This window comes from Brassica rapa, chromosome A09 (assembly GCF_000309985.2).
Source record: "Brassica rapa cultivar Chiifu-401-42 chromosome A09, CAAS_Brap_v3.01, whole genome shotgun sequence".
NCBI classification, from domain to species: domain Eukaryota; kingdom Viridiplantae; phylum Streptophyta; class Magnoliopsida; order Brassicales; family Brassicaceae; genus Brassica; species Brassica rapa.
In genome coordinates, this window is record NC_024803.2 from 8,802,524 (window position 1) to 8,943,904 (window position 141,381).

The following is a 141,381-nucleotide window of genomic DNA, read 5'->3' on the forward strand; positions in this document are numbered from 1 at the left end:
TGTTCCACTTGTCGAGACTGCAAAAAAGGCTTTCAAATGATTAAACAAATAAACTTTCATATTTTACGTTGACTATTATATATTTTGAGGTTATTAAGACTCAATCCAAATTCTACTTGTGACCGCTTATAATTATATAGTCTTCTACTCTTCGTACATTAGTCTCAGCTAATCCCATGTGCATAGTACAGCCGCGATAGTGTGCTCGTCCCATTTCAATTCACACCAGCAACAAACTCAACAGACGACCTGTTAAAGACATTACAAACTAATTTAAACAACTCCCACATTTTGAAAACATGTGAATGAGAGAACTCACGGCAAACCTAGTTGCATCATTCCCTGTTTTCACTGTGAACCACATTGGATAAGAACTGTAATGAGATTTGAAATAATCAATCTAAACCCATTTCTCCTCTTTCCTTTGTATCTCACCAAACATCTCATTGGCCTCACTCTCACACCCATCAGTTTTGACAACAAACCCGGAAGCAAAGTGTTATACTTCAATCATTTTTTCCTTTTGATCGCTTCAGTAAAATGTATCACAGTCACAACATCAGGATGATAGAATCCAATCCTGTATTACAAAACAGCAGGATGGTAGACAAATAAAAGCCACAAGCATCTTCGTTCAAGCCTCTAACTTCAAGCTTCGTGTTCTCCATGGGTCGAGGCGCTGCGTCTTCCGGCAGCCTCGCCGGAGCTCGTCTCGTCTCCCCCACCCGGTACCTGATCATCAAGACGGAGGAGTAAGCTGTCCGTCGTCGTCAAAGTGGTACATTTCTCTCGCGGTTCGGTTGGATCTCTGGTGCGGTAGATCCCCAGGTGAGCACCATCGGTCTGGTGGTCCATCGGTGAAGGTGTCAGCTTCCTGTTAGAGGACTACGGGAACGGCGCCGGAAGCCGCTTGGGGGAGAGGAAGAGAATCGATGAAGGGATGAGACGGCGATTAGGGTTAGGTGGAGAAGGAGCTATGTGTTTAGAACACGGGATTGTGCAACATCACTATCAAGAGAGGCTCGAGATTGGGCTGCGAGATGGGTCAAATGGGCTGCAAAGTTCACTAAATTTTTTTAATTTTAAGTCCAGTCCAGAATGACATGGCAGATTGATTGGTTCTCAATATTTTTGCCCATGTGGCAGTGTTTAGGAAGCTCCAATTTAGTCCCTTTTATATAGTAGGATTACTGTGTTAATTTGTGATCAGGAAATGTATTCTAATATAGTTCATTAGTTTGTTTTAGTTTGTGTCACAATCAAAATTTATATTATTGACTAAATAAATAAAATTTTACACTAGGGGGACAAAGGCACCAAAAGTCAATTGTCATCATTGATAAATTTTCATTTATTGTACGTATTATAGATGAATTACTTACTAATAGGAAGTAATCAGAAACCTTTTAAGTTTTTGGCGAATAATACAATAGAGTGGAAGTGTCTTTCCAAAACATTCAGACTTAGTGGCAGAGGGAATCTATTGAGGCCAAAATGATTCCAAACCGCTTTAACCGTACCCTCTTTCGTTTAACAATTTATTGTATCTACTCGGTCACGAATCTCTATACAATATCTGCAGAAGGATCCATTAGCACAACTCGCCATAGAATATCTAAAACTTAAATGTAAATTAATATTAGATTATGATCTGTATTTTTAAAATACGTAATTATTTTCTATAAAATTTTAATGCAATAAAATAAATATTTAATTTTAGTTTTTGTTTATATAGTAGACCGATTTAGTTTGTTTAGTAATAATTTAAAAATGTTCTTGCAGTTTTCTTTTTGTATATAGTTTACTAAATTTTAGTTCATTTTAGTAGATTAGTTCCATATATTTCTTTTTATTAGAATAGATTATAGTTCTAGGCAAAAAAAAAACTTGAATTTTATTTGGAAAAAAAAACATAGCGAGCAAGAAAACTTCCCACATCTTGAAAACACCAGATCCGTTGAACCAATCCACTCTGACATCACATCTCAGAGATATTCGGAATCATAGGCCCAGTGCTGCCATGGTGATGCTGAAGTTTCCGCTTGTTGTTCGTTGAAGGCCATTCAATAGACGTCTATAAATTTTCTGATGGTTGTTTGATTTTTCAGGTTGCTCCAGTGACCTTTTCATCAGTGGCTAACCTTTACATTCCAGAGAGTTATTAAGGCTGTAGCTTCGTCTCTAAATTTAGCTTCAAAGTGGGATTGAAGTTAGAATAAATTTAGCTTCAAAGTGGGATTGAAGTTAGAATTAATCCTCTTTCTGACCTAGAACTTTGTTTTTGGAAGTCTTTTTATCTTGTTTGGGGGGGGGGGGGGGGGAGGAATTTTAACAATTTAGTTCAAGAACATTGTTCTTCAAGGATCTTTGTATTAAACTTTTCATTATTATTAGAGATATTCACATTCTTATTAAAAATGGTGATGCTGAAGTCGAAAGCAAATAATAAAACAATGGTAACTGATTTAGTTATATGAATAATTAGTTTGATAATTAAACAGACAACGTCATAGTTTAAATGGTTAGATAGCTTGTTTTGATTGTGAGAGAGGCGGAGGGATCTAATAATTTTGATTACATATTTTGTCTTAAATTTAGTGACAAAACGACTTAATTTTAATTTCTGTTAAATATTTAACATTTGACATCTATATCCTTACTAATAAAAGGGACCTTTTGAGGCTCCATAGAGCGTCCACATCAGCGAAAAAAAATTCTCCCGAAAGATGACACGTGGCATAAAATATAGTTTTACATTTTAATATTACTAATTTTTAAAAATTATAAATAATATGAAACATAGAGCATAAAAAATGGAAAAACTACATTGAACATATGTAAAATTACTATTTTTCATTTTAAAAAAAAGACGGCTTAATTCCATAATGTAATATTACCATTTTACATTTTTATTTTTAAAAAAAATAATATGTAAACATACAACATAAAAATGGAAAAACTACATTAAACATATGTAAGATTACCATTTTTCACTAAAAAAAGATGGTTTATCTCCATAATGTAACATTACTATTTTGTAAAAAAAAACATTATATATAATTTCGAAAATAATAAATAATATGTAAACATACAACATAAAAAATGGAAATACTACATTAAACATATGTAAGATTATCATTTTACATTTAAAAATAGCAATAAAATGTAAACATACAACATAAAAAAATGGAAAAACTACATTAAACATATGTAAGATTACCATTTTTCACTAAAAAAAAACGGCTTATCTCCATAATGTAAAATTTCTATTTTATATTAAAAAAAAACATAAATATAACTATTTGACTATTTGTCCAAGTTCTTCTATTAAACATTGCCGTTTTACATTAAAAATGGAAAAATAAATTGAGATTTAAACATCTATCTTAAAATATAAAATATAGATATTAACTAAATATAAAGTATAAGAAAGAGAAATACTCAATATATTGAAAAATAAATAATAATTAAATATTATAAATATACGAATTATATATACAATAATAAGTAAATGCACAATTTTTAAAAAATGGAAAGAGTACATTAAATATTAAACATTTATCTTAAAATGTAAAATATAGATATTAAGTAAATAGAAAGTATAAGAAAAAGAAATACACAACTTAAAAACAATGGAAAAAGTATATTACGATTTAAACATCTATCATAAAATGTAAAATATAGATATTATGCAAATAGAAAGTATAAGAAAAGGAAATACACAATTTAAAAAAATAGAAAAAGTACATTAGTATTTAAACATCTATCTTAAAATGTAAATATATCTTAAAATATAAAATTATTAGTAAATAGAAAGTATAAGAAATAGAAATACACAATATAAAAAAAAGTAAATATATAATATAAGTAAATACCCAATTTAAAAAATGGAAAATTACATTAAGATTTAAAAATATATCTTAAAATTTAAAATATAGATATTAAGTAAATAGAAAGTATAACAAATGGAAATATACAATTTAAAAAAAAAATGAAAAACGTACATTAAGATTTAAACATCTATCTTAAAATGTAAAATAGAAATATTAAGTAAATAAAAAGTACAAGAAATGGAAATACATATACAGGAAAATAAATAATAAGTAAATAATGTAAATATATAATATATGAATTATATATATAATAATAAGTAAATACACAATTTTTTTAAAAAAATGGAAAAACTTCATTAAGCATTAAACATCTATCTAAAAATGTAAAATATATAATATAAGTAAATAAAAAATTTTAAAAAATGGAAAAAGTACATTAAGATTTAAATATCTATTTTAAAATATAAAATATAGATATTACGTAAATTAAAATATAAGAAATGGAAATAAACATTTAAAAAAATGGAAAAAGTACATTAAGATTTAAACATCTATCTTAAACTGTACATCTATCTTAAAATGGTAGTAAATTATATAAAAATGGAAATACCATATTTGACAAAAATAATGTATAGTTTTACATCAAGAAAGTCCCTATAAAACTCATTATTCCATCAATATCAACCTCACTCTATCAAGGAAAACTTCAAAGCACTCGAGCAAAAAAATGGTTCCACCATCAACTTTTGCCGTCCCAAAAACCTTTCATGACCTTGAATGAGATTTTTTATGACAACAAATTTTTTGTTAGGTGGATTCATTGTTGGGAAACCCGCAACTTCCAAAAGCCAAACTTATTCATGGGAATTGAATTGCTTTTCATAGACTCAAAGGTATTCTTACAATTGTTAATATTCATACTAACTCTTTCATGATCAAACCATTACAGTTAATAATCATTCAAGCGTTTATCCTGAAACACTTCTTTCCTCGCCGAATCAGGTATTGGTTCATGTTGGTTTAATATTGTTTTTGGTTTATTAACCGGTTTAGGATAGTCCTATTGTAAATATAATTTAAGTTGGTTTTGCATATATTATGCTTAAAATTAAATAATAGTAATATTATGCTTAAAATATAATTTTAGAGAGTTTTCAAATATAGTTTAGAGAACATTATAGGTGATGAATTTAATTTATTAAATTCGTTTATTACTTAAAACTAAGTTTTTTTAAAAACATACTGAGTTATAAATATCAATGATGGATTGGTGAGTATAACATGAAGACAAAAATATAAATATTTTATTTTCAAGATAAGAAATTCAGTTACTCAATATATAATATCTTAAATTATTTTTTAAAAAATATACATAATTTATATATATAGATTAATCTTCCAAACTTAAACTATTATATTATATATGAATAATTTTTTTAAATAAAAACAATTTCTGATTAAAATAAATAAATAAAAAAACAAATGGTTAAACATCAATATCATCTAGGTTAAGTATACGAACAACACAAATTCAAACATCACAAAAAATATTTACATAAACATTATAATACAATAATTTAATCAAAAAATACAATAAAAAAATAATATTCAAAAGAATAGTTATATACTTAAATTTGAAAATCAAAGATATTTTTGCTAAAATTGTAATTACCTCGCCAAGAAGATCGACCATCTTTTTTACGGATTGATCGATTGTTAAGCATGTAGTCGATCCGAAAATACTCTGCAGTTTAATTAAATATCTAAAACATTTATTCCAACACTCAACAGATAGTTTTCCTAAATATGATAACTAGATAGCCAATAAAATTACAAAAAATATTTAAATAGTAAAAAATATGTTAATTTAACGTGTTAAAATTTAAAAATAAATTTTAATTATGACATACATCTTAACATTTATATAAATATATATCATAACCTAAATATAAATAATTTAACAACTTAAATTAGAAAAATATAAAAATCCCGGGCGTAGCCCGGGTTAATCCCTAGTTATTTTCGAAAATGAGCTTTTGAGGCTCCATAGGGCGTCCACATGAGCGGAAAAAATTTCTTCCGAAAGATGACACGTGGCATAAAATATAGTTTTACATTTTAATATTAATTATTTTCGAAAATTGTAAAAAATATGTAAACATACAGCATTAAAAAATGGAAAACTACATTAAACATATGTAAGATTACTATTTTTCACTCTACTAATAAAATGGAGCTTTTGAGGCTCCATAGGGCGTCCACATCAGCGGAAAAAATTTCTCCCGAAAGATGACACGTGGCATAAAATATAGTTTTATATTTTAATATTAATTATTTTCGAAAATTGTAAAAAATATGTAAACATACAGCATTAAAAAATGGAAAACTACATTAAACATATGTAAGATTACTATTTTTCACTTTAAAAAAAAAGACGGCTTATCTCCATAATATAACATTACCGTTTTATAAAAAAAAAAATTATATATAATTTCGAAAATAATAAATATATGTAAAACATACAACATAAAAATGGAAATACTACATTAAACATAAATATGTTTGACTATTTGTCCAAGTTCTTCTATTAAACATTGCCGTTTTACATTAAAAATAGAAAAATACGTAAAGATTTAAACATCTATCTTAAAATATAAAATATAGACATTAACTAAATATAAAGTATAAAAAAGAGAAATACTCAATATTTAAAAAAATAAATAATAAGTAAATATTATAAATATATAAATATACGAATTATATATACAATAATAAGTAAATGCACAATTTTTTAAAAATGGAAAGAGTATATTAAATATTAAACATCTATCTTAAAATGTAAAATATAGATATTAAGTAAATAGAAAATATAAGAAAAAGAAATACACAACTTAAAAACAATGGAAAAAGTATATTAAGCTTTAAACATCTATCTTAAAATATAAACTATAGATATTACGCAAATAGAAAGTATAAGAAAATGAAATACACAATTTTAAAAAATGGAAAAGTACATTAGTATTTAAACATCTATCTTAAAATGTAAATCAATCTTAAAATATAAAATTATTAGTAAATAGAAAGTATAAGAAATAAAAATACACAATATAAAGAAAAATAAATAATAAATAAATATATAATATAATCTCGAAAGATGACACATGACATTAAAATATAGTTTTACATTTTAATATTTCTTATTTTCGAAAATTATAAAAAATATGTAAACATACAGCATAAAAAAAATGTAAAAACTACATTAAACATATGTAAGATTACTATGTTTCACTTAAAAAAAAGACGGCTTATCTCCATAATGTAACATTACCGTTTTATAAAAAAAACAAAAAACATTATATATAATTTTGAAAATAATAAATATATGTAAAACTTACAACATAAAAATGGAAATACTACATTAAACATATGTAAGATTACCATTTTACATTTTTATTTTAAGAAAATAATATATAAACATACAACATAAAAAATGAAAAAACTACATTAAACATATGTAAGATTACCATTTTCACTTTAAAAAAAGACGGCTTGTCTCCATAATGTAACATTACTATTTTGTAAAAAAACAATTATATATAATTTCGAAAATAATAAATAATATGTAAACATACAACATAAAAAATGGAAATACAACATTAAACATATGTAAAATTACCATTTTACATTTAAAAATAACAATAATATGTAAACATACAACATAAAAAAATGGAAAAACTACATTAAACATATGTAAGATTACCATTGTTCACTAAAAAAAAAGGGTTATCTTCATAATGTAACATTACCATTTTATTAAAAAAAGAAAAAAAAAACATAAATATAACTATTTGACTATTTGTCCAAGTTCTTCTATTAAACATTGCCGTTTTACATTAAAAATAGAAAAATACGTAAAGATTTAAACATCTATCTTAAAATATAAAATATAGACATTAACTAAATATAAAGTATAAGAAATAGAAATACTCAATATATAGAAAATTAAATAATAAGTAAATATTATAAATATATAAATATACAAATTATATATACAATAATAAGTAAATGCACAATTTTTTAAAAATGGAAAGAGTACATTAAATATTAAACATCTATCTTAAAATGTAAAATATAGATATTAAGAAAATAGAAAGTATAAGAAAAGGAAATACACAATTTAAAAAAATGGAAAAAATACATTAGTATTTAAACATCTATCTTAAAATGTAAATCAATCTTAAAATATAAAATTATTAGTAAATAGAAAGTATAAGAAATAGAAATACACAATATAAAGAAAAATAAATAATAAGTAAATATATAATATAAGTGAATACCAAATTTAAAAAATGGGAAATTACATTAATATTTAAAAATATATATTAAAATTTAAAATATAGATATTACGTAAATAGAAAGTAAAACAAATGGAAATATACAATTTAAAAAAATGGAAAAAATACATTAAGATTTAAACATCTATCTTAAAATGTAAAATAGAGATATTAAGTAAATTAAAAGTACAAGAAATGGAAATACATATACATGAAAATAAATAATAATTAAATAATGTAAATATATAATATATGAATTATATATGTAATAATAAGTAAATACACAATTTTTTAAAAATGGAAAAAGTTCATCAAGCATTAAACATCTATCTTAAAATGTAAAATATATAATATAAGTAAATACACAATTTAAAAAATGGAAAAAGTACATTAATATTTAAATATCTATTTAAAAATATAAAATATAGATATTACGTAAATAAAAATATAAGAAATGGAAATAAACATTAAAAAAAAATGGAAAAAAGTACATTAAGATTTAAGCATCTATCTTTAAATGTACTTCTATCTTAAAATGGTAGTAAATTATATAAAAATGGAAATACCACATTAAACAAAAAAAAAATGTATAGTTTTACATCAAGAAAGTCTCTATAAAACTCATTATTCCATCCACATCAACATCACACTATTAAGGAAAATTTCAAAGCACTCGAGCAAAAAAATGGTTTCACTATCAACTCTTGCCGTCTCAGAAACCTTTAATGACCTTAAATGAGATTTTTTTATAACAGCAAACTTTTTGTTAGGTGGATTCATTGTTGGGAAACCCGCAACTTCCAAAAGTCAAACTTATTCATGGGAATTGAATTGCTTTTCATAGACTCAAAGGTATTCTTACAAATTTAAATTAATCTAATCTATAATTTTATTGTTAATATTCATACTAACTCTTTCATGATCAAACCATTTCAGTTAATAACCATTCAAGCGTTTATCCCGAAACACTTCCTTCCTCGCCGAATCAGGTATTGGTTCATGTTGGTTTAGTATTGTTTTTGGTTTACTAACCGGTTTAGGATGGTCCTATTGTAAATATAATTTAAGTTGGTTTAGCATATATTATGTTTAAAATAACTTAAATTAAATAATAATAATATTATGCTTAAAATATAATTTTAGAGAGTTTTCAAATATAGTTTACAGAACATTATAGGTGATGAATTTAATTTATTAAATTCGTTTATTACTTAAAACTAAGTTTTTTAAAAAAACATACTGAGTTATACATATCAATGATGGATTGGTGAGTATAACATGAAGACAAAAATATAAATATCTGATTTTCAAGATAAGAATTCAGCTTTTATTTAGATACTCAATATATAATATCTTAAATTATGTTTTAAAATATATACATAATTTATATATATAGATTAATCTTCAAAACTTAAACTATTATATTATATATGAATAATGTTTTTAAATAAAAATAATTTCTGATTTAAAATAAAAATAAAAACAACAAATGTTTATTTTCAAATAATGGATGTAATTTACATTATACTATAATTTAACAAGTTTTAGATACGTTTTGATATATCATTATTTTTTATTTCCAGAAAACAATAAATTGTTAAACATCAATATCATCTAGGTTAAGTATACGAACAACAAAAATTCAAACATCACAAAAAATATTTACATAACCATTATAATACAATAATTTAATCAAAAATACAATTAAAAAAATATTAAAAAGAATAGTTATATACTTAATATTTGAAAATAAAAGATATTTTTGCTAAAATTATACTTACCTGGCCAAGGAGATCGACCATCTTTTTACGGATCATTCGAATGTTGAGCATGTGGTCGATCCAAAAATACTCTGCAGTTTAATAAAATCTCTAAAACATTTATTCCAACACTCAAAAGATAGTTTTGCTAAATATGATAACTAGATAGCCAATAAAATTACAAAAAAATATTTAAATAGTAAAAAATATGTTAATTTAACGTGTTAAAATTTAAAAATAAATTTTAATTATGACATGAATTTTAACATTTATATAAATATAAATCATAGCCTAAATATAAATAATTTAACAACTTAAATTAGAAAAAAATAAAAATCCCGGGCGTAGCCCGGGTTAATCCCTAGTATATTTATATAAAAGAGAGTTTCTTCCCTCCTGGTGAAGCCACCTAGGACTCCAGGTCAGAAACTCAGCTTTTGTGAGCGCGACACCTGTCACATAAACCAATCCACACCGTTTCACTTACGTAACTTTGCAGAAGATATGGGCTTTGTTTACTTTTTGGGCCTAATGTTATGCTGAAGGGACCCAAACCATAAGAGAGCCATCGTGATCATTGTAGCCTGCGCTTCTCCTTCTCCGCCATTACCAGATATTGCCATGGTGAAGAACCTCCTCCTAGGGTTTTCACGACATCGTTTGCTCTTCTCTTAATCAACTGAAACGCCCACAGTTACAGATCCATCGCGTTAAACGCCTCTTTAATCCATCAACCACGATAGGTCTTTAATGCGAGTCTCTCTTCTCCAGGGTGGTCTATTTGTTAGTATAAATAGGCATGCATTCTTCCTCCAGATTTTCTTCTTCCCTTTTTGATTTCTCATGATTTCATCAACGTATATTCAATTTCTGTTTTTCTCTCTAATTGTATGTGCAAAAAAATATTCCCAATTGTAAAAGAGATCTCCCAATTTGAAAAAGGTTTTCAGGCGATGAGTGATCTCCGACCATAACAAAGGTTTGTAAGTTGTCATGTGTTTCTGAAGAATATTATTTTATATGACATGTGTGGTCGATTTTTGTTACAATGTGTTCCTGGATAGCATTGAATAAAGTTTGTATGTACTGATGTTTCCCACTAACTAAATTCATTTTTTTTTCTTATTTCTTTTGGAATTGAAAACTAATGACAGTTGTTGATATGCTTTTTTGCATTGAAGATAGTTTCTCCATAAAATCTTAGACTACGAAGTCGAGTTCTTTGCTGCTCTGATGCTTATCCTCGAAGGACATAGCTTAAGAACCACAGGTTAGATTTTGGGATAAATGTGTTTGGACTGGAGTAGTGTCAATGTGTGTTAAAGTTTAGTTGTTTGCAGATGCTTTGTTTGCTGAATCATTGTATGGTTTGAGGAGAAAGTCAGTTAGGTTGAGATTAAGCAAAGGTTCCAGTAAAGAAGTTCAACGTTCTACTTTAGAGAAACGCCAGAGAGTCCTCTCTGTTGTGTTTCTGGTACTTACATTTTGTAGTCTTTTCATCTGTTAAAAGCATAAAGCTTGTACCTTTAAGCTTGGTACAACTTTCTGATGAGTGCCTTTTTTTTTGTAGGTTGTGTTACCGTATTTTAAATCAAAGTCGCATGGTATATCTAACAAGGAAAGGGAAGCGAGGCTCTGGGAGAGTTTATGGGGATCAAAGAATCAAGGGTTTGATGAAGCTAATTTCTTTACAGGAGAGGAAACAGTTGTTTTAAGAGGGGATAGTGGGAATCATTAGCTTTCTGTGAGTACAGTTAGCTACGAGAATTAAGAAGTATGTAGCTGTGTACTATCCTTGGATAGATGTATCAAGTGAAGGTAATTTCTGATTTATGTAGAGCACGGATGTTTTGTGTAATAGCTGATATGATTCTTTCTAATAGTTAGGTTGAGCTTCATGCCTAGAGTTGGTAATCTTGATGCTCTAAATTGAAACCACATTCCATGCTTTTAGTCCATTTCTGGATGGTTCTGAGTAATATACTCTAAGTAATATACTCTAAGCATGTGTTTGAGTTATATGGCTTATTTTATGTTCGATTATTTTTAAGACTATATAGCAAAAATTTTGCTTATAAACACAGTAAAAGTTAATAAATAATCAACACATAAATTTCTGTAAAGTATAAAATATAAAATGATAATATATATATTTTTTAAAAAATAGTGTAATAGAAATATAACCAGAAATACATCAACAAAATACTTAATTTCAAAAATATTAATTTTCTATAAAACACAAATGAGGAGGATATATTCATCAAATCAAAGTAAAAAGTGAAAAAGAATGAATCTAACTGTTGTTTTCATGTTTTGATCATCAAATTCAAATTACGAGAAACTAAAAATTTTAAAGAAACACAACAAAAATTAATACATAATTAAAACATAAAAGTAACTGGGAAACAAAATATAACAAAATAAAAATGAAACATAAGACAAATGAAAATTGTTTTCGTGATATAATAAGATATTAGAGATATTGTATGCAAATAGATGTAATTATGTCATGACTTCCCAAAAAATATAATTAGATACTGATATGAAAATAGAATGTGTATAATTGCATAATTTAAATGAAAAACGCAACAAAATGATAAAATAAGAGTATAAATGAAGTAAATGATATAAAAATAATAATTTAAATAAACTAAAATTTCTATACTGCCAAAATAAAATTAGGATGCATCTCCATTAAATTTAACTTACAAAATCTAATTAGTTGTAACAAAACCGAAGTTGAATATTCTAACATCTAATAGTTTAGAATAATATAAATAGTTATTAAATAAAAGAAATCAAGAAAATAATAATTCACAACACATATATAACCAAACTTTTTCAAATAGAAATAATTGTTAATTCGAATACATACACTTCCCGCGCGAAGAAATGGCTAGACAATCCCCATAGATAGAAGCTGGTCAAGGAGGAGTTTTGGGAAGCGATTTCTGAACTGACCGGAAGTATCAAGATCTTGAATAATATGCCTATGGAATGATCAAGTTGCAAGGAATCTCTAGACAGATAACGTGTTCAAATCAATGGTAAACTCCATATAGAAATCTATAAAAAGTTGATGAAAAGTTTTAAGTTTCTCTGATCCAAAACCTGGATTTTACATTTCAAATCAGTGTGTATGTTGGCTACTTCGGAGGTGGTTTATGCCCAGATATAATGAAACTAGATCACAATAAAGTTATATATGGAAAGATCCCATTGCACAGAGTTCATTGGATCAATCAAATTATGAATATAAGTTATAAACAATTCGTATTTCACCTTCAAAATTGGGCCAGAATCATCTGAATTTGTAGAAACAGAGAAAACTATTATGTAACAGTATGTTTAGGAGATTTTTTGACAAGGTAAATATATCCTGATCAAGTTGAACTTTTGTATACATACTCATGGCATGTCAAGTTTCACAATCAACGCTGGGATTTAGGAGTGAACGGTTCGTTTGTTAATTATTCATGTCTTTTTGAGCATGTTTGATGCAGTATAAAATAGTGTGACATGTATGACATGATGTTTAGTTAGGCAAAAAACCGGTTTGGCCTAAAAATCAGCAAGAGTATTGGGCGACTCATGGATATATCTTCAGGTAGAAATAGAGATGGTCTATAGACATAATTTACATGCATCACTGTGATGTTGCCAAATTTGTTGGTGTCTTCAACATACAGTTTTTCAATTATATTCATAATATATATTGCTGTTTCGCAACCAAACTAACATCTATTACATTAATAGAAAGTATAGATGTATGTAACATATTTTAAAGGAATATTTTTAAAAATTAGAAGTATCAGTGGATTGATCTATGCTCATAGATATCTATATTAAATATTCTAAAAGTATACATATACATAAACATCTTTTTAATAACATGATAAATATAAGATATCTAATGGACAAGACTCATCGATATTTGTATCACACTAGCTCGACTTTAAAATGCAACAACAACACACATTAATGTTTCTTGCCTCTGCATGTTGTATCGAACATATTTGCCATAAGTATTAACAAAAATAATATATGGATTGATTTTTATACTTGATGTTTCAAAACCAAATTAGTCGACCAAATCAGTATTCTATAAACTACTAAAATGCAAATGTACGAATAACACAATAGACTGCTGTAGACGAGACGCATCTGCCAACCAAATAAACATACAAAAATTGTTACAAAAGTTTTTTATTTTCACAAAAAATACATCACATCCCGCGCGTAGCGCGGGCCGACCCTAGTATGTCATATACGAGTGTTTTATGGCTTAACTTGTGAGATTTTGATATTGTGGTTAAAAAAAAAACCATTTATGTTTTTTTTTGTAGACAACTTCTTTTCATAATTTGTATACACATATGCATACATCTACTCTGCAAGGAGTGTAAATTATGTATTTATATTTTGCATACGCATTACATACATGTATACGTTTGTTAAGTAAAAACTGTCTTACGTCAAAAATGCCAAAATATAACTTTACGTGAATTAAGACTAGAGAATTTTTTTTTTTTGAACTTAATTAAGACTAGAGAATTTGGTAGGGGTGGGCGTTCGGGTACCCGTTCGGGTTCGGGTCGGATATTTCGGATTTTCGGGTATTTCGGTATAGAGGTGTAGAACCCGTTCGAGTATTTTTGTACTTCGGGTCGGGTTCGAGTATTTTAAGTTCAGTTTTGGTTATTTCGGATCGGGTTCGGATATTTAGATTTTGAAGAAAAAAAAATGAAAATTTTCATTTCTCAAATTTCTTGTATTTAAATATATAACTTTTCACTTAACTATTTTTTATTTTTAATAGATTGCATGGTTAATAGATTTGGACATAACATTTTCAAACTAAAAAGACATTAATTTGGTTATTGTTTTTAAATTTTGGATGTAACTTTTTGTTAATTGCTGAAATAAATAGTTTGACATGCATTTTAAGCGAATAGCAAATCATCTTCTACGTAATTGTATGTATATCATATGAATTTAAAGTATGTGTAGTATCAATATAAATATTTTATATAAAATGAAAGATGTAAACTATAAATATAAGGTTAATTATCATATGTTCGGTTATTTTCGGATATCCATTCGGGTTCGGATATTATCCGTTCGGGTTCGGATATCCAATCTCTCCTAATTCAATACCCGTTCGGATATTTTGCTACTTCGGTTCGGATTTCGGTTCGGGTTTTTCGGATCGGGTTCGGGTGCCACTTCGGATTTCGGGTAAAATGCCCACCCCTAGAATTTGGTCGTTCTTTACCGCAAATTGATTGTTTATGCTCTTTTATACTTTTCTCTTGTTTGTTCTCCTTTTTCATAAAAAAAGTATAGTTTTAAACGCTTGCCAGACTAATAAAAGATAAGCTACATTACTTTGTGCTAATTAATATTTTACGGGAATCTTTATTGATTAATGATTTCATTTTACATCTGTTAGTTGAACTATATTTTGTTTACATTTACATTTAAACAAAAAACAATAGATTGGTATTTTTTTATCCAGGATGTTCGAAGTGAGATGTTCCAAAACATAACATTTATACCAGTCTTGATTAAGTTCGAAGTGAGATGTTCCAAAACCTAACATTTATCAAGAATGAATTTTCAACCAATAGCATTCAAATTGGTTTTAGATATTAAGTTAAACTTTAATTTCTCAAACAAAAATCCTAAAATGTTGAGATGAAACGGATAAATTACTATTAAAAATGTTTTTTTCTAGATGAATCTTCTAATTACCTTTTTCAATATTTTATTAAAATAGTGATTAATTTCCAAACCAATAGGGAGTTGGCATTTCGAAGGGATTCTATATAATAAAGCTTGTCGAACAAATAGATAAAGAATGAAGTATGATTTGATCCCCTTATTATTAAAAAGGAAGCAAAAAAAAGAGTAACCTCAAAATGGTAATATATTTACAGGCTTGCCATTATGGCCACGTGTCAGACAGATAGAGCTTCTCAGACCCCTTTGGAAACAGCCACACTCACCCTAGCAATTTACTATAATTGCCATTGGACAGACGTTTGATATTTGCATCTCTCGACATGGAAGGTCATTAAGTCAATGCTGTGTATAATTCATATAACAGTATATGATATATTTCTTCTATAGTTATATGATATAATCGCTGACCAATAATCTCCTACCTCCTATCCCCTTTTTACATTAGTTGAACTCTATTACACACATCATCTACTATCACCATTGTGCTTAATCAAACTATGTCCGTTTGATATCCTCTGTTTCATGCTCATCAGTTTCTATCATCATTTTCAAGAATTTAAAACACAGAAAGTAAAATACGCTTATTAAAATAGAATCAAAAACAAATATATGAACAGTTTAATTTGCTGGAAATGTTATACATTTCAAATGTTATTTAGATCATTTGTATTTACAGGTATAAACAAAATGATTTAATTTTAAAATGTTTTCCGTGGCCAGTCTTTATTTTTTGAATAAAAAAAACTCCAAGAATTTAAAATCAATATTTCCATAAATGTAAATGTATAATATTTACTTCATCTCATCAATTCAAAATCGTAAATTGGAATATTTCCAGCTTTCATATAGTACCAAACGAATAAGATTTAGTATACAAATGAGTGCTGTTTTTGTAATATGGTGATCTCAAACGTGAATTGAGGTATTTATTTCGGTCAATATCCTATTGTATATGGAAATATTGGATTTCAATCATGCATAATTTTGAATTTATGTAATAAGTGCTGATTGCCGTGAATAATATTATTTTCAAAGTCACGGAAATCACATACGGAATCCTTGATTTGCAAGTTTAATAATAACCTAAAATAGTCTTTTGTGGTATCTATTAACTTCCAAAAACAAAACATTTCAATATATTTATTTTTGAAAATTGCCAATTAGTATGATCAAGAATATATTTTGTGTAGTATCGCATTTATGCGGAAATTTTTTTAACTTATATAAATATGGAAGATGGGAGTGCTTCAACGATATCGTGTTCTCTCTATATCTTTCGCTCTATTTTTCTGTGACTATCGATTCTAATGGCAGGTTTGGACTTTGTTAGCGATTTGAAGCCGTTCAAGTCGATGTGGAAAATTCGTGTTAAGGTGATTCGTCTTTGGAAGCAGTACACTTGTGTGCTGGGAGAAACAATGGACATGGTGTTAGCTGATTCAAAAGTAAGCACTCTGTTGATTTGTTAATATTTGATCATTTCGAAACTCTTCTTATGTTGCTAATTTATCTTGCAGGGCGATATGATCCATGGTACTGTGAAGAAAGAATTGGTCAGCCAGTTCGTGACCTTAATAAGTCAAGGAGAAACGAAGTTGATTGAAGATTTACTCTAAATGACAGGTATGAACACATTAACTGTGTAGCATATGGAGAAGTTGCTCTGTTTTTAGATAACTACTGGAACTCAACCAATGCCCCTGTCGTCCTATGTGTGTTACAGTTTTGGGAAATTGTTTGGGGTGTTGGTAACTTTCAGTTCTAATTCGCTTAAACCTGTATTTGTTGATTTTGGTATTATATATTTTGGCTGAGGTTTACTTTTTGGATCATGATCAGGTGGATTACAGCACATGAAAACGATTGATGGATTTTCGAGAATTTTATTTGAGCCTGATGATGTTCCAGAGATCCAGTCTTTCAGAATGAGGTAATATAATTTGATTGTTCAATAGACATTATATTTATGCTCACTTTTTTCTATATTTTTTTACAGGATTCCATACTATGCCTACTGAAGAAAAGAATCATTGATGAGCTGAGCTGGTTACGAACTACGTTTTAATGCTGTCGTTTAATTATGATTTGTTGCTTTGAATTATGGTTTTTTGCTTTCATATTTGGTGTTTCTCCTTATGTTATCTTTGAATTTTAAACGTGAAGTTATAATATCTTTTTCCCTGATTTAATATATTAATCACAAAAAATGATCCAAACTGCTAACAGCTGAAATATTAAACGATTCAATGACTCTATACTATCCTTATGTAAACTGCCATGGACTGGATGTAAAATCATTGCAAGTGGACACATATCAAAACTGGGTAAATCATTGGAGATATGATATTACTTTCTAAATAGAGAGATAGATAAAGCAATTTTAAAAAAATTAAACATTATCCATGCTAGAACCTGAATAATTCCAACAGTTGGGATTGTAACCTTCAAACAATCCAGCTTCACGGATCAGAGTTTTGCAAGATGGTGATACTTTCTTGAGACCTCCGCCATCGGTTTAGATAGAAGCCAAAAAAAAAAAAAATTAGATGTTTCAATGAACAGAACGACGATGTCATTGAAGAATCTGAAAAACTAATTATACAAGGGGATATTAACGATATGGAATTATCTGGTCGATCTACTGCCAATTGCAATTCATGAGGTACCAAACCCTAACCCCCTTCCACCCGCCCTCCCCTTTCGCCATCGTCACCGCCTATTTCTCTGTTCATTTTTTTTGTGTTGGTAATTAAGCAAAAAAATATTAACAAATTACAATTATTTATTCAGTAACAATTGGGCTTATAATTTTGTCACAAAAGCCCAATATAAATCTTTTTTAAAGCCCCGAAATATTAATGTGTTTATCCGGTGGTTTTCTATTTAATCGTAATAAATATTGTGGAAAATTAAAAATCAGGCAGCGTGTTATTTTCGTGGACACTCTTTATTACGCAACTTGAATTTTTTTGAAAGAAAACTAATTTTTCTTTTTGATTTTAGACAACTATGCAATAAGGCCCAACAACACTAAATTATTCTATACATCAAAATCCACCAAATATAAACAAACAATTTTAAGAATTAATGTCTATTACATAAAGTCTACTGTATTTCATTTCTATAAAATATATGCTTTTCAGTTTTATATAGTTCACTTTAAATTATACAAACCATTCAAAATACAGTTTTATAATTTTAATACATCATTTTTGTAGATCATTTTTAGACCAACCTCACCCCGCGCAGGGCGCGGATCCAACCCTAGTTATTTACTATGACTTAATGTAAACTTTAGTTAATTAATTAATAAGAACTAGAGCACTCTTGAAAAAGTGGTCAAAAGCTACCTGGCAAAGTCTTTGTAGGTGCAATTTAAGCCAATTAAGAAATAAATTGTACAAAAATGTAACACAAATTATTCTTTCCATCAACGTAAGACGCAGGCAAGTAATTTTCATTTCTCTAATTAATATATCCATTTAATTGTCTGCTTGAGTGTAATTTTCCTACTTCGTCCAAAAAGGCAAACTAGCTCCAAAGACACTGTAATCAATTTTTTCCAAATTTGTTAACTTGTGTGTGTGTGTGTGTGTGTTTATAGGTTCGGTTGTCTTGTGTTGATACTTTGTAAGTTCGTACTTCATAGCAGAGTCAGTCCTCATAGTTGTAGGCTTAAAAGCAAATTTTTATTCTTGACCCAAAATCTACTTTTTTTTTAATATGTAGATAATTAACGTTTTGTTAAAAAAGAAGATAAATAACGTTTTAAGTTTACCAAAAATTGAACCATACACCTTTTTGTTAACAGTAGAGCTATTGGGCCTTAAATTTGTTAAGAACATAATGTTTTACCGTCATAGTTGGTCTATTTAATCAGTGATTAGGCTTTGAGGTTGGGCTTTACAGGTTTGCAGAAATCCATAAATGCTACAGTGATTAGTATAGCAAAAGGCCCTTATAGCTCAGTGGTAGAGCGTCAGTCTTGTAAACTGAAGGTCCGTAGTTCAATCCTGCGTGAGGGCACATGTTTACAATTTTGTTTTTGTTGTTTTACTTTAAAGGCCCATATACTAATTGGCCCAAAAAGGTTACGATCCGTTTCACCTTGTTATAGACAACAAACGCATTGCATCACTTGAAACCTTTTCCTAAAACCCTAAATCGCCACACCACAACGAAACGAGTTCCTTCGTAGCCTCTCTCTCTCGCTCGAGGAATCAAGATGTTGCGCAGGAACGTTAGGTTAAGAAAAGAGTATCTCTACAGGAAAAACTTGGAAGGTAATGAGCGTGAGATCTACGAGAAGAAGCGCAAGATAAGAGAAGCCCTCCAAGGTTCGAACTGATTCGTTTGCAATCTCTATTAAGGTTTCTCTCTCTCTGTTTATTGATTTCGATTGCTTTTGTTTATGTATAAACAGAAGGGAAGCCGATTCCTACTGAGCTCCGTAACGAGGAGGCGAAGCTTCGTCAGGAGATTGATCTCGAAGATCAAAACACTGCCGGTAATAATTCTACTTGTGTTCTGGTCTTCTTGTATTGATAACTGAATCATTAGTCAGAAGCTTAATGGTCGAAGAGGTTACTGTTGTTCCAACACATATGTTTTGTTTGTATTTATGTTCTTTTTATATGTTTTTGCATTATTCCAATAAATATTTTTTTTTGGTTATATATTACTAATTATTATGACGTGGCAAATAGTTCCGAGGAGTCATATTGATGATGAATACGCAAATGCAACTGAGAAAGAACCCAAGATTTTGTTGACTACCTCTAGGGATCCAAGTGCTCCTCTTACGCGATTCGTTAAGGTATAGCTGCAAGTTTAGTTTTGTTCAGTGAATAACATGTTAATATTACTGTGATTGATTCTTTAATTGCGTGTGGAATCTTTTTTGCAGGAATTGAACATTGTGTTTCCTAACGCCAGTAAACTGAATCGTGGTAGTCAGGTATGTGTCTTCTTCTGACTTTTGTAATTCATACAAAAAAATGCAAGTATCTAATCCTTTTGGACCATTTTGTTTCCTGGTCATATTTGACTTGAGTTGTAGTGAAATTATAGAAAACAATACTTATATTTAATGTAGGCATTAGGATAAGAATACTGGAACTTGTTTCTTTGTGCAGGTCATTTCTGAGATTATTGAAACGGCGCGTTCTCATGATTTTACTGATGTGATATTTGTTTCTGAGAACCGTGGTAAGCCTGATGGTCTTATTATCTCTCATCTCCCGTTCGGACCAACTGCCTACTTTCAGTTACTTAATGTGGTAAGTACCTCTTTGAGTTTATTATGTTTAGAGAAGTACTTTGCTTTGCTTAATCCAGAGTACCCCTTTTTGTTTTTAGGTAACAAGACATGAAATTCAAACCAAGAAAGAAATGGGAAAAATGTCTGAGCAATATCCTCACCTCATTTTTGAACGCTTTACAACCCAGGTATGTATATTTTTGTTGAATATTTCACTTCCTTTATTGCAATTTGAACGATTTTTGTAGAGTTGATTTACTCCTTTTTTTTTTGTTTGTTTCTAATGTAAAACATTGTTGATCTTTTGGCAGATGGGTAAAAGAGTTATGAACATCTTAAAACACATCTTCCCAGTTCCGAAGCTGGATGCAAAGCGTATTGTTACGTTTTCTAATGAATCTGACTACATTTCATTCAGGTATACAAGTTTTCTTTCTCCATAATAACTAAGTTCTAGAAAACTATGTTTGCATGTTTTGTGTCGTTGCTTGTTTGAAAATTCTTATGGGCGTATATATATATAGGAATCATGTGTATGATAAAGGAGAAGGAGGCCCGAAATCGATAGAGCTAAAAGAAATTGGTCCTCGGTTTGAGTTGCGGCTCTACCAGGTACTATACACTCGGTTTATTCTGTTTTTAGTTTTCTTCAAAACTGACCTGAAACTCTCTTTTTTTAATTCGATTTGGTTTGTCAAATGTAAATTTGTTTTGTTAAATATATTTTGAAAATATGTTATATCGTTGACAGAAAAAAAAGAAGGAAAATATGTTATATATATTCTGTGTATATGGCAGTTTCAATCTAGTTCATTAATATCAATGCTGTTTCTTTGCAGGTGAAATTAGGAACATTGGAACAAGATGAAGCAGAGGTCGAATGGGTTCTGAGACCCTACATGAACACTGCTAAAAAACGCAAGTTTCTCGGTGAATGATATGATAATTCTAAAATGCACCAACCGTTACCGTTACTTCTAAACTCTGTTTTACATTTTGATTTTGTTGAAGGAGCTATTCAACCTTTATGTGATGGAGAATATTGCGGACAATTTTTATGAGCTGAAATTAGCGTCCATTTGCTGTAACCTTTTGCTTCTAAAAAGAAAATGTGCTCGTCTTAAATTGCTAAAACATTTGTCCAGACCTAAAAGGGAAAAGTCTATCTTTGTTTTGCTCAAAGTCATACATTGGCTTTCCTTCCGCAGTGATTCAGATATTATGGTTTCGAATATTACCAACTGTTTCGCACCGCAGTTATCGGTAACAAAAATCTTTACATATACCATATATTTATACGTTTTTATAACTATTAAAACCGCACCGCAGTAAAACTGCTTGTCCCGCACTGCTCAAACCGCAGTTACCATTCGGAGTCATATGTATCATTCGAGCAAGGCTGATTATAGTTTGCTTCCAAATTACAGCTTATCTCAGCGAAATAGCCTCGGCTTCAAGAGATGTAGATGGTGGGTTGATAGCAGTGGAACCTTTCAAGTTGATACGGTTATCCCTGTTTCCCAGTATCCAGGCAACCTTTGAAAAGTGAAGGAAATTCGGTTACAGCAAGATCACATACTCGAGTCTTAAAGCTACAAAAAAAGGAGCACTTGTGATCAGACTCAAGGAAAACAATGATGCGAAATAATCACATTCTCAAGAAAGAAAAAAAAAAAAAACTTGGAACCAAAATCCAAAGGTAACGAAAGTGGGAGCAAATCAAATCATCATCGGTCTCTCTACTCATGCAAATCGTCAATGATCTCTACTCTCATCAGAGAGACTTTCATAGTCGTCTTCTAACAGTTCTTTTGTACTCATGCTCACGGATCCTATAAAAATCATCAATCATCTTTTCTAAAACTACATTTAACTCAGAGTCAGGGCTATCACGCAAATCCTCCCTCATCGTTACTATTGCTGCAACAAGGCTCTTCTCAGAGGGTCAAGGAGTTTCCTACAGCCCGGTGATTGAACTCTGCAGGTATATCTCTTCCAGGTAAGCATCCAATCCATGATTTCTGGATAACCTATCTCCTTGCTTCTGGACCCAATCTGAAGCAGTTGGTGAAATTGTAAAATTTAATCTGAGAGTCGTAAGGGAAAGGCACTAGTGTCTCCAGTGATTCACAGTTCCATACTACTAGTACTTTGAGTGACGTAGGAAGCTCTGGCAGTGATGCAAGTTTTGGACATCCAATTATGAAAAGCACTTCCAAGCTATGAAGAAGATCTTTGATGCAATCTGGAATTCTCTCAATATCTGCGCCACTTTTCTCTAGCATCAACGTTACCCGATATGGCTGTGTCAAAAATTGATATGGAATGACACTGCCAGATATACTGAGAGTCCGAAGACGAGACCAAGGCCTAACTGATTCACTAAATTCTTCTAACATCGTGTCTACGATTGAGAGACTTGTGATGGTCTCGGAAATATCTGGGGGAAGTTTCTTCAATTGGTTGCATCCCATTATCGAGACTGTTTGAAGCGATGCCAAGTTGCAAAGAGTCGGAACAACTTGTAGGTTTCTACAAAAATCCATCTCCAACTTCTCTAGTTTGTGAAGATTTCCAACAGAGGAATGAATCTCTACCAAACTCTGGCATTCAGTCACATTCAAAATCTCGAGATTTGTAGCATTTGCTAGATCCGGGATTTCCTCCAATTTAGAAGACGCTATCAAATTCAGCTTCTTGAGATTTACAAGGGGCTGAATATGAAACAACACAAAACAAAATTATATCAACACATGATGAGGAAATACGAAAATGTCTTTTTACTGTTTTGAAGAAACATGTAGTCTTACGATTTTTGCGGCTGTTTTGGTGGGAAAAATATGTTTTTACTATTTTAGCTGAAAATATATATTTTGTAGTTTTAGAGAGAAAAAAATACATTTTGCACTTTTGACGGAAAATGCAAGTTTGTTGTTTTGACGGGAAATGTAGTTTTGTGATTTTAATGAGAGAATATGTTTTTACAATTCTAGCGTAATATATGATTGAGAAAAAGACTAAGATAGTATCAAACCAAGTTTTTGTTCCCAAAGTAGCACTCAAAGGCTCAAAGTCACAAAAATAGGTTTCATTAAAGAGGTAAATATACATTTATACCCCTTGGGTTAATTAATCCAAACCTTAGGGTTTAGAGTTAGGGGTAGAGTTTTGGAATTAAGGTTTAAAATTTTATAAAAAATAAATACTAAAATAAAAAATAAAAATTTTAAAAACAGTTTCAAAAAGTATTTTTAAATTATAAAAAGAAAATTCGAAAAATAAAAAAAAATTTCGAAAAAAAATTAAAAAAAATATTATAAAAATTTTGAATCTGAAAACATATAATCAGAAACTATAAAAAATTTTCTTTTTTTTTTTCATTTTTTTTTCATTTTTATTTTATTTTTTTTTATTTTATTTTTGTTTGTTTGTTTAATTTTAAACCAAGGGTATTATGGATATTTTATCCTTTAATGAATGCCATTTTTGTGACTTTCTCCTTTCAGTGCTATTTTTGAGACATAAACTTCAAAATGTGTTATTATTGACAATTGCCCTATATGATTTTTCAGTTTTGTGGAAAATGTATTTGCAGTTTGGGCAGTAAAATATAGTTTTGTAGTTTTGGTAGAAAATGTGGTATTATATCATGACCATGACAAATTCAGCTTCTTAAGATTTCCAAGAGGCTGAATATGAAACGACACATAAAAAAATGTCATGAAATACGAAAAATATATGTTTGCCATTTTGAAGAAATATGTAGTTTTAAGTTTTTTTTGTGGTAAATGGATTTTTGCGGTTTTGACGGAAATAAATATGTTTTTAAGATTTTAGCAGGAAAATATGTTTTGTGGTTTTGGAGAAAAAAAAATATATTTTGCAGTTTTGACGGGAAATGTAGTTTTGTTTCTTTGGCGGGAGAATACATTTTTACGATTCTAGCATCTTTATTCTTATCCAATAAAAATCAACAAAATAATAACCCCAAACTACTTTACTTTAACCCCAATTTTTATGTATAAGACATGTGTTTTAATTTAAAACTGAAATCAGTAATCCATTAACATATGATTTTGTTTAGATTTGTATGTAAATTTATATGCACTAATTAAATTAATAAACTAAAGGTGTGTATTTCTCTCATCATTTCCATGAACATTCTTTTCTTATGGTGCTGTTTTACATTCAACCAATAACACACGATCCGACTTTCTTTTCTTGAAATTACTAAAGTAAATTTTTTTCAAAGAAATTAATAAAATAAATAACATGACTAAGTGAATGTTATTTTTTCCATCCAGATAGTCCATCTAAATGGGCATGGGAATTGATGTTAGTTTTGTGTTATGTAAGATACACACGTAACACATAATCCAAATGATTGTCCAAATGAATTTTAAAATTTAGCCAAAAATGAGATCATCCAAATGGCTCAGTCAAATTGGTACATTTGAAGATGAATCTTTCAGGAATAGCAAAATACAACTATAGCTTTATGCAAGTAAAATATTTGGACCGAATTTTAGTAAAAAATATATAGAACAAATATGTCAAAACTACAAAACTGCATTTTACTGTCAAAATTGCAATTACGTTTTCCACAAAAACTGGAAAACCTTTCAAATATTTTTAATAAACAAATATAAAGGTTGCAGGCTTAACTAAGATCCAGAAATAAACTATAATATTTTAAATTTTTCTTAGATTTTGATCCGTACTTCAAAACGCAGTTTTTTTTGTTATGAAACAAAATTTTATATGAAATAGTAATTTGAATTTTTATACATTATTATATTTATATAGATAGATGAAAGGAGATGTTTTTTAAAAAAATTGATCATTTATCAGTTAGCTTTTTTGATATTTTGTATGTACAGTTTCATGTTATAACGTCAAAATTGTATTCTTTTTTAATAAATTTTGTTAAAATTGTCGATTTAGTGATACAAATGATTGACTTGGCAACTTTTTTACTATTAATTTTTAATGATTTTGAAAAATTGTTTATAATACACTAAGTTGGCTACCAAATTTCAAAAATACAATTAATCAAAAATAATATAACATTTGAATTTAGGGTTTAGTGATTATTGTTTAGGGTTTAGTATTTAGGGGGCGGGATTGAATTTATAAATTTCTATAAATATTTTTAAAATTATTTTAACATTTATAAATGATTTAGTAGAGTTACTATAATTTTTGTCACAAATTTAAAATTTAAAGTATTTATGAAATGGTGTAAGGGTTAAGTTGAAAAGGTATCTAACTTGTGGTAAAATTAAAATTTCTCCTTGATATTTTTTTTAAAATTTGTTTTCTTGAAATATTTATATGTAACTATATAAAGATAGTTATAATGATATTTTAAATTCCTCATGGTTAATTTCACAATCAATGATGATTTCATTGATTGAAATATTTCACCTAAATTTCTATTGTCATTTAGAGTTTTATTAAACCAATAAAGCCGCTGAACAATTTACTCAAAGTACATTACATCTATATCTAACCTATATTAAAAAGGTTATATGAGCATCAGAGAGTGTGTCCACGTAGGACAATTAAATCATCCAATCAGAAAGGTTGCTTTGTCCATGTCACACACGGGAAAAAAATCTCCAATTTCTTATTTTTAATTCTTATCATTTTGGATGTCTTCAATGTCACTGGTAAGTCTCTCTCTCTCTCTCTCTCTCTCTCTCTCTCTCTTAAGCGACAGTTTCACCGGAGAAAATTGAAAAGGCCGATTAATTGATTAATTTTGTGTTCTTTTTCATCTTGAGAGGACGAAGTCTTCGTCGAATGCCGCTTCGATTTGCGAAACTTCATATATTTGACTCGATCCAAGAAAATCCCGAGCAGAGTCATTGGAAGCATCACTTCCTCTCGATTCATAAGCAGGTGTACATGCAAATCATCAGCAAATCCCTGATACAGGTCCTCCTTGGCTTCTTTTTTTCCATCACCTCCACCCCTACTACATACATATAAATCTTAGTATCGGGCTTTCAGTTATTTGTGTCCTATCTGCCAAGTTTGGAACTCATGTTTCAAAAATACCCACTTTTTATATTGTTCTTGAACAGAGATTTTAGGAGAGGCTGGTGTTACCGTCTACGCTCGATGATGTTGGTATTGCTCTGCTTTCTACTATTTTTGGTTCTGTACATAAGAAAGTTGTGTGCTTTATGGATCAAAGACTGATTTTTAATTTTTTTTTTTTTGTTAATTTGTGATTGTTAAGACGACAAGAAGACTCATTTGTTGTTAAAAAAAAAATTAGTTGTAACTCAGATAAAATGGATAGTGGTTAGTGGAGATGACACGTTAGAGCTACACGAGCGTCGAAAATCTGAAGAAAATTTCCACAGCCCAAGCTTCTGCCAATTATGAAGGTAACGTTGGTAGGTATATATGCCAGATGACGTCATTCTCTGAAACATTATCTACGATACTTCAGTTTGTACTGTATAACATATAATTTCATTTCTCATGTGCAGTATCCTATTCAGATTTCAAACCACAGAAACACACTATTTGAAAAGGTATATACTGATGACTGGGTATCTGTTACTGGATGTATAACTCATACATATTAGATTCCTCGAAATTCTTACTATATCTCGATTAGGAATATTCCAATAACATTTGTGAGATCATGAATGTTTTTATCCGATTGAGTCTTTCCTTGTAATTTAACTAAGTTTTTGAAATTTATGTTAATACATATGTTTGTTTTTTGCCTAAAAATCTATTTCCCAAACAAATTTTAATTCCATCTGATCTATCAATTTACTAATATGGTTTCAGGTTTTAGTTAGACATGTTACTAGAGTCTGTGAATACATAAATTAAGCGTGTGGAAGCTTTTTTGGAGACGATCAGCAACAACACCATCTCATAAATACACCAATTAGTATAAGAAAAAACACTTTTCAGGGAAAAAGTTACTTGATCATATCCTTTGGTGCTATTTATGTGATGATTTAATAGTGTTGAACGTTATTTGTGATAATTTATATGTGCTGAACGTTACTTGATCAAAAGTTACTTAATGCATTTATATGTGATGATTTAATAGTGCTGAACGTAAGGTGCGTTGAACCGGTTGTGCGGGTATCGTGGGCTTGACGTTATGGAGTTTCAGAGAAGAATTGTCATATCGCCTCATCGGTGATACTAACTCACTTGAAGAACACATGACAAAGTGTGGCTCTGATTTGAGAAAAGAATGGTCTGTATATGCTAAGAATCATCACAAATCACTGAGATCACCTAAGTTTCTATTTCAAGCAGCAGGACTCCAAAATTCTAAGCACAAACGGTAGTTTTTTTACAAATTTTCACTCCAAATAACGTTATCTAAGTCCTAATTACCTACCTAAATTTGGTTTGTTGAAAGCCGTCGTTTCTTTGCTGCACTTTAAGCTATATAGAATATTCCTTCATATAAAGGCCTGTTGATTGCAAGTCTTTAAGAAAATGTGACAAAACAATAACGGCCTATTGATTGTAAGTCTTTACGAAAATATGAAAAAACAAAGAGAATGTCTTGTATTATTTTAAGGGGAAGTTTGCATATGATCAATCTGACAACTAAACAAATACACTTACAACTTGTGATAAAGAAAACGAATATAGTAAAATGAAATCTAACGAAAAACTTAAGAAGCTAGCAAAGGTTGGTTATAAAAAATACTGCACTAATACAAGAAGTAACGAGTTCCTATTCTGATGGCAAGTATTACATTTCCATCATTGCATATGTCAATCTGGAAAATCAAGAAGACCATGAATAACCAAAAAGAATTGTCACACTTTGATATACTACAACCTCTAAACATCAATTACAAAGAGAACCCCGCTTATCACATAATGTGAGCATTGATCATGATTGTGGATATGAGTTTGGTTATAAATATAAGTTATTAAATATATTATTTAAATTTGTATATTACACGTGCATGCAAGCATCTTCATAGCACTAGATACTATAATACTCCGTCCGTTTCGATTTAATTGTCGTTGTAGAGGAAAATTTTTGTTTCAAAAAAAGTATCGTTTTAGAGTTTTAATGCAAAATTTATTAATAAGATTCTCTACTTTATGTTTTTATTGGTTGAAAAATGGTTAGGTGTATAGGTAATTATGTTTTTGTTTTGGAAATATACAAAATCATATGTTTTTTTAATCCGTATGCATAAACCTAGAACGGCAATTAAAATGAAACGGAGGGAGTAGTTAATATCTCTATAATGTGTTAGAGATATTTAATAAAATAGCAAAGAAGAGAAGTGAACCCTAGATAAATATATTATTTATATAAATATAATTATATATTTTTATTTACATAATAGTTTGTAAAAAAATATTTAGTGTAAGTAATATCATAATTTTATAAAATACTGAAATAAACTAGGCTGGTTTTCAACTTTCAAAAATAAAAAATATTATTAGTAAACTTAGAAAAGAATATATCAAGAATATTCCTTTTTAGGAGAGAAAATAAAAAATACATCGGAGACAAATCTATCTATATTACGAAATTCCTCTATTTTAGAGAATAAATAGAGGAATACATTAGAGATGGTCTAAGGCATGGCCGACGTAAATGATTGACGTTGAGATTTCAGCTTTTCTAATTCTTACTATTCTAATGTTTCAATATAATTTGAATATTCCCTTTGTTTTATAATATAATGGTTTAAAAGTATTTTTTGTTTCACTATATAATTTATTTTTATATTTCAATGTAACTTTATATTTGTTGGATATTGTGTGGCCAACTAAATTATGTAAATTACTGTGTAATTGATTAAATTTATATATTAAACGACATTTTTCTAAAGTAATAATTTTTAAATATTATAGATTTTAATTAAAACTGATTACATTTTGAAACATATATATAGTAATCTATAGATACGAGGACAAAATTGTAAAGTGGTCTCAACTTGAATTTCTCTTATTCTGTGCATTCCTAAATGGAAGGAGATAATCAACATCAAATATTATGTTGGTCTCAGTATATTAGAAATCGTCGAACAGTAAACCAATTAAGATGATGTAAGAAAGACATAAAAATGTATTTCATGTTATCACAAATATAGAATCAATTGACAACAACTTAGTTATGTCCAGCGTAGTACAACAAAGAAGAGTTTCCATATCTTTTAATATTATAATATCTCACTATATTAGTGGCTAAATCAGTTTTCTCTGGCACAAATTCTTACTTCATTCTTGGAGTTTAAGTTCTTCTATCTGATGATATTAGTAGTTTGATCCCAAAAAAAAGGTGTTATTAAATATACAAACTACAAATTAAATATGCTCAACGCAAACACACATAAAAATGAGACATCATATTTGGATATATTTAAATAAATAATTTTAAACATATTATATTCTTGATAATTTTACAATTACTTAAAAAGAAACTAAATTATTAAAAAATTAATATACAAATAAAACTAAAGCAATATTTTGTAACGCCAAAATAATAAATGAATAAATATATATTATGTTAATAAAATAGATTATACATTTTAAAGACTTTTAATTCATGTAATATTACAAAATTAAAAATTTGTTTATTACAATTAATATTTTACCATTAGATATATTAAAATAATATTCTAGATCGATATTCAATTGTTAGTTTTCAACTATTACACGTAAAAAAAATATTGTTAAGTATGTTTTTTTAAAGGGGGTTTTGTATTTTAAGTAGGTCATTGGAGTACTTTTTCTTTTCGTGAATTTATTCGAGCTGAGATTCCCGATCTTTTAAACAAAGATAATTTATGTTCTATACATAATTATATTTTTTTTACATAACTCTAAAATTTCTGACTTGATTCTTCATATTTTATTAGTTAATTGTGTTACATATAATTGAAATACTTATTTCAAACAAAAAATATATAAAAAAAATCAAATTTAAAAATTAGTTATATATAATTTAATATACAAAATTTTACATACAAATAAAAATGATAAATGTAACAAATTTAAATATATTATCCGCGCGTAGCGCGGAGAAAGGATCTAGTACTATATTAAAAGGGTTATATGAGCTCCATACAGCATGTCCACGTCGGATTAAAAATTCATCCAATCAAAAGTTTATGTTTTGACACGTCATTTTTCATTCACTTGAAATTATACGCTTCATCTTCCTCCAACTCGCGGAGCAAACCTCCGTTCCAACACTTCTGATTCTCTTTTGCCGTTTCATAAATTTCATGTGTTATCATAACCCAAACGACATATATCTCCCTTTTTCTTCTCCCCTTCACTCTCTATCCATCCATCAAAATCTACGGCCGAAGACGAATCAGAATCGCTCTGGCCCCCACGAGCCACCTTCGTCGCAACATGCATCGTCGGCGACCTTAACGCCAACGACATCAGAGGCTGAACAGCACGAACGTAATTTTCTCTTATGTTAAATATCAAAAAGTCAAAGACTTTTTCATGCTCATATAATAAAAAAAAGGAAATCTTTTTGTTCAAAGAATCATAACTTCGACAAAAGTATTGAACTTTGTGACGATTGAGCGAAGATGGAGAGACTGAGAGATTGTATAAAGGAAATGGTGAAGTTCACACTTACTCACCGTTCAGGTTTCGATTTAGAGCTTACCGGAGATTTCTGCTCCGGTCTTCTCTCCGGCGACTCGCTTCTTCACGCCGGTGATGGTATCGAACCTCTTTTCCAAAACCCATTTGTTTTCTGTTCGAGTTTCATTGAATCGGTCTGTGTTTTTGTGGACGCAGAGACTGTAGAAGCATTTGCAGGTGTTCCTGAGTATCCTCTGTACAAGCGTCTAGCTTTAAGCCTATTGAAATCGATTGCTTCTGGTTGTTTCTGTGGGGGTTTTGAGAAGGTTTCGTTGGGGAAAGAGGTTACCTGGTTGAAGGAGAAAGAGGAGGAGTGGAGCAACATGATAACCCAAAAGGGTTCTGAGTTAGTCAACGTGAGTTTGATCAAGAGTCATCAATGCTTATTAGAGTTTTTGTTTGATTTTGACTGTTCCCTTTGCAATAATCTTAACAGGCCTTGAAGTATATAGCTTGTGAGCTTCAAGTTCAAGAGCCCTTATTCTCCCTCGAAAGGTACAATCTTGTCTGAAAATGTTATGTGTGTTTGTCAATGTCAACAACATCAAGTTCTTGATTAGAGTTTGTGTTGCTTAATTTGAATTGGATACATTAGATGGTGTCAAAACAGTTGAGGCGAGGTGTTTTGAAGCGGAGTATGATAGGTAATGAGAAGTGAAAAGTTACTGAGCATGATTCCAAACCTTTGTGAATGTTGTGTGTTCACAAGTGTTGTTTGCATTCTTCAGAGTTCAACAGAGAGGCTCTCTGGTTATGATAAATAAATGTCTCCTGTTTGAAGTTATGGTAAGATTATATTTCTTTTGCTTTCATGTTTTTGCAATAGATATCTTGTGATAGATCCTCCTCTTCTAAATATATAGGAAATGCACAAATATTCATCTTTCTACGAGCTGTTAAAAGCTGAGAGTCCAGAGAAAGTCTTCCCTGGAACCAATACACTTGAAGAAGGTAAGCTTCTTTCTTTATCTCAATCCCTAGCCATTACCTTCTGTATAAGTTAATTTCTCTAATGGTTTTCACATTCTTAGGTATGCAAATGTTCAAGAAGTTGTGTGATGTTGTTGATCAAGAGAAGAAGAACAACGGTGTTGTTGCAATCCATCTTAGTAAATCAGTTTCTCAGCCTTGTGTAGCTTTGTCTCACATACTCTCTGTACGTTCTAGCTTTTTCCATGTCTCTACTTCTGTTGTTCATATGATTCATTCTCTTATGCTTCTTCCAAAAACTACAGGGGTTAGGAAAGCTAGAAAACTAACCTTTACAGATATTGAGTGTGAACTTCTTCATGTTATTATCGTGTCACACTATACTGTATTTGCAGCACTGTTTGTATAAAGTTACAAGAATATAGTACTGCTAAAAGAGCTAGAAAAAGGCGTTGCAGTTGCACCTAATGAATCAAAGTTTAAGATGATGGTAGATGAATGCAATTGAAGGTAACTATTAAATTTATAAAAAAAAATAATGTTTATGTACACCATGTACATATACAAACAACCTCACAAAAAAAATTGATTTCAATTTTATATTTTATAAAATGATCATTAAACTATGTTGACTTACTTTTAATTTTCATAGTTTTAATTTTCATAGAACTAAAACTGTAAAAAATTAAAAGCAATAATAATGACAGGTATATGAATAGCTATTAATTCATCAGTCTCTGCGACCCGAAGACGTTCAAAATACCATAATCATAAATTACTAAATGAATTATACAGTAATTCAAAAAATAATTGACAATTATTACACCATTGATTCCAATCATGGGTAAGGAACTAAGGATTCATCGAGTAGAGTTTGAAAGTATGCTTCACATTCTTTGTCTCAATTCAAGGAGTGTCCTATTTGTTGATATTCGAATATATGATCACTTATGCATGTTTTGTGGAAACTAAGTTTCCCAAATTGAATCAGTAAAATATGCTACATATTTTTATCGGTTTAACTTCTAAGGCATCCGTTTTGATGATATTGAAATATATTAGATCCCTTACGTATCTTATTTATTTTGATTAATAATATCCACTTGGTTTTCCTTTATTAAAGATTCAGTGTACGAAAACAAGTTCACTTTTTGATTAAGATCATTGTGAGTTGATGAGATGTGGCTATCCATTATCAATGTACAACTCCTTTCAAATGTAAGAACATAATATCTCTTTTGTGGTCAAATGAACATAATATATTTTTTTTAAACACAAATGAACATAATATCTATTATGATAATTTTTCATAAAGTAACATATATTCAGACAAAAGGTTATAAAATATTATTCTATAAATGGTTAATTAATGCATAAGTTAATATTCACTTTCTTTAAAATGATTTCAGGACCAATTATTTTATAAATGGTTAATTAATTTATGCATAAGTTAAAATTCACTTTCTTTACAATGATTTCAGGATCATTGGTGTAGAAAGTGAAATAAATTATATCTACATACTTTTGATAAATATTTTAAGCCAGGGAATTATTCAAAACTAGAAAAGTATATTTAGTTTTTATTCAAATCTACAATATTTTTTATTTTATTTGAAATTATTTATTTTCTTCAAAGAATTTTTTTCAATAATATAAATATATTTCCTTATTCTAATTATTGAGCAGAGATATAAATAATTTTAATAAGGAAATATATTTATTACATTGGTTAAGTCTTTACTAAACAATATGAACATATTATTTTAAATATTTTTTAAACAAAAGACTAAGATTTTTGAGAAGAGGCTAAAATTCTTAGTTTAGAGTCATTGTTGGTTTGTATGATTTAAATATCAAGTTCGGGTAGATTTAAATATCATAGTTGTATGTTTGTTAGTTTTTACTCTTCCTATATATGATTTCCAGTAATAAAAAACAAAAATTGTGAATTCAAATTATTTTAAATTTGTTAGACACAAATCGATGAATAAATACAAACAAATTTTAAAATTTTTACCAATTTAATAGTTTAAAATAGATTGTATTATATATTCACGAAATATGGTCATATATAAGTGTCAATTTTTTAAGTTAACTAAAAACTATACGAATACCCCGGGCTCGCCCGGGAAAATCTCTAGTAAATATAAAAACAAACCTGGGTTCCATCCCACAAATGCCTGAGCTTGCTATTTTCTAAATTGAGTTCGACAATATGTTCCGGCCTAAGTGTATGAGGAAGACACTTTCCTGGATATTCCTCCCAATGTAGTAACTTCAGACGAGGTGGAAAATCTATGTTCTCGGGTACGTGAACTCTAACATTGGTGTCCCTTCTTGTGTTGTAGATCCTGAGAAATTGAAGATTGCGCTTTCTTTTCAAAGTTCTTGGGCTTATATCCATGCTGTCTTTGATTGTAGATATATCAAAAGATATCCCCATCAAACTTCTATTACCCTAAATAAAATCCAAAATATAATAAATCATGTTAGAACACGAAGTAAGAGACCTCTAGGACTTTGCCAAATGACCGGTTTAATGGATACATCATAAATAGGAAGAAGAAAACTTACATAATCCTTTTTGAGAACATGGAGAATATCATCAGTATCAACTAGGATTTGGCGTTTCCAAGGTTCCTGTCTTTGAATCGCTTGTCTACACACTTGTTGTAGTAACTTGTGCATCGCTATAGTTCCTTCCGAGGATTTGTGTATAAGAGATTTATAAACAAGGGTTTTCAACCCAAGTCTGACATCCAAGCCGCTGTCAGCGAGCATTGTTTTCACATAACCATCGTCTTTGTAGTTGAAGAAAAATGCAATGAGGAGAAACAGAGTTTGATCGTTCTCATGTAAACTGTCAAATCCAACTCTTAGTACTGCATCGATCTTTGGTATACTGCTATTTTCTAGCCTATGCAATATACTTTCCCAGTCCTCTTCTTTCTTTCCGCGTAAATTTGAACCAATGATACAGAGACCCAATGGAAGGTTACTACAAAGCTCCGTTGCTCTTTCGGCAAGATTTTCGAAACCATATGGTGCCCAGCTTTGTTTAAAAGCATATCTGCAAAGGATCTTACGAGCAATTTCTGTAGGTGGATAGTTCACATAGTATGTATTGTTGATACCATGTTGCTCCAAAAGCTCTTGATCTTCTGTGGTTACGATAATCCTGCTTCCATGACCAAACCAGTTAGTGTCATTAGCCAAAGCCTCAAGCTGCTGTAGATCGTCCACGTCATCAAGAATGATAAGAACTTTTTGGTCACATAGCCTATCCCGTATCGCGCCTAAATCGCATATCATCATATTATTTTCGTTTAGAGTCTTTGAAAGAAGTTGCTTTTGTAAACGCAGCTTCAATCCATACACGTCAAGACCATTGTTACAGCTTCCTCTAAGATTCTCCATAAAACAAGAATGCTGGAAAGTGCTAGAGAGTCGGCTATGTAAAGCTCTGGCAATGGTAGTCTTACCAATGCCTACAGGGCCACAGATTCCAACAAGCATCACTCCATCCTCATCATCTAAATGTAACAAAGACTGCATCTTCTCCAGATGTCCTTCAATACCCACCATGTCTTCAAAATCGTTAGAGATAGTAGTATTTAGTTTGTTTGAAACATCTCTAGCAATCTTCTCAATCATCTCCGATTCCTTGTCCCTAATAAGTGAGAAAAGTCACCGTGCTTATGAGAAGAGTCAGATGTGAAAACGATTTGCATATTCTATTGACCAAGGAAAAACAATATTAGTGGTTAGTGGCGAGGGTCTACGTTTGGTTTTGTGGTCTTGATTGTACGATTAGCAACATCTCTCTCTGCAAGACATTCATGCGTTTATTTCTAATAATATTTATTAGTCTAATACTCTATCTATTTCATTATAAGTGTTGTTTAAAGTTTTTGCACACGAATTAAAAAATAATTAAATATTCTCTTTTACCCTTATTTAATATATAATTTTGTTTAAATTTATTAATTAATAAGCTAAGAATAAGAATAAAACGATAAAACAAAATTTAAAAACTAAAACGACTAATATGAAACGGAAACAGTATGTATTTAAGGTTTTTGCTCATATATTAAAAATCAATAAATTTTCTTTCATATTCTTATTTAATATTAAAACAAAATAATTTTAATATTCGCATTTATACTATATATAAATTTTAAGAGAACGTATAGAAACATGGACGTAGTCCGGTCGTGACAGTAGGTGTAATTAAAAATTAAAAAATAAAAAAAAAACCCTGGATAATGATGTTCTAACTTCTAAGTGTCGTTTTTTCATTATTTTCATTAATAAAGGGCAAAAATGTAAATTATGTTTCAATCCCTTCCTCAAGAATCAAGATCTTAACCTAATTCACAGCCGTTCTGTTTTGTTTTGCTAACGAAAATCTGTCAGTTTTTTGACGTTTTCTTTAGTTCTCAACTGTTGGTAATGAAATATGGTAAATCTATGATGAAATTATCGATTTCGAGCCTGAAGACGCCATAATATATATGTTTATTTTTGCAACCGAGTTTTTGGCCGGATTTAGCAAAATAACGACGGAACATCTCCGACGAACGGTTAGCCGTTTTATTCATTGGTGTATATAACGGACATACGAGTCTTATATAGTAATAAAGTCAGAACTCAATCAGATCTTATAGATTCAGAAAGAAAATTAGTTGAGGGAAAGTAAACATACCATTTCAGGAAGTGTTCACCGGCTATGTTGCCAACATCAGTCAAAGCTTGACTCCATTTACGCCTCTCCTCTTATCCGCGCACAAGTTTTCTTGAAAGCTTTCCCAAAATCTCCGGTTTGTTTCCGCACATCAGATGGATCTACTCCACTGTAAAAGACCGTCATCACTATTTGGTTCTTATCTTCCTTGCACTTGAAAATCTCCACCAGTTCATCTAAACACCAGCTTGAAGATGCATAGTTCTTAGAGAGCACCACGATCGAGATCCTCGATTCCCTAATGGCTCGTATGAGTTCAGGGGCAATAGTTTGGCCTCTCTCGATCCCTTGATCGTCGAACATCGAAATCCCATTGTTGTTGAACTGTTTACGTAAATGACTGAGAAAGGTTTTACGGACGTCCGGGCCATGGAAGCTCGTGAAGACGCGGTATCTCCATGTGCGTCGCCGAGAAGAAGAAGAAGAAGAAGAAGAGGAAGAAGCCATGAGAGAGGATGATCGTGAGTCGTTCAAATTCACAGACAGCTGCTGAGTTAGATAGAGAGGTAGAAGCGTCAAAGTTTCTTTGCTTCTTCTCTATCTTTGGGAAGTATACCAAGTTTCAGAGGGATTTAGTATCTCAAACAATAACACAAGCAAAAAAAAGTCAGATCTACACATTAAGTATTTGGCTTTTGTAAAACTGTACATACGAAGAACAGATTATAGTAGGTGGGAATAAGGTTTAGAAACACTAAAACCGAATTTAATATTACGGAATATTAGGTGGGAGCAGACGAGTAGGTCGAGATATAATATTTACGGAATATGAGAATGTGATTACTGTCGAGTGTACACTCAGCCTGTGTACACTTTTAGGAGGGATGAAGTTTCTTTTAGCCTTTGCATTGTGTCCGGCTTAGGACAAAGAGTCAAAGCGGCGTGGGCCCCGGGGCCGACCTTTTTTCATAAATAATATTAAAAGTAGATTAATGTTATAAAAGAGATGCTGTGAAAGCTTATTATTACTCATGACCAGATGTCTATATTTAAACAAGTATTAGACCGTCTTATTTAGACCGTTATAATAGAGAAGGAAATCATATTCCTAATAGGAATAGGAAATAATACTTATCCTAAATACATATGGAAAAGGATAAACATCAAGTATAGATAAATGTAAACTCTCATTCGCCTAAGTCATTAGTAAATGGGCGGGATGGATAGCTAATGGGTCGGACGGTTTGGGCCTGATATGGGTCGATCACAACTTGGTTTATAACACTCCCCCTTGATCGACACATCCGGTTCAGGGCTTGTAACATGCTTAATGTTGCCTCATTAAAACATTTTCAGGAAAACCCAGTAACACAAAACCATGGATAAGGAAAAAGAGTACAATACATGAACTCCTCCTGACTTGTACCCCCGTGTATGTTCTTCAAGTTGGCGCATGGAAAATTTGATAGTTTAGCTTCATGGGCGCCAATCTTGAACTGGTCCTTTAATTGGCACGTCCCAAACTGATAGATAAATTTCATGAACGTGTGGTTTGTGTAGACATGGTGAAGAAGTCGGCTGACATATCATTTGACTGAACTTTTAGTCCTTTGAGCTTCTTGAATGTTGATGTAGAAATAGCTCTTGCCGAATTGTAACTTGAGTTATCTTGTAACTCTCATATCTTCTGGAACTTCATTAAGACATGGCTGCGTGATATGGTGGGAAGGAAAATCAATCATGATACATTCACATAACTCAATGATCCATGCATTATGTAAGCAATTTGTCAAGATGATGTAAAGTGCTTGTTTGCTCTTTTTTTCCCACCGATTCCGAGAATGTGAATGCTCTGGTACCATTGTTATGGTATAACAGTGATCAACACAACACAAATGAATGAACACATGCTTATGAAACACAAATCCAACTTCAGTGGGTCAAGAGTTTAGAAGAAGAAACCACTCTAGAACAACACTGAAAGTAACACCATTAAAGAATGATGAAGATGAAGAAAACAGTAAGAGAGAATAATAAGCTAAACGTCTACAGAGTTTCTTGAATGAATTAAATGAAATAGTGTACTCTGTTTATATACCACTTTCGGTTGCTCTCTCTTTGATGACGGAGCTGTAGCCTGTAGTGATATATATGCATAAAAAAAGGCATTACCACAGTGGACACGTTGTCATCTTGCATTCAGATGTATTCATGATAAACAACTCCTTTGAAAAGTGAACTTAATTTAAAAAGAGTACATAGTTTAGGTCCATACAACAACTAGTGAACATTGTCTAATGGGTTACAAAGTTGGAATACAACAATATCACATACTTAAGTCTTAAAGAAAACTATACAAAAGACCACAACTCAGAAGGAAAATAATGATGTGAAATAATCACATCCCAAGTCTTAAAGTTTCTTTAGAAAGCTATAGAGAAAAACACTTGGAATCAAACTCAGAAGGAAAATAAAAACTGAGAAAAAGAGACTTAGCAAATTCCTTATTGTTCTCTACTCTTGGTGCATCATACTCAAGGTCCTCATTAGAGAGACTTCCATTGTTGTTATGTGAGAGATTCACAGCTCCTATAGCCGCTTCTGTCTGTCTGGATCTGGACACCACATTCAATAATTTTGATGTCCGGGGATGAGGCGCTGAATTCGAACAATATCTCGCTGTATTGGTCAAGCTGTCGGTCTCCCCTCCGAAGTGTGGAGTGAAATATAAACAGATGTTCTGATTGGATTTTAAAGAAAAAGCGAAATATAAAATTCTCCGTGGGGCAACCATTTATGCGTATGCGACACATTAACAATCCATCAACATCTTCATCTCCTATCTTTTGTTTAGGGGAAACCACGACACAAATCTTAAACCAGGCGGCATTTGAACAGATGGCCAAGATATTCCCTTCAGCCCGGTGATTGAACTCTCTAGGTATATATCTCCCTGGCAGGCATATCTGCCATGATCGCAGCTGGGTAATTACTGTCCTTGCTTCTGGACTCAATTTGAGACAGTCGGGGAAACCGAGATTCTGAATCTGAGAGTCGTAAGGGAAAGGTACTAGTGTCTCCAGTGATTCACAATTCCACACCCCTAGTGTTATGAGCGACCTAGGGAGCTCTGGCAGTGTTGCAAGTTTTGGACATCCAATTATAAAAAGCCTTTCCAACCTATGAAGATCTTTGATGCAATCTGGAATTCTCTCAATATCTGCACCACTTTGTTCTAGAATCAACGTTTCCCGTTGTGGCGGTGTAAAAAATTGATATGGAATGACACTGCCACCTATAACGAGAGTCTGAAGATGAGAACAGAGCCTAATTGATTCACTAAATTCTTCTAACATTGTGTCTCCTATAACGAGTCTTGTGATGGTGGCCGAAATATCTGGAAATTTCTTCAATTGGTAGCATCCTGCTATCGTGAATGTTTCAAGAGATGCCAAGTTGAAGAGAGTCGGAACAACCTGTAGCTTTCCGCAGTAATCCATCTCCAACTTCTATAGTTTCTGAAGATTTCCAACAGAGGAATGAATCTCTACCAAACTCTGGCATTCATTCAAAATTAAAATCTCGAGATTTGTAGCATTTGCGAGATCCGGGAGTTCCTCTAAATTGTAAGACGCCGTCAAATTCAGCTTCTTGAGATTCCCAAGGGTCTAAATATAAAACGACACAACAAGAGAAAAAAAACATCAGGAAGTAAGAAAATGTTCAAAAAAAAAAAAAAACATAATGAGGAAGGGGAAATTGCCGCAAATATTACATTTATAGTACCACTTTTCACTTTTCATGTAAAAGACAATTATAGCCTTAGGGTTTACTAATCTAGATAGGGTTTGTAGTTGAGAGGTAGGGTAGGGTTTTTGGAATATAAAATTTAGGATTCTAATAAATATATAAATAAATACTTAAAAAATATATAAAAAATTTTAAAAAATAGTTTCAAACATAATTCGAAAAAAAATTTCAAAAGAAAAATTTATAAAAAGTTCAAATTTGAAAAAATATAATTCGAAAACAATTTTTTTTTTTTTATTTTTTTTTTTTTGTATTTTTTGTATTTTGTATTTTTTATTTTTTATTTAAATAATGATTTATTATATATATAATAACAAGGGCATAAGAGTCTTTTGCCACTTAATGAAGAAGGTATTTTTGAAAATGTCTCTTTAATGATGGTAAAAATGAAAAGTGGTACTATGAAAGTGTTAAACATGTAATTTCCCCATAAGGAAGTACAAAATCGTCATAATCGTGTATGTTATTCCTCCAAATTATAAGAGTCACACAAATTCAGCTTCGTGAAATTGTCAAGGGGGCTGAATATTAAGCAACACAGCATGAAAAAAAGAATCCCCTAGAAATTAGTATTTGTGAAGTTATTTTATACGTGTTATCTCTCCGATCATTTTCACAAAAATAAAATAATATCTTCTCTATTAAAATTTAAAATAGAAATACCATTTTTATCTAATATAAAATAGTCATACTAGAAGTCTAGGTCCAAATATTCAAATAATTTTTTTATTGTTTACATTAGTTTATTTAATGTATAACATTTCTAAATAATTATAAGGATATTAATAACAAATCCATTTTAACTATAAATTTAAATTTTAGCTTTAGGAATAACAAAATCTGTTGAGAAAAAATCTAACAAAATCTTTTAAAAAATTTAAATATTCTTTTAATTAATGCACTGATTAATTATTCAGTTAGTAGTATAATATTATTATAGATTAATTTTAATTAATTTTTTATTATAAACAAAATAATGAAATTATATGCTAATTTTATAAATTTTATAAGTATATACTACATTATATTAAAATAGAAGTAATTAATGAATTACATATTAAAATTATGTTTTTTGTGCAAACATATTAAAATTATGTTGAACTGGTAAACCAATATATTTTGAAAAATACTTTCATTAAGATAAATAAATAAAATATCATTCACCGTTTAAAGTGACTAAAATATCATTCACCTTTTAAAATGATTAATATTCATAAATTAACTAATAATTTTTACAAAAAATAAAATTGTTAACATATGTTAAATTTTAATATTTAGAACTATATATAATCTATTAAGTTATTTTTAAAATGACAGTAATATATTATCATAAATTATTTTATACAAAATAATATAAAATTTTATATCTATAAATGAAATGTTATCCGTACGGGTGTGCGGATTAGAATCTAGTGACATACTAAAATTGATAACCAATTGTCTTTGGATTAAAAGTAACACGGACAACTACATTTAATGTCAATTTTAATTTTTGGTAACTTTTGATAATATAGTAATAATTCATAAATCATCATTAAAACAAATATATTCAAATATATCATAAAATAATACAAAAAGAGAAATATAAATATTTTTTAAATTTCGAAATATTATTTAATTATATTTTTATAATCATAATTTTTTTATTATTAAACAATATTTGCAAAATTTTATACTATCTTTTTTTTTAATTAAATTTTTAATTGTAGTATCATTTGTTTATTTTTGATATCATCAAATTTTAGAAAATATTTTTGTTTTATATTTTGATAGTTATAAAAAACTTATATCAATTTTACTTTACACAAGTTAATTTAATATATCTTAACCAAAGCATTATTTGCGAAGTGATTTCACACATGTCATCTCTACAATCATTTTCACCAAAAATATATGACATGGTATACTAAAATTGATGATATTTTCTATGGTTAAAAGTTATAAGGACATTACATTTAATGTTAATTTTAATTTTTGATAACTTTCAATAATATTGTAATAACTCATAAATAATCATTAAAATAAATGTATTCAAATATGTCATTAAATAATACAGTAAGTGAAATATAAAATATTTTTAAAATTTCGAAATATTATATAAATATATTTTTATAATCACAAAAATTTATTATTAAACAATATTTTCAAAATTTTATACAATCTTTTTTTCTTAAAAATTTTTTTTTAATTGCAGTATCATTTGTTTATTTTTTATATCGTCAAATTTTAGAAATTCTTTTTAGTTTTATATTTTGATAATTATAAAAAATTTATATCAATTTTATTTTACACAAGTAAATTTAATATATCTTAACCAAAACAAATAAATGAAAATCTATCTAAATTATAATTTTAAATATAACTTAAATATAATTTTAAATAAATCAAATTATTTATTATATCTTAATTCTATGTTTAATTAAATTAGTATTTAATATTTATATTAAAATATTGGTTTAAAAATAATAAAATCTAAAATATTAACAAATTTTTATTTTTAAATACAATTTAAAATTAAAATTTTATCGTTGCACATGGTGCAGGAAAACACCTAGTATCAATTTATAATGAGAAATATGATGATTGGTTCAACCGTGACTCTAAAAATTTAGATATAAAACATTTTACTTCTTTTTTAAGAGTACCAGTATCCTTTATCCTAAGTAACTGTTTTATTACAATGTGAGATTTCTGGTTTAAGTTGATTACTTTTGTTTTCGATACTATGAATTGGTGTTTTCCTAGACTTGGCTAAGAAAGACATGATGTGGAACTTAATGGTCAATATGTATGTGGGGGTGTCAAAATGGGTCATGATCCATGGGTTGACCCAACCCAAGTTGACCCATTAACCCAAATAAACTGTTTATTTTTGATCCAATAGGTTAATAGGTTAACAGGTTAATGGGTTAACAAGTTAATGGGTTTATTGGGTTGTGTCAACTCTGACCCATTTTGTTTTCAATTAAAAAAAACCATGAGTAAACCACCCAATTCTAAAGTTTGATAGAATTGGGAAATCATGAGTTTCTCTAAAGTTTAATTATTTATTCGGTGGTAAAATGTGTTTCCCGCAAAAACCGCAAAAAAAAAGGTTTTCCGCTAAAACTGCGAAAATACGTTTTTCCGCCAAAACCGCAAAACCACGTTTCCCGCCAAAACCGCAAAAGCACATTTTCCCGCCAAAACCACCAAACGCAATTTCCCGCCAAAACTGAAAAACCAGTTTTCCCGCAAAAACGCGTTTTCTCGCCAAAACAGCAAAACCGCATTTTTCCGCCAAAACCGCAAAAAACGCATTTTCACGCCAAAACCGCAGAAACGCAATTTCCCGCCAAAACTGCAAAAATCAGTTTTTCCGCAAAAACGCGTTTTCCCACCAAAACCGCAAAACGCGTTTTTCCGCCAAAACCGCAAAACCGCTTTTTCACGCAAAAACGCGTTTTTCCGCAAAAAATATGTTTCCCGCAAAACCGCGTTTTCTCGCAAAAACGCATTTTCTCGCAAAAACGCGTTTTACCTCAAAATACTTTTGTATATGATCATTAAAGTTTTATAGTCATAAATAGGCGTGGGCGTTTTATACTGTAACGGAAGCCCAAAGTGGAACCCGAACCGAAGTCTCGGTATTGGACCGGTAACGGGCCTTAGCAAAAAACCGAATGGATTTTGTAGCCCACGAATTTCGGTTATGGTCTGGTTCGGTTGAAAACCGAAATCAAAACAAGTAACCGAACAATACCGAGCATTTATAAAACTGTATCATGTATACATACATTCATTTACACTTATACACGCGAAAGAAAACAGTCTCTTCGTTTCTTGTACGCGTGAGCCGACGAACCCTAATTCCCAAAAAAAACTTCTCTCGATAATTAATTATCATCACTCAAAAGCTCAAACTGGCCTCTATAAATCAGTTAGCTTCTCCATCTTCTTCTTCTTCATCCAAGCATTCCAGAATCCAGTCACAGGTATTGTCTCTCTTTGATTATTTTCTGTCTCTTTTTTCGATTCCTTAGTGAATTAAGTCAAATCGATTATAATTATGGTTCGTAATCGTTATGGAACATATGAATTTTTGTTTGGTTTTTCATGTCTACTTAATTGATTTTTGTGTTTGTGTCTACTCTAATTGATTTTGATATTTTGCTTACTTTCGTTTTGCAGATGGATTCTACATCATCTTTTAACCGAGAAACCGACAACATGGATGATGCAGGCAACATTCAAACACCGGATAGTATTACCGGCAAGAGAAAAGAAACCGAGAGAGCGAGTGGAGCGACAAACAATGTGAAGCGCATTCTCCCAACAAGGTCCAAAGTGTGGGAACACTACACAAGAACGAAGGAAGATCGAAACAAGTGTGTATGCAACTACTGCCAGAACACATTTTCCTGTCTCACAAGCTCAGGGACCTCAAATCTTAAGAGCCATCTTGAGAAATGCAAGAGTCATCTTGCTTGGTCGGATGGACAAGAAGATAAGCAGCCAACCATTGACGATGCAGGGAAACTTAAGAAAGCAAAGTTGACTGAAGCTCAGTTGAGAGAAGCCACAAATCAGATGATTGTCTTAGGACAATTGCCGTTGTCATTTGTTGAAAGTGTAGCTTGGAGACATTTCTGTAACAAGGTACTTGTGTTTTTTTCTCATGTTCTTTGCCCGTCAATTATATTTTTTGTTCATGTTAAATTGTAACTAATATCTTATCTCTTCTATGTTTGTAGGTTAACTTTGGATACACTCCTCATTCAAGAAGAACTGGAACTAAAGACATTATCAAGATGTATGTGGAAAGGAAAGAAGCACTCAAGAAATGGTTCTTGTCTAACAATCAACGAGTATCTTTGACAACAGATATTTGGGTCTCCCCAACTACAGGTAATCTGTTACACATTTTCTGATTCTTTATACACATTTTTGATTCGTTTATACATCATGGAGTTCTTACTGTTTATTGTATATAAGTGCGAGTTACATGGTCATCACAGTGCACTATGTTGATGCTTCTTGGCGGTTGAAGAAGCTGATCATTGGGTTCAAACACATCACAGATCACAAAGGTCAGACTATATCAAATGTTCTACTCGAGTGCTTGTCTGACTGGGGAATCATAAATGTTTTCTGTATAACTGTTGATAATGCGACTGCCAATAGTTCAGCGTTGAGGAAGTTTCAGAGTAGTTTTGCTTTAGGTTCTGATCAGGCTTTTGTGTTAGATGGAGAGTTTTTACACGTGAGATGCAGTGCCCATATCATTAACTTGATAGTTAGAGATGGAATGGCTGAAATAGATCAGAATGTAGTTGCTATCCGTAATGCTGTCTCTTATGTTAGATCACATACTAACAAGTTGAGATCTTTTGAGCTAAAAGTTGACTCCGGTAAGATTACAAGGGGAAGTCTTCCGTTGGATGTGAAGACAAGGTGGAATTCAACTTATCTAATGTTGACAACAGCTCAAAAGTTCAAGGTGGCTTTCGATAAGATGGAAGCAGAAGACAGGCTCTACAATGATCACTTCTCTGAGTTTGAAAATGGAGCATCAAGGGTCGGGCCTCCTCAGCAAAGGGATTAGAGTGCTGTTGAGAAGTTATGTCAATTTCTTATCATCTTCTACAACTCGACACTGGTGGTCTCGGCTTCAACTTCACTCAATTCACATAAGTGCTATGGTGAGATTGTAACCATTGCGACTAATCTATTAGAACTCTCCAGCAGCCCTGATTCTGAGATGAGGTCTAAGGCGTCAGATATGCTCAAGAAGTTTGAGAAGTATTGGGATGGCATGAAAAATATTAACATGATGTTAATTGTGGCCACTGTTTTCGACCCCAGCAACAAGTTGGAGCTTGCCAAGATGTGTTTTGAAGAGTTATATTGGCTAGAGACTACTGAGTATAAGGAGATGTATGACTCCTTGATTTGTGTCTTGAGGAGTTTGTTCAGAGAGTACAGTTCAAGACATGGAGCCGCTGGAGCCGCGCTTAATCCAAGTGACCAATCTTTCCAGTCTAACAACTCAAGTAAGTCTAGAGACCAATGTATTGAAAGGATGGATCTTGTGGACGAATGTGTGGGTTACAAACGAATGGACGTCAGGTACAAGCAGAAACTCAACGAAATAGGGGTTAGAGAAAAGAAGGATGAGCTGGAAACATACCTCAAAGAGTCTGTGGAACATCCTGACCTGATGATTGGAATGGAGTATGATGTGCTCTCATGGTGGAAAAAGAACTCAGCTAAGTATCCTATCTTGTCTTCGGTTGCTCGGGATGTCTTGGCTTTACAAGTCTCGTCAGTTGCTTCAGAGAGTGCCTTTAGTACATCTGGTCGGCTTCTCGAACCACACCGGAGCTCTCTCACCCATTACATGGTGGAGGTTTTAATGTGCACAGAGCAGTGGTTGAAGCAAAACATAAAGATGGAGTCAAGAGTGCTTTCAAATGCTCAGATACTAGCTGATCTTGAAGAAGTGGACATGCTTGAAAGAGGTAATAATATCATATACTTTCAATCTTCTTTTCTTATCATATGAATGTTCAGTTTTAAATTAGTAATCGGTTTTGAACTTTGTGTTTGCAGAGTGTGGAGACACAATAGTTCCAGAAGAAGACTAAGGCTTTGTTGCTGCTTAAGAAGATCATGGCTATGTGAACACTTTGTTTCTTTGTTTCGGTTTGAGGTTTATGCTTTTTTTTTTTGCAATTTGATCACTTTCTTTCGGCTTGAATGTTGGTTTTAAGTTTAGACACAAATTGTCTTGTTTTGTTGTGTCTAAAAATTTTCAGTTGGGTTTTGGTGTGTTTGAACTCGTTTTGTTTCAATGAAATTTTCGGATGTTCGGTTTAGTTTGGTGTATTTCGGTTTGTTTGGTTATTTATGATTGAATTTGGTTGTTACAAACCGAAACCGCACCGGATCCAAAGTGTTATCGGTTTGTAGCGGATTTTACCTGCTTCATCCGAACCGATCCGAAACCGGTTGACTCCGAACCGAAACCATACCGAATTATAGAAAAAACCGAATGGTACTTCTACACTATGAACCGAAAGTCTGAAAAACCGATTCAACCGAACCGAAACCGAACGGTGGACCGAACGCCCAGGCCTAGTCATCACAGTGCACTATGTTGATGCTTCTTGGCGGTTGAAGAAGCTGATCATTGGGTTCAAACACATCACAGATCACAAAGGTCAGACTATATTAAATGTTCTACTCGAGTGTTTGTCTGACTGGGGAATCATAAATGTTTTCTGTATAACTGTTGATAAAGCGACTGCCAATAGTTCAGCGTTGAGGAAGTTTCATAGTAGTTTTGCTTTAGGTTCTGATCAGGCTTTTGTGTTAGATGGAGAGTTTTTACACATGAGATGCAGTGCCCATATCATTAACTTGATAGTTAGAGATGGAATGGCTGAAATAGATCAGAGTGTAGTTGCTATCCGTAATGCTGTCTCTTATGTTAGATCACATACTAACAAGTTGAGATCTTTTGAGCTAAAAGTTGACTCCGGTAAGATTACAAGGGGAAGTCTTCCGTTGGATGTGAAGACAAGGTGGAATTCAACTTATCTAATGTTGACAACAGCTCAAAAGTTCAAGGTGGCTTTCGATAAGATGGAAGCAGAAGACAGGCTCTACAATGATCACTTCTCTGAGTTTGAAAATGAAGCATCAAGGGTCGGGCCTCCTCAGCAAAGGGATTGGAGTGTTGTTGAGAAGTTATGTCAATTTCTTATCATCTTCTACAACTCGACACTGGTGGTCTCGGCTTCAACTTCACTCAATTCACATAAGTGCTATGGTGAGATTGTAACCATTGCGACTAATCTATTAGAACTCTCCAGCAGCCCTGATTCTGAGATGAGGTCTAAGGCGTCAGATATGCTCAAGAAGTTTGAGAAGTATTGGGATGGCATGAAAAATATTAACATGATGTTAATTGTGGCCACTGTTTTCGACCCCAGCAACAAGTTGGAGCTTGCCAAGATGTGTTTTGAAGAGTTATATGGGCTAGAGACTACTGAGTATAAGGAGATGTATGACTCCTTGATTTGTGTCTTGAGGAGTTTGTTCAGAGAGTACAGTTCAAGACATGGAGCCGCTGGAGCCGCGCTTAATCCAAGTGACCAATCTTCCCAGTCTAACAACTCAAGTAAGTCTAGAGACCAATGTATTGAAAGGATGGATCTTGTGGACGACTGTGTGGGTTACAAACGAATGGACGTCAGGTACAAGCAGAAACTCAACGAAATAGGGGTTAGAGAAAAGAAGGATGAGCTGGAAACATACCTCAAAGAGTCTGTGGAACATCCTCACCTGATGATTGGAATGGAGTATGATGTGCTCTCATGGTGGAAAAAGAACTCAGCTAAGTATCCTATCTTGTCTTCGGTTGCTCGGGATGTCTTGGCTTTACAAGTCTCGTCAGTTGCTTCAGAGAGTGCCTTTAGTACATCTGGTCGGCTTCTCGAACCACACCGGAGCTCTCTCACCCATTACATGGTGGAGGTTTTAATGTGCACAGAGCAGTGGTTGAAGCAAGACATAAAGATGGAGTCAAGAGTGCTTTCAAATGCTCAGATACTAGCTGATCTTGAAGAAGTGGACATGCTTGAAAGAGGTAATAATATCATATACTTTCAATCTTCTTTTCTTATCATATGAATGTTCAGTTTTAAATTAGTAATCGGTTTTGAACTTTGTGTTTGCAGAGTGTGGAGACACAATAGTTCCAAAAGAAGACTAAGGCTTTGTTGCTGCTTAAGAAGATCATGGCTATGTGAACACTTTGTTTCTTTGTTTCGGTTTGAGGTTTATGCTTTTTTTTTTGCAATTTGATCACTTTTTTTCGGCTTGAATGTTGGTTTTAAGTTTAGACACAAATTGTCTTGTTTTGTTGTGTCTAAAAATTTTCAGTTGGGTTTTGGTGTGTTTGAACTCGTTTTGTTTCAATGAAATTTTCGGATGTTCGGTTTAGTTTGGTGTATTTCGGTTTGTTTGGTTATTTATGATTGAATTTGGTTGTTACAAACCGAAACCGCACCGGATCCAAAGTGTTATCGGTTTGTAGCGGATTTTGCCTGCTTCATCCGAACCGATCCGAAACCGGTTGACTCCGAACCGAAACCATACCGAATTATAGAAAAAACCGAATGGTACTTGTACACTATGAACCGAAAGTCCGAAAAACCGATTCAACCGAACCGAAACCGAACGGTGGACCGAACGCCCAGGCCTAGTCATCACAGTGCACTATGTTGATGCTTCTTGGCGGTTGAAGAAGCTGATCATTGGGTTCAAACACATCACAGATCACAAAGGTCAGACTATATCAAATGTTCTACTCGAGTGTTTGTCTGACTGGGGAATCATAAATGTTTTCTGTATAACTGTTGATAATGCGACTGCCAATAGTTCAGCGTTGAGGAAGTTTCAGAGTAGTTTTGCTTTAGGTTCTGATCAGGCTTTTGTGTTAGATGGAGAGTTTTTACACATGAGATGCAGTGCCCATATCATTAACTTGATAGTTAGAGATGGAATGGCTGAAATAGATCAGAGTGTAGTTGCTATCCGTAATGCTGTCTCTTATGTTAGATCACATACTAACAAGTTGAGATCTTTTGAGCTAAAAGTTGACTCCGGTAAGATTACAAGGGGAAGTCTTCCGTTGGATGTGAAGACAAGGTGGAATTCAACTTATCTAATGTTGACAACAGCTCAAAAGTTCAAGGTGGCTTTCGATAAGATGGAAGCAGAAGACAGGCTCTACAATGATCACTTCTCTGAGTTTGAAAATGGAGCATCAAGGGTCGGGCCTCCTCAGCAAAGGGATTGGAGTGTTGTTGAGAAGTTATGTCAATTTCTTATCATCTTCTACAACTCGACACTGGTGGTCTCGGCTTCAACTTCACTCAATTCACATAAGTGCTATGGTGAGATTGTAACCATTGCGACTAATCTATTAGAACTCTCCAGCAGCCCTGATTCTGAGATGAGGTCTAAGGCGTCAGATATGCTCAAGAAGTTTGAGAAGTATTGGGATTGCATGAAAAATATTAACATGATGTTAATTGTGGCCACTGTTTTCGACCCCAGCAACAAGTTGGAGCTTGCCAAGATGTGTTTTGAAGAGTTATATGGGCTAGAGACTACTGAGTATAAGGAGATGTATGACTCCTTGATTTGTGTCTTGAGGAGTTTGTTCAGAGAGTACAGTTCAAGACATGGAGCCGCTGGAGCCGCGCTTAATCCAAGTGACCAATCTTCCCAGTCTAACAACTCAAGTAAGTCTAGAGACCAATGTATTGAAAGGATGGATCTTGTGGACGACTGTGTGGGTTACAAACGAATGGACGTCAGGTACAAGCAGAAACTCAACGAAATAGGGGTTAGAGAAAAGAAGGATGAGCTGGAAACATACCTCAAAGAGTCTGTGGAACATCCTCACCTGATGATTGGAATGGAGTATGATGTGCTCTCATGGTGGAAAAAGAACTCAGCTAAGTATCCTATCTTGTCTTCGGTTGCTCGGGATGTCTTGGCTTTACAAGTCTCGTCAGTTGCTTCAGAGAGTGCCTTTAGTACATCTGGTCGGCTTCTCGAACCACACCGGAGCTCTCTCACCCATTACATGGTGGAGGTTTTAATGTGCACAGAGCAGTGGTTGAAGCAAGACATAAAGATGGAGTCAAGAGTGCTTTCAAATGCTCAGATACTAGCTGATCTTGAAGAAGTGGACATGCTTGAAAGAGGTAATAATATCATATACTTTCAATCTTCTTTTCTTATCATATGAATGTTCAGTTTTAAATTAGTAATCGGTTTTGAACTTTGTGTTTGCAGAGTGTGGAGACACAATAGTTCCAGAAGAAGACTAAGGCTTTGTTGCTGCTTAAGAAGATCATGGCTATGTGAACACTTTGTTTCTTTGTTTCGGTTTGAGGTTTATGCTTTTTTTTTTTGCAATTTGATCACTTTCTTTCGGCTTGAATGTTGGTTTTAAGTTTAGACACAAATTGTCTTGTTTTGTTGTGTCTAAAAATTTTCAGTTGGGTTTTGGTGTGTTTGAACTCGTTTTGTTTCAATGAAATTTTCGGATGTTCGGTTTAGTTTGGTGTATTTCGGTTTGTTTGGTTATTTATGATTGAATTTGGTTGTTACAAACCGAAACCGCACCGGATCCAAAGTGTTATCGGTTTGTAGCGGATTTTGCCTGCTTCATCCGAACCGATCCGAAACCGGTTGACTCCGAACCGAAACCATACCGAATTATAGAAAAAACCGAATGGTACTTGTACACTATGAACCGAAAGTCCGAAAAACCGATTCAACCGAACCGAAACCGAACGGTGGACCGAACGCCCAGGCCTAGTCATGAACGTGTTATTTCAAAAACAACAAAACCATGAAACGAACAACCAAACTACACAATGATTTGAATCCCATCGCACTCTTTCAAAACTTAAAATATTTTCTATTTTATTGCTTTTTTTATTAGTTATATCTGCAAGGATTGTGCTTGGTGGATTACTTGTTTCTTTTAGCTAAAGTCTAATTAAGAGTTTGATCATGTCTAGGTGTTTCAAAAGTAAAATCTAGTGTTAATTATTGCAGTACAATAATATTCCTAAGAGTTTCTAAAAATTCGATCATGTCTACAAGAACTGTTATAGTAACTAGATCCTTTGCCCGCGCTACGCGCGGAAAATTGTGTTTGATATGTTACTTTTGATTTTGTTGTGTGGACTAAAAATATAAAGAATAAACATGTTTTAAAGTATTAGAAGTGTAAGATTGAGTATAAGTGGAGTTCGATGCATTGATTTATGTTGTTTGAATGTTGTATGTAGTTTTTCTATGTCATATTGTTATGTAATATTTTTGTTATATTAGTTTGGCTAAATAGCAAGATTGACTTTGGAATACATAAATAGGTTAGAAGATGATGGGATGTTTTTTATTAGTTGTGGTTTGTTGATGATGATCTAATTTGTTGTCGAGAGTTTTTCCTCAAACTCATGCATTGAACTGAAATCTTATCCTGGAAACATGATAATAAATTATTCTAATAATTTAAATTTTATTTTAATAGTTTTTATTTGTCATTGTTTTCCATATATAATTAAATATTCCAATAGAAATAACTCAATATCTGAAAACAACTAACAATTTATAGAAATAAAATCGGGCGTAGCCCGGAAAAGTGTAAAATGTAAGCAATAATAAAAACACACATATTATATTATTCAAAATATTATTACAGCAGAAAAAATCAGGTTTAAACTCAAAATCATTTTAAGTTTTGATTTCCTAACTTATTTATTAATTCTATCTTTTGGAGTTGTATTATTCAATTATTGACTAACATTTTTTTAAAGTGTTAGTAAGAAACTAATCCTTCTAGAAGTATAGAAGTATGCATGAAAAATAAAATTGTTGAAAAAAAGTTTCTAACTTCAAAAAGGTTGAACCTAATTTTTTTAAAAAAAATATATTCTATTAAATTAGGAACATGACTTATTGATATATGTTTAGTCCAACAATTAAGAGAAACAAAAATCCAAAAAAAAAACATTAAAGAAAACAATGGTTTTTATAGGTTGTCTATTACTTAGGGGGAAAACAATTATTTGGTATTAATGTGTATAGACTTTGACAACATTCCTGCTAAGAACATGATAGAGGGTTTAGAGTACAGAACTATCCTCTTACTTGGGTAACTACTGATCACCTGCACAGCTCAAATATTTACTGGAGTTAACATGCAAACACTATCTGTTTTTTGTTTCTCACGGTTGGCGAGTTGAGGTTTGTTTTCTTGGTGATAAAGCTCATTGCTCGTCCTGGATATCCTCCAACCAAGGTCTCTCCCAAACCCTTCACAATCTGAGAAACACAAGTTCTTGATTATTTTACTCAGAAAAGCATAAAAAGGAAGAAAGGTCTTTTAATTTACCTCTTGTGTGTATTTTTGAAGGATCACCAGTGACAGGATTGTTTGTGTGAATGACGAAAGCATAATCACCACATGATTCTTGAACCAGCATTGACATGCAGACGGCATCATGGGTCAACTCTAGTTTTCTACTGACGTAAGCTCTCACGTTCCACTTTGAAGCCCAGAGCTACATGTTGATGTTCAGAAGATCAGTAAAGTACTTGGTTCCTTTCTTACACACAACAAACTCTTAAGAGATTGTTACCTTCTAAATTGCCACCCATGATCGGTTCCAGCTTGATTCATCTCCATGATACGACATTCTTTCACTTCTCAGTTTGTGAATCAGTTCATTTCTCTACCAAAGAGTTCAAAAACTCATCATGTGATGCATCTAGAAAAGCATGAGCAGAGGATGGGAAGAAAAAAATAATTATATGTCTAGTTATTACCAGAGCCTTTGGTGCGCTCATTTGTAAGACAGCTTCTTGAATCTCCTTAAGTCTTGCCATGTCTCCCCTGTTAAGAAAAACTTTAAGGGCAGAGACCTTGTGTGCTACATCCTGAAAAGCGATGGATCCAACAAAAAAAATATTTCTTGCTGCCCCATCTGTTCCAACCACTCTCCAACAGAGTTGTGCAAGAAAGAAATAGTTAAACTCTGATCAGTAACTCGATAAATATCTTGCTTTTTCCGAAGCGTAAAAAATTAGAAGGCTGTATAAAAAAACAGAGCAAAGCTGCGATTTTAAAAACAGAGCAAAGCTGCGAACTTTGTAATCTCCAAAACAGAGCAAAACTGAAAAGAAAATTACATTTCCGTTGTGTTGGTAACTTGCTGAAATGGAGTCATGAGCATCGGTCCAAGCGACGACCCTCTGTTCTGATAAACCCCAGATTCGAGCTTTGACATCTAAGGAATCCATCATGGAGTTTCTTATTGTGTGCTAGAAGAGAATCATTATCCGATTTCAAAACATCGAGCTGTTTCTTCAGAGTATCATAGTCTCTTTCAAGCTGCTTTGTCTTCAACCTAGATTTCCTGTTCTGAAACCAATTCGCAATCTGCCTAGGCTGCAACCCTAAGGCCTTACCTAGCTGCATCTTCCTCTCAGGCTCCAACTTGTTCCCTAGCTCGAAGATCTTCTCTAATGCCCTAACTTGCTCTAAATTCAGCCTCTTCTCCGTCCCTCCTAACATCATATGGGACCCATCATCTGATAGATTGTCTTTGTCATGGTCGGGCTTCTTTGAGTAAGATGGTGGTGGTCTGATACTCCCGTGAACGTCATTGATCTGTTGATCATGTAGTTTCCTCCTCCTCCTACACCAAAAAAAAGGTTTAACATTTCAAATCATGATTTGGTAGTCTTAAACCCTTTTCATACTGTTATATACATGTGTAATTGTGTGTATATACAGAGAGAGAGAGAGAGAGAGAGAGAGAGAGAGAGAGAGAGAGAGAGACTTTCCATAGAAGAGATGAGGAGGGCAAGAAGGGGGAGAGGTATGAGAAGGTAAGTGATGAGCATTGTCTTCATGAAGTTGCTGAAACATGAGTCCATGCTGTGGAAAGGCCAACTTCAATCTCAGTCCTTGACTATTAATAATATTGCTCTTTTTCCTCCTCATACATATACATATATAAACATATATGTCACACAAGCACAGAGGATTGAGCTGCTTTTTTTCCTTTTTAACTGAGTTAAGAGTTCAAAAAGTTACTGTAGTTGTTATTATGGAAGATATGAAGACACTCATCACAACCAACTCTCCATAGCCGAACTGTCTTGTCTTTAGAAGCTGAAAGAAGCAACTGCAAAAACCAATACCCAATTCATACGAAAAATGGATCAAGAAATCTCAAAAAAAAAAAAAACAAACAAAGAAAAGACTTAAAACTCACATTTGAGTCTGACCATGCCAAGTCCAAGACATCTCCAGTATGACCATGGAGTACTTGAAACGGTGTTTCTTCAGTATAAAAAGCTTTCTGAGGGAACAGAAACAATCGGCAATAGTAATGAAGTCAGCAATAAAATCTTACCATTCTTTCATCTTTCCATTTAGTGACGGTAGCCGGATCTGAAAATTTCTGTAAATAAAATTTGATTTGGTATTTATGAGTTCTTGTTAAACTTTTTGAACTTAAAATCTATTAAAGAAGAAAAATAACCTTATTTTTGAAATTGTGTCGCCCATTTGCTGTTTCAAGGTCCACTCCATTGCCTGCTTTAAGCTTTTTGGGGATTATAAAGATCATCTGAGACAATAGTTTGAAGTCTGCAAGTTACAATCAATATAGACTCGATCTTGGTTCGAGATTAGCACAAGCATATGTGTCCAGTACTACAGTATTTATAAATGAAAAGGCAGGAGTAACTAAGCTAATAAGGAGATGAAGGAATAAGAACCTGGGGAACATGTTGTTCTTGACCGCTTTTTGGCCATATTTTCTCCAACGATAGCCACCATCAATAATATCAACTTAGCTCCATAGAAATCAAAAAGTTGACTTTGTGTTTCTCAGAGGAGTCTGAATCGCCGGAGACAGAGTTGGTGGAGGAGACACCGGTTTAGCCGGTATGTCTGATCGGTGGGGATGTGCCATTCAATTTCATGCGGATTTGGCTTCCTGAGAGGATTCTCTGGATTTTGATTGGAACCAGGAAATGGTGAAAAGGTTTATAAGAAATAGATGGAGAGGGAGGTGAAACGAAAGACATTAAAGATGAGAGTAAAGAGAAAGTTTGATTGTCAGTGGTGATGAAGATCGCAAAAAGGGGAAACGGAGAAGATGAAGCGAGTGAAATCGGGTTCACCAGAACCGTGATATTGCTTTGTTAGGTGACGTGGCGGAGAGCTCTTCTCCTATTGGCCGATTTAATTGTCCTACTGGACACACTCACTACTCCTCATATAACCCTTTTAGTATAGGTTAGATTTGGTTTAATATAGATGTGTCACGCGGGCCGACCCGCGAAAGCCTATATGTTTTACGGTACATGCCCGCTGTGACCCGCTCGATGACTGACCAGCCGCGGTACCGGACGGAACGGGACGGGTAAACATGTTTGACATCTCTAGTTATTTATTCGATTTTACAATCAACGCTGATTTTCACGGATTTTTAACTTCCACGTAGGTTTCTAATGTAGTTTAGAATTTCACAAAACGAATAAAGCCACTGAAAAATTTATTCAGAGTGAAGAATTATAAAGACAAACCTGGGTTCCTTCCCACAAATGCTTGAGCTTGCTATCTTCTAAATTGAGTTCCACAAGATGTTCCGGCCTAAGTGTATGAGGTAGACACGTTCCTGGATATTCTTCCCAATGTAGTAACTTCAGACGAGGTGGAAAATCCATGTTCTCGGGTACGTGTATAACATTTGTATCCCTTATTGTGTTGTAGATCCTGAGAAATTGAAGATTGCACATTCTTTTCAAAGCTTTTGGGCTTATATCCATGCTGTCTTTAATTGTAGATATATCGAAAGATATCCCCATCACACTTCTATTACCCTAAATAAAATCCAAAGTAGAATAAATCATGTTAGAACACTAAGTAAGATGTTAGGCCTTTGCCAAATGACCAGTTTAACAGATACATCATAAACAAGAAGGAGAAAACTTACAGAATCCTTTTTGAAAACATGGAGAATCTTATCAGTATCAACTAGGATTTGGCGTTTCCAAGGTTCCTGACTTTGAATCGCTTGTCTACACACTTGATGTAGTAACTTGTGCATCACTATAGTTCTTTCTGCAGATATTTGTATAAGAGATTTATAGGCTAGGGTTTTCAACCCAAGTCTGACATCCAAGTTATTGTCAGCGAGCATTTCTTTCACATGACCATAGTCGTAGTAGTTGAAGAAGAATGCAATGAGGAGAAGTAGAAATTGTTCGTTCTCATGTAAACTGTCGTATCTAACTCTAAGTAATGCATCGATCTTTGGTATACTGCTATTTTCTAGCCTATGCAATATACTTTCCCAGTCATCTTCTTTCTTTCCGCGTAACATTGAACCCATGACACTGAGACCCAATGGAAGGTCACCACATAGCTCTGTTGCTCTTTCCGCAAGCTTTTCAAAACCATCTGGTGCCGAACTCCATCTCGTAAAAGCATATCTACAAAAGATCTCACGAGCTTCTATTTTGGTTGGAAAATCCACATGGTATGTTTTGTGGATACCATGTTGCTCCAAAATCTCTTGATCTTCTGTGGTTACGATAATTCTGCTTCCATGACCAAACCAGTTAGTGTCATTAGCCAAAGCCTCAAGCTGCTGCAGATTGTCAACATCATCAAGAATGATAAGAACTTTTTGGTCATACAGCCTTTTTGGTATCGCACCTAAATTGCATATCCTCATATCATTTTGGTTTAGAGTCTTTGAAAGAAGTAGCTCTTGTAAACGCAGCTTCAGTCCATACTCGTCAAGACCACTGTTACAACTTCCTCTAAGATTCTCCATAAAACAAGAAAGCTGGAATGTGCTAGAGAGTCGGCTATGTAAAGCTCTGGCAATGGTAGTCTTACCAATGCCTGCAGGGCCACAGATTCCAACAAACATAGCTCCATCCTCGTCATCTAAATGTAACAAAATCTGAACTTTTCGCAAGTGTGCTTCAATACCAACCATGTCTTCAAAATCGTTAGAGACAGTTGTAGCACTTAGTTTGTTTGAAACATCTCTAGCAATCTTTTCAATCATCTCCGATTCGTTGTGCCTAACAAGGGAGAAAAGTCACCTTGCTTATGAAATAAACTTAGATGTGAAAATGATTGAGATATTCTATTGGCCAAGGAAAACCATATTAGTATATAACTAACAAGGATCAGTAAAGGAAAAATCAAAGGATTAGCAACATCTCTCTCGGCAAGACACTCATATATCTATAATAAGAACCAAGTTAAGATCAGCTCATTGCCCGTGATGAACAGTATATACAAATTATTTTATGTACTATTACTTTGTTTTCTTACATTATGAAATAATAAAATAATAAATATATAATGAATAATTAAAAAATCAATAATTATTATGTATATACTTAAATTGGTCTAACCCTATAATCAAAACAATTACTCTTGTTTATTTACAATCATTTTATGGAAAATAAATCCAAACATTCACTTTTATCTATTTCATATGATATATAATTAAATTTAAATGATATTAATATAGAAATATATTAAATATTTTTTTTACTTATATGGTTTTATGGTCATTTGTATCTTGTTATAACAACATTTTCAATGTGAGTCGTTTAATAGTTTTAGTAATCTATAATCGCTTTTAAAAATTCGATGCAAAGTTTGAAAATAAAATATTAAGTTCTAAATATTTGTTCGAAGCAAATTTCAAATTTCAAAATTAAAATATTTATATTTTTATATGTATATACTTTAATTTAGTGAATAGTCTTTTATCTCTTAATGAAGAAAGATATATGGTATATAGTTTAATTTTTATTTAAGGAAAGAATGAAGAACATTAATAATTAAATTTGATTCATTTAATAAAAATTTATTATATATTTAGATGAAAAAATTATTTCTTTAAAGATTCTAAAAATCATTGTGGTGATGACACATGGTTACATCAAATGTTGTAATACTTTTCTTTTAATATAAGAGATTATTAATGGTAAGCTATTATATAGTTTTAATTATAGGTGTATAAAAAGACTTATATTCTATTAAAATAGAAGTCACAACTTCTATTCATGTGTAGTTTTTTTAAAAAAATAGAGCTTCCTTAGAAAATCATATTTCATTTATTTCTAATTAACATTTTGGTATCATTAAGATATCACATCTAATATCTATTTTAATTATAAAACTGTTTTAATATGATTTTAATTATTAAAAAACTGTAGACAAAACATCTAACAAAATCTTACGAAAAGTTAAATATTTTTATATAATAATGCATTAATTAATTTCGTAAAAATTAAAAGTATAATATTATCCAAATCAATGTTAGTTAAGATTTTATTAAAAAATGGTATGCTATTTTAATAAATTTTCTAATTATAGTCTATATTATATTAAAATAGAAGTACTATATGAATTAAATATAAAAAAATTATATTAAATAAAGAAATTAACTTATTTTTTTTAAATCATTTAAAATATCGATCACATTAAAACATGTTAAAACTTGTAAAGCATGTATAAAGTTTACTTATAAAATCCTGCTATATACTAAAATTGTAGATGCTAAAGTATATTTGTTGAAACACACAAAAAATGATACCAAACAAATATTTGTTCTATAGTATAAGTAAATAAATTTTAAAAATATTTGTATGGAAACTGTAAAAATTAAAAATATATATTTTGAATGATGTTATCAATTTGATTATTTCAAGTTATGAATTTATTGTACCAACTAGATGTTATATTTTTTGTAATAACAATTAATAACAAAGTAAAATATATATAACAAATCTTTATATATTAATAATGTAAAATATAAAATATAAAACATAAAACATAACTAAATTATATATAATATAATTATATATTTATAAAATAAAAATAATATCCGCATGGACCTGCGGGTCAAGCTCTAGTCTTATATTAATAAAGTCAATCAGATCTTTTAGATTCAGAAAAAAAAAATAGTTGAGGGAAGTAAACGTACCAGTTAAGGAAGTGTTCACCGGCTATCTTGCCAGCACGGTTCAAAGCTTGACTCCATTTACGCCTCTCCTCTTCGGTTTTACGAGCACAAGTTTTCTTGAAAACTTTCCCAAAATCTCCTGTTTGTTTCCGCACATCAGATGGATCTACTCCACCGTAAAAGATCGTCATCACTATTTGGTTCTTATCTTTTTTGCACTTTAAAATCTCCACCAGTTCATCTAAACACCAGCTTGAAGAGGCATAGTACTCAGAGAGCACCACTATCGAGATCCTCGATTCCCTAATGGCTCGTCTGAGTTCAGGGGCAATAGTTTGGCCTCTCTCAATCCCTTGATCATCGAACATCGAAATCCCATTGTTGTTAAACTCTTTACGTAGATGACTGAGAAAGGTTTTACGGACGTCTGGTCCATGGAAGCTCGTGAAGACGCGGTATCTCCATGTGCGTGGCCGAGAAGAAGAAGAAGAGGAAGAAGCCATGAGAGAGGATAAGTCGTTTGTGGATGGAGAAAATTGCAAATGGAAATGACAACAGTTGTTGAGTGATATAGAGACTGAGAAATGTCAAAGTTTGAAAAGTAAACGAAATTTTTATTGCAAACAAAATTAGAGAAAAGAAAAATGTCAGACACTCAAATTAATATATGATTTTTATAAAGCTGTATACGAACGAAGGACAAGCAGCAGCTAGATGGGCTCCCGGCAACAAGTGGGCTTGGCTATATTAACGCAAACGACGTGTAATGAGAGAAACAAAAGAGATTAGAACATGTCTTTAGTGAGATGTTCCGTAGGGGATTAATTCCTGATACATTCTTATTCAATGCATTTGTCAAAGAAGTCAAGAAGGAAAGTTTTATGGGCTGGAGAACTATACGATGAGGTGCATGCAAGCATAATCGTCTTGATGATAGGAAGTGCATGTTTGATTTAATGGTATCAGCAAGGGCTGCTCTCCTAATGTTGTCACTCTCAATATCCTAATAGACGGATGTTGTAAGGCTAAAAGGTTAACAGCGGGACTCGGCTGGACAATAACAGATGACGATCGAACTCGTTCCTTCTCAACAGCAACACCTTTTGTCGTCTCCCCGTTGATTGTGGAGGGACTCGCACTCCGTGAAGCAGTCTGGAGCTGTCAACGATTAGGATATACAAACGTCTGCTGCGAGTCGGATTCAACGCGGCTAATCCAGGCGGTGAACTCAGGATCAACAGCAACCGAAATCTACGGCATCACAGCCGACATCATTTCGCTTGCAGGCCTTTTCGAAACTATCTTTTTTCGCTGGATATCCAGAGTGAAAAATAGTGAAGCCGATGGGTTGGCAAAACAATGTCTTGCAGATGAGATTGCATTTAATTGTATCACTTAACATTTCTGATGATTTTAATGAAAGTTCTTGTGTTTCAAAAAAAAAAAAAGGGTCGATGATGTGATTAAACTTCTCCATGAGATATCTACAACAGGATTTGTTCCGGAGGCAATTACTTATAGCACTCTTATTCACGGGTTATATCAAGTTGGCTTTCTTAATGCTGCTCCAAAACTTCTCCAAGAGATGATTTCAGAATGTACAGTTGATGAACATGGGGCTTCGACCAAGAACAACGACGATTGGTCCTTCTATGTGATGCAATCAAGTACACTAGGCTAACCTTCACCTGAAGATCTAGTTATATATATAGAATCTTAATTTGGAAAACGATTTGAACACAAACAACACACACAAAGATCTTGTTCAAGATTAAAGAATGAAAATCAGCTAGTGATCTTGTGCTATTTGTGGATTGCACATATTCTTGGGGATTAGTCTTGTCATTCCATATGCCATGGATATCAAGGTTCAAAAAAAATTCTTATTAGTTTTTTTACTTTTTATTGTACACAAGTGTGATGTTTTTAATCTTATCTAGGTGATTTTTCCGTACTCATGCATGGGTATAAATATTTACAAAATAAATATATTATAATAATTGATTGTTATTTATTTTTAATTTTAAATTAATTTATAATTGTATGCATAATTTATATTAGTAATATTGTATTACTTTAATTAGACATATGATTTTAGATATGTTATATTCAGTTGGTTTTGTTGTTTTTAGAATCGATATAGTTATCATTTGGAAATATTTGATTGCATTTATTTCTCTGAATTCAACAATAATATTATTTTTTTAATTTTAAATATATTAAAATTATGATTAATTTTCTTATTTTCGTTTACGTTGGTTGTTGGCTTAGATTTGTAAATATATTTGAGGAAGATTATGTATAACTTAAGATATATTGGTCTTAGAATGTAATAAAAAATAAACTAAAATGTCTGATTCCAAATTATGTAAATTAATATAACGATAATATTCTACAGTCCCATGCATATATATAAATTTTATAAAATAACTAAATTATAACAATTGGTTAATATTTTATTTTTATTTGTTAATATGTTTTGAGTCATCCTATAATTAACATTTATAAAATAAATTCTTATTATAAAATTATATATTCTTATTGTAGTTAAATATATGATTTCAGATATAAGTTGGATTAGTCGAGTCACTCATGTTGTGAGCATATTGAGTTATATATATTTTTTTAAATTCAAACTGAAGTATAATTGTTTTTATTATAATTAAGTAAAATCAAATTAATTTTATTTATCGTTTAAATGTGAATGTAGTTTCATAATATTTATCAAATTATATGTTGAACTTTTTTTAAAAATGTCAGAAAATAAAGCGATGATCAATATGAAGTTACATATATAAGTAACTAAAACATATTTTAGAAGCTCATGAACACATATCAATATTTACAATAATTAAACTGAAATGGTAAACTGAAATTTATTTTAAATAATGTTAAAAATGAGAATTCATATTTGCTTTGATATTTAAACTCTAGTCATATTAAGTTCCACAAACATAAATAAAATTTAAAAGCAAATTTAAAATTATGAAAACAAATAATTTTAATAATGATAAAAAAATATAATATATCTACCTCGTTAAAGTATATAGTGTTATGTTATTTTAAATATTTTGTAATTATTTGATCCAAGATGTTTATTGTTAATGCTTTTTAATATCTCTTAAAAATAAACAGTTTAGAAAAATTGTGTGATTGTATTTTAAAAATCATATTATATAAGTAAAAATATAATTTACAGATTTTTTTTTGTTGTAATTGATAGATATTATAGTCAACTAAATATATGTAAAATAAATAAAAATTTTCAATAATACTAATTATAAACTATTTTTAGTCAATTAAACATATAACAGTTTATGTTACATAATTATTATACTTAATTATTTCTATTACTTTGAAAATATATTTTTTTGTCTTGTTTAAAATTATGTATTAAAAGAAATAATATTTCTTTTTCTAATATCAAGATTATGTGTGTGAATGTTGTTTTATGAAATCACATTATATACAAATATATATTTTCATCTAAGAAAATATAGATATGAAGAAATATTTTATTACTTCAAATGTATATTTTATGTTATTTAAAAATATTTTTTAAATGATATATTTCTATTTTTTGAACTTTCCTTTAATGAAATTATATTATATATACATATATTTTCGTTTTTAAATTTCTTTTTTAAACTTTATAAATTTTTCCTTTTTATTATATATGTTATTTGAAATTTTTTTAAAAGGAAACTAAATAAAAAATTCGATAATAGTATTTAAATCTAATATTTTTAATTTATTAATGGTATCAGCGTAATCAACCATCGTGAGAGTTAACGTGAGCATGTCACATAAGAAACTGACTCTTCAAATAATATTATAGAGATTTGTGATGATCATGCTCAGGATCTTAGGGATAAATTCTTCTTCTTTTTTTTGGCAAAATGTTAAATTTTGTACCAAATTTTTAATTGTGACAAAAATTACATAGAGAACTTATAACAGAATACAAAAATTGAAACTAAACAACAAACCCTAATACGGCCATGAACAGAACCCGTAAAAGAAAGCGGAGCAAAGCCTAGAGTCAGCTAAGCAACAAGAAGAGCCCAGACCAAAAGAAACTGAGATGGTCAAGGACAAGAGAACCGGGCACCAAGAGCTACCGGAGAGAAAGGTGCCCTCCAACCTTGAAACAACAGCGCCTACAACTTCCGACATCCCTGCCTAAACATGAAACCAGATCAAGAATCCAAACACGAGCTAACCCGAAACATCCGACAGAAGATACCTTTTCGGCACAAGAGAGAACCACCAAACGATGATGCCGTTATTTGAAGGACTAAACCGAAAATTGCCGTCTCCAATCCAATCCAACCAGAATTCTTCTCCTTTTTGGTTTCATAATAAAATTTTTGATGGTGTTAGTTGTTCTATATGGCTTTTGTCTATTAAATTTGAAAAATCTTAGATGTTTTAGTTTTCAAAAGGGCCATGTTTAGGTACATACCAGTCGGATATATTATTAGTTAATTGAAATCTCTATGAAATTTTTATTAAGATATGATGTTTATTTAATTACGGTTTCTATATACTCGAGTTGCATGAGTTCACACTTGCTTTTTCTCTTTTAAATTTACGCTAAGAAAATAGTATAATACAAGAGTTCATACTTATTTATAATATTGTAAGCCAATGAGATTGATCTGTTTTATCTTTTGAACCCTTTTCTGGGATTATAAACAGAATTTTAGGTTTAGTTAGTGTTTATTTCGGATCTATATGTATGTGAATTTTCTTATTTGAGCTTTGTTTCTCATTTTAAAGATAAACATTCTTGATTTTCTTCTGTTGAAAGCAACAGAAACAATGATTAAGTAAACATACCAATATTGTAATTAAAGTAATATTTAATCATAGAGTGACGAATACATTATTAGATTTAGATAAAATATATCGTAAACTGTATTATTCTAACAGAATCATATCTTCAAATACTTTGACATGCTGTCTACCTAATATAATCTTCATAAATCTGTTGATGCATAAACTAGTATATATTTGTAAGTCGTGTTTATAGCCTATACACGTACCTTAACTTTATAATAACAATTATCATGGATGATTCATTCATTTTATACATTTTGGTATGTGCTTTAGAGATGATAACGCGTCCTACAAAAGCCTTAGGTGACATCACCATTCTCCGATCGGACCATCAAGGACTCGAGGTGGATTAAGTGACGTGTTGGAACACATCATGCGTCCTCCTGTCACATACTTTTTTGCGTTTTTCTTTTCACTAGGCACCCAATGCTTTGAAAGTATTTACGTATTATTCCCATATCTGAGGATAATACATATATAAAGCACCAATTTGGCAATTCAACAATTAAGTTAACACAAATCAGGAATAATAATATCCATTGCAAATCAAGTTATCAGTCACCCAAGGCCAGCCCGGTGGTTGTCTAGCTGCCGGTTGTGCCACTCTTCCTTTTCCTTTATTTTCTTTTTATTATTTTTCGCTCATCCTCTTCAGGTAGAAACAAAGATGCGTGCGTATTGAAAGCCCTTTTTCAAAAAAAAAAAATGTTTTAATCTTTTAATTAAAACATGTTTTGGAAGAATGCTGACATAAGCTTATACGTATACTATTGGATATTTTTTGTTCTAAGATTTGTTAGATGTTTTTGTAAAGCATTATTACAAGAGAATCATCATATTTTATTGGCTCTATGAGTTAAAATCGTGCAACCGTTTTAAAATTTTGGGGTAGGTTTGTATTTGAAAACTATTTGGAATCTTCTTTGTACTAAATTCACAATACAACATTTTGGACGTTCTAATGATTTTAGGATTTGTTGGACATAATTTTTAGATTTCTTTCAAACATCAATTTTGTTTTTATAAGCTTGCATATTTTGTTGTATTTTGAAACTTATAGACCATAACTGATAACTTTTTCAAATATCATTTTAGTAATATTTATATTATTATAAACAGTTTGGCAAAAATAAATTAAATTAGGATAATATCCGCATTAAAATGCAGATTTTTTTTTGCAAAATAGAATAAAATTTGGTTAACTTGTAACGTTTTGTTGGATTATTAAGTCTTCTGTTATGATAGTGTTGTGTCCATATATATATATATATATATATATATATATTAATTACAGTCCAGTCTGAATATTTCTGGCCTATATAATTTGTACTGTGCTTTTCACATGATGATAAATAATCTATAAAATAATTTAAATCGATAATAAAGAAGTCGATTTTGGAAAATATGATGTAAATATTATAGTGTCGCCATATGAATCTCTTCACAAATGGTTTACAGAAACATTTATCAAATTATTGATTTTAAATTTATTGATTGATGTTAAAAAAATGTATTTGTATCTATCGTAATATACCAAAGTATTCTCTAAAATTACAAGATTGTCGAAATATCTTTATATTTAATATAGTAAATATAGTAATAATATATAGGTTACTATTAAATATAAGAAATTTGGAATATATAAAAATATACTGTACAGAAATTGTAATTCCTTTCCAATAATACTTATAGAAAATATTTTATGATCGAAATTATTATTTAGATTTGGTATAAGAAATAGGTTATTATTATATACATTTGTGTGTATATATATAGCATATAATATATATATATATATATTTATAAGCAATTTGATATGATATAAAGGTATTTTGTATTGATATATTTTTAAAAATACAACACCTCAAATATATAATGATATGTTTATGTTTTTAAACCACATAAATGATTTGGTTAGTATTGGCTTAATATACATGCAAATATTTGGTTCTAAATGTATGTCAGAATCCTCAGTTCAAGGAAAAAGTAATAGGTAATTTGGACATTGATCCCAGAGAAATGTTCAAATTTGCAGAAACAGAATCAATACATTGGGATAAAGCATAAGTGTTGAACACACAGAGGACAACACAAAATATAGAGGTTGTGAATATACCGTCAATTCCAGGGTGATGGTGTTTCACAGATGGTTTTTGAAAAGATAATGAATTTTTTTCATGACAATGACAAGGTTGATATAGTACTCTAGAAGGATTTGATGGTTTGATGGGGACAAGAAATGTTAGGGCTAGTCTATCCCCTCTTCATTTGGAGGTGGAGGCACTACTCTGAGCAATGGAGTGTATGAGAAATTTACGTCAGTTTCAGATCATGTTTGCAACAAATTGTTCTCAATTGGTGAATATGATTTCGGAACCAGAAGAAAAGAATGACTATCTTTTACAAGTTATTTGGAAGACATCAATACCCTCTAAAAAATTTTTCTCAGCTTAGAGATCATTTATGTACTGCAGAATTCAAAGGCGGATAGTCTAGCACGTAGAAATAACTATTTTTCGTCGTTCATATGAATGCATAGCTGATAGTATAGTTTAGATAAAGTCAGTATAAATCTGTTTAAGTTGATGATAAGAAAATAATAATGATAGAAAATGGCAATACAAAGTATTTTAATTAATTAGTGTTTTCTGTTCATGTAAGTCATGTCATAAACATATCTTCGTTAGTATAAACGGAAAATATAAAAGATGGTTAGTTTATTATAAAAGTATACACGATAGCGGTAGGTTTGAATTGGTAATGTATTATCATGAGAATGTTCCATGTTAAATGGACAGAAATAGAATCGGTTAAATTTAATTTATCCCATTCTGCATATGTTAATGTAAACTATAATAATGTAACCGGTTTACCGTATATATATGGTTATGTTATCTTAGCATAAAAGTGACTGCTTAATACTTGAAGATGTTTATGTTAAATCCAAAGTAATATGCAACGGGAAGAGATAACATGGTTACATTATCATAATGTTGGTATAACATTTGAAAACAAATCTATAAAATATTGGTTTATGAACCACACAATTAGGATTTTAAATAATTCGTTAGAGAAAGAAAATATAATATATATATATATATATATATATTAGCTTTGTTGAGTTACTAATGAATTGGTTCATCTATAACAATTTTGTATGGTGATTTTTTCATAATGATTCTGTTTTAACGGAATAAATTCTAAAAAAATGTTTTAATAGACGGATAATTTATCAGCAGAGATGTTGATTACCATAATGTAAACAAATAAAATATGCTTTTTATTTTGGTGTTTGTGTTTGTTTTCTTATATTTTTGATTAGTAACAGTTTTTTCTTATATATTTAGTCGTAATGTTGTGTATTCTAATCTTATTATTATTATTATTATCTATTTTTGGCAAAATCTTTGTATCTACATTTAACATGAGAAAAATCAAGTTTCTCTCAGATTTGTGTTTTTTTATTGATCAATCATGCACATGAAGTAAAAGATGATATTTGTTTGATATCTGAATCTATCAAGTATGGTAGTTTCTAAACGGCACCCAATGATTTGGGAGTAATGTGATATTTCTTCCCACATTTGTCCATAATTACCAAAAAAACTATCAATTAAGCAAACTTAGCATTGATTAATAAAATACTAAGAGACAACTAAGAAACAAAATATTCGTATCCATCAACCTAATCGATAGAAGATATAAATATTTATAAAAACCAGTTTTAAAAGAATAAACACCTACAAATATCTTTTATCGATCATACAATTGAACTTTCAAAAATAAATGACATTTTGATAATACTTGTGCCCATCAAATATGAAAAACAAAATAAAAATCTGTAAAAGCAGAATACAATCAGAGCTTTGTCATTTCAGTATGTTTTCCTTTCACGTTGTCTTTTTTCCATAAATAAAAAAAAAAGCTTTAAAAAGATAAAATAATAATCATTAAACACAAATAAATCCCAATAATGAGTAAGTATCATTATATCAGTTACTAAATAGATTAACGCAGCAACAAGGAAGAAATCTGAGAGTGAATGCTTTCTTCGAACGCGCTCTCTCTCTACACTTCTTATTCTCTCTCTCTCTCTCTACACCTCTTCGTCTTCGTTATCTCCTCACTTCTGAAAGAGAGAGTCTATCACTGCAAGTGTAAGCTGTATTCACTTGTCAGCATCAATTTAGGGATCTGACGCCTTCCTGGATTCTCGATTGCTCCTCCGACTCTCAGCTTATTTCGATTCAAGTTGCTGAAAAATCTGGTGATTTGGTAAGAACTAGGTCTCGATTAAGCACCTTCCATGATCGATTTCACCCTGAAAGTTTTGAACTTTTGATTTGGGTTTTTTTGTCTGTGTGTGGATTTGAGCAATTGAGATTGAATGGTTCTCTTTATGGGTTTATCATCTGCTGTTTCTGGGTTTCCTTTAATGGAACTTGTCTGTGTAGATCTGTTGAAAAGGTTCAAACTTTAAGTGTACTGTTGGCAGTGGATCTCAGACTAGCTAAGGTAGAAGATGATCACATTCATTTTTCAAAGCTAGCTCAGTAACGCTTAGCTGTACGATGAGATTCTCATAGATATAAATCTCTCAGAATCATTGGGTTTTTTTGTTTGTTTGCTAGTATCAGAATGTTGGAGCTGAAACCCTAACTTTGTGTTTTATTTTTGTAATCAGATCTTTCAGCTGCTTCTCTGAATTGGTCAGACGCCAGTGGGATTATAAAAATGGGACTTCTATTCAATTGTTGACCTCTGTTGGGTCAACCGAGTATGATCTCTGAAGTGGTCAAAAGGATAGTTTCTTTCTAGTGTGGAACTGAACTACATCTTTTAAAAAAAGGAGTTATATATAGTTTGCTGGAAAGACCATGCCTTGGTGGAGTAAACATTCATCTAAAGATGAAAAGAAGAAATCCAGCAAGGAGAGTATTATCGATGCCTTTAACCGGAAACTGGGTTTTGGGTCTGAGGATAAGTCTAGCTGTCGATCAAGAAAGTCACGTAGACGACGTGATGAGATTGTATCACAAAGAGGAGCTATATCTAGACTACCTTCAAGATCTCCATCTCCTTCCACTCGGGTTTCACGCTGTCAGAGTTTTGCAGCAAGATCTCCTGCTGTGCCTCTTCCTCGTCCTGCTCTCCGTACTGCTGTAACTCGCATTGATTCTGGTTCGCAGAGGCCAGGTTCCAATGCGAGTTTGCCACTTCCAAAGCCCCATGGTGGTGCTTCAAATGTGCCTGATAGCAGCGGTGCTGAGGCTGATTTCACCACTGCTTCTGTGTCTAGTGGAAGTTCTGTGGGTGACAATCCATCTGATTCTATTCTTAGTCCATTGGCTTCTGATTGTGAGAATGGGAACAGAACTGCACTAAACATTTCCTCAAGGTGAGCTCTCTCTCTCTCTATCTATCTCACTCTCTGGCTTGCTATATCTAAACATGTTGTTATCCTATTCTATATGTATAGGGATCAGCCAATACATAGTAACAAAAACTCAGCTGAGATGTTCAAGCCTGTCCCAAATCTGTCCAATAAAAACCGGAGACCTCTGGGGACTCATGTGAAGAATCTACAAATCCCAAAACGGGACCTAGTGCTCTGCAGTGCTCCGGATAGCTTGTTGTCTAGTCCTTCCAGGAGTCCAATGAGATCATTTGTTCCAGATCAGGTCTCAAACCATGGGTTGTTGATTGGCAAACCATATCCAGATGTTTCCTTGCTTGGATCTGGACAGTGCTCGAGCCCAGGTTCAGGTTACAACTCGGGTAACAATTCCATCGGTGGAGATATGTCTACTCAGCTGTTTTGGCCTCAGAGCAGGTGTAGCCCTGAATGTTCCCCTGTGCCTAGCCCAAGAATGACGAGTCCTGGTCCTAGCTCAAGAATACAGAGTGGCGCCGTTACGCCTCTTCATCCTCGAGCTGGAGGATCAACCACTGGCTCTCCTACTAGACGGCTTGATGATAACAAACAGCAAAGCCATCGTCTGCCTCTCCCGCCGTTATTAATATCAAATACTTTTCCGTTGTCTCCGACGTATTCAGCAGCTACATCGCCGTCTGTGCCCCGTAGTCCAGCAAGGGCAGAGGCCACAGTGAGTCCTGGATCGCGATGGAAAAAAGGGAGATTGCTGGGGATGGGCAGTTTTGGACATGTGTATCTTGGTTTCAACAGGTTTGTAATTCTAATTGAAAATACGTTGCATGTTTAGTTTCTATGCTACTCCTGGTTTTGATCGGCTGTTTTCTTACTCAGTGAAAGTGGTGAGATGTGTGCAATGAAAGAGGTTACTCTATGCTCAGATGATGCCAAGTCAAGGGAGAGTGCCCAACAATTAGGCCAGGTGAATTACAAATCATCAAACTGCTCTTTTGAGTGAAATAAGTATCTTTAAGTTTCTAACATTTAAGTTTATTTTTCAATAATTGTCTCTCACAGGAGATTGCAGTTCTAAGCCGTTTAAGACACCCTAATATAGTGCAGTATTATGGCTCTGAAACCGTAAGTCTTAGAGATATTTTGTGGATCTTTTTGTTCCCTGATATCGATATTATTAGCTGTTTCAGCTGAACTATTTCATGGAAATGACTATGCTTCTCTTACATCCTTGCCCCCATACAGGTAGATGACAAATTGTATATATATCTGGAGTATGTCTCTGGTGGTTCTATCTATAAGCTTCTTCAGGAGTATGGACAGTTCGGTGAGAATGCAATCCGTAACTACACACAACAAATTTTATCAGGGCTCGCGTACTTGCACGCCAAGAACACTGTTCATAGGTGAGCCTTCTATTCATTCTCCTGATTCATCGGTTTCCTTCAATGGAGAATTAAGTGAATATGGCTTTTGACTTTGTTCAGGGACATTAAAGGAGCAAATATATTGGTGGATCCTCATGGACGAGTAAAAGTGGCTGATTTTGGGATGGCAAAACATGTATGGATATGTTCCCTTCAATCTTGTGCCCTTGTTTAGACATGTTTGCATAACGCTAATACAAATTCATGAACAAAATGCAGATTACTGCGCAATCTGGTCCTTTATCATTCAAGGGAAGCCCATATTGGATGGCACCTGAGGCAAGTCTGCTGCTACAAACATCGGTTTCATGTTTATAGGCTATATGTTGATGCTTTATACCTTGCGTTATGGATATCAGGTGATACAGAACTCAAGTGGGAGTAACCTTGCGGTCGACATATGGAGTCTGGGATGTACAGTTTTAGAAATGGCTACCACGAAACCTCCATGGAGCCAGTATGAAGGGGTTAGTTAATTACAAGTAGTAAAAAACGGGAGATTTAGCGAAGTGAATCTTTTCTTTTCCATTCTCATGCGTATGAGTTTCTTTACAGGTTCCTGCTATGTTCAAGATTGGAAACAGCAAGGACCTTCCGGATATCCCTAATCATTTATCCGAAGAAGGGAAGGATTTTGTGAGAAAGTGCCTACAAAGAAACCCAGCAAATCGTCCAACAGCTGCTCAGCTTTTAGAGCACGCTTTTGTTAGAAACGTGATGCCGTTGGAAAGGCCTCTTGTGAGTGCAGAGTCTGCAGAATCTATGAATGTAGTTGCTTCAAGCACCATGAGATCACTGGTATAGAATCTCGTCTTTTCCTCAATTCTAAAATCTCTGTACTTCTGGTTGCCTCACAAATCTGTCTGTTTTTTAGGACATTGGACACGCAAGGAGCCTCCCATTAGACTCGGAAGATACAAGCAATTACCAGCAGAAAGGATTAAAACCTGGCTTGGGATTCAGGTACCTTATTAGCCCCTTCATTTTCTAAGCATCTAAACATCTATGTGGCTTAACGTTCCTCCTTTTGGTCACAGTACATCCCAGTCTCCTAGGAACATGTCGTGTCCCATTTCACCAGTCGGTAGTCCAATTTTTCACTCGCATTCGCCACACATTAGCGGAAGAAGGTCTCCATCCCCGATATCTAGTCCCCACGTTCTCTCCGGCTCATCAACACCTTTAACCGCGGGGGGTGGAGCCATCCCTTTCCATCACCAAAGACAAACTACAATCAACTTGTTGCAAGAAGGGATAGGATCAAGCAGAAGCCCGGGAAGTGCAGGAAACTTCTACACCAACAGTTACTTTCAGGAGCCTAGACAGCCTCGGAGTAGTCCAAGGACGCCGCCTCATGTATTTTGGGACAACAACGGTTCAATCCAACCAGGCTATAATTGGAACAAGGACAACCAACCAGTCCTGTCTGATCATGTCTCACAGCAGCTATTAAGCGAGCATCTGAAACTGAAGTCCCTTAATCTGAGACCCGGTTTTTCAACTCCTCCCGGCTCGACAAACAGAGGACCCTAACCAAACAAACATATAGCTGGCAGAGATTCCTCCCTGACTTCGGAATCACAACACAGCCGGAAGGGTTAGAATCTCAGGGATTAGGGTGAATGAGCCGTGAGGACAACCTTGAACCATTGGATAATATCAAGAAATGAGGATTCGTTTTTTTTGTTTTGTTGGAAAATCTGAAGAGCTCTTTATCTTGTCTTTCTTGTTCTCTTGAGGATAGATGGAAGTGAGAGGAGAAGAGAGAGAAGAGAGATCAACAACCAAAAAATTGATTTTGTGTATAGAACAGAAATTAAATCTTTCATCTAATTCGTCTATTTCCCTCTCTTTCTTTTATATGGCCCTGGTTTGTTGCGGATGATGAGAAGGAGACGAAAGAGAGGGCAAGCAACTTTAAACTCATTTGATGTTAATCTACTTTTTTTATTGTAAGAAAATTCCAATTTAGATTACAAGTGCACTCTCTTTCACACTCTTCCATTTTAGACGAAAATGAAAAATGAAAAATCAAGTCAGCAAGATAATGATTATTTAGATCACAAAATTGTCCAACACAATGATATATTGATATTGATAGCTTTAACATGTTTGTACTACGTGTATATACAACACTCTTCTCTTACAAAAGAAACAAACCATATAGACACAGAACGATCATGGATTCTTCTTCAATGATGACGATGTAAGTAACATAAGCAAACATAAATTGACTGGAGAGGATAAGAATCTTACATCTTAAGTTACATTGGTTACAAACCCGAAAGGCTTTTTGATATATATCTCTTGTATCCATTAATTCGTGAGGTCGTCTACTCAGAGCACTGTTCAAGCCTAACGTGGTGAGGACATGCCCTTTCTGGCTCTCCTTTCGTCCATAGAATCCAAAGATCATCTCGTTTTCGAGCTAGTGTTAACATTGTTCCTATATTTTCATCACGAGGTTTCTCTCAATACTCATTCGATGCACGTTATGGAGAGGGAATAAGAGAGAGAGAGAGAGAGAGAGAGAGAGAGAGAGAGAGAGATTTCCTCCCAGCTTACCGAGAGTAAAAGGGACAATGTAGAGCAATGCTGGTTGGCCATGTCCATCCATTAGGTTTAGAGCAACGTAAGTAATCAAAAGACCTGCGGTTTCCAAATGGTCAAATGATTGTCAAGAAAACGAGATAAGAAACCAGTGAGATTATGCGGATGTGTGTGTGATTTTTACCTAATCCGTAGGCAACCATTGCCCATATAAAATAGCCGGTTCGAAGAGTCTTGTTAGCTAACCAGTCATATCTGCAAGATCAAATTATTAGGAAAGCTTGGAACTCGATGAAAGGAAACTCTGTGATGGTTTATAAGATAGAGAGAGTGAAAAGCTTTTGGACCTGAGAGCAAATGCGATTAGCAAACCGGGCAAAAGAATATCACCGAATCCAATAATGCTGTAGCCTCCCCATGGATCAAACATGCGTGGAATCTTCAGGAGCATAGGGATACCATCTTCTCCGCTTTTATCCCCACGTGCTACCTGCAATGAAGAACCAAGCAACATTACATTTTTTTTAATCTATGGGGTGAAATGAAGATTTCAAAACGAGAATTTGAGTTTAAGCATTGATGGATACTCTATGGAAATGATGGTTAGCTGATTAGTTGGTTACTTACGACAATCATTACGCTTTCGTGGAACAACTTCTTGGAGACAAACACCCAGAAGATGTCGTACAAGAAGGCACAGCTGAGTAGAACTGTCCCTACCTGTTCCAAACGATATGTGGCATTATTAGAATCTTCACATACCTCCAGAGACTTTATGGAAACTCTAAGATGGAAAGATTGAGATGAGATAATACCTTAAGATTCGGGACATGAACAATCTGTAATACTGTGATGATCAATGCGATCCCCTAGTCAATAGAACAACAATGTCAAATCCCATCTGACAGAATTGGATTGTAGTTGAAAATGAAATCGTATGGGGCTGCAATCCTTACAAGAACATCTTGGCCAATCCAAGCTAAGGAACGCTCTCGGTAAACAGCCCATAAAACAGCAAAGACAATGCAGAAAGGAGAAACTGCAAGAGTCAGATAAGAGATAGGTCCAAGGAAAGGAACTTTTATGTAAGAATCTCCTGCACGCTGGAACCATCTGCAAAAAAAAAAGAGAAAGAACACAATCAATGACATTCTCCAACAAGTGCATTCGAGAGCATAGGTGTTGAAAGGAAACATGCTTTTACCTTGATAGCAAAGCGACAAGGCAAGTTTGCAAACCCTGAAGATAGAAAAGGTACAAACCCATATAAGACTTCAAACCGGTTTGTCAAATCAATTTAAGTAGGATCATAAGTCGGAACAGACTCAAACTGAGAAAATGCAGATAAAAGAACAGAACTAAAAAATAAGTTGGTACCTCAACACCACCAATGCAGAAAACAACCACAAGAAGCTCCACAAACCAATAAGACATAAGCTTGTAAAGAACAACCAGGAAGCCCGAAGCAAGAAATACGAAACAAATAGCTGAAAGAGTATTGATCTCTACGACACCACTACCCCCATCATTCGTGCTAGGGATTTCGTCTATAGCATCCTACATTTTTGCAACAAAGAAAACAAATTATTAGAAGTAAGAATAATTACGTAAGACCAATAACACTGACAATAAAACCATAAACAACGCCATGTGAATGTTTTCTCAAAAGTAGACAAATGCCACAAGGAGGGGCCCAGTTCATTAGAAAAGCCATCTGTTACCTATCCATTTCTTGGGATTTTATGCTGACACAGCATTTCCGAAAATAGGAAAGTAAAATGGTAAAGAAATGGCAAAGTATTGTTCAATGTGTTATAAATGACTTTACTTCCTCGGCCGAACCAAGTTACCAACTACTTTGTCCCTTTCATCATTAGAATTCCATAAGAAGGGGAAGGGACTTAATTATTGTCAACTTACGTTATCCTTTTACCTATTCAACCAAGTGTTCCTAGCCTAACACTAGTATTCCCAAATAAGTACAAACCTTGAGTAGCTTATCATGTTCAATAGCTGCTTCTCGTGCACTCCATGCGGACCAATAAGATGCACATAAAATGGTCCCAATAGCCATTAACCACAAAAAGACTTCGGCTACATCAACAGCTGGTCGTCTTGGGGAGTAAAGCTGCACCGACACTACAAAAAGTACGGAAGATTCGATTCATAATAAACGAATGGTTCTGAAGCATATCATGATTAGAAAAGAAAAGGAAAAAGCTGAACAGATTATCATATCTATGATGAGGTACCTTTAGAACTGTTGATAAGCATTTTTTCCAAGGTTGCACCAGCGTCTTGTGGGAGCATGACGGCAGGAATCTGAATGTCTAAATCCGTTTCATCCGGTTCACAAACCATTTTGTAAAGTTCTATCAAACAAACCAGAAAAACATATAAGTGACTGCTACAATAAGATCAAATCAATAAGACAATTTTAAAAGTCAGTATAAGTGAAAACAAGTTATCAACAAACCTTTCTGGTTATTAATGATAAGCAGAGCAGAGGCACCAGCAGCTTCCGCATTATTAGCCTTAGCTGTAAACCGACAGTTGCCCCGGTCCACAATAACAACATCCCCAATAAGCTAACAAAAGCTTAAATATTCAGTTTCAGCATCACATAAAGCACTGATTACCAAATCACAACTATATACCTTAGTCTTGAGAGGTGAACAACAATCACGAGGATTAGCAAAGACAACGTGTGTCTGGTTAGCGTTCTTCTCCTTGGAGACAATCCGCCTCCCGAATCTAGCACCAACGCCAACAAACTCAGCATCTTCAGTACCATCAATCCACGTTTGAACTTTAACCTAAGGGAAGAAGCAGGTGGTTGGCATATCATTAATAAAAAACATAAACTTTGCACCAGATCTTAATCCACTTGTCACTTCAGTACATATCATAAACATAAACTCATCGATTCCACTACAAACAGAGTTTGAACAAACAAGAGAGTACACAACTTAACTAATAAAAAAAATCACAACTTTAAGTAGTTCTTAGGAGTACAAAAGTGAGGTAAAACCCAGAATCGAGGAATCTATGACTTAGATCAACTACAAGCTAAAACAGTAGACTTGAAAGTTACCAAACCAATCTCCCAGAAAAGAGGGGAATTATCAAAATTCGTTAGGGAATCTTCGAAACTAGTGAAGAAGAAAAGGCGGCTGAATTGGGGGTAAGAAGAGTACCAAAACGAAGTCGTTTTCGCAGCCAGGCTTCTTCGGAGCTAAATCGTCCTGATGAACTATATCACCGGCGGTGACAGTAGAAAGGAGAGAGACGAGTAAGATCGAAGCGGAAAGGAGAAGAATCCGGAGAAATCGGAGGGAATCCATGGAATGCTTGCTCCCCCAAGGATTCACCAACTTCTTTTTAAATCACACGCAGAAACAATGAAGCGAGGATCTGTGAGAGAGAGAGAGAGAGAGGAGTGAAACACGGGATGCTTTTATTTAATTAAAAACACAAATGGGAATAATATTTACATTTATGGGAATATCATTGTGTGTGGAATGTGACGTAAGCGCGTATAATATCAAGGTGAGGACGCAATGGCAAACGACGCCGTTAGGTCGTTACTGGACCGGTTTATATTATATGATGATGCAATTTCTACTGGGATGATATAAAGGTTTAGAATACGTCAGTTAACTAAAACGATACTGAATTTGACGTTTGTTGTCTCGGACATACCCATGTTGTTTTGTTGTTTGTCTAATCAAATTACCATTATTTATATTGATTATTTCCGATTATATTACTTTATTATTTGGATTCCAGGTGGACCCGACGACTAATTGATATCGTCAATCTTCTTTTAATTTCTGACCAGAAATTAATAATTTTTATTTTATACTATAGGTTATTCAGTAAAAAAGGCTATTCCATGCTAATATTTCCTAGTATTTTGTTTTACCGACGTCACATATAGCACTAGACCTAAGCTTAGTTTATTGTTCATTCAATCATGTATTCCTAATTTCTCAAGCTTCAGGATTAAGAAATTTATTTACCAAATTGAGAAAAACCGTAACGTCTGTTTAAATTTATTTTTATTTTTCAAAGAGAGCCCGTTTCGATCGAATTTGGTTTTGTTGGTTCGGTCTGAATTGGTTAATCCAAACAGAACACACCGGCTATCTCTAAATCAACACATACACAACCACTTACACGGTTACACTATCGTTTGTTAGTACACATCTTCTTCCATACTTAGAATCTTCCTCTCATTCTCTCCCCTGCTGCATATAATACAATGAGAAACAAAACAAACTCTTATATCTTTCAAGCAACCTGTTTCCATTTTCATCCTTTCAACTAATTAAACGGAAGAACTTTAAGGTAATGATGAAAGCTCATGGACGTATTGTAATGTATCGGGGCATTCTTCTAGATCATCATAGAACTCTTTCCTATCACCTTCATGCTGATATATATGTTTAATGGCCGTTCAGATAAAGATCATTGGAACCAGTAAGGATGAAAGCACCAACTATTGGAACAACGTCAAGTGGTCACACGAAAAATCCTCATGCCCAAACAACTTCAAGGCACGCATCGCATAGGCATAGCGGCATAGGTAATGAAGTTTATGGACTCAGTAGTAGCTATTTCTTTTTTTGGTCAAAATGTTAAAATGTAGAGCTATTTCAATAATGCTTTCGCATCATTCTCGCTTTTTTATCTATTTCATTTTGGGTTTGCTATGCTTTTTTCAAAGAATCTTATGAATTCTGTTTAAGTTTAAACTAATAGTTATATTACTCTCATGTCATTTAACCACCAAGACTCGGTATATATATATATATATATGGAGATAATAATTAAATCATAATTAAATATGAAACTAAGACGTGTACAGTAAATAGCTTGAACATATTGCTTTGTTTCTAACAAATAAGGCTGCGAGGTGCTCACTTCCCAACTGTATAGTTTACATTTCAAGTTGTGTTGTGAAAGAATCATGTACACCGGATTTGTTCATAGGCGCCTTCAAACGTCTTGAAAAAAAAAACAACGAATAATAATGTAAAGAGAATAATTCAAGAGTATTGACAAATTTTACTTCTCTCAATCAACATATAAGTACATGCCTATATGAACTGTTCATGAGAGATAAGTCTTATGTAAAGGCCAATTGACATAGTGTTGTGTTGTGCACTTGTGCTTACGATGAAACTGAAGCGAAGTATATCTAAATGAGCATACATTTTGACTTTCCAAAATTGGTTATGCTTCGGTACTGGTGGAACAAAGTGGCGTTCATAATCTAAGCAAAAGCTAACGAATTATACCAGTGCAATATTACTCCCTAGATTTATCACCAGCAACTGTTGTTCAACAACTTGGTAAGTATTACCTTCTAACGCAAGCAAATTTGGTAAGGTTCCTTACCATTATGAAGCTCTTCACCATCTTGAGGAAGGAGACAAAGCAACAAAAACATTACAAAAGCATCTGAACTTAAGTTATGCTTTCTTGGCAACATCATTGTGTTCCTCAGTAGGAAGCTAGCCTTTTAAATAATATCTAACAATAAGATTCAATATCATGGGCCCGTATCCCCCTCTCTAAGGCCCAAAATTCTTCTCACAGACATAATTATTTTAAATCCACCTACTAAACCTTGCAAGCCCAAAGCATAACAAAAAAACATTAAACCCCACACATTATGGGTTCAAATTTAAAAAGGCTAACAACACGTACACCATTGCAAGGAACTTTCTTTTATGAATTTGAAGTAATTAACTTCCATCGATAATGGGAAACGATGTTCATGAATGTAGTTAGGGGTGGGCGTTCGGGTACCCGTTCGGGTTCGGATCGGGTATTTCGGATTTTCGGGTATTTCGGTATAGAGGTCTAGAACCCGTTCGGGTATTTCTGTACTTCGGGTCGGGTTCGGGTATTTTTAGTTCGGATTCGGTTATTTCGGGTCGGGTTCGGATATTTAGATTTTGAAAAAAAAAATTATAATTTTCATTTCTCAAGTTTGTTGTATTTAAAAATATAACTTTTAGTTAACTAATTTTTTATTTTTAATAGATTGAATGGTTAATAGATTTGGACATAACATTTTAAAACTAAAAAGGCATTAATTTAGTTATTTTTTTTTAATTTTGGATATAACTTTTTGTTAATTTTTGAAATAAAAAACTTGACATGCATTTTAAGTGAGTAGCAAATCATTTTTTCCGTAATTGTATGTATATCATATGAACTTAAAGTATGTGTAGTATCAATATAAATATTTTATATAAAATGAGAGATATAAACTAGAAACATAAGGTTAATTATACATATGTTCGGTTATCTTCGGATATCCATTCGGGTTCGGGTATTATCCGTTCGGGTTCGGGTATCCAATCTCTCCTTATTCAATACCCGTTCGGGTATTTTGCTACTTCGGTTCGGATTTCGGTTCGGTTTTTTCGGATCGGGTTCGGGTGCCACTTCGGGTATCGGGTAAAGTGCCCACCCCTATAATGTAGTAGATACGATCCACCTACATCGACGCGTACGTTATATATAGGTGTATATCCCCTATATATTAATTGAAGAACATTTGAAAAGATGTAACCTCAATTTTGTATTAATTAAAAGAGGCCCCAATGCATAGGTGGCACTCAATTAGATAGTCAATTACATTCAATTGAAAAATAAGTAGGTCCACATTAGATTTTTATATGTTGTTAGATACATAAGTTGGTCAAACTATATGATATAATGATATGATATGATATTTTCTTTCCTTAAATAAAACCTACGGAATTACCATAAATGACTAATATATATGACAATTAATGATTTTAATAATAAAGATTTGATAACAATTTATATCTCCTCCATCATTTTTTGCTTAATTTCATATTATTAAAATAAATTAAACAATCAAATTAGCTATAAAAATAAAATTTAGATTTTTTCGTATATGTTATATTTTGAATTTTTAAAAACGACAATAAATGTCTAAAACTATTAAAATTATTATGTTAAAAATCAATGATCAATGGTTTAACATTTTTATTATAAGAAGATACACATGATTTTAAAACCATATAAGTAAAAGATATCATTTAATAATAAAATAAATATATATATATAGATTAAACACTATATACCATAAGATTACATAAATATTTTAATATTAACACTTTCAATGAATTTTCAAGAACATTTATAAATTATAAACTTATTAAAGATTTCAGATTGAAAATTTTGTTATCGATGATTTAAATATTTTGTTATAAAACGATATGAATGATCATAGAACCGTATGATTATAAATTCTTATTTAATAAATAACTATACAAAATATACTATTCTTAGAAAAATAGGTTGGTCCATCTTAACTTATATTACACTTTTTATTAAACTAACTATCGAATTGATAAATAACGTACCAAAACATGTTTTGCACTTTCCTTAAATAAAAGCTACGAAATTACCTACTATGATTAATGTATATGTGAAAATTAATTATTATGAATAATAAATATTTGCTAACAATTTTTTTATCTTAGTTTTTTTTTTAATTTTATATTATTAAAAGATATTTAAAAATCACATTAAACATATAATAAAAACATTTATATTTTTTTCTTATATGTTATATTTTGAATTTTTCAAAACGTCTATAAATTATTAAAAATTTGAAGATCCCCACTCTGAAAATTTTGTGATCAATAGATTATTTTTTAGTCATAATAAGTTACAAATGATCATAAAATTTTATTAATATGAACTTCTATTTAATATTATAAGAAGATACACATGATTTTAAAACCATATGAGTAAAAAATATCATTTAATAATAAAACATATATATATATATATAGATTATACTATATACCATAAGATTACATAAATATTTTAATATTAAAACTTTCAATGAATTTTCAAAAACATTTATAAATTATAAACTTATTAAAGATTTCACATTGAAAATTTTGTTATCGATGATTTAAATATTCAGTTATAAAATGATATGAATATCATAGAACTGTATGATTATAAATTCTCATTTAATAAATGACTATATAAAATATACTACTATTCTTAGAAAAATAGGTTGGTTCATCTTAACTTACATTATATTTTTTATTAAAATAACTATCGAATTGATAAATAATCTACCAAATTTTTTTGCACTTTCCTTAATTAGAAGTTACGAAATTACCTAATATGATTAACGTATATATGAAAATTAATTATTATGAATAATAAATATTTGATAACAATTTTGGTATCTTAGTTTTTTTTTAATTTTATATTATTGAAAGATATTAAAAAATCACATTAAATATATAATAAAAACATTTATATTTTTTCTTATATGTTATATTTTGAATTTTTCAAAACGTCTATATATTATTAGAAATTTGAATATTCCCACTCTGAAAATTTTGTGATCGATAGATTTTTTTTTATTATAATAAGTTACAAAATATCATAAAATATAACGCATATGAATTTTTATTTAATAAATATTCAAACTAAATAATATATATATATATAAATACTAATGATTTAAAGCAACAATATTGGCTGATCAATTTAGTCGTCGAGTTGAAATCTTTCAAAAGTATGTGAAAGACTAAAGTCAAAGTAAATATGGATTTAGAATAGTAGTTATATTTTACTAACCGAAATACCGAAAAAACCGAACCGAACCGAAACCAACCCGATATCCGGATTGAACACCCCTAATCCAAATGAAGCCAAACTATTGTTTTATTCTCCAAAATATAATAAAAATAATAACTTAATCCCGCGCAAGGCGCGGATCTTATCCTAGTATGTAATATATTTGTAATACCATTATACTAATAGACCGTATATATATACTTTCAAACAAACTATATCGAAAATAATAGTAATTAGTAAGATAAAATGGTCTATTTTCTAAAAATATTGTGTTAATCTTCTTAAAACTTTAATTTTATTAGTTTATGTTTTTTGTAACAGATATTAGCTTTATGTTTGTAAATGATAAAACACATATTAACATACAAATATAGGATAAACGCATTACAAAATACAAATAGAGGTAATATGCCATTTAGTTTTTGGGTCTTCTACAAAAATAAAGTTCCAAGTGAAATTTTGTCAGTGTACCTACTATACCCTATGTTTCAAAGCCCTCTTAATTATTGTTTTAGTTCCTCTTTCAAAATTAAAATTTTATTTTATATTCTGTATGAAAAATTTATAGATGCTTGTACTTGCGTGCACAGTAAGCTGAAAATATGTAAACGGTGAACAAATGTCATACGTCGGGATACCATAATATACGTCATAAATACTTGTATCAAAATCATAGAATTCAACAAAACCCTCTAAATCTTAAAATCTTGAAAACCTTCTCAAACCCCTAATTCAATAAGCCCCCCGTATTCTATTGGATGGCGGAGCGAATCTTTGGTAAAAGTTAGATGGATTTTGATTATTAATAACATATAAGACAAGTCGACAACCACACGTATACCGTTACTAGTCAAACAATCATATTAATTAGGGGTGGGCACTTTACCCGATACCCGAAGTGGCATCCGAACCCGATCCGAAAAAACCAAACCGAAATCCGAACCAAAGTAGCAAAATACCCGAACGGGTATTGAATAAGGAGAGATTGGATACCCGAACCCGAACGGATAATACCCGAACCCGAATGGATATCCGAAGATAACCGAACATATGTATAATTAACCTTATGTTTCTAGTTTATATCTCTCATTTTATATAAAATATTTATATTGATACTACACATACTTTAAGTTCATATGATATACATACAATTACGGAAAAAATGATTTGCTACTCACTTAAAATGCATGTCAAGTTTTTTATTTCAAAAATTAACAAAAAGTTATATCCAAAATTAAAAAAAAAATAACTAAATTAATGCCTTTTTAGTTTTAAAATGTTATGTCCAAATCTATTAACCATTCAATCTATTAAAAATAAAAAATTAGTTAACTAAAAGTTATATTTTTAAATACAACAAACTTGAGAAATGAAAATTATAATTTTTTTTTTCAAAATCTAAATATCCGAATCCGACCCGAAATAACCGAATCCGAACTAAAAATACCCGAACCCGACCCGAAGTACAGAAATACCCGAACGGGTTCTAGACCTCTATACTGAAATACCCGAAAATCCGAAATACCCGATCCGAACCCGAACGGATACCCGAACGCCCACCCCTAATATTAATGTTCCACAAGTTTTTATATAATAACAATACGATTAGATTATCCTAACATACATTGACCAGAAAAAGATTATATATCCTAACACAATCTCAATTCTTCGTTGTATGCGAAAATAATTTCACTGGATTAATAGTTAATTTTTCACTGGTGACATATTTATATCAAATAAGTGAAACAACTTAATTCAATAAGCAAATGATTTATAAATTTGATTAACTCGTATATTAATAACAGCATCTCCAAAAAAATTACCTATTTTAAAGTTTTTAAAACTCTATATTTGAAGTTTAAAAGTGTTTTTCTTCAAAAACAAAATTTAACTTCAATTTTTAATATATAATGGTTTTTATATTTGTCATAACTAATTTAAATTTATAAAACATTTATAACCAACATATATAAAATATTACATCAATATTAATTAATAAAATGTTACACTAATATATAAAATTATAAATAGAAATATGTTATTAAATATTAAACTAAGAGCAAAATACGACATTATCTCACAAAATTATTTCCATAATGCTCTCATATATAACTTTTTTTTGGAACATTTCTCATATATGATCATTGATCAACTAGTTCATTTAGAAGTAAGAAATGACTATGTTTTTAATTTATAGATTATGAGCTAAAAATTATTGAAATCAAGTATCCTCATTCTCCACCATATGATCAGTTATGTCTTCATGTAGGTTTTAAAAAACTTTTTATTAAGTTTATTTTGTAATATTGTTATTGTTTAAATCTAGTTTTAAAATATTTGAAATCTTATTTTAATTTTTTTATTTAATTTGTTTTTGTGTAAAACTTAAATTTATAAAAAGGAATTTTGAAATATTTATGAGATATAAAATTTTAAGGATTAAAATGGTAAACAAAAAATATTTAAGAATCATAAATATAATATGTAATTGTAAGTATCAAAATGCAAATGAAAATATAAAATTTCAAATTTAAAGTTTTGAATATCGAAACTTCAAATATAAAATTTTACTTCTCAAATTTCAAATTTAAAGTTTTATAATTACTTTTTACATAACAAAAAACTCTATATATTTAAAGTTATAAAGTTTCTCTTGGAAATGCTCTTAAACGATAATTGACAACTACAACAACAAATGTAACGTAAAGATGAATTAATTTTTTACTGTTCAGTTTTATGTTACAATTTTTTTTTCAACCGATAAAAGTTACATATATGATATATACATCCCATATAGAAGGAAAATACATGCCTCTGCATTATGAAAAAAAAATTTACATGATTTAGTAAATGGTGAATTAATAATTTAAACAGTCGCTGGCACCATCTCAACAACGACATTAATTATTTTACATGTCACCGTTAAGAAAAATAAAAACTTATATCAATATGAGAACAAAAATTAGCTCTTTATCAAAAAAAAAAACAAAACAAAAATGTAGCTCTCGTCTAGGTGCATTAGAATATGATTACTAAAACAAGTACGTCGTATTTTTTTTTTAAAAGTACGTCTATTACGTTTTTAGGTACTTCTTAAAGTTACAATTATAGTTTATATCCTCGTTTGTCATCTGATGAAGAAGTGTAATTTAATTTAGCATTTCTATAAAGATACTTGTAAGATAAACAAAGACCCGGTAGCAAAAAAATGAAAAAATGGGTTTGTCAAAAAAAAAAATGTAAAAATGGGAAGACGAAAGAGCATGCCGTATGGGGATCGGCTACTCTATAATTTCTATACACATTTAGGGTCTAACAGGCTTAAACGCAGCGGTTGCGATTGCGGTTGTGGAAATTTACGGATGCGGGTGGTTGTGGTTTCTAGCGGTTTTAAAATATTTGTACGACTTATTATGCGGTTAAAAATTAGTGCGTTTGCGGGATAGTTATGACTGGTTAATTACCAAATGCAGCAATGGTTAAATAATAAATTAATAATAATTACATTTTATATAATTATAAAATATCAAAAATCATATAAAAATTATTTTATTTTAGAAAATAATTATAGAAAATAATTTTTTATTTTAAAATTTTATAATTTCAATTTTATAATATTTTTATAATTCCAATTTAAATTTTTTTATTTTTATATTTGTATTTATATATATATATAGGGAAAATCGCATAAAAAACCTTGAAAGTGTCACTTACTAGCACTTTAAACCTTGAAGTTTTTTCACTAACACTTTTAACCTTCAAAGTGATATTTTTATCATAAAAAACCTCCAAAGAAGAAAAATGACCTGCTGAACAGGTTAAAAACAGTTTTTTTTCAAAAAATAATTATTTAATTAATAAATAAACAAAAATAATAATAAAATTAAAAAATTTAACAAAAAACTCATAAATTAAAAAAGTGAGAAAAATAAATAAAGATTTAGAAAATTAAATAAAAAATAACTAAAAATTAAAAAATAAATAAGATCAAATTAAAATACAGAAAAAATAATAATAAATTTCAAAAAATTGAAAATTCAAAAAGTTTTTTTTTTCGTTTTCAAATATAATGTCAGAAATTATCATTGGAGATATGTGTTGATAAAAAAAAAAGACTAAGATAACACCAAACCAGGTTTTTGTTCTCAAACTAGTATTCAAGGCTCAAAGTCACAAAAATAAGTTTCATTAAAGAAGTAAATATACACTTATATCCCTTTGGTTAATTAATCCAAACTTTAAGGTTTATAGTTAATGGGTGAGGTTTTAGAATTAGGGTTTAAAATTTTATAAAATAAAAAATAAATACTAAAAAAATAAAAATAAAAATAAAAAAAACAGTTTCAAAAAATTTCACTTTTTTTTTAAATTTTTGATTTTTTTATTTTTCTCCATTTTAATTTGATCTTATTTATTTTTTGAATTTTTTGTTATTTTTTATTTAATTTTTAAATATTTATTTATTTTTCTCATTTTTTAATTTGTGAGTTTTTTTGTTAAATTTTTCAATTTTTATTAATTTTTTTGTTTATTTTATTAATTAAATAATTATTTTTTGAAAAAAAACTGTTTTTAACCTGTTCAACCGGTCATTTTTCTTGTTTGGAGGTTTTTTATGATAAAAATGTCACTTTGAAGGTTAAAAGTGCTAGCGAAAAAACTTCAAGGTTTAAAGTGCTAGTAAGTGACACTTTCAAGGTTTTTTATGCGATTTTTCCTATATATATATATATATATTTTAAATTATATCATCCCACAACCGCAAACTTAAGAAGAAACCAGCTTTTGAATTTATAAAGTTTATAGCGGTTTGAAGCGGTTTAGAGCGGTTTGAGTGGTTTGAGTGATTGTTGAAAAACATCAACAACCGCTACCAACATCAAAAGCTGCGTTTGTGGGTGGTAGCGGGGGAACCAATCATACCCTAAACGTGCATGTGTAGACACGTCGTATGACATTGATGGAAGTGTACACATCTTTACATTACTAGGAGTCTTACTGGTTCAAACGTTTGCGGATGCGGGTGATTGCGGTTTTTAGCGGTTTTTAGAGATTTGTATGACTGGTTCTGTGGTTAGAAATTATTGCGTTTGAAAGATATTTACAACTGGTTAACTACCAAATACATCAGCGGTTAAATAATAAATTAATAATATTTACATTTTATATAATTATAAAAATATCAAAAATCTTAATATTATAATAAATATAAAACTATATTTAAAAAGTATAGTTTTAAATTTTTTTAAAAATTATAGAATATATTTTTATTTTAAAATTTTATAATATTAATTAAAATATAATAGATATATTTTAGTATTTTTATAATTCTAATTAAAAATTTTGTTGAATATTTTTATTTTTATTTATATTATTCAAAAAAAAGGAAAAAAATTATCCTTTCGTAACCGTCCGCAAACCGCAAACGCTAGCTGGAACCAGCTTTTGAATTTATGATATTTGAAGTGGTTTGAAGCGGTTTAGAGCAGTTTGAGTGATTATTGCAAAACGCCAACAACTGCTACCAACCGTAAAAGCTGCGTTTGCGGATGGTAGTGGGAAAACCAGTCACACCCTAATTTATAAGATTAGTCTGAAGAAAATAAGACTAATAGAGTAATAGTAATATTTATGTACTCGGAACTAATTGGTAAACGTTCGAGAAGGACATGATACAATAGAAAGCTACATAAATGTAAACTTTATTTTAAAACAAAAAAAACTTTTAAACAACTTTTTTTTCAAATAAATAAACACATGATAATAATAAATGTAAATAATTATCTTTTTTTATCAACAAATAATTATCATTAAAAGCCACTGTACTACTTATTTCAATTATTTGAGTTTGATTCCAACGGTTATATTTTCTACAGCAGATAAATATACTGAGCAAAAAATTCGTGCACTGTCGATAAAAGGTACACTTTTATTGACAGTCCTTTTACTGTCAGTGATAAATTAATGTTCTAATCACATAAAACCCACTGTAATATTTATGTTTCACACACAGTCACAGATGACAGATACACATTATATATATATATATATATATGTAGATAAGAAGATGACAATAATAAAAGCTTTATCTGAAAGCATTGTCTATATGTGAAACGATCTGCAAATTTCCATTGTCTCTTTCACTCTCACGTCCCTCTCCATCTTTCTCATTTCGCTTATTTATTTTTCAGAAAAAGTAATTTAATTGTATATTATTATTAAAAACAAAAAATACAGTATATCACTAAGAAAAATGTCTGATGATATAAAAAAGATCTACTATTTTAATTGGTCTTTTGACTAATAATTTATAAAAGTTTATTCATTCATTCAATCTTCTTCCTCTTCCCCCTTTCCTCCATAACTAATACTCCCTCCGTTTTTTATTATAAGTCGTTTTAGAGAAACTTTTTTGTTCCAAATTATATGTCGTTTTCGGTTTTCTATGTAAAATTTATTAATAATTAATGTTGTATGACCAATAGTAATATATCTTCTATTTTTCTATTGGTTGAATTGTGGTTAGGTAAATAATTAATGATGTTTTTGTTTAGAAAATATAAGAAATTAATGGTTTTCTTAATCTACGTGTATAGCTGTAAAACGACTTATATTAAAAAACGGAGGGAGTATAAAGCCTCTTTAATGACGAAAGGACCCATCTCCAAGAACAAACAGTAATCCTCTTTAATATCCACAATTAAAGATTAAAGATCCTCTTTTTATTAGACGGGTAGATGAAGAGACAAGGGTCCCTTTAATTATCGCTGAAGATCTTCAACCTCAATCATGTTGGGCAATCTTTTTCTTTTGTATGTAGAAACAAAAGTTTGCGGTTTTTAACTTCTAAAAAAAAAGTTTACCAGTCCATGACAAAGCTCAGTGCTTGATTGGCTCCACTGTCTCTGTAAAGAAAAAGTTTGCATTTTTTTCTGTCCCATTTCAACCTCAATTCTCAGTGGTAAGCAAATCTCTGACTCTGATATTCATGTAAATACTACATTATTAGACTAAAGGAAGTTTATTTTTTAACTGAGAACTTTTTTTTACTGAAAATCTCACTTTAGGACACAGTTATGTATCTAGAAGAAGCAAATTTTCAGACACAACTAGAAGAATTCTCTGTTTTTTTTTTTCAGGTTTATTTGATAATCAATGGAGAAAAGGAGATCACCAAGAAGCAGCAAGAGTCCTGGAACTCCAATTTTCCCTAAAAGCCCTCTTGTCTACGAGGGTTATAAGTCTGGTTGTGGTTGGAAACTGATCAACTTCTTTGATTTCAGACATGTTAAATCTGGTAATAAGAAACTGAGTTCAGACAAGAAACCCATCAGAGATTCTGCAGGTTAGTAGTACCAGTAGTGTGTTTCTTGGATCGCTTATTGTTCTTGGTTTTACATTTTTGATTCTTGTGTTTCTGCAGGTAATGTTTATACTAAAAGCCAGCTTGATCTGCTCAACAGACTTCATGAGAAATGTCAGTGTCATGATGTAAGTTCTTTAAAAAATTGTTAGTTCTTGAGTTAGCCTTTTGTACTTATAAATGAATCTCTTGATTTGTTCAGCGGATTGTGGAAGGAGAGAGTTCATATAAGCCTAAAACGAGGAGAAGATCTTTAAGCTCTGAAACAGAAGATGAGAGCTATGAATCAAAACCTGCTCAGGGTTTCCTAGAGAGAGATATAAAGAGGAGAAAGAATCTAAAGGAGGCAACTTCTTTGAGTGAAGTTGAGAAGACAAATGATAAGGATAAGCAAATGGATTTGAAGAATGGGAGAGATTGTAAGAAGAGCTCAGAGATTAACCTTCAAGTTCGTGTGAATGAAAGGTTGATCTGTTCTAAGGCAGAGGAGAAAGGAAAACACCGGTCTAATCAGTTCATGGAAGCATTAGATATCCTAAGTTCCAACAAAGAATTGTTCATTACACTCTTACAAGATCCCAATTCTATCTCAGCCAAGAAAGGTCAAGACTTGGAGAGACCGCATGTGAAGAAAAGGCGTGATAAATCTCCTTCACTGGCTGATGATTTGGATAACATTGTTCTCTTGAAGCCTAGATTCAAACATCTAGCCAAGAAGGTGAAGCTTGTTGCTGGATCTAACAAAGACAGTAACCACACAGAAACTACACCAGAATGTAGTGGCAAAGCTAGAGAAACTGAAGCGTTTGCTGTAAGAAACAGTGATGTTTCCACCAGTACAGTTGGCTATAGAAGCCCGGAGTCACCGGTGTTTAGACGCAAGAAGCGGGTTGAGTCTGATGTCTTCAAGCTAAGCCTTGAGAAGGATGTTTTGCCAAGGAGACTCTTGGTGGAAAGGCAGCAGGAGAGATCAAATTCTTCACCGGTTTATGAAGTTCCCAAGGCATTGAGTAGCTTGGAGACAAAACTCAAAGAGAGAAGACAGAGGCTGGAGAAGAGAAGAGAGAGCTTCAAGGTGTGGTCCTTGGACAAGGACTTGGAGGTTTTTGATCCGAATCCTCCCAACTCCAACGACTATTGTACAAGTCTAGAGAGGATCCATTTGGAAGAAGAAACAGTAGAAGAGAAGATTGGATTAGTATCTTTTGATGATCTTCTAGAGAAAGACTCTGTTCACAAGTTTGTGAAGAAAGTTCTTGAAGCTTCAAGACTGAACTGGACTAATCTCATGGCGAGATGCAACGAAGAGACATCACTACTAGACGAGTTCTCACACGGCAATCACAACAACGGTCAGCTTCTTCTTGTTCTTGATTACACTGACGAGATTCTCCGCGAGATTTGCCGTCAAGACATCATCAAGTTTTGGCCATTCTTGAGAGTTGTCATTAGAGAAGAAGACCTGATTCAGAAGACGCTGAGACGTTTTAACTGGAGTTCACTCAGCTGTGACACTCCAAGAACGTTGGATCAGATCATTGAGACTGATGTGGTAAAGCCATCATGTGTTTGGTCGAGTTTTGGTGATGAAAATGAAGGTGTTGTCTCTGATGTAGCTGAAAATATTCTGCAACGGTTGGTGCTTGACATCTCCCATGAGCTAAAGAACAATGCATGATATGTAGATTAATCTGAAATGTGTACGGACTATTCAACATTTTTTTGCTATGTACAAAAAGAATTTTCAGTTGAATTTTAAAGCTTCTGACTCACTGAAAAGTTTTGACTTTGACCAATCCGAGATTGTGAGCAAACCTGAGCATTTTAAGGTAAAACTAAAATAGCAAATAACTCAAACCGAACTAAACAATTTTGAACCGAATTTCTAAAACACTTTATACAGAAAAATCTGAACCCTATAAACAAATGAATATTTTAATATCCAAAATATTATTTATATACATAAAATATTAGTTAAATTAAATTAAAATAATAATATATCAAAAATTAAGAAAAAAAAAATATTCTAAAATTATTATTTTGAAATAATTTACCTAAATTATATGAATCATCTGGTAATTCAATATGAACCATTCAATTTGTCGAAACAACCAAAATATTATCTTCAAGTTATCTAATATCAATGTAATAAAAATCGCTAGGCGGTGGTTAATCGATTCATAGAAGATTATTGTTTAGACAGTGCCTAGACTGATTTATTTATAAATCGATTTGAAAAAATCTTTTTTGCTCGTATCATTTGATGACTAGATGGGTGCTTAGGCGCTAACTAGACTGATTTTTAGAACACTGTCTAATATTATCCAAAAAAATCTAAACTGAATTGAACCAATTTCTTGCAGGTATTAACACCTTTCTAATGAAAACTTTAAAAAGGGACCAAAACTGGAATTTTATTTGATAAATATTTAAACTTTCTTATTTACAAAAAAAAAATTAAAATCCACCCAAGCTTAAATGTGGGCACAAAAATTCAAACATTTTTTAAACCTGAGTGAGAAAAACCCTAGTTTGCCTCTCCTGTCTCTTTATAAACCCTCTCCTCCACCACCATAAACCCAAAACAAATCCCCATTTCCTCCTCTCACTCATGGAGACTCCCACGATGAAGCCCGACACAGTCCTCATCCTCGACTTCGGCTCCCAATACACCCACCTCATCACCCGCCGCATCCGCTCCCTCAACGTCTTCTCCCTCGTCCTCAGCGGCACCTCCTCCCTCACTCAAATCTCCTCCCACAACCCCCGCGTCGTCATCCTCTCCGGCGGCCCCCACTCCGTCCACGCCCCCGACGCCCCGAGCTTCCCCGACGGGTTCGTCGAGTGGGCTGCAGGGAACGGTGTTCACGTTCTGGGGATTTGCTACGGGTTGCAGCTGATTGTGCAGAGGCTCGGGGGTGTGGTTGTGGAGGGGGAGAGTAAGGAGTATGGGAAGATGGAGATTGAGGTGAAGCGTGAAAGTGAGGTTTTTGGGAAGGGGAGGGTTGGGGAGAAGCAGGTGGTTTGGATGAGTCATGGTGATGAGGCTGTTAAGCTTCCTCATGGGTTTGAGGTTGTTGCCCAGAGTGCTCAGGGTGCTGTTGCTGCTTTGGAGAATCGGGAGAGGAGGATTTATGGTTTGCAGTATCATCCTGAGGTATTAGAATCATTAAAGTTTGAATCTTTAGCTGCTCTTATGTTAATGATTAGTTAAGTGGATGTGATGTGGCTTGTGAAGTATCGGTTAGAGTCTGGAAAATGAAATGGCTTTTGTTGGATTTTTAGTGGATGATGAAAGTCTGTATCTTTCACATTTTTTATTCATATCTTAAAGCCTCTCAAGAGACTTGGGAGCATTTAGTAAGACTTTTGTTGATGATTTTGGTACTTTTTGATTGAGTGTCTGGTCTGGTCCAGTTCATTAGTGTTGTCGTCTGGTCTCTAATTCATTGGATTATTGCTAAGGAAGTTCTTTAAATGGATGTGGTGGAGATTGTTAATTTCTAGCTGTTTACTTAATGATTTTCTGTTTGATTTTGGCAGGTGACGCATTCACCAAAAGGAATGGAGACACTTAAGCATTTTCTTTTTGATGTGTGTGGGGTATCTGCGGACTGGAAGATGGAGGATCTGATGGAAGAAGAGATCAAAGTGATTAACAAAACCGTCGCAGCTGATGAACATGTCATCTGCGCTTTGTCAGGAGGTGTGGACTCTACCGTTGCTGCAACTCTTGTTCACAAGGCTATTGGAGATAGGCTTCATTGCATCTTTGTTGATAATGGGCTATTGAGGTCAGATAACAAGCTTGTATTTTTAGTCGTGCTGCACACTTTTAGTATGTTCCTTTTTCAATTTAGAACTGTCTGTTTTATAGGTATAAGGAGCAAGAACGTGTGATGGATACATTTGAGAGAGACTTGCATCTACCTGTTACTTGTGTAGACGCATCTGAGCAGTTTCTGAGTCAACTCAAAGGCGTAGTGGATCCAGAGGCCAAGAGGAAGATAATCGGAAAGGAGTTTATCAACATTTTCGATGAGTTTGCCAAGGAGCTAGAGAAGAAGCATGGGAAGAAACCCGCTTTTCTAGTTCAAGGGACTCTGTACCCTGACGTGATTGAGTCGTGCCCTCCCCCAGGTACTGACAGGACACATTCTCACACCATCAAGAGTCATCATAACGTAGGAGGGCTCCCTAAAGACATGAAACTCAAGCTCATTGAACCACTCAAGCTTCTCTTCAAGGACGAGGTGCGTTTGAGTATCCTTCTTTCCTGCAACTGTCAAGTGTTTTACTACAGTTTGTTTGATCGTTTCTTTGTGCTATAAAGGTCCGTGAGATGGGAAGAATCTTGAATGTTCCTGTAGGATTCTTGAAGCGTCACCCGTTCCCTGGTCCAGGGCTCGCAGTTAGAGTCTTGGGGGATGTTACTCAAGGAAACGCCCTTGAGGTTCTTCGTCAGGCAAGTTTATTTAAAACCTTAAGCTGGAACATATATTCTGCTGTTCCTCGTTTACCAAACTCATTTTCTGGCGGTTTATTTTAGGTTGATGAGATATTCATCCAATCAATCAGAGACGCGGGTCTCTATGATTCGATCTGGCAAGCTTTTGCAGTGTTCTTGCCTGTAAGATCAGTTGGAGTCCAAGGTGACAAGAGAACACATTCTCATGTGGTTGCTCTTCGCGCAGTTACAAGCCAAGATGGAATGACTGCAGACTGGTTAGCTTCTTACTTTTCTTTATAACCGATTCATATAGAATCCGTTTGGTCTTTTGCTACTTGTGTTGATACGAATACTTGATGTTTTACAGGTTCAATTTTGAGCACAAGTTTCTGGATGATGTCTCCCGGAAAATCTGTAACAGTGTCCAAGGAGTAAACCGTGTGGTTCAAGACATTACATCAAAGCCTCCTTCAACGATCGAATGGGAATAAAAGAATCAGATCAATTGGGTTGTTTGGTTTATGGATATCCACAATTTTTAGACCATTTTATAAAAGATTGTTGTGGTCATCATCTAAAATTGATGCTTATTACTATTATGAGCAGAATATAGTTTTCTCATAAAATATTTATTGATCTAAAACTTGCATGAACCAGGTCGGTCAATTAGCCCACGTACTACACAATCAAGCCAAAACGAAAAATCCAGTGCGACCCATCCAATTAGAGGATCAAAACAAATTTTAATGATTGATGTTATATTTTTGTCGATTGTTATTTTACAGTGCTAAACGAAATATTAGCGAAGGCAAGAAAAAAAATCTAAAATTGAGGGTGGTGAGAGAGATAGAGTTTAAAGAGAGGATGTTCTCATTGGCTTCTGGCGTCCCCTTTATAGAAAGTACCATCTCTTTTCTCTAGAATTATAAGTTTGTAATGCTGAGATGGATGATGAAGATGTCAATTTAAATACAGATGATGAGCATTTTAAAGAAGATGATTCAGCTTTTGATCTTATGGATTCTGGAAATTGGAGAAAATTTGACCAGAAGTTAACAGATTATTTGGGTGAGAAAGGTCCTCCTCTCTCACCACCATTTGAAGACTATACTTCTCCAAAAGATAAAAGTGTACCACTTTTCTCATAGACATTACAAAAGGATCATGAAGAATGGAGATATGCAGCAGAGGCGTTGGTTAGTTTATTCAACAATATCTGCTGTTTTTTTGTTGTTCACTCTGTTACAAGGACACTACTAAACTAGCAAGCATTGGGTTTATGGATTGGAACAATACTGAAGTAAGGCTGAGCCAACATGAAACTAGTCATGATCACATTATGTGTATGAGCCAGTGGATGGAACTCCAGATAAGGCTGCAAAAGAATCAGACAATTAATAAGTGTGTCCAAGAGGAAATCAAAAAAAGAAAAAAGAACATTGGAGAGAGCTTTTACTCAGATTATTTACAGTGGTAAAGTATTTGGCTAAGAGTAATATAGCATTTCAGAGATCTCTGGGGAATATTGAGATGATTGGTGAATTTGATCATGTAATGAGGGAGCACATTAGGTGGATTACCAAAGGAGAAACCAATACCATTATCTCAGCTACAAAATTCAGAATGAGTTGTTTGGAATGTGAGTTCTTAAATCAAGTTTATGATCATCAAGAAGATTAAAGAGGCAAAACTATTTTCATTTATCTTGATTGTACTCCATATATTATCCACAAAGAGCAAATGTCTCTCATTATTCGATGTGTGAAAATATCAGTGAATCCAATTCAGAATGAAGATTTTTTCTTATCTCGAAGTTGAGGATAAATCAGGAAAATGATGTCATTGATTGGTCTAAATTTGGATATTAATGATGTCAGAGGACAAGGTTATGACAATAGATCCAACGTGAAAGGAAAAAAAAACAAAGTAGTGCAGAAGAGATTGTTGGATATCAATCCAATAGCGTTTTATACACCATGTGGTTGTCATAATCTGATTATGGCTGTTTGTGATATTGCTAAATCTTCCGATAAAGTGATCTCTTTCTCTGAGATTATCCAGCATTTATACGGGTTTTTTTTTCACCTTCTTCGACTAGGTGGGAGATGTACATGAAAAATGGTGGGAGGTTTTACGCTTAAACCACTATCAGATACGCGTTGGGAAAGTCACTTTGAAAGGGTTAAGGAAATATATTTTAAGGCTCTAGAAATTAGAGATGCCTTACTTGGTAGAAAACAGTGATGATCCGGGAGCGTGGAGTGATGCTGAATGTCTTGCGATAAGTTAAATACAAGGAATTGGTAGGTTTGAGTTTTTGTTTGGTATGATTATGTGGTATGATATTATATTGTTGTTAGTATTTTAAGCAAGATGCTACGGTCTGAAGAATCTCGATCATTCCATTGCTCAGCTAAAAGGGGTTGGTTTCTTTTTTTCCAAAAATATAGAGAAACAGGATTTAGAGAAGCAAAAGCTGAAGCCTCAAAATTGCAATTGCTATGAATACTGAACCCGCGTTTAACAAAAAGAACAAGTGTCTTATTAAAAGGAAAACTCATTTTGATGAAGAGCGAGACAAAGGTGATGATGTTTGTCAAGTTCTAAGTTTGAAAGATGAATTCAGAATCAATTATTTTATCAAAATGATTAACCAAGCTCTTGTTTCTTTCCAAACAAGGTTAGAACAATTTAAAGAGTGAATTTTTTTTGGGTTTTTGTTCAGTCTACAAAAGCTCAACTCAACAAGTGATAATAGTTTGAAGACTAAATGTTCTAACCTTGAAGCTTTTCTTAAGCATGGAGCAAATTCTGATATTGATGGGAATCATTTGTTCATGGAAATCAAATTTTAGAGAAGTTTTGCCAAAAGCTTTCAAGAATAATGTAGAAGTACTGGATTATTCGAAGATAATGAAGGATAGCTATGCGAATAAATGGAGTGCTTACAGGATAATGCTCACTATTCATGTTTCAGTCGCTTCAGCTAAAATATGTTTTTCTAAGTTGAAGTTGATAAAGTCTTATCTACGATCTACTATGTCACATGAAGGTTGAACAGATAGGCTATTTTATCGATTGAAAAATCTTTGATTCGAAATTTCAATCATGAAGATCTGAGGAATGATTTTGCTGGAAAACCCGCAAGAAGAGTTATTTTTTCAGAATCGTTAGAGAATTTTCAGAATACTATTGTACTGTCTTTTGAAGATAAATATGTTTAGATTGTTCTTTTTTTTTTGTTCTATGATTATTTTTATAGACCTTTTCGATATTGTTTTTAATTATAAAAATAACAGTAAAATTATCTTTATTTTGAATAGGATTCCGAAATTCTCATTTCCGGTTCTGCAACCATCAATACAAAACCTCAACTTCACCAACTGATGGATCATGTTAAAAGCCATCGATCTATCATGCCAACAAATCTCATGAAAAAATGCCACTATTATTTTGTTCAAAATCAAGAAATTGTTTAAAGCAATTTTCAAACGCCTCATTCTGTATTTTTGAATAAATTAACCTCTAACTAGAAAGATTATAATTTGATGCTACCATACGAAATCCAAATACAATCCAATTTCTTGTCATCTTGTGCTTAGATTTTCTTCCGTCATTTTATGGAAAAAGTGCATGTTAACGCATGTTCAATTTCTCAGTGGAGTTAGATGCAATTATTTGAAATGACATTACTTCTTTTTTAATAAGGCATTGTATTTTGTGGACAAACACTTTTCTAGCAGCTTTTGACCAGCAATCTATCTTTATATTTCCCAAATATATTTTAAAACATTCCAAAAAATTAAAGTACCAAAAGAATATCAAGATGGAACTAATCTTCTATCTATTTAGATTTTAGTATAAACTCTTGTTTGGTCGAACTTCAAACTAGTTAAAAATTGCACTTTTAATCTATTCTATTAAAACAGCAGTGTGACCCATTGATAAAAAGTTATGTCCAACTTAAAATTTTAATAATACGTACCTTTTTAATATAACTGCAATGAAATATATATATATATATATATTATGTAACCTCCACTTAAAGTGCCTAATGATCGGCAACCACCACTTTTTGTAACTGTATCCATATATCTTATTTTTGTTATGTAACTACGATTATATTTATTGTTCAAATCCCAACAATTTTTTCGATGATGTTCATGTATTTCATTTTTCCGAACTTGCTCATTTTTTCGATGATGATGTTCACCGAAATTGCTCATTTTTTTTTCATTTTTTCCGAACTTGCTTTTTTCTTCATGTGGAAATAATATCCCCATCATCTTTAATCTATCGGGAGAGCCTTTCATGGGTATTAGATGGAGCTTTTCTTATGAAGATTGAATCAAGATTGCTAAAATATAAATTTAAGCCATGTTACAAAAAAAAAGATTGAATCAAGAGATGTTGGGATTTCTTCAAATTCGTTTGCATGTATCTGGAAGAATTCGTTGGTGCCTCTGTGGAAGAATATTGCTGGCTTGCTTTGCTGAAGTCCGGTGGTGGCGCTGCAACGGTTCGTGAGAAGAAGGGCACAGCTTGCGTCTTTTTTTTGTACAAAAAAGGTTTTGTTTTTCTCATTGGATGACAAATTAGGTTTGGGCTTTTACCTTTAAAAGTGTATTTGATGATATACGGGGTGTCGTTAAAATGTCTAAATGCTTCTACAGTTTTGTATATGTTTTAGCATCATGAGATCATGTATATAAGTTTTTCTTTTTCTTTAGCATCGAGATCATGTGTATAAAGTTATCTTAAATTAGACGGCACAAAATATTATTTCTTTATGGTTTTACAAACCATTATATATGTATTTATAAAATTTATGTAATATTTTTCACCTAATAATATTTTAATCTAGCATTACAATCTACACTTTTTAATAGTACATGTAGTTGACTTGCCGTTGGATTTTAGTCGTTTAAATTTTTTATTTTAAATTAAACAATTTATTTACTGAAAATAACAACAATACGTTACTCCCTCTGTTTCATATTAAATGTCACTTAAAGGGCATATATTTTTTGTTTTACATTTTTTTAGAACTTTTTCATATTTTTGTTTTTCTATGTAATCATATTTGTGTATTTCATTGTAATCATATTTGTGTAAAATATTATTTAAAATGATTAATAATGGGTTTTGATAATTGTATTGAATTTATGGTGTTGCATAACTATACATCTATGCCATAGCCATTTCACACATTAATTTTGTACTTTATTCCTAAACAGTTTTTTTTTTAAATAACAAAGTATAGTTAAAAATTTTTTAGTAATCACAAAGTAATTAAATAGATAAAACTATATGTTTTTCATTAAATTTTCATGATTTGATTTCATATATAATGATAATAACGTTTATACAAATAATTTTTCGTGCAATTAAAAATATTTTTTGTAAATTTTGATCCAATGTAAATAAAAACCATGTTACCTTTGTAATCAGGAAACAAAAGAAACCAGTTATATAAGTTATTAAAGTAGTGGTTACAATATAACATAGGGGACCAGTTATATAAGTTATTAAAGTAGTGGTTACAATATAACATAAGGGATCCCGATTATTATGAAATTAAAGTGGTGGTTACAAATTTGTTAGACTAAACATATATCAATATGTCATAATATTGATTTTCTGACTGGTTTAAACGCAGCGGTTGCAGGAGTTTGTGGATCCGGGCAGTTGCGGTTTCTAACGGTCTTAAGAGATTTGTACGACTGGTATTGCGGTTAAAAATTTGTGCGTTTGCGGGTGACTTATGACTGGTTAACTACCAAATGCGGTAACAGTCAAATAATAAATTAACAATATTTACATTTAATATAATTATAAAAATATCAAAAATCATAAAATTATAATAAATATAAAATTTATATTTAGAAAGTTATAATTTTAATTTTTGAAAATTTATTGAAATTGTTTTTATTATAAAATTTTATAATATTAATTAAAATATAATAGATATATTTTAATATTTTAATATTTTCATAATTTCAATTTTAAATTTTTTATTAAATATTTTTACTTTTGTATATATATTGATTTAAAAAAAAAGAAAAAAAAATTTACCCTCCCGCAACCGCCTGCAACCGCAAACGCTAGGTGGAGCCAGCTTTTGAATTTATGAGATTCAGAGCGGTTTGAAGCGGTTTAGATCGATTTGAGTGATTGTTGCAAACCGCCGACAACCGCTACCAACCGCAAAAGCAGCATTTGCGGGTGGTAGCGGAAAAACCAGTCGCACAATTAATAGAATATATGGTATATTTGTATTTTAATATTTTTACATAATTTAAATGAATACCCATATTTGAACTGAACCCGTAATGATCCAAACTGAATCCGAACTAAAATTTATAAATATCCAAATAGGTTTTAATCTCTCGTCTAAAGACCAATATCTGAATAGTCGGAATCGAACCCGACCTCTTACCCCTACATGTAGTCTATAATATGAATATATGATCACAGATAAAAACATAAATATGATTACAAACAAAATACATATATGATATAAGGAAAGACACAAATACATATGGAACTTGATTTATTTAATATACTTACAAAAATTATCTATTCTATTAAATTCATATCACACGAAAATATGATTCTACAAACACACAAACATATAAATTATATTAGACAAAAAATTTAAAAACAAAACATATACCCGCCCTCTCGAGGGCGGGGTCAATATCTAGTTTCTTTTTTAATTTGCAAATGTTACCTTTACGTGTTCAGCAAACTTCATTAGTATATTTTCCCATTAGGGTTTTATTTTCATAATTTAGTTTCATAGTATTGTGAAGTAAGAACCTCATATTTGTCTACGTTATGAACCAAAACAAATTCAATTTTACAAGAATTCAAAAGGATCTTCGAAAAATTCAAAATCACAAAATCCTGTTTGAATCACTGAGTTCATAAGATTGGAAAACGAAACCGAAACAAAAGCTAATTCTGTCAATCTAAAATGTGAGGTCTTTAACATATCCATGCAACTCTTTGAAGTGCCTCTTGGATCATTCCTGCTGTGGCGATATTTGTCCCTTTATGCTGCAACCAACATTGAACCATATACATATCAATTTCGGTTTACACATATTCCGGTTAAGTAACATAAATTAATTAAGCTTGTGTTAGTGATTGTACCTTGCAATTGACAGTTAGGCAGAGTAAACCGTCCCCCGTCGAGGACTGTACCGAGTGAGAATCCAAATTGAGATGACTAATCACATCCATTATCTCAAGCAGTATACCTTCTCTCCAAGCACATCTAAGCTCAATAACCACCTCATTGCCAAACGAACCGATACTTAGATTATCAGTTAAACCAGCATAACCGGTATCATCAGCTGGTTCATCTTCTCCTACGTTTACATCACTCTCCTTCCTCTTGGTGTTCAAACAATTAGCCGATGCTCTCTCATCGTCATCCTCCGGTTTCTTCCTCTTCATAGGCATTTGCATCTCTGTATCGGTATATTCTCTGCAAGATTCCAATTCTTGAACCCGTCTTTGCAGTTCTTGAAGATAATCAATCGTATCATCAAGAATCGACACTTTATCGATCTAAAAACCACAAGAGATAAGATTACTTCCTTGAAAACATAATATTTTATAACATGCACATGCAAAACATGTTAAGAGTCTATGTCCCAAAATTTTAGAAATGATTTAAAGTTATAAAAAAGAGTTATATAAATTCTTACTAAATCGATTATAGTCAGCCAAAATTTCATAACCAGATTAGTTAAATTTTGTCGTTAGAGTTAAATACAAAACACTATTAAAGCAAAAGTGTTGGATTAGGGTTACCTTACTAATCGAAGGAATGATTGATCTCAACGTCATGAACCGATCATTCAACTTCTCTCGGCGTTTCCTCTCGGACAAGGCATGGTTCCCGGTTTCATCCCCAATCTTAAACATGTTATCTTCGGGTGTGTCTGGTAACAACAACTCCTTCTGGTGCATCCGAGGAACCTCAAAAACAATCTTCTTTAACATGCTTTGCGACTTCTCTCCCAATGTTTTTGCTGACAATGACAACCGCCTCCACCGCGTGAAACTTGACCGCTTATCAAAGTTCTGAAACTGCGGTCCAAGGACTAGCTGATGCGCTGTTTTGAATATCGTCGAGATCACGCCTTGGTAATGAACATCATCGTCCATATTCAAACGGTTACTCTGTTCTTGGATTTGACCTAACCGTTGAGGCCTGCTCTTTCTTGGATTACAAGAAACTCTCCCGGTTGTTCCTCCAACAAACGTCTGGGAAACGCAATCGCTAGAATTAACCGGTTGGTGAACGCAGTTATTGAGTTCTTCACCCACAAACTGCCAGCTTTGTACCTGAGACGCACCACCACCGTTGATGAACGAATCATGATCCTCTAGTTCTTGTTCAAACACGCTTGTAGAAGTTGTCGGAAAAGCTTCAGTTCCAAACGTTGGAATGTACTTATCGCTGTTTAAAGGATCAAATATTTCTTGATAATCAGATCTCGTTGATATAGTTCCATAAGGATGAGCCTCAAGGAATAATGTCTTCACGCATTGAATCACGTTAAAGTCCTCTGTAATCTATATTAATTTACCAAAATAAAAAAATAAATATCTATTTGAACTTTTATAAATTACAATTAAACTTTTTTTAGAAAAATGTAAATAAAATTATTGGTTTACATGTTCAGTTGTGCCGATCTCAAGGACTCCTCCAAGAAATGGGAAGCAAACTACTGTCAGAAGCGAAGCACTCTTTAAAGAGCAAAAACGCCACATGAAAATGAACGGAAAATGAACGTTTTCAGTATAGCGTTGGCGTTTCCAATCGCAAAAAAATTACTCAAAAACTTACTTTAGCGAGAAGAGAGCGAGTGAAGACTTTGCTGTCGGCGGTATGAGCGTTACATAGCCATATTGGTTCTCCGTTCCCTAATGCTCCTCCGGTAATTCTACATTAGTAAAAGACGGAAATAACTTTTATGAAACAAATTAATAGGTCTGGACACTTTATCCGCTATCTGAATTCGAAATTCGATCCGAAAAATTTGAATCGACGTAGCACAAGAGCCTAACGGATATTGAGCTATGAGAGATTGGATATCCGAACTCGAACAAATATCCGAAAATAATCAATCCAAAAATAATCAAACATACATATATTTAACTTTATATTCTTAGTTTACTTCTCTCATTTTATTCAAAAGATTTACATTGATTTGTATATGGTTTAAGCTCAGATAATATACATATAGTTGCAGACAAAGTTGTTTGTTATTCACTTAAAATGCATGTCAAAGTTCTTGTTTCATGCATCAACAAAAGTTGCATCTAAATTCTCAAAACAACAATTAGATTAGTATTTTTTCTTTTTTTTCAAAGTTTGTTTCCAAACTTATAAATCATCCAACCTATTAAAAATATAAAAAATAGTTAAGTTAATTGTAAAATTTAGGTACAAGAAACTTTAGTAATAAAGAATTTGAATTTGTTTTTCAAAATCTAAAATATCTGAACTCGGTCCGAAATAAATGAACCATAACTAAAAATATCTGAATCCAATTTGATATGTAAAAATACCCGAATAGATTCTAGATCTTTATGAAAAAATATCCAAAAACCCGAATACCCGGTCCGAATCTAAACCGAACGCTCATGCCTAAGAACGAAATTGGTGTTTTGTTTTCGCGTTTCCATTATAGTTTATGAACCGTATTGAGTTTATTATTAAAGGTTAACAATTTTTAAACACACAAACATGTGCTCTAAGGATTGTGTTTGTAACAATCAAACTCTTCCAATGTGGGAGGAATACTCCCATGGAAGATGATAATTGAAAGAGAGACACGATACAAAAATTTTTTTTTGTCCTTTTTAATTTTTAGTAGACAAAATCAAATACTCTTTATTTTAATATTAAATGTTTGAGGTTGACAAAAATAAACATTAAATGTTTGCGACTTTAACAGAAATGACAAATCTTGAAGTATAGTTTTTCTTAGAACCAATCTAGAAGTATAGTAGTAGTTTACATCCACCCAAAATACATTTATATTAGTTTCTAACTATACATAAATACATTTAAAATTTTATATTAGTTTTTAACTGTACATAATTACATTTTTTTTTAACATATTTCTTTTAGGGGGAGTAGGGATGGATTGCAGAAAAGACGGAATTACCCTTCACCAATGTTGAAGACGAAAGACATGCATACTAGGTAGTACCACTCGGTGTCGGTGAGATCTTCCGGGGAGAGAGCGGTAGCGGAAGCTCGTCTACTGACCTGAGAGCCACCGGAGGCTGAGGATTCCGCGACCGAGAGAGATTCATAAAGCTCTCTAAGCTGCTCGCTTCTCTCAAGACCCAACTGGTCAGCTTTGACTTCCACTGCTTGAATCGTCTTCCTCGTCTTAATGTCTCCATTGTAGTATCCATCTCCCCATTCCAGCACTCTATTTATAGTAGTAACCCACAAAAAATACAGATGAAATAAATAAATAAAACTTTTACTTTAAAGAAAAAGGGTAAAGATTAAGAGATGTACCCTGGTTGAGAAGCAGAGATAGACCAAAATATTCCATAACTCCATTGAATGTTTCGAACTGAAACTGCGAGGTGTTTCTTTAGATTTTCCTGCACGGTTCTGTTTTCTCCAGTAGCCATTTTTTATTCATCTCTGTAGCATCCACACAAAAATAATAATCAGACTCTTGTTAAGAAAAGAAAAGAAGCAGAATGGATTTTCAGGTGATGACTTGCGACTTATGAGTTAGTGATTTTTACATGACACTGGTTCGGTTTGGGGAAGGAAGGAGACAGCGATACCCATGATATTTATTTTGAACCTTCTATATATGGGAAAAATATTAACAAGAATTAAATACTACTAGTATTTTGTTTTTTGAAGTTACTATTGTTGTGGCGGAATTGAGCTTTAAGTCAGACAGAAAAAGACTGTCCGAATCTCTTTATGGATACTTAGGTTAGGTGAATATACGCTGAGTAGTATCACATAATTCAGAAATTTACGAGGTGTTTTTCTTAAGTAGTTTTGAAAATGAGTGGAAAATAAAACAAAAGTAGTGTGTACCTACCCTGTGGTTGAATATTGTGTTCCAAGCAGTAAGCACCACTCTCTTTTTTTTATTTGTTTTGTTAAAAGAATTTATATATATAGTTTTTATCTTTGTACTATATATTTATAAAGTGATAAATACCAAACTAATGTATAGAAGAATTACAGTAGCTATATTTATATACATTTTTTACAAAAAATATATATATATATATATGTATATACATAAAATATGAACATGTTTAACCACTATCAATTGATTAAGAAGCATAACGTTTCAGCTATAACAGTATTACAGTAGCTATATTTATATATTCTACATCATTTTGGAATCTTAAGAAGCATAACGTTTCAGCTAGAGATGGCAAAACATGAACCTGCCCGCGGGCCAGGCCCGTGTAAACTTGCTGCGGGTCGGGATTGGTCACTAAGACTTAGGACCGAATTTCTAGCGGGCTTCGCGGGTTGAGCTTGTGGGGGATTGGGCCAGACGCGGGATGGGCTCAATGTGTACCACGGGACGCGCGGGGATCCACAAAGCCGATCTCTTCCAGCTCTAACGGTGAGAGAAATGGCGATTGGAAAGCCGATCTCTTCCAGCTCTCACGGTGAGAGAAATGGCTTGTCCTCTTCTTTGATCCGTCACAAAAACTTTGATCCACGAAAACAACTTCTCCATGCATGTTCTTCATCTTCTCGTTTGATCCATGTAGATTCTCTTCTCTGTTTCTTCTTATTTCTTTCCTTTTGAGCCACGATTCAAGAACTATGGGCCTTTTGAAGTTGCTGATGAACATCAACACGGTACATCTCTACTATAGTGGGGAATATGTCTCACGTGAATGATAATTCAATCTAGAGCTAGACTGCTAAATATATGTTCAACTAATGCTAATTAAGAAGAGTAGATGTCTTGGGGACGTAATCTAACCTTCTTTTTTTTGCTACCATGGCCAATACGTAATTCAATCTTGGGGACGTAATATAACTAGCATACTCTCAACTCAGCTTTGACTATACCTTTGTGTTATTCTTTTCCCTTCATTTATCTTTAGCATACGTTCATTTATCTTTAGCATACGTTATATGATTGTTGAAGAAAACCCAAGTTTTGTCATGTGTTCTTATCTATATTGGCCTCTTCTTGCAGGTGATATGCGCATGTGTTAATGAATATCGGAGTCCCGCGGGCCTGTACCGCCAAGGCTTGTGCAAGTCGCGGGTCGGGATTGGGCATCACTTCTAGGAACCACATCCCGCACGGACCTGTACCGCCAAGACCCGCAATGACAGTGTACCGCGACGGGGCGGGACAAGGCGGGTCGGTCCAACCCAATTGCCATCTTTCAGCTATAATTTGTAACTGCTAATTAATTAGTTGTCCACTTTTAATTTTGTTGCGAATTTCTTATTTAAGGCTGCAACTGGAATGTATATTTTTTGGAATTAAAACTTTTTGAATGCTTAATTCATGCGCATTCCAAAAAAAAATTGACCAGTTATAATTAAAAAATGAAATGTGTATTCCATTTCATTCCATAACATTTTATATTCCAGAAAAAAGTTAAATATCATTTGAAAAATCATTCCAATCAAAAACGTTTTGGAATAAGTGGAATGCTGATTCCATTCCATTAAATTCCAGAAATAATAATTCTTATCATTCCACATATTCCTTTTAATTGTTACCAGTTACACCCTTATTGTATTTATATGTGTACGAGTCAATAACAGTTTCATGCAAGTAAGACAATTATGGTTATCATGAAAGACTGAAACTTGGATCAAAGACAACGTTGAGGACTACCTAGAGTTGTGAAGAGAATCAAATGAAGTTAAGTGAATGTTATAGGTTTTTCACACTTATTAGAAAAACATATCAGATTTTAATTACTAATGCATTATTTTCAGTTATTAACTATTCCCCACAACTTTAACCAATAAAATCTTTATAAACACCACTATATTTTTTGAAGTTTATAATTACAATTAATTTATGCATTGAAAATGTAAAACATATATCTTTTTGAAACAATTTTCTTATAGTAAAAATGTAAAGATATTATAACTAAGTTTTAGATTTTTGACAGAAATACAGAGGAAACAAGGAGCAGATAAAAAAAAAAAACCTAAACACATACTCAAACTAGCCTTAGCAGGGGCATACACTACAAACTGAAACCCCTATCCAGGAGCTCGACTAAATCAGCACCATCCGCTTGCCGCAAAAAGAGGAGCCACAGTTAATCCGAGAGCCGAAATCCAGTAATTTTGGCCTCCCTGATGATCTGTTCTTAAAGATAAAGCTCAGCCGAGAACAGCTTGTGGAGGACTTCGATAGCACCGCCCACACTAATATAAAGCTCCAGCAGAGGTCAGACACACCTGATTCAACCAGACCAAGCATTTATTTAACTCGGAGCCAACCTATACAAAATGCTGATCCGAGCAAAGTAAGACTGTAAACTTTGCATTTCCTGACCTGAAGCCCCAAACCTGCACAAAAATTTGTCACGCTCACCACCACAAAAGCTCAAGTGAGCCTATGAGGCGCTGGGATGTGGGCGAAGACCAAGCGCGAAAACAAGCAGTCAAAGACACGAGAACAGCAACGGCGCAAGAAGCCATCGAGAACCGATGAACTAAAATATGTGCTGCTATTAACCGATTAAAATGCCGGCAAGACAATCAAGAACATGTCACTCTTCAAACAAAGACCGTCGCCTTCTGAAGATCAAACAAGCCAGGAATCTAAGAAGAGAAGATCCGAAGTGAGGAGGCATTGCAAGTGGCCACTCAGGAAGCATAGACAACCGCCGGTTAAACCTCTTACAAGAGCATCACGAGTCGGAACAGAGCTCCAGCACCATCAGTCCATCACACCTGCATACTCAAACACAAGACTCACCACCGTGGTAGAGAGACCCACCGGAACACACTGAGACTAAGGAAAGGGGAACCTATCGCTTGTCGACACCGACTAGAACCGAGAGACACCAACCCGAGTTGATTGACATCCTAAATCGAAGCAGAAAACCACCGACGACCATGAAAAATCAATCCGTCCCTGTGGTTGAATATTGTGTTCCAAGCAGTAAGCACTACTCTCTTTTTTTATTTGTTTTGTTAAAAGAATTTATATATATAGTTTTTATCTTTGTACTATATATTTTATAAAGTGATAAATACTAAACTAATGTATAGAAGAATTACAGTAGCTAGATTTATATACATTTTTTTCAAAAAATAAATTTATATACATAAAATATGAACATATTTAACCACTATCAATTGATTTATGCGTATTCTAGACATTATGCATAAAATATAACATGGAATCAAAACAATACCATGTATAACTGTCTTTATTCAATAGTATAAAAGTTAGATTTGACCTTTAACTGTTAGTACTTTAGTAGCTCTTGTATGGTTTCTTAATTTTATTATATGAGTGACTAAGATATTATTATTATTATTTAATAGTCCAGGTGTGGCGGATCGAGATCTAACCAACTAATCTCCTCGAAATCTGTCTACATACAAATTTGGTTACTCGCAATAAAAATTAGATATCTATGTTGTATGACCGCACATGTTTAGTTTTATGGAATTGTTTCGAAACTGAATCCCTGAACTTATCTGAATTCTTCTATTACTATATCGCTCATGTGTGGTTAACTAATAAATTATTTATAATAATTATAGTTTTATAGAATAATAATTAGTTTTAAAAAGGAGAGACAAAGAACTACTATTTTGAAAAAAAAACATGATAGAAATCTCACCATAAAATATGAATAAAACTTAACAGTGAAAATATATTCCCTTCGTATTTAAATTTTTTATTTTATTATTTACATACATATTAATAAAAATTAAATATACAATTTATCTATTAATTTTAGTTTTGCTTATATTTGTTTAAAAGTTTTATTTACTTTCCACTAAAATTATCACTGATATTTATATATTTTAATTTATGTTTTAGTTTTAAAGCAAAGAGCATTAATAAAATTCCAAAAAATTAACCTCAATACAAAAACAAAATCTAAAACATCATTGTTATAAATATGGAGGGGGTATATTAGAAAAAACATATTGAGTCATAAACACAATACAAAAAAACAAATAAAAATAGCAATTAATAAAATCCAACCTAAACCTGTTTTTGCCAACCATACGACAAGCAATTGTTAATTGCTATGAGTGCAATAAATTCACAAGAAACACGAAGAAGGACACGGAAGTTGAGGTTATGGCCTCGATGAGCTCCCGGCAAAACAGAAAAACAAGCTTGCATTTCCGAATTTATTGATGTTTTAATAATATACTACTATACTTTTCGAACGTGATGTTTTTTGAATATATTCTACATCATTTTGGAATCTTAAGAAGTATAACGTTTCGCTATAATTTGTATTTCTAATTAATTAGTTGTCCACTTTCAGTTTTGTTGCGAATTTTTTATTTTATTGTATTTATATGTGTACGAGTCAATAACAGTTCCATGCAAGTAAGACAATTAAGGTTATCATGAAAGACTGAAACTTGGATCAAAGACAACGTTGAGGACTACCTAGAGTTGTGAAGAGAATCAAATGAAGTTAAGTGAATGTCTATGTATGAAGTTTGACAAAAGGGCATTGAAATGAGATATTTAATACTATAGAAGAAACCAAGAAGTTATTTTTTTCATAATTATATAGTACTAGTAAGTTTGTAATTAAAGCTTCTCGTCTACCAAAATTATCACCGCTAACTAGGATTACTTGTCGTGTCTGAACGTAGAAAAAAGGAGTAAGACTTCGTTTATTTTTTATTTTTTTACTGTACGGCCAAATATTTTATCGTTTAATTTATAACTACAATGTATTTTGAAGTAAAATAGAAAATAATATATAGACAACTTTGATTCCAAAAATATATATATACAACCAATAATATGTTAAAGGTTCTCAGACTAATGTCAGCCACATTTAAGCGCATGATAACACTGATTTAGATGTATAAAAAGATGTTATATGTTACATATGTTTTCGGTAATTTTCTAAATAGTTGATCTATTATTGTTTTCTTTCTATGAAGCTGTCACCTAATGCTATTTGTGCATTGTGCTTATCGTGAATGCTTCTCATTTCTTATAAATATTTTTTTATAAATTATTATTTTACTATATTTTTTTTTCGAAACACTATTATTTTACTATATAAATATTTAAAGGAATGAAATTATAATCTAAAATATTTAAAGATCCAGTTCCTAATATTTAAAATAGACAATAAATAAACGAATTAATTTTACATGTGATATATTTTTATTGGGTAAAATTCAAATAATAACTCTTAGCACATTAGCAGTGGTCTCTTAGAACATGTATCAAACTATTTTATTTTTAAGATTTCTTAACCTCAAATTTGAGATCTGAGTGTATTACTCTCTATTAAACCATGTATCGTTTACATACTTAGATTATCTTAAACTATTAATATAGTAATTTTTTATAACTTAGTATGAACTCAACAATAATGATGTTTTCTTTATTTTAGCCTATCTATAATCCCCCCTCAAAAGGGTAATTTTAGTTTTATGATAAGAAATTGGACTAAAGATAATTCCTAGATAACTAAAAACATTTATAACGAACAGTTTTCAACATGATTTTTTTTTCAAATTAAGTGTATATATACGAAGTATTTATTAATATATCAAAATCATGAAAAATATACTTCAAAGTATCTTATAATTTAATATTTAAAAAAAGTTTGAAAACTATATTGAAAATACTTTAAAAACATATTTATTATTAGCATAAAACAGAATTTCAAAATTAAAAATATAGATGATAACTAAATATAAGATGTAATTTTTAAGAATCCATATAATATTTAATTAAATTTGTATTTTAGTAGTTTTGAGAACTTTTTTCATAGTAGCAATGAAAGTGCTTTAAATAAACCGTTATTTGTTGCACATTAACCATAACCAGCGAAGAGAACAATTATTTAGTAATACATAACAAGGGGTAGATATATATGAAGATAAATAAATTCTTCAAACTTCGGATATAAAGAAAAAATATGTGAAGAAAAATAAAATAAATATTAATTGCGTGGAACAGAGCCTGGAGTATTATTTTAAAACAGTGATCGAACAGTCCATTTTGTGTGGTCCACTTTATTAAATTAGCATTGAATAATATTGTCAGCACCAGCCGGTCCAGCCCCTCCATTTGATTATATCGTAGGATTCCGAATGCTAACTGCGGTTTGAGCGGTACAGGATAAGCGGTTTAAGTGCGGTGTGGTTTTAACAGTTATAAAAATGTATAGATATATGATGTATGTAGAGATTTTTGTTACAGTTAACTACAGTGCGGGGCAAGGCGGTTCGTAACATTCGAAGTATAAATTATAAAACCAACCAAAATTTTTACCAAAATTTTGCTTGTGCTAGTATCATCTGACCTGTATTGGATTTATTTAGTACATAGAATCGATCAGTGATAGAAATATAGAATCGATTAGTGATCGATCGAAGTGGTCTAGATGGGTAGATGAGTTTAAAGAGTCAACAAAACATCGTTAAAAGCCCTTTTACAAAAAAAAAAAAAAAGTCGTTAAATGTACCTTTCACGTAAGTATGCATAATGCACGTAGTCTTGTGTTGTGTCATTGTCCTGTTGTCTTATTGTCTTTTTGCTTATACGTACGCCAAAGGCAAAGACAATTCACAATTTGAATGAAACATTATAAAAACCAATACATGTCTAATTTAGACCACTCAAAAACAATCATGACAATCAATAGTAGCTAATAGATATTTTATGTTTTTTGAAATAGTATTTTAGAGAAAAATATTATTTTAGAGAGACAATTCGACATCATACTCATCAAAAACCTTTTGTTTTGCTTCATAAGAAACAGCCGGATAATCAGAAACATGCATATTGAGGATATTTTAATGGATATTTTAATTCAAAATGATAAATAGAAACAAAATATAATGAAATGAAGTGTGAAATGTCTATGAAATACTTGTAAAGTGTATATCGTTTATAAATCTCTTAATTTTATTTAGAAATACAATTTAATTGTATTATTAATTTATGATAAACTATTAGAGTTTTCCACAAAGATGATTTTTATTTGTGCACATATATTAAAAAGCACATTAAATATCATAATTGCATCATTTGTGAATATTTAGTTGTAATAAAGTTAAGCCAATATAAATTTAGTAAATTAAATTAATTATTTTTAAATTTACAATGTATAATTATTAAATTATAAAGGTTTATAGACAGTCAAAAATTATACTTTTGTGGAACAAAACTTTTAGCTTGGTAGAACGGAGGAAGTCATATTTTGTTGATAAATTGATTCTTTTTGTGAGTGGAAATGCTCTAACGTTGATTTGTTTCACAAATTAATTTCCGTTAAAACTACTGTCCACGTGACTAGTACTAAAAATTCTGAACTCGTGGTTTTGATGAATATGACAAGGTGTTGTAATCAATTCGAAACCAAATTATTGTATTTTTTATCGCATTAAATTATAGTCTTATTAAATGTTATTTTACTCACCTCTCTTTTCCACGTTGTATGGATGTGACAGTGGCACCACGTATGAACATGGCAAAGATAGAATATGCACATGGCAGTTTATATAAAATACGTACATATATTAGACCTCGAGAAGTATCGATCAGGTACAACCTAGCGTCCAAAGAATTTTTTTATGTTGGGCTCTTTGACTATTCCTTTGTCTTGTTGGGCGTTTTTCTTGTTGGGCTCTCTAACTATCGTTTTACCTTCAAAAAACTTCTTTTTCTATCTCTTAAGATTCGAGGAACCCAAACAATCTGCTGATTAATGTTTTTAACCATCTGGTTAAATATACTAATAATAAAAAAATATTACATAAAAGATTCTAGAACCACTCTTGACCATCCTATGAAATCGAAGATCTCTTGTAATATTTTTTTTATAATCTGTATAATTTGTATTCATATCTCGTGGTATAAAAGAATTAATTAATGTTTTAGTCAAACTATTAGAATAAAGGGTTTTCATAATTTGACCATTGTTAATTTTGATAAATTTAGTGGCATAAACATATTTATAAATAGTAATCTATTCAATTAAAAGTATAGTTTTACATAAATATAAAAATATTTATAAATAGTACGTGGGATATGTAAGCAAGTTAGGACATCTGCATCATTGAAAAACTAAATAAGTCTCTTAGCAATATTATTTTAATTTTAGAATTTCATTTATTTACTTTTGTAAATAGAGCCAACAAATAGTTAACGTGTGGCATTTGAGTCTTCTAATTTGTTAAATAATCTTATTAAAAAACCATCTCTTATCTCTCTCTTTTTTTTCATTTTTTCTTGTTTGTATATTCATAAAAGACTACGTGATATTCTCGTTGCAGATGATCTTTTTTGAATTCGAAGATGATAAAACATAATAATAAAAATTCTCAATGGATGAACATGAAACCTGAAGATAAAACAATACACTGAAGAATACATCATGATTCATTAAGACTATTTCATAGTTTTTGTCTAATCAAATATATCAATTTATTTAGGTTTTAATCTAAACCAGTATTTTAAAATAGGAAAAATTACATAAGAAATTCTCAAAATGACAACCATTGACACTTTAAACTTGTAAGGCTTTCAACTAGCAATGCCTTCGAGTGGGCAAATTTAGTAATTCAAAACTTCAACTTGATAATATTTTTTTACACAACCATTTTCATTAACGGAACAATTAACTCCATAAACGGGTTTAGTCAACTCCGACATTGACAAAACAATGTTTTTTTGCTTAGTTAAAACGGCAACGTTTGAATTAAAAAGAGGTTTTCATTTTAAAGGTGGAAATTGATAAACAAAATCTCCAAATTTAAAGCTAAAATTAGGGTTATTTACAAATCGAAAGAGACAGAGAAAAACGAGGGTCATATATTTTGTTCGTCGAGAATAGTTGGAGTTGATATGAGGTATGATTGTTTCAGCTTTAATGGTATTCGAGATGATGATTTAGGAAATTTCTTGATTGTTCTGAGATGTTATGCTTCATGATATTGAGATGATTTTGATTTTGAAGTTTATACTAGTCTTTCTTGTTGCTCTGTTTACACGTTCAAGCCAGTGGGACTGAAGTGAAGACAGATGCAACTTATCATTATGTTCGCGAACTATGTTGTAAGGAGAAGCTTTGGAAGCCTTATGAAATTGGATGGGAGAATTTTAAAGCCTTCATTGTAAATAAGAAAATTATGTCGTCAATTGCATTGATTTGGTACAAGCTTCCAAGCAAAGAATTAAAGGATCTAAAGTATGTGTTTGACACGATGAATGACGATATGGTTGAGCACAAGCTGCAAGGAAGGAATGTGGTGAAGTAGATGTGTTTTTGGAACAAGACTGCTCAGCTCATTCGCCAAACACCATTGATTTTTTGCCAAGTAGCCAAAGAGAGGATAAAAGAGGTGCAAATTTGATAGAGAGAGGGATTTTGAGCATGATGATTAGAACGAAGTAGAGAATGGTGATGAATGTGTAAATAGGCTGAGAGAAGATGATGACGGTGAAGAATCCAAGGATGAACAACCAGTAGCTGAGGAAGAAGATGAAATTCAACAAGAAGCAGATTAAAATGACGATGGAAAGGAAGTTTTAGTATACGCATGAGATGATGCTAATGATGAGAGGTTTAAGAGTGTCTTTGAGGAAAGTACGAAGTCAACAGCTGATTTTAAGGCATCACAAATGAGACATAACAAAGGAATTTGAGAAGAAGCAAGGGAAGCAGCAGAAAGAGATGAAGAAGATAGGTTTGGGGATGTGAAATATCCAGATACACCATTAAAATCACAAGAGGAATGAGATCAAAGGATGTCTAAACGAAAGACTAGAAGTAAATCTAAGTTTCATGGACCTTTGGATAAAGAACCCTACATCTGGTTGTTTCAAAATTTTGATAGTGGATTGGAGTTTAAGGATCAGCTGCTTCAATACTCACTTAACACACAATATGGTGTTAAAATGGCGAAGTCAGAAACAAGTAATATGCAGTTTGTTGTGTAGAAAAATGACCTAGGAAAATTTTATGCTCAGTTAAAATATCTATCAATAAATGGTGAATGTGTGTCACAAAAATCACAACCATGAGAAATCAAGTAAGGTCTCAATACTGAAACAAGGAGAGATTGCAGCACTGTTCAGAGAATAATTAAGAAGAAATATAAACATGTAATCAGCTGAGATAAATGACATTATAAAGGAAAAGTTTAGCATTGTAGTACCTATTTGAAAGTGCTATAGAGGAAGACGGATTGTGTTGCACACTATCCTTAAAGCACAAGCCATTCAATTTGGAAAACTATGGGATTATGAGGCTGACCTACGAAGAAAACATACATGTTTCATCACAGAGCTGAATACTACTAATATGAATGGTTTGCCTCCATTTGACAGCTTCTACATCTGTTTTTAAGAATTTCGAGAGATTTGGAAGATATGTTTTAAGTTATTAGACTAGATGGATGTTTCTTGAAATGAGAGTTGAATGGAGATTTACTCTCAGATGTTGGTAGAGTTGCTGATAATAGGATGTACCCTATAGTATGGGTAGTTGTTAAGGGAGAAAACAAAGACACTTGTGGTTGGTTTATAAAGCGGCTGAAAGCGGATCTTGGGTTAGAGATAGGAGACAATTACACCTTCAATTCTGGCAAGCAAAAATGGCTTGTACTTGCAGTCGGAGAAAAATTACATAATGCATCAAATGTGTGCACATCACATATATGGAATTTGGAAAAAAATCATTCTCTAGGTCTGAGTACAATAATTTGTTATGAGGAATTGCTTACAAATACAATGTTGGTGAATATAAAGAGAATATGGGGATGATAGAGGTATATGACAGTGCAGCTCACGCCGCACAACGAAGAACTGAACTAGAGAAGTGGTGTAGAGCTTTCTTTTGTATCGATTCTCGCTGCTATGATGTACACAACAACCTCTCTAAAAAGTTCAACATGACAATAAGGATTGCGAGATCAAAATATGTCCTTTTTTTGTTAGAAGATATTAGAAGACAAGCTATGCGAAAGATATCACGAAGATTTCTTAAAGCACATAGGTTTGATACCATGCTAACACCAATTACTATGGTATTGTTAGAGAAATCAAGGGTTGAGAACAAATTCTGCACCACTATAAGAAGTTCTTCCACATTGTATGGGGTGAATGAGTTCAACCATGGCTACATGGTTAGACTATCAACACACAAGTGTGCTTGTAGGCGCTGGAATTTAGCTGGTAAGTTGTTGATGTTTTTTCCATTTTTCTTGTGTTGATGTTGTAATAATTCTAGTTGTTTAGTTGTTAGGTGTACCATGCAGGCATGCAATATTGTGTGCTCGGTTATAATAAGGGATAATCCTATGAAATATGTGTTTGCTTATTACCACTTAAGGGTCATGAAAGACACATATGCTGAGAATATCAAGCCGATTAATGGTGAGAAGCTGTGGAAGAAAACATGGAAAACACCAGTAAGAATTTTTGAGTTTTGGAAGCCTTGAGGTCGACCAAAGCTGCGTGATAAAAAAAGCCATTTGAGAAGCCTGGAAAAATTATAAGACATGGTCGGGCAGTACATTACAATAATTGTATACATGTGGGACATATCAAAGTGGAACCAGAAAATTGCAGTAGAAGGTCCAAAAGACAAAAGTGTACGACCTCGTAAAGCTCCAAGTGAAGTATGTCGTTGGTCATATATGGTACTGAGGTTTTTATGATTCAATATTAATTTATCTTCTTGCATATTAGGTACCAAAACGGCCTACTAAGCCAAGGAAGAGGAAAAATCCAACAACTGTAAGCAGTCTTCAACCAGTATCATGTGCTGAATCAACTTCCACATATCCTACAACATTAAGTGCGTTTGAACAGATTAGCTTATCAGTGCAACATGTGAAAAATGTCAAACATAGACTATCGTTGAAGATAAACAAAAGTGGACCAATTCCAAGAGGTGTTGGCGTACTATATTGTCTATATACATGGATCGCATTTTTGATATCATAAACAACAGAGCTTATGATACCTCAGCTCTCCCACCTGAACCCCCAAAATTATCATAACTTATGTTTTTGTACTTCTTAAATCTATTTTTGTGTTTGTGTGCTTTTAAGATTTTATGTGTTTGTATTTTCTAAATATATGATATTATGTTATTTGTGTGCTAAGTTTCTTCTTTTTCTTTGAGTATCAAGAAACATTAAAACATTTCTATAAGAATATTTCAAATAACCACCAAACATAAATGTAGTTTGACATCTATCCTATACTAAAAGGTGAATATGGAGTGTTTCTAGCCTGTCCACGTAAGCTAATATATTTGACCAATCAAACACAAGTTTTATGACATGTCATTAGGTCAACACATTAACATTTGGCAAAATCGATTCCTTTCTCTTTCTTCTCAGTTTCTCTGCAAAACCTATTCTCAACTTTTGATTTTCTATTCAAGAGTCCACCTATTCTCAACTTTTGATTTTCTATTCAAGAGTCCGCTCATTGATTCCTCTTCCTTTCTTCTCTCCTTCTCTACAAAACCTTTACCATACCCAAGAGTCACTTTTTTAAAAAACTTCAGGCATGTGAACTCTTATTATGTAGTCGACTTTTGTGTGGTTCTCTTAGAAATCCTATTTCTGGATTTATGATTCTGGAAATTGGAATTTTGTTTTTCGTAGTTGTAAGATGGCGAACAGATGAGAAATCGGTTATAGGCGTTTCAGACAAAAAAAAAAGAAACAAGAGAAGGAGAATCACGATAAGTTACAAAGAGATCTACATCTCCTTATTTCCCATGTTCTCCTTTAATACCCTTTGAGCTTCATAATTCCTCTGTCAGGACAGAGACAAGAAAACAAAACGGGGTTATCTGGGAAACATCTTGAGTTTACTACAACCAACCGCAAATGAACATTACTGGTCACATCGATCTCGGTAGAGTCCTGAGAGGCCATCGCCGCGAGGTCATGGGGAAGACGAGGTGCGAGGAGTGGAAGCTTCGAAGATTACCACAGCGGATTCGTTCGGTGCAATTGTTTTGGGTGGTACCTTTGATCGATTGCACGATGGGCATGATCAGACTTCAAGGTTAATTGTTGTTTTCTCTCTGTGATTTCTGCTTATGAATCAAAACTAATTTATTGACAATATTTGTTTGTAGGGATGGAGAAATTAGGCGGTTGAGCTAGCCATGGATCGAATAGTAGTGGAAGTATGTGACAGTGCGATGTTGATGAACAAACAAGTAAGCCATCTCTCCCTCTCGAATCTGTTATCATCTTTCCCTTTTCGCCTAGATTAGTTTAGCAACCTACACCGTTTGATATTAGCAACTCATTCGAGAACAAGGAATAAGCAACTTATGTGAGATTCTGCGTCTCTCTATTTTTAGAATTGATTGTATTTTGAGTTTTTATCTTGGTACTGAAAGTGTCTGTGGTTTAAAGCTGAAATTGTTACGCTTTGTTGATGAGCTCGAAAGTTTCAAGGTCTCAAAGGCATTATTAAAGAGTTCAGTTCCACTACTATGTGAGATTCGAGTCTAAGTCCAGTGGCCTTAGTTCTTATCATGAGTTGAAAAGATGTGTTCTTGCCGTTGATCTTGGTGCCATGTGCTTATGTATTCTTTTCACTGTGTTTGCTTTTCACAATCTTCTCAATGCAATTGCTTTTGTTAGAGAGAGATATAGTTGCCTGATTGCTCTGCCTATAGTTCCCTTACTACATTTTCTAAACCACTGAAAGGTGGAGTTTTCATCAAGTATGAATGAGTTAAATAGCTGCATTTGGGTTTGCTATGATAGATTTAGCCAAGTTCATGGTAATCCTACTGGTAACATGAAAAAAATAAATATGAATACTAATTAGCTCTTCGTAAACCTTATGTCTGTCAATTCATGGTAATGTCGATTGATATACTCCTTATTGTGGCTTTCATAGGAGAATGTGGGAGAGTTTTTTTTACTTAGCCGTTGATCTTGGTGCCATGTGCTTACGCCTGTAAAGCTCTCTTTCGCATTGGATGTGATGTGATTAAACACTTCACTGCCGACAGGTAATGTAGTTCAATGATGCCACGTAACTCAGTAGAAACATGTCATTGTTTTAGGAATACAAAATCTGTTTATTCACCAGTTCATACTGCCCATATTTTTTCAGTCCACGAGTCAATTGAGAGGAGCACCTGCTTCTAGGATTGTGTTTTACCCGAATGTCATAGTCAAGGTGACATATTTTCATCCCCAATGCATCGCCAAGAGCTATAAGAGACCTTTCGCGAATGGTTTCGATCAACACTGCTGTTAGCCATTGTCTTCCTCTATCCAGAGAACTAAGGCTTTTTTATTTATTTTTTTGTTTGGTTTTTTTGGTTTTGTTTTTATCTTATTCATATGTAACAACTAACCAATTCTCGGTCTGGATTTGATTTTTCTTTTTTTTTAATCCAATATTGTTATAATCAAGCAAGCTCGGTAGGCTGAGAGTTATTACATGCTATTTTACATAAATTATGCATGTTGCTTTATATGAGTAAGTAGTAGTTTTAACATATTAGTGAAAAAAATATTTACATAATAATACTAATCATAGGTTTTAAGGAACGGTTCAAATACTGAGGCCATATTGTTTTGTGATTTTATATTATTTTGACACTGGTGTTTTGTTGAAAATAAGACGATTTAAATAAATTTGATTTGAAAAATATACGTTCAAAATGAATCTCTCTTATCGAGATGCATAAAACTAATACGCAAATATTAATAAAATAAAAAAATTTTGTATTTATTCACCAGTGCCAAATAAAATAAGTTAATATTTTGGTGTTAATGTGTTGATAACGATTGATTTGTTCAACACCTTCTTTAGAAATCTAAAAAGTGGAGCGGTAGAGAGAAGATAAATTAATATATTTTCATTAAAATTATTGGTACTTAATTATTGAACTTCTGATACATTTATGTTACCAGGACAAGCTAACGAGTGACATACTGAGAACAATTAATAAATAATTATGTAATCGCGTCCAATTTTCAACCACACGAGACTAAAACCAAAAACATTCAAGCAATCACGGCCATTGTTGCACCCAACCTAAAACAAAAGCTGGTTGAAGCATGTTACAAGTTAGAATGCCAGTTACGTTAAGTTTCAGAATAGTAGAAATTATGAACATAGATATTGAACCTTAGATATAGACAAACGTTAAATTAAAAATACTTCGGTTTCATTGGATAACAATTTTTTTAAAAATAAATACTCCTAGACTGATGCTTATTCAAAATACATCACACTTGAACATAGATATTGAAGTTTATTACAAAACCAATTCATCTAAGCCACTTCAAACAAAGTAATGTACAGCTGTCGCTGACCTAAATATGATAAATTTGCAAGGAAAAAGATGAAGAAGATAATGAATGATATTTAAATTAAAAAGTCTACATTCAGGTAGGAAAAAAAAAACACAAAACAAATAAATCATCTATTTATTTTATTAATCGCACACTATAAAAATGTGAGTCAAACAATATTTGACATCCAACAAAAAAGAAAAAAACCAAGTTATTCATTATTAATTAGTCAATTAAACGTCAGTACAGTTAAAGAACAATATATTCCGTAATCTAATAGTTCATTATTATTTCACAATAAAAAAACTAAACCAAAAACATGAAATGCAACATAAAAAGCAAAAAATTAGGACTATCAAACAAGTAATAAAAGAAGGATATAAGCCTCAGATAGAGTGTATACGTAGGCGAAAATAATCGGTTTATGAGAAACTATATTTTTGCCATGTCACATCCTCTATTTGTTTTTACCAAATGATCCTTTAACTTTTTACTTAAACAATTATAACCGAAAATATTTTTGTAGTGAAATATATTATTTATATAAATAAAATTATATTTTTTTATATACATAATAGTTTGTAAAGAAATATTTAGTGTAAATAATATCATAATTTTATAAAACACTAAAATAAATTGGACTGGTTTTCAACTTTCACAAATAAAAAATATTATTTGTAAAGTTAGAAAATAATATATCAAGAATATTCTTTTTTAGTAGAGAAAATAGAAAAATACATCGGAGACAAATCCATCTCTAATGTGAAATTTCTCTATTTTAGAGAGAAAAATAGAAGAATACATTGGAGATGGTCTAAGGCATGACCGACATAAATGATCGAGGTTGAGATTTCAACTTTTCTGATTCTTAATATTCTAATGTTTCAATATAATTTGAATATTCCCATTGTTTTATAATATAATGGTTTAAAAATATTGTTTGTTTCACTATATAAATTTTTTTATATTTCAATGTAACTTTATATTTATTGGATATTGTGTCGCCAACTAAATTATGTAAATTACTGTATAATTGATTAAATTTATATATTAAATGACCGTTTTCTAAAGTAGTAATTTTTAAATATTACAGATTTTAATTAAAACTCATTACATTTTGAAACATATAGAATAATCTATAAACTAACTCTATATAGATATGAGGACAAAATTGTAAAGTGGTCTCACCTTGAATTTCTCTCATTCTGTGCATTTCTAATTAGAAGAAAATAACCAACATCTAATATTATGTTACTATCAGTATTATATTAGAAATGGTCGAACCGTAAACCAATTAAAGATGATCTAAGGAAGAAATAAAGATGTATTTCCAGTTATCACAAATATAGAATCAATTGACAACAACTTAATTATATCCAGCGTAGTACAACAGAGAAGAGTTTTATACCTTCTAATATTATAATATCTCACTATATTAGTGGCTAAATCAGTCTTCTCTAGCACAAATATTCACTCCATTCTTAGAGTTTAACATTTTCTATCTGGTGATATTAGTAGTTTGATCCCAAAAAAAAAAGGAACGGTCAAACTGTACTTCGCAATTGGAGAAAGAAAACAAACAAAAATCAACCGAAGACTTTTAAGATATATGAAACAAAAATTAGAAATAGCAATTCTCTGCAATTAAAGAATAATGCAATAAAATTGTAAGAATACAAAAAAAAAATATACACAGAAAGAAAGATTTAGTAAAATAAAATCATAATATAGTTTTCATAATTGATAGTGCTCAGTTACACTAAAAAGTCTAAATCTACAACATACACAGTTTTATTTACATCTTTAAACCTATTATCTAATTAAAATGATTCTAAAAAAATACCAGCATGAAGAGTTAGAAAATATACGATAAAATATAATACATAACGTTAAAAAATACATTATCACTCATCACTAAAAAATTATGTTATTAGTGATAAAAATAAAATGACAACACATTTATTAAAACCATAGAACGGCACGCAACAAGGTGTTATTAAATATACAAACTACAAATTAAATATGTTTAACGCAAACACACATAAAAATGAGACAACATATTTGGATATATTTAAATAAATAATTTTAAATATATTATATTCTTGATAATTTTAAAATTACTTAAATAGAAACTAAATTATTAAAAAATTAATATACAAATAAAACTAAAGCAATATTTTGTAACATCAAAATAATAAGTGAATAAAAAATATATTATGTTAATAAAATACATTTTAGATTTTAAAGACTTCTAATTCATGTAATACTACAAAATTCAAAATTTGTTTATTACAATTAATATTTTACCATTAGATATATTAAAGTAATATTCTAGATCGATATTCAATTGTCAGTTTTCAACTATTACATGTAAACAAAATATTATTAAGTACGCTTTTTTTTTTAAAAAGAGGGTTTTATATTTTAATTAGGTTATTGGAGTATTTTTTTACTTTTCGTGAATTTATTCGAGATGAGATTCCGATCTTTTAAACTAAGATAATTTATGTTCTATATATAATTATACTTTTTTACATAACTTTAAAATCTAGGACTTGATTCTTCATATTTTATGAGGTAATTGTGTTACATAAAATAGAAATACTTACTTCAAACTAAAAATATAAAAAAAAATCAAATTTAAAAATTAGTATAGAAAATTTAATATACAAAAATTCACATACAAATAAAAATGATAAATCTAACGAATTTAAATATATTATCCGCGCGTAGCGCGGAGAAAGGATCTAGTAACATTAATATAGACAAGCAAAGACTCTTTATGAGACAAACAAATACTTTTTGTAAACCAAATATAAACACAACTGCAAACAAAGCTTAGTTGTACCATCAAAATACTACTTTCCCATCGACGTCTTCATCAAAACACTACTAACCCCATCAACATCTTCATCATAACTCTACTTACCCATTGACACAATCACTCCAAGAACCACAACAAACCTGACAGTTGAAGATATCAGCAAATTTCAAAATACCATGCTCCTCGTTCAGTATCAACACTTCACGCTTCAGAGACTTACATTCTTCAGGGTTTAACTTCAGCTTTTCAACAATTGAGCTTAGATTTACAAATTCTCTTTTTTTTTTCTTATGAGTATGCGTTTTAACAACATATCTGAAGTACTTAATCTCTTCTCCCTACCTTCGAATGATATCCTTTGCCTCGCGCAAAACCAAATATTACCATCCATGTGTGGTTCTGTTGGTTTGGTTTTAAACCAAACCGAAAAACCGAAGTGTTTTTTAATTGAATTAATTAAATATACTAATAATATTAAGATTTAATACATTTAACCGTTTAACCTAAATAACTAAACATAATTTTATATATTTTACTTTTAAATGAATAGAATAAGCACAATTAAAAATAAAATAAAATAATATGAATCTCATATATTAACATCAAAACGGAAAAGTTATTTTATTTTATATTAGGTTTGAAGATTATAATATAAAATTATGAATTATATTTTCTACATATTTATTATGATGTTTGGTTTTACGTTTAAATATAAAGAAAATAATGATTTGGTATCAAATAATGATTTGTTTATGTTTTTATATATCATATTTTTGTAATTGAAGTAGAACACAACTAAAAATTTAACTCGGTTGAACTGAAAAATACAGATAAAACCAAGTTAAAACGAATTATACACAAACCAAACCGAACTAAAACCGAACCAAACACAAACCAATCTGAAGTAAAAACGAACCAAACAGAACATAAACCAAACCATACTAATTTGAATTGATTTTGGTTCAAGATATCTTAGAACCAAATAATCCAAACCAAACCAAACCCAAACCGAATCCTTAATTAAATTGAAATGCCCACCCCTAAAATTAAATTAGCATTTTGTTTGTTTTCTCGGAATCTGAAAAATTAAAATTCGAATTTGTCGTTTCAGCTAGGGATTCAAACGTCAGTCTCCGTTGCTAGCCGTGAATCTGAGCATTTTCTTTCTTTAGAACCAATCGCCATCTCCAAAGGTTTTGTCTATTAGCTTCTCATGGCGACTCAGGTTCGTATGGCTTCGTCTCTGTTTCTTTAGGGGGTTTTTGATTGATTTTGGTCCACATTGTGGAAGAAGAAACTTCATCATTGTTTCTTGGATGTTCAGTCTTCAAATAGGAGAGATAGTCTTATCTTTACATTGAAAGGTTTAGGAGTTTGATCCATAAGTATTAGCTATTGTTCATTTTGCTTTAGGGTGTTCTCACAAGTACAATCCTAGGAGCTGCTGCTTAATCTCTGATTCGAAGTGAACAGGACGCCAATATGAGTGGTGTCTATGCTCCCTCAGATGGAACTAGTTTTCTCAGTTTCGACGGCTCAGAAAGCATGGGGGATAGTAAGAACGGTAGTGTCATCTACTTATTTTAGTTGGGTGGAAACATATATGGGCGATGGCATCTGTTCTCATCCGTCTTCTATTTTCTTATTAATTTTGCTCTCAGGTCATCAGAGTTTGGTGGAATGGTTAAATCAGACACTTCCTTATTTGAATTTACCGTTGGAAGCATCAGAGGACGAACTGAGAGTATGCTTGAGGGATGGAACTGTCTTGTGTAGCCTTCTGAATCAGCTTAGTCCTGGTTCATTGAGAATGGTACTTATGAATTTTGATTTGTGGCTTATTAATCTTGCTGTGTACTTTGTTTTGGTGCGAAGCTTCTAGTTGTGTCTTTTTTTTTTCCTTCTCGTTGTCGTTTGCTGTTAGACTCACACTCTTTGGCTATTATACAGGGAGGCAGCTTTGAGCCTGCTTATGTTAAAATTGAGCGGTTTCTGACTGCTATGGATGAAATGGCCCTGCCCAGGTTCGAGGTTTCACACGTAGAACAGGTTTGTTATGTTTTTATGGATACAATTTTTTCGTTTCTGTGGAAAAAGCTGATTTCTGAAATATGGTTATATGGAAACTCTGTTTGATTTATATAATATTTTATCATCACTTAAATTGATTGTGGGTAATTTATGCTAAAATAATCCTTGTTTTTTGACATCTTCTGGCTGCAACACTGTTCTAATCATGGCCATTGTCTGTCTGCTTCGCTATTTTGATGATAAGATTGCATGTTTTTTTCTCCCATATCTTTTCTTGTTTCTGCCCTTTCTCGTGTTTCTTTTTTTTTGTTTTATGACTCCTAATAAAAAGTACAAAGCAGGGGGATATGGTGCCAGTTCTACAGTCCCTTAAGGCGCTTAAAGCAAGCTTTTCCGATGGTGGTTTTGATAAAAACTCTCTATGTGCAAAGAGGAGATGGAGCTTGCCAGAAGACCACCCGGATTCAAGAGGGGATGACCGCAACTTTATTGATGGATTCCAGTCGAAGGAAGAATCCGACATTGATATTTCGGATGCTAAAATTGCAGAATTACTGAAATCAAACAGTTTACGGGTAAAGTATTCTAACATTGTCTTAGTAGACTGTGCCCAACCGTTCAGCTTTTACCTTTGAATCTGATTGAAATGGTATTTTCTTGGTCTTGTTAGAATGCTCCTACGCGGTCACTGTTTGACATGCTGGAACAGCTTCTAGATGAGAGTGTGAAGAAGATGAATGGACATGTGTCTCATGTAAGACAAAGATTGAGCTACTAAAGCCACCCTTCTCTTGATTCTTGTTTTCTCGTTCGCCTAAATTTTCAAATCCTTAGTTCATGGAACATTTTTTTCATATGCTCCACATGTTTCTTTCTTTTTTTCCGCGTTGTTGTTCAGGCTATGGCATCACTCTTGAGCGCACTTGTGCAAGTGATAGAACAGAGAATCACAAATCAAGCTGATAACCTAAAGAATGTAGGATTACTGATGCTTTTATTCTTTGATTTTCCCCGTGATACATGTAATGTAATCATTCTAACCATGTAATGAAACATGTTTATGAAACGGATGCAGCAAAATATACTCTTCAGGGTGCGTGAAGAAAAATACAGGTCAAGAATAAAGGTCTTAGAAACCTTGGCAGCTGGGACAACTCAGGAAAACGAGGTATTGTTGTCTCTAGTTTCAGTTTTTTTTTTCGCTTTATTTCTATTTCGCTTATTGATTGGTCTTTGTGGGTTTTTTTCCCTTTGTTGTAGATTGTTACGAACTGTATGGAGCATATAAAGGTATGTTATTGATTCCATATAGTATCATCTCCTTAATGTATATTTAACTTTTAGTCACGTTTTGCATCTTGAAAAGTTGGTTGATGTTAGGCTCACAATTGTTAGCATAGTACTTGTGGAAAGTAGCATTTAAACTACACCTAGATATTTGATAAAAGCAGTCTGAGAGATCATATCATAAAACCATTATGTATGTGCCGCCCCCATTCTTAATAACGTGACTGCATACAATCGATTTCATTTAGCTCTTGTATTTAATTTCTTTAGCACGAGATATTTGAATAATGGTTCTCGGTTGTGGTCTTTAGCTTGAGAAAACCAGAATAGAAGAAAGAGAAAGGTCAGAAGAAAAAGATGTGGTGCATCTAAAGAGGGAAAAAGAGCGCACTGATGCTGAGATTCGCAAGCTGAAGCAAGAACTCAAGATGGTGAAAGAGACGCATGAAAACCAGTGCTGGGAGTTAGAAGCAAAAGCACAAAATGATAAAGTTGAGATGGAGAAGAAACTAAAGGATGCAGAGTTACAAGTTGCCGATTCAACTAGGAAGGTCAAAGAACTCGAGAAGTTGTGCCAATCTAAATCTCAAAATTGGAAAAAGAAAGAGTCCACCTACCAGAGCTTTATAAACAACCAGTATGGGGCTTTGCAGGTTTGACTTAAAATTATAGTATTCTAAACATTAAGCTCCTCTACTAGTTTCTTTAAATGACATAGTTTTTGTGAATTATGCAGGATCTGAATGCTACTTCGGTGTCTATAAAGCATGAAGTCTTAAGGACGCAGAAGAAATACTTTGAGGATCTAAATTACTATGGTAAAATTCATTTCTGTCACCAACTGTGTACGATTGCTTCATCAATTTTTCTATTCAAGAGTATATGGTTTGATATTTATGACCTATTTTCCTAGGTCTAAAGCTCAAAGGAGTGGCTGATGCAGCAAAAAATTACCATGTTGTCCTTGAAGAAAACCGAAGACTGTACAATGAAGTGCAGGAATTGAAAGGTAAAACACTTCTGATTCAGTTTTCTGTCTTTTCATTCGACCATTCAAGATATAACTTCTATCCTTTTTTTCTGTTTTGTAGGAAATATCAGAGTCTATTGCCGGATTCGACCATTCCTTCCAGGGCAAAACAGTAGGCAAACTTCTATAGAGTACATTGGTGAGAATGGTGAATTGGTGGTTGCAAATCCGTTTAAGCAAGGAAAAGATACACATCGGTTATTTAAGTTCAATAAGGTTTTTGGTCAAGCAGCAACGCAAGGTTTTGATCTCTTTCCCTCTTTGTATCTAGGTTAGCTAGTTATAGAGATATCTCCTGAATCTGTTTTTATTAAATAAAATGCAGAGGAGGTTTTCCTAGATACTCGACCATTAATTCGATCGATTCTTGATGGCTACAATGTGTGTATATTCGCGTATGGACAGACAGGCTCTGGAAAAACTTATACAATGGTGAACGACATGCTTGATTTTGCTCCTTTTATGCTTAGCCAAGCGTTATTAGTCTCTAACGGACACATTTCCATTTTTGTTAACACAGAGTGGGCCAAGCATCACATCAAAAGAAGACTGGGGTGTCAATTACAGAGCATTGAACGACTTGTTCCAGTTAACGCAGATTAGACGAAACGCTGTTGTGTATGAAGTCGGTGTTCAAATGGTTGAGATATATAATGAGCAAGTTCGTGACATACTCTCTGATGGTGGTTCCAATCGAAGATATCCTTTTTTAAACTCATATAGTAGCTAATTGTTTCCTTGAAATTGTACATTCATGTTTATATATATGTTTGCATATGCTGCCTCGGTAGAAAATTTCCTTAACTTGCACATACGTTAGGGATTTGGAATACTGCCTTACCAAATGGGCTAGCTGTCCCAGATGCAAGCATGCATTCTGTGAGATCAACTGAAGATGTGCTTGAGCTGATGAATATTGGGCTCATGAACAGAACCGTTGGTGCCACAGCTCTCAATGAGAGGAGTAGTAGATCACACTGGTTTGTAAACTTTTCTCTGGGCTTGTTTTACTTTCCAATATTATGTAAGGCCTCAATGATTAAAGGAAAAAATAATGGTGTTCATTCTCTGCAGCGTTCTGTCTGTTCATGTACGTGGTGTCGACGTGGAAACCGATTCTGTGTTGCGTGGTAGTTTGAATTTAGTTGATCTTGCTGGAAGTGAGAGGGTTGATCGCTCTGAGGCAACTGGAGAGAGGCTCAAGGAGGCTCAGCATATAAATAAATCACTGTCAGCCCTTGGAGATGTCATATTTGCTCTAGCGCATAAGAACCCTCATGTGCCGTATAGAAACAGCAAATTGACGCAAGTCCTTCAAAGTTCTTTGGGTACTTTCTTAACCTTTGAGATTTATTGCATGATATATCCGTTAGCTTCATGTGGTTGGTTCCTTAACTCTTGTCTTAACCGTTGTGTAGGAGGACAAGCCAAGACACTTATGTTTGTTCAAGTCAATCCGGATGGAGATTCTTATGCTGAGACCGTTAGCACTCTGAAGTTTGCAGAAAGAGTCTCTGGTGTGGAGTTAGGTGCAGCTAAAAGTAATAAAGAGGGACGAGATGTTAGACAACTCATGGAACAGGTGCTTATTTTCATTCTCTCTTACAAGAATCATTCTTGCACACTGAAATTAAAGAGAATAAACGTATTGTATTTTTTTGATATAACAGGTATCAAACTTGAAGGATGTAATTGCCAAGAAAGATGAGGAGCTTCAAAATTTTCAGAAGCCAACAGGTAACAACGCAATCGTGCCAAAACGTGGTTTAAGCAAACTAAGATTGTTGGGGCCTTCATCACCAAGAAGACATTCTATAGGAGCTTCACCAAATACTCGACGAGGAAAGACCTCTTGTTTAACTGGAAGAACAACATCAGATGTTGACAACTGCTCAGAATATAGTAGCAAGCATTCTGATTCTGGCTCACCGCATTCATCGGACGAACTTAAACATCAAAAGGATATTCTTCACCAACCATCTAAGTTTGCTGGTGGTGGGAAAGAAACTGACTTTGAAGAGGATATTGAACTCATAGGCCTTGCAGATGCAGATTCTGAGGAAAGATTGAGTGATATCTCTGATAGTTGTCTATCGATGGGAACAGAAACTGATGGTTCCGTAAGCAGTGTAGTAGAGTTGACGCTTTTTCCTGAAACCGAGAAGCCTCTTGAGATAAGTGAACGACCTGAAGCACACTTGGCCCCTGAGAAACCGGAAAAATCAGTGAAAATTGGTAAAACCGAGGCAAAAGAAAGGTTAGAATCCTTCTACTGGCACACTTTAATTGAAGAATACAGATTCTTATGTTTGTTTTGTTTTGGTGTTTTAAAAGCAGAAGTAATATTCCATCGAAGATTCCGAAGCAGACCTTGAAACCACCAGGCCAGACCAGACCTTCTCGTCTGTCAGTTGCCGCTAGCTCCTCCTCCTCTAAGGCCTTAACAAGTAATGTCACTATACGTTAACCCTTTCACTTGTGTCCCTAAAACCAAATCTGTTTGCATAATTACACTCAAGTCCAGCTCTGATCACAAACTACTTAGATTACTATGAAAGATCATATGAAGTAAATGATTTGCTTATTCGCATGGGATCCTTAGTGTCGATTTGCCCATGAGTTATCTAATCTTGATTTGCCTCAGGTGCTAGAAGACCGATAATTAGCACTTCATCTTCAGCAAAACCACTCAACAAAAGGCGGTGAAGACTCGAGATTCATCCATACGGATGGCGGAAGTTTGCGATCTGATGGTGTTTGGTAGCCAATAGTGTAACTAAGTTAGCATATGATGTTGCTATAGTTCTTCTATGTAAACCTAATTGGCAAACATCGTAACTAAGTGTTCTTTTGCCTTAGTGTTAACTTAACCTGTCCACGTAAGCTTTGAGGTTTTCCATATGATTTTATATCGATAGAATTAAGCCAAAATGCCTAGCATTACCTTATTAGCTGAAGCGTATTCATGTATTGGGTCAATTTTTGTTTGTTTGTAATCGTGAAACTTTCCAGCTACTCTATCTCATGGCTTCTCCTTCTCATCGCACCTGAGATACAATGTCTTTGTGAGTAGTTTAGACCGACAGTTGAATTGACCTAGCAGGAGAACACTTCCTACGCCAGCAAAAAAAAAAAAGAGCATCATTCTTGATGATGTGGATGATATGAAGCAACTTGAGGTGTTGGCTAATGAAGGTATGGTTTGGTCCTGGAAGTAGGATTGTATTGTAGTAACCACAAAATATCAAGAGATCAAGTGGGGGTTCCATATGATGAGGAAGCTCTCGAAATCTTTTAAAGAAATGCTTTTAGGCAGAGTAACAGAGCTTTGCAAGAAACTTCCGTGGAGGAGTATATTTAATTTAACATGGGAAGACGGAAGAAGAGTGTTGTGAAGTAATGCGCATACTAAAAACTGATCACGATCATCGAGAGATCGGGCTCCACAAGATAATTTTGCATGAAGCAAACTCTTATCTGGTTATTTCAGTCTCTGTTAAGTAGCCTGCTGGCTGTTATTGTAATCACACCTACTGGTAATCTTTGTCTTGCTTTACGTTATCAATCCAAGTAATTTAAAGAGAAAAAATAAGAGCTTTTCTGGAAAATGCCAAGCCCTTGTATCTAATATATGTTTAACGTGCGCATGTGGATGTCGCCACATCGGGGTATGGTTTGGTTTGTACAGAAGATAAGAGATTAGAGAGAGTGATCATTTTTGCCATTACTTGATTTTTCATGTTTATGAAATATGAGAGGAAGAGGCAGAGAGATTTATAAAAAGCTGCATTACCTTTGACTAGCCAAGTTATCTTATCCTATTACTTTCAGGTGATTCTTGAGGTCATATTCTTGTATAAATATATGTTAATCTTTATTGTTTCTTCATTATTTAAACCAGATGAAACTATGAAAACTGTGAAGTTGACGCTTTTGTTGCTGAAGCACAACATAGACTTGTTCTGGAAGACTCAGTTTTACAATTAAGAAGGCAAATTGATGCAGAGAAAAGTATGAGGATACTACTTAGTAAGAGTATCAAATGTCAAACTTTTTGAGATAACTTAGAATACAAGTATGTTACTTCTTAATTTTAAAGACAATAGCACATCACACGTCACATAAATTAGTGGAAAACAAATATTGACGAAACTTCATAATCATTGGATTGGATCATAGACCCACAAGTGTTAACAACGAAGTTGCCATGGCTGTAATAAATATCCTCACATATATTTCGTTTCCTGTAATACAAAATAAACATATTAATATTTGGGTTTTAGGTGCTTATTCTATTATCTTCCTGATAGTTGTATTTTATTATGAAAAACAAAATCAAAATAAACTATGCCATTTCTAAAAGAAGAAAATATAGTGATTTCTATCTAAAATCTAAATACACTATTTCAGCATATAAAGCAAAGGCAAACACTAATGTGGACGAATTAAAAATAATCGAGGCCCCAGTATTATGCTTGCTCACCTTTCATAGCATGGACAGAGAATGAGCCGCTGGGTGACTGAGTTGTTGGCAAACCGAATGTGTCATACTTCAAAAAACATTTAGGAAGAAAGAACTGAGCTATACGAGCATTATTGCAACAGCTTGAGACTCCTTGGACCGCAAGTCTTAAGCAGACGCTGCAATTTGCTGGATCAAGATCAGGACTACACTGAACCATTGTGTCTAATGTATACGATCTATCAAATTCATTCACTTTGTTTCTGTCCCTAACGTAATACGGCGTCAAAGAAGACAAAGAAGACTTTGATGCTGTGAGGATAATTAGCTTCTCTACCTTATCTGATAGAGTTTCCCGGAAGGGAAACAAAAAGGAATCAGGAAAAGAAACGTTAGAGTACATAGCGGCCCAAGGTCCATTTTCGACGATACGTAAGAAGGAAACATTGGAGTATCGAACCATGCACTCCTGATAGAATATTATAGCATCTTTTGTATAAGTGCAGTTATTTTTAGTGATTTCTAGGGTTGCAGTCTTCACACAGTTCGAACAAGATTGTTTGGTGATGTCTCCTCTACAGAGGAACATGCCATGAACTGTGTCGGGACTAAGACCGACCGTGGCGTTGTAATAGGTTCCTAGAGGGGAACGGTCGCGGAGAGATGATAGGAGGGTTTCACGGTTTGATTTGTATTGGCTGGTTTGTGAAAAGGTTTCGGATAAATTGTCGCAGAAAGTGTGTATGTGTTGAGGTTGGGACATGGTTTGGTGAGATAATAGAGAGACCAACAAGAAGTAAAACAAAAAAGCAGAGAATCTGATGAAATTTTTCATTTTCTTGTTCTTTCTTGTGTATGAAGATAGCTTAAAAGATAAGAGAAAACTAGCAATATATATAGAGAAAGATCTTGTTCAAGTTTAACTAAATAAAATAAATAATGTCATATACCAATTCAGAGGGGGAACATCATCTTTTATTACATAGAACATCATCTTTTATTACTTGTTCTTTAAACCATCTATGAAACTAAGACGAAAACATAAAGTTGACAACATATTTAGCTTTGTTAGCGTATGAGTTGAAACATGGACTTGTTCTAAACGGTTTTAGAAGACAAGGAAGAAATCAAGATTCGAGGGCAAGACAAACAATCATTCGAATTTTTCGTGTATCAACCAAAAATATGAGTATATGACCGATCATAAAAATCAAAATGCAAATAAAATCATTGTAAAATCCTCAACTCGTTTAGCTGAATTTTTTTAAATGTTTTCATCCCTTTTATGTATGTTATCCTAGTCAAAAAATAAAATTTGATCATAATATAATTCAGTGTCCTAAAAATTAATTTAGGCAGCGCTTAGATAGTAAGTCAGACCTAAATGAAATGAAAGATTTTTAAAAATCGGTTTGAACGTTAAAAAGCGGTCTAAGTGCCCGTTTAATCAATAGTCTCCTATAAAACTATAAAACGTTTGCGTCTCATCTCTCCGTGATGTAAAAAAGATTCACAAGTAAGATGCAAACTAAAGAATATGATGTTATGTGTGCTCCAGTGCTCAAAACGCCTAGTTATCGCCTATCAATTTATTGAACACTGATATTAATCATGTAATAACATATATTTACTTTATATTGTTTGTTGCTCTAAACCAAAAACAAAAAGAAACCCTAATTTGAAAACATCTCAGAAATTAGGTATTCAAAATAACCATTTAGTCATGAATTTTCTCCTGGCCATTATATCAAAATCACTACAGAAAGTTGTCTGTTAATTCTAGCTAGAAAGTAATCTCAAAAGATTATTTTTTATTTTTTAATTAGTTTGGATGAGGATAAACCTATAGATAGTTTTACCATCTCTCCATATATATACATGCTGATATATGTTGAATTTTCCATGAAAGTGTTGTTCTCGTTTGCCATTTCATATTTGTGGTCATTTATAAGAGAATTAATATATCTAGCTTGCTTGAAATAGTCATGTTATTTCAAATGATTTTACTACTTTCAGTAATTCTATAATTCGGGCAACTATTTTTGGACTCTTTCCCTTTACATCCTTTCTTATTAAGCTAATGAAGTTAAATTGTTGTAAGCGAAATTCTTCCAAAAAGAATTGAATGTTACGCTTTTCATTTGGATGTACTAGTAAAAAACTCAAAAAGTGCGTTAAAGAGTACTGCACTCTATATGTATGGTACTTTCCACCTATTTTTGAATAATTAAACTTGAACTCGTCGACTAGTTTCACACTTAAGGGCAGTGTTTTTAAATCCGGAAGCTGAACCGGAAATTTTTTGGATCACGGGCAGTGCCGTGCCTATCCTTTTTGGGGCCTAAGGCGAATTTTTAAAAACATCATTTTTCACAAATTCTATAATATTAAAATTGTAAATACAATATTTCTAAATATGTCTATTGAAAAAATGAATCTATTAAGAAGAACAAAACTAAAATGTAAATAACAAAATATATGAACAATCGAGCTCCCTATAAATATATGTATACACTCAGGGACTACTATTATGTTTTGAAAAAATGGGGCCCTGGGCCCTAAATATTGATGAAAAATGTGGGGGCCGGAGGCTGTTGTCTTTTTTGTATAGTGGTAAGCACGGCTCTATTCACGGGTCAAACCTGGTTCAATAATCTAGTTTAATATATTATTAGTATATAAATTTAGAAGTAATATTAGTAAATACATAGTTAAAATATAAATAAATTTAAAACACAAACATAACCAATATAAACTAGTTTTATGTTTATATGGAGAGTTTATAGGGTTTTTTTATAGTTTTACTGGTTTTTATCACTTTAATAATTTTGAAATCCAATCCGGTTATGTGTCCAGTTCATAGTCGAACCAATTATTTGATCCAACCCGGCTACATAGCCGGTTTATGGTCGAACCCAGTTCAACCATGGGTCGGTTTTAAAAACACTGTTAAAGGCCTTTTTAATTAAAAATAATAATGGGTCAATTTTTAATAAACATATATATGGCTCATTTACAGTAATAAAAATATAAAAAGGTATATATATTTTTTTGTGCAACATATAAAAGGGTATATATATAACCTAAAACAGTGTTGGTGAAAACACTTGCAACGTACTCAAATATATGGCGCTCAAACTGAGGGAAACGTTTAGTTTGCCTCTTATTTGCTGAGTGTTTTTTTTTTAATGTAAGCTTTTTAAAGCCAAGAACAAGGCAATACGGTCTTAGTACTAATTAACTACGTGTATGAAAGAAAAGAATCAGAGATTGTACCAAAATCTTAAACCTTATATCATCGGTTTCCTTCCGTTCTATGAAGCGTCTTCCTGCAACGAAACAATTCTCAAGATCACAGAGAGTAACACGGAGACTGAGAGAGAGAGAGATAGAAACCATTATGGTTGAAAGTCCGGAGGATTTTGTGGTGGTGGTGGTGGTGGTGGAGAGCAATCCTACCATGCGCAAAGCGGAAATAGAGTGTCACAGGTTCATCTTCAATTTGTCTCCAGCCGATAACAGTGCAGCAGTTCACGCAAGACACTTCATAGCCGTAGTAGAGATCGTTGCCGTAAGGAACCACGTCTTCTCTGACCATAACATTGTACCTGCCAAAATGGATAGTTTGTAGATTAACTGTTTCTCGACAAAATGCTCACTTGTGGAAATTGGGAACTTACACTTGATAAAACTCAAACAAGTTGTAAAAGTCGTCCAAGAGATGAGCACCTAATGCAATTTGGGCATTACACGTAGTACATGTAAACGCAGGTTCTTCTTTCTCTATCAAGAAAACCCTTCCCATACTGAAATTTCAGAAAACTACAATAATCAAATTCAATAATTATTGTATTAAGAAGAAAGAAAACAATGCATCAAATTGACAAAATAAGGAAAAAAAAATAGAGACAGTACTAACTGATAATGGCAAGAAAACAGTAAAATAGATCTCCATGATAGACCAGAACAAGATTTTGATGGAGTCTATTGTGGATATAAGGTACTCACGTCATGCTGAAAATGGAAGAAAATTCGAGGAATTACTCAAGAATGCAATTTTTTTTTTATCAATTGCAAGCAGAATGATCACCATTGCTGTGATGCTGATATGAGCCTTTTTATAATAGAAAAAGATAAATGATTTATGGGTTAAACTTTCTCTTAAACAGATCTTCTTGGATTAAAGTTTACGTTTAGAAACTCTTTTTCTACTGAACAATAAAGACCTTTATATAAGTCTTAAAAGTTTAGTGACAACCCTAATGCAAAAACAAAACATACAAAAACCTTATTATAAAACATAACTCATAAAGTAAAACACCAAAGTTCATGAGCTAAAAGAACACCAAGACTCATTAACTAAAACAACAAAATGTGTCTTTTCTCCAATATCATAGCTTAAAACATCTCAAGTAACATATCTTTTCTTGATGTCATGACATCAAATTGTGTCGTTATCCTAACGTTCATGCTAGATAGCGATTTCACAGAATCATCATCTCACATCAAATTGGAAGAGACAATAATAATAGAGGATGCAATGATGGAAACGACTGTTAGGGGCAAGTGGTGGTACATGACCATACCAACACAATGGTAGAGAAATTTCCCGAGAAAGTGGAAAAGCTACTGACAATGAGCAAGTAACACTGAAAGAAAGTCTTGCATCATCAAAGACGATCACTTCAAAACCAGACATGTCCTTGATGGTAATTTCAGAACTATAGTAACCTCACCACAATGTGTAGGAGATAAATACATGACTTGATAAGGGTTTACAAAGAGAAGACGATTAGTGAAACTTGTGAAAGATACATGTAAGTTCTTAGATGCCTATCAAAAGTTTGAGCTTGAGGACAAGCTCTGAGTCGAATAAGATGTAATGATTCATGACTATGGTTTGATCAGTGGTTTATACAAAGTTAATGTTTTATTTAAAGAGTTTTAGTGTTTTATTTTATTAATTAGGTTTTCATATTTTCTTTTTGATGTTAAATATACTTTTTGCATTATAGTTATGAATAAGTTGTAATAAACCTTACAAGGGTCTCTGTTGATAAATAGGAAATAAACTTCTAAGAACGAAGAATAATTTGCAAGAGAGAATAGGGTTAAAAAGAAAGCATAAATTTTCAGTCTATTTTTTGTGTGAACAAATGTTCATATTAGATGCATGAAAATCCGAAACACTATCAAGAAACTACACCAAAATAGTCACGCTACGTCGCTAATGCGCAAAAATTACCAAAACCACAGATACATGCTTACTTAGAGAGACAGTAGGAGGATGTAGCGGAAAAAAATCCTGAGTAAAATCCAGCAAATGCAGTTCAATGTTTGAGAAAATATGCACGGGATAGAGAGAATCTACAAGTAATGAAAGTAACATTCAAAGATCATTGGATCTTTACCTAGAAGAAGAAACGTCACTCACTGACCAGAGGAAGAGTTTCAAAAATTTCCCGGGATTTGCATCTATAAGAAATACAGTAGTGATTATATATTATATAATTAATTAAAGTCACCAAACCATGGCCCATAGCGCAATGTTAAGTTATTCTTTTAGATAATTTCGCAAATACCAAAGGCCCACCATAAATGGTTCTGACTTCTGGGACGTTAGGCTGCTTATATAGAAATTGATTACTGAATTAAATATCAGATACGATTTTGTTTTTAGTCAAACATAAAAAAAAATCTTACTTATTTTGGTTAAACTCTATCCCTAGAACTTTAGTATATATACGTATGTTGAGATCAATGGAAAACACACACAAAATTTTACAAGTCTTTATTATTTGCAAGTTAAAACCTTTTAAGATCTAATTAAAGTGAAAGAAACATGAAAAGCTCCTTCACATTCACCATCTTATTTTTTGTTCTTCTCCTTACCTCCTCCTGTTAGTCATTTCCTGATATAAATGTATTATTTATATTCTGTTTAATTAACAATTGAATAATGACTTTTTGGTGTGTTTATTTTATAGGTGTGGTGATGAGTGCGAGGATGCAAGAAATAAGCCCAAACGATAGATTGATACCTATAACATGCAACACCAATCAAGATTGTGCTAAGTATTGCAAAGGTCCCATTCTCAAGTGCACATATCATACTTGTGAATGCGTACCCGGAAACCCTAGATGTTGCTAGAAATATCCTCTACACATAATCTTAAACATTGGTGTTTAAACTTCGTTTATCTTTTCATTGGAGTTTCTACCCAAAAATAAATAAAATTATGTTTTTTTTTCTGTTGAAAATGTTTTGAACCAACGGTCTAACCGTTTTTTTTTTTGTGATTGCATTTGCAAGAACGCAAAATTGCTACATAACTAAACCAGAAATAGATGTTAGCGGTTTGTAAATAATAAGATAGATGACATAAAAAAAGCCAAACTGGACAAATAAAATCTCAGCAGCATAAGATATGACATTGGACGCTAAATAATCACTTCATTTGAAATTAGGAAGAATCATTTTAGAAAATTTTCATACAAATTAAAAATTGCTAAAAAATCATATCCAACTGAGTACTTACTAATACAAATATCTATGATATTTTCCCTTATTAGCAAGCTGAACGAACATGGCTGCATAGTTTTTGGTACGTTGTACGTACTACGTATATATGCACATAAAGGACGGAGGACCAAGAGTTTTTTTCTAATATGGATTAGACATTTTCTTGTTACCGCTAAACAAGCCGTCGAGCGTGAACTATTGGTTGAAGAAGACTAATTGCTTCCTTTTAAAGAATGCATAGACGACGGCAACTGCATTGTAGCAGCGAAATGACGTTTGAAATCTCGGTTCCATGTTTCTCTCTGAACCTAAAAGCTTGGCTGATCTTTGCTTTTGTTGGTGTTGTTGTCTTCCGTTTGTGTTCAACGTAACCCAAATAAACCACCAGAAGAATATTGCTCTACATATAATTTTTCAGCATCTGATATGTTCCTTCTGCTTCTTTGAGTTCTTTCTTTGGACCCCCTGATTGAAGAAACCGTGCCTCTGACTCTGACCCTTGTCAGTTCTGTTTTCTGACAATGCAATTGAAAGACAGACTCAAGAATGGTGTCCCACACCTGATACAAAAAAAAAAGCCTTCAGTATCATGCATCATCTTTCACACCAAACAAGCCCATTTATCGAACTCCTATCAATATTCAGCAACAGTGTACTTTGCATATTCTAAGTTAGAGGTCAGGTACTGGGCCAGGTACTGTTCATTCAAGGGTCCATAGCTCAGTGGTAGAGCATTCGACTGCAGATCGAGAGGTCACCGGTTCGAACCCGGTTGGGCCCTTTTTCTAGTTTTGTTGTTTACCCTTTCTTTTCAAAATTTCAGCTCATGACTTTATCATGTGACTGTAGAAGACTATTTAGCTTCTTAGTGATTGTAGAAGACTATGTATCATCTTAGTGATAACTATGTATAAACTATTTTCTCAAAAAAAAATATGTATAAACTATATGCTTGTGTTGTGGGGGGTATGTATGAAATATTCAGATTTCAAGAAAGAAAAGCCAGGACAGAAACAAGAACATCTCTGAATGATATGCAAAATTCAAAAGGTCATCAAAAGTCAATATACAAAGTGCTTTCTTTACATATTATTACAAAACATTGATTACAAAACATGGAACCCATCAAAGAAATCCACAATCACACCATTCCCAATATATAATCAAATCTCCATCAAAAGATTCAACACATGCAATTTTTTCTTATGTATAACAGCGAAATGTCATGCCAGTTGAAAAGAAAAACGAGACCAAATGAATGCTTCAAGTACTTGGAAAGAAATAAAGATCAAGGTGAAGGGAAGATGATGATGATAACTGTTTAGTAGCTTATCTACTTATGAGGATGATGGACGGTGGGTATTGATCTTATTCTGCAAAGCCTATGCGGTGTTTCGGTTAATGTAAGAAGACAGAAACAATTTTC

The 141,381-nt window shown here is 32.2% G+C and overlaps 13 protein-coding genes, 5 long non-coding RNA genes, 2 other non-coding genes and 3 pseudogenes across 32 annotated transcripts in view; 14 read left to right on the forward strand and 9 right to left on the reverse strand.

The window, feature by feature from the left end:
- The first annotated feature begins 10,321 nt into the window (after positions 1-10,321).
- On the forward strand, positions 10,322-12,308 carry LOC103838099 (peroxisome biogenesis protein 12). 2 transcript variants are annotated; one of them, XM_009114521.3, is made up of 4 exons: positions 10,322-10,906; positions 11,113-11,197; positions 11,268-11,401; positions 11,498-12,308. In XM_009114521.3, exons 2-4 carry the CDS (start codon positions 11,161-11,163, stop codon positions 11,663-11,665), a joined length of 339 nt encoding a protein of 112 aa, XP_009112769.1. In that variant the 5' UTR covers positions 10,322-10,906; positions 11,113-11,160; the 3' UTR covers positions 11,666-12,308. The 2 variants fall into 2 exon arrangements, with proteins under 2 accessions (XP_009112769.1, XP_009112768.1); XM_009114520.3 differs by having other exon boundaries at positions 10,324-10,906; positions 11,109-11,197.
- A 2,943-nt stretch (positions 12,309-15,251) lies between these two features.
- On the reverse strand, positions 15,252-19,796 carry LOC117128045. Its single transcript, XR_004451184.1, has 2 exons — positions 18,275-19,796; positions 15,252-18,174 (listed from the first exon to the last, which is right to left on the reverse strand). It is a non-coding gene; the product is annotated as an uncharacterized LOC117128045 (long non-coding RNA).
- On the forward strand, positions 19,627-19,698 carry TRNAT-UGU. The gene has a single exon. It is a non-coding gene; the product is annotated as a tRNA-Thr (tRNA).
- Positions 19,791-22,105, forward strand: LOC103838098 (U3 small nucleolar ribonucleoprotein protein IMP4). The gene is made up of 9 exons (XM_009114518.3): positions 19,791-20,009; positions 20,096-20,179; positions 20,379-20,488; positions 20,579-20,629; positions 20,808-20,951; positions 21,031-21,120; positions 21,244-21,350; positions 21,457-21,544; positions 21,772-22,105. Exons 1-9 carry the CDS (start codon positions 19,898-19,900, stop codon positions 21,868-21,870), a joined length of 885 nt encoding a protein of 294 aa, XP_009112766.1. The 5' UTR covers positions 19,791-19,897; the 3' UTR covers positions 21,871-22,105.
- A 371-nt stretch (positions 22,106-22,476) lies between these two features.
- On the reverse strand, positions 22,477-37,697 carry LOC103838313 (annotated as a pseudogene).
- On the forward strand, positions 24,796-30,232 carry LOC103838096. Of its 4 annotated transcripts, none has more exons than XR_004451165.1 (5): positions 24,796-26,872; positions 27,022-27,067; positions 27,180-27,339; positions 27,436-27,480; positions 27,746-30,232. It is a non-coding gene; the product is annotated as an uncharacterized LOC103838096 (long non-coding RNA). The 4 variants fall into 4 exon arrangements; XR_627045.3 differs by having other exon boundaries at positions 24,800-26,872; positions 28,017-30,232; XR_627043.3 differs by having other exon boundaries at positions 24,806-26,872; positions 27,180-27,330.
- On the reverse strand, positions 26,614-27,185 carry LOC103838094. Its single transcript, XR_627041.3, has 2 exons — positions 27,000-27,185; positions 26,614-26,912 (listed from the first exon to the last, which is right to left on the reverse strand). It is a non-coding gene; the product is annotated as an uncharacterized LOC103838094 (long non-coding RNA).
- LOC103838314 lies at positions 30,434-34,250 on the forward strand. Of its 5 annotated transcripts, XR_004451143.1 has the most exons (7): positions 30,448-31,633; positions 31,718-31,917; positions 31,998-32,056; positions 32,157-32,205; positions 32,290-32,347; positions 32,425-32,512; positions 32,593-34,250. XR_004451143.1 is itself a non-coding variant. In XM_033279492.1 (6 exons), the coding sequence occupies exons 1-4, from the start codon at positions 31,504-31,506 to the stop codon at positions 32,173-32,175; spliced, it is 408 nt and encodes a 135-aa protein (XP_033135383.1). In that variant the 5' UTR covers positions 30,434-31,503; the 3' UTR covers positions 32,176-32,347; positions 32,425-32,512; positions 32,593-34,250. The 5 variants fall into 5 exon arrangements, 2 of the variants coding, with proteins under 2 accessions (XP_033135383.1, XP_033135382.1); XM_033279492.1 differs by having other exon boundaries at positions 30,434-31,633; positions 32,157-32,347; XM_033279491.1 differs by having other exon boundaries at positions 30,434-31,917; positions 32,157-32,347.
- Positions 37,409-63,036, forward strand: LOC117128044. Its single transcript, XR_004451183.1, has 3 exons — positions 37,409-37,584; positions 60,989-61,606; positions 62,024-63,036. It is a non-coding gene; the product is annotated as an uncharacterized LOC117128044 (long non-coding RNA).
- Positions 39,560-61,118, reverse strand: LOC117125686 (annotated as a pseudogene).
- LOC117128032 (zinc finger BED domain-containing protein RICESLEEPER 2-like) lies at positions 50,443-52,105 on the forward strand. The gene is made up of 2 exons (XM_033279461.1): positions 50,443-51,748; positions 51,840-52,105. Exons 1-2 carry the CDS (start codon positions 50,491-50,493, stop codon positions 51,872-51,874), a joined length of 1,293 nt encoding a protein of 430 aa, XP_033135352.1. The 5' UTR covers positions 50,443-50,490; the 3' UTR covers positions 51,875-52,105.
- LOC103873253 lies at positions 53,554-57,137 on the reverse strand (annotated as a pseudogene). Its single transcript, XR_004451139.1, has 10 exons — positions 56,349-57,137; positions 56,111-56,197; positions 55,982-56,029; positions 55,841-55,908; positions 55,660-55,750; positions 55,407-55,500; positions 54,387-55,258; positions 54,200-54,292; positions 53,953-54,121; positions 53,554-53,882 (listed from the first exon to the last, which is right to left on the reverse strand). The product of XR_004451139.1 is annotated as a homeobox-leucine zipper protein HAT7-like (transcript).
- A 6,397-nt stretch (positions 63,037-69,433) lies between the features above and the next one.
- On the forward strand, positions 69,434-74,092 carry LOC103838093 (mitogen-activated protein kinase kinase kinase YODA). Its single transcript, XM_009114512.3, has 12 exons — positions 69,434-69,691; positions 70,101-70,814; positions 70,896-71,603; positions 71,685-71,772; positions 71,868-71,930; positions 72,051-72,211; positions 72,293-72,368; positions 72,452-72,511; positions 72,592-72,699; positions 72,788-73,030; positions 73,107-73,195; positions 73,270-74,092. Exons 2-12 carry the CDS (start codon positions 70,294-70,296, stop codon positions 73,763-73,765), a joined length of 2,613 nt encoding a protein of 870 aa, XP_009112760.1. The 5' UTR covers positions 69,434-69,691; positions 70,101-70,293; the 3' UTR covers positions 73,766-74,092.
- A 208-nt stretch (positions 74,093-74,300) lies between these two features.
- LOC103838092 (signal peptide peptidase-like 2) lies at positions 74,301-78,243 on the reverse strand. The gene is made up of 14 exons (XM_009114511.3): positions 77,980-78,243; positions 77,440-77,598; positions 77,259-77,370; positions 77,035-77,154; positions 76,770-76,921; positions 76,160-76,339; positions 75,987-76,021; positions 75,739-75,895; positions 75,598-75,651; positions 75,410-75,502; positions 75,130-75,272; positions 74,967-75,037; positions 74,798-74,881; positions 74,301-74,678 (listed from the first exon to the last, which is right to left on the reverse strand). The coding sequence occupies exons 1-14, from the start codon at positions 78,124-78,126 to the stop codon at positions 74,566-74,568; spliced, it is 1,620 nt and encodes a 539-aa protein (XP_009112759.1). The 5' UTR covers positions 78,127-78,243; the 3' UTR covers positions 74,301-74,565.
- Positions 78,244-90,047: 11,804 nt separating this feature from the next.
- LOC103838091 lies at positions 90,048-92,579 on the forward strand. Of its 2 annotated transcripts, XM_009114510.2 has the most exons (4): positions 90,048-90,398; positions 90,577-90,782; positions 90,861-90,928; positions 91,003-92,579. In XM_009114510.2, exons 2-4 carry the CDS (start codon positions 90,593-90,595, stop codon positions 92,476-92,478), a joined length of 1,734 nt encoding a protein of 577 aa, XP_009112758.2. In that variant the 5' UTR covers positions 90,048-90,398; positions 90,577-90,592; the 3' UTR covers positions 92,479-92,579. The 2 variants fall into 2 exon arrangements, with proteins under 2 accessions (XP_009112758.2, XP_033135338.1); XM_033279447.1 differs by lacking the exon at positions 90,048-90,398 and having other exon boundaries at positions 90,606-90,782; positions 90,861-90,914.
- A 751-nt stretch (positions 92,580-93,330) lies between these two features.
- Positions 93,331-95,893, forward strand: LOC103838090 (GMP synthase [glutamine-hydrolyzing]). Its single transcript, XM_009114509.3, has 6 exons — positions 93,331-93,957; positions 94,344-94,594; positions 94,678-95,053; positions 95,134-95,265; positions 95,350-95,525; positions 95,618-95,893. The coding sequence occupies exons 1-6, from the start codon at positions 93,412-93,414 to the stop codon at positions 95,739-95,741; spliced, it is 1,605 nt and encodes a 534-aa protein (XP_009112757.1). The 5' UTR covers positions 93,331-93,411; the 3' UTR covers positions 95,742-95,893.
- A 6,172-nt stretch (positions 95,894-102,065) lies between these two features.
- Positions 102,066-106,066, reverse strand: LOC103838089 (transcription factor EGL1). Its single transcript, XM_009114507.3, has 8 exons — positions 106,048-106,066; positions 105,809-105,940; positions 105,444-105,716; positions 104,117-104,213; positions 103,945-104,016; positions 103,075-103,842; positions 102,409-102,828; positions 102,066-102,312 (listed from the first exon to the last, which is right to left on the reverse strand). The coding sequence occupies exons 2-8, from the start codon at positions 105,925-105,927 to the stop codon at positions 102,241-102,243; spliced, it is 1,821 nt and encodes a 606-aa protein (XP_009112755.1). The 5' UTR covers positions 105,928-105,940; positions 106,048-106,066; the 3' UTR covers positions 102,066-102,240.
- A 13,267-nt stretch (positions 106,067-119,333) lies between these two features.
- LOC103838088 lies at positions 119,334-122,161 on the forward strand. 2 transcript variants are annotated; one of them, XR_001956121.2, is made up of 4 exons: positions 119,334-119,534; positions 119,623-119,691; positions 120,387-120,501; positions 120,606-122,161. It is a non-coding gene; the product is annotated as an uncharacterized LOC103838088 (long non-coding RNA). The 2 variants fall into 2 exon arrangements; XR_627039.3 differs by having other exon boundaries at positions 119,371-119,691.
- Positions 122,162-125,629: 3,468 nt separating this feature from the next.
- LOC103838087 (kinesin-like protein KIN-14J) lies at positions 125,630-131,918 on the forward strand. Of its 2 annotated transcripts, none has more exons than XM_009114503.3 (21): positions 125,630-125,847; positions 126,036-126,186; positions 126,284-126,435; positions 126,573-126,671; positions 126,995-127,228; positions 127,324-127,407; positions 127,552-127,629; positions 127,729-127,821; positions 127,914-127,943; positions 128,252-128,593; positions 128,677-128,758; positions 128,854-128,949; positions 129,032-129,211; positions 129,296-129,402; positions 129,491-129,669; positions 129,786-129,950; positions 130,045-130,298; positions 130,389-130,552; positions 130,641-131,227; positions 131,305-131,417; positions 131,615-131,918. In XM_009114503.3, exons 2-21 carry the CDS (start codon positions 126,105-126,107, stop codon positions 131,674-131,676), a joined length of 3,183 nt encoding a protein of 1,060 aa, XP_009112751.2. In that variant the 5' UTR covers positions 125,630-125,847; positions 126,036-126,104; the 3' UTR covers positions 131,677-131,918. The 2 variants fall into 2 exon arrangements, with proteins under 2 accessions (XP_009112751.2, XP_009112752.2); XM_009114504.3 differs by having other exon boundaries at positions 125,632-125,847; positions 131,308-131,417.
- Positions 131,919-132,259: 341 nt separating this feature from the next.
- Positions 132,260-135,783, reverse strand: LOC103838312 (cysteine-rich repeat secretory protein 8). The gene has a single exon (XM_033279479.1). The coding sequence runs from the start codon at positions 134,265-134,267 to the stop codon at positions 133,440-133,442; it is 828 nt and encodes a 275-aa protein (XP_033135370.1). The 5' UTR covers positions 134,268-135,783; the 3' UTR covers positions 132,260-133,439.
- Positions 135,784-139,189: 3,406 nt separating this feature from the next.
- Positions 139,190-141,194, forward strand: LOC103838085 (defensin-like protein 278). Its single transcript, XM_018654704.2, has 2 exons — positions 139,190-139,332; positions 139,420-141,194. The coding sequence occupies exons 1-2, from the start codon at positions 139,275-139,277 to the stop codon at positions 139,581-139,583; spliced, it is 222 nt and encodes a 73-aa protein (XP_018510220.1). The 5' UTR covers positions 139,190-139,274; the 3' UTR covers positions 139,584-141,194.
- Positions 140,665-140,736, forward strand: TRNAC-GCA. Its single transcript has one exon. It is a non-coding gene; the product is annotated as a tRNA-Cys (tRNA).
- LOC103838084 (serine/threonine-protein kinase BSK7) overlaps positions 141,015-141,381 on the reverse strand; it is a 2,647-nt gene continuing 2,280 nt past the window's right edge. Inside the window, exon 10 of the mRNA XM_009114502.3 lies at positions 141,015-141,381. This exon is cut by the window's right edge and continues 275 nt beyond it. The gene's annotated coding sequence lies outside the window, so the exon portion shown is untranslated.

What these genes read in the sequence shown, in the direction of transcription:
- LOC103838099 (XM_009114521.3), top strand. Translation starts at nt 11,161, where the DNA reads ATGCTTATCCTCGAAGGACATAGCTTAAGAACCACAG. An exon ending in ACATAGCTTAAGAACCACAG is followed by an intron (nt 11,198 to 11,267) that starts GTTAGATTTTGG and finishes AGTTGTTTGCAG; the next exon opens with ATGCTTTGTTTGCTGAATCA. An exon ending in TCCTCTCTGTTGTGTTTCTG is followed by an intron (nt 11,402 to 11,497) that starts GTACTTACATTT and finishes TTTTTTTTGTAG; the next exon opens with GTTGTGTTACCGTATTTTAA.
- LOC103838098 (XM_009114518.3), top strand. Translation starts at nt 19,898, where the DNA reads ATGTTGCGCAGGAACGTTAGGTTAAGAAAAGAGTATCTCTACAGGAAA. An exon ending in CGAAGATCAAAACACTGCCG is followed by an intron (nt 20,180 to 20,378) that starts GTAATAATTCTA and finishes CGTGGCAAATAG; the next exon opens with TTCCGAGGAGTCATATTGAT. An exon ending in TTGAGTTGCGGCTCTACCAG is followed by an intron (nt 21,545 to 21,771) that starts GTACTATACACT and finishes GTTTCTTTGCAG; the next exon opens with GTGAAATTAGGAACATTGGA.
- LOC103838314 (XM_033279491.1), top strand. Translation starts at nt 31,504, where the DNA reads ATGGAGAGACTGAGAGATTGTATAAAGGAAATGGTGAAGTTCACACTT. An exon ending in AGGGTTCTGAGTTAGTCAAC is followed by an intron (nt 31,918 to 31,997) that starts GTGAGTTTGATC and finishes TAATCTTAACAG; the next exon opens with GCCTTGAAGTATATAGCTTG.
- LOC117128032 (XM_033279461.1), top strand. Translation starts at nt 50,491, where the DNA reads ATGAGATGCAGTGCCCATATCATTAACTTGATAGTTAGAGATGGAATG. An exon ending in AGTGGACATGCTTGAAAGAG is followed by an intron (nt 51,749 to 51,839) that starts GTAATAATATCA and finishes TTGTGTTTGCAG; the next exon opens with AGTGTGGAGACACAATAGTT.
- LOC103838093 (XM_009114512.3), top strand. Translation starts at nt 70,294, where the DNA reads ATGCCTTGGTGGAGTAAACATTCATCTAAAGATGAAAAGAAGAAATCC. An exon ending in GCACTAAACATTTCCTCAAG is followed by an intron (nt 70,815 to 70,895) that starts GTGAGCTCTCTC and finishes CTATATGTATAG; the next exon opens with GGATCAGCCAATACATAGTA. An exon ending in CAAGCACCATGAGATCACTG is followed by an intron (nt 73,031 to 73,106) that starts GTATAGAATCTC and finishes TCTGTTTTTTAG; the next exon opens with GACATTGGACACGCAAGGAG.
- LOC103838092 (XM_009114511.3), bottom strand. Translation starts at nt 78,126, where the DNA reads ATGGATTCCCTCCGATTTCTCCGGATTCTTCTCCTTTCCGCTTCGATC. An exon ending in TTCATGTCCCGAATCTTAAG is followed by an intron (nt 75,503 to 75,597) that starts GTATTATCTCAT and finishes CGTTTGGAACAG; the next exon opens with GTAGGGACAGTTCTACTCAG. An exon ending in CATTGTCCCTTTTACTCTCG is followed by an intron (nt 74,679 to 74,797) that starts GTAAGCTGGGAG and finishes ATGAAAATATAG; the next exon opens with GAACAATGTTAACACTAGCT.
- LOC103838091 (XM_009114510.2), top strand. Translation starts at nt 90,593, where the DNA reads ATGGAGAAAAGGAGATCACCAAGAAGCAGCAAGAGTCCTGGAACTCCA. An exon ending in ACCCATCAGAGATTCTGCAG is followed by an intron (nt 90,783 to 90,860) that starts GTTAGTAGTACC and finishes GTGTTTCTGCAG; the next exon opens with GTAATGTTTATACTAAAAGC. An exon ending in AGAAATGTCAGTGTCATGAT is followed by an intron (nt 90,929 to 91,002) that starts GTAAGTTCTTTA and finishes TGATTTGTTCAG; the next exon opens with CGGATTGTGGAAGGAGAGAG.
- LOC103838090 (XM_009114509.3), top strand. Translation starts at nt 93,412, where the DNA reads ATGGAGACTCCCACGATGAAGCCCGACACAGTCCTCATCCTCGACTTC. An exon ending in GTTGATAATGGGCTATTGAG is followed by an intron (nt 94,595 to 94,677) that starts GTCAGATAACAA and finishes TCTGTTTTATAG; the next exon opens with GTATAAGGAGCAAGAACGTG. An exon ending in GATGGAATGACTGCAGACTG is followed by an intron (nt 95,526 to 95,617) that starts GTTAGCTTCTTA and finishes GATGTTTTACAG; the next exon opens with GTTCAATTTTGAGCACAAGT.
- LOC103838089 (XM_009114507.3), bottom strand. Translation starts at nt 105,927, where the DNA reads ATGGCTACTGGAGAAAACAGAACCGTGCAGGAAAATCTAAAGAAACAC. An exon ending in GTCTTCAACATTGGTGAAGG is followed by an intron (nt 104,214 to 105,443) that starts GTAATTCCGTCT and finishes TTACTAATGTAG; the next exon opens with AATTACCGGAGGAGCATTAG. An exon ending in CTCGCTCTCTTCTCGCTAAA is followed by an intron (nt 104,017 to 104,116) that starts GTAAGTTTTTGA and finishes TGCTCTTTAAAG; the next exon opens with AGTGCTTCGCTTCTGACAGT.
- LOC103838087 (XM_009114503.3), top strand. Translation starts at nt 126,105, where the DNA reads ATGAGTGGTGTCTATGCTCCCTCAGATGGAACTAGTTTTCTCAGTTTC. An exon ending in ACCAGTATGGGGCTTTGCAG is followed by an intron (nt 128,594 to 128,676) that starts GTTTGACTTAAA and finishes TGAATTATGCAG; the next exon opens with GATCTGAATGCTACTTCGGT. An exon ending in AGTCCTTCAAAGTTCTTTGG is followed by an intron (nt 130,299 to 130,388) that starts GTACTTTCTTAA and finishes ACCGTTGTGTAG; the next exon opens with GAGGACAAGCCAAGACACTT.
- LOC103838312 (XM_033279479.1), bottom strand. Translation starts at nt 134,267, where the DNA reads ATGAAAAATTTCATCAGATTCTCTGCTTTTTTGTTTTACTTCTTGTTG.
- LOC103838085 (XM_018654704.2), top strand. Translation starts at nt 139,275, where the DNA reads ATGAAAAGCTCCTTCACATTCACCATCTTATTTTTTGTTCTTCTCCTT. An exon ending in TCTTCTCCTTACCTCCTCCT is followed by an intron (nt 139,333 to 139,419) that starts GTTAGTCATTTC and finishes TTTATTTTATAG; the next exon opens with GTGTGGTGATGAGTGCGAGG.